The 142,799-nt window shown below is 40.8% G+C and overlaps 13 protein-coding genes and 1 long non-coding RNA gene across 16 annotated transcripts in view; 3 read left to right on the top strand and 11 right to left on the bottom strand.

Moving 5' to 3' along the window:
• The window catches only part of LOC310931078 (CUGBP Elav-like family member 2), a 25,022-nt gene extending 2,967 nt beyond the window's left edge, over positions 1–22,055 (bottom strand). Inside the window, exons 1-10 of the mRNA XM_083894164.1 lie at positions 21,922–22,055; positions 13,284–13,474; positions 9,088–9,170; positions 7,510–7,558; positions 6,403–6,537; positions 5,485–5,564; positions 4,159–4,320; positions 3,617–3,680; positions 1,740–1,874; positions 1,022–1,138 (exon numbers count right to left, since the gene is read on the bottom strand). Of these exons, the coding sequence (XP_083750290.1) occupies positions 1,022–1,138; positions 1,740–1,874; positions 3,617–3,680; positions 4,159–4,320; positions 5,485–5,564; positions 6,403–6,537; positions 7,510–7,558; positions 9,088–9,170; positions 13,284–13,474; positions 21,922–21,992 (1,087 nt within the window). The 5' untranslated portion in view covers positions 21,993–22,055. The remainder of the gene's footprint in view (positions 1–1,021; positions 1,139–1,739; positions 1,875–3,616; positions 3,681–4,158; positions 4,321–5,484; positions 5,565–6,402; positions 6,538–7,509; positions 7,559–9,087; positions 9,171–13,283; positions 13,475–21,921) is intronic.
• Positions 22,056–29,840: 7,785 nt separating this feature from the next.
• Positions 29,841–39,237, bottom strand: taf3 (TAF3 RNA polymerase II, TATA box binding protein (TBP)-associated facto). The gene is made up of 7 exons (XM_083893105.1): positions 38,910–39,237; positions 37,719–37,961; positions 35,198–37,017; positions 35,036–35,118; positions 33,175–33,445; positions 32,524–32,630; positions 29,841–31,675 (listed from the first exon to the last, which is right to left on the bottom strand). The coding sequence occupies exons 1-7, from the start codon at positions 39,073–39,075 to the stop codon at positions 31,561–31,563; spliced, it is 2,805 nt and encodes a 934-aa protein (XP_083749231.1). The 5' UTR covers positions 39,076–39,237; the 3' UTR covers positions 29,841–31,560.
• Positions 39,238–41,738: 2,501 nt separating this feature from the next.
• On the bottom strand, positions 41,739–46,788 carry LOC310931297 (uncharacterized protein). The gene is made up of 6 exons (XM_083894423.1): positions 43,999–46,788; positions 43,377–43,499; positions 43,141–43,294; positions 42,938–43,043; positions 42,132–42,313; positions 41,739–42,003 (listed from the first exon to the last, which is right to left on the bottom strand). The coding sequence occupies exons 1-6, from the start codon at positions 46,696–46,698 to the stop codon at positions 41,882–41,884; spliced, it is 3,387 nt and encodes a 1,128-aa protein (XP_083750549.1). The 5' UTR covers positions 46,699–46,788; the 3' UTR covers positions 41,739–41,881.
• A 34-nt stretch (positions 46,789–46,822) lies between these two features.
• Positions 46,823–49,448, bottom strand: LOC310930685 (uncharacterized protein; the record flags this gene model as incomplete). The annotated part of the gene is made up of 4 exons (XM_083893727.1): positions 48,890–49,448; positions 47,821–48,280; positions 46,969–47,370; positions 46,823–46,858 (listed from the first exon to the last, which is right to left on the bottom strand). The coding sequence occupies exons 1-4, from the start codon at positions 49,291–49,293 to the stop codon at positions 46,823–46,825; spliced, it is 1,302 nt and encodes a 433-aa protein (XP_083749853.1). The 5' UTR covers positions 49,294–49,448.
• Positions 49,449–49,616: 168 nt separating this feature from the next.
• LOC310930684 (uncharacterized protein) lies at positions 49,617–57,445 on the bottom strand (the record flags this gene model as incomplete). Its single annotated transcript, XM_083893726.1, has 15 exons — positions 57,314–57,445; positions 56,865–57,013; positions 56,032–56,127; positions 55,867–55,939; positions 54,382–54,473; positions 54,141–54,278; positions 53,728–53,861; positions 53,608–53,624; positions 53,263–53,362; positions 53,089–53,177; positions 52,896–53,002; positions 52,604–52,676; positions 52,416–52,487; positions 50,153–52,341; positions 49,617–49,649 (listed from the first exon to the last, which is right to left on the bottom strand). The coding sequence occupies exons 1-15, from the start codon at positions 57,345–57,347 to the stop codon at positions 49,617–49,619; spliced, it is 3,396 nt and encodes a 1,131-aa protein (XP_083749852.1). The 5' UTR covers positions 57,348–57,445.
• On the top strand, positions 55,712–63,502 carry LOC310930803 (ankyrin repeat and SOCS box protein 13-like). Its single transcript, XM_083893850.1, has 7 exons — positions 55,712–55,799; positions 59,447–59,675; positions 60,783–60,982; positions 61,089–61,239; positions 61,893–62,027; positions 62,490–62,681; positions 62,884–63,502. The coding sequence occupies exons 2-7, from the start codon at positions 59,633–59,635 to the stop codon at positions 63,051–63,053; spliced, it is 891 nt and encodes a 296-aa protein (XP_083749976.1). The 5' UTR covers positions 55,712–55,799; positions 59,447–59,632; the 3' UTR covers positions 63,054–63,502.
• Positions 63,503–65,862: 2,360 nt separating this feature from the next.
• LOC310931037 (neuroepithelial cell-transforming gene 1 protein-like) lies at positions 65,863–72,299 on the bottom strand (the record flags this gene model as incomplete). The annotated part of the gene is made up of 12 exons (XM_083894114.1): positions 65,863–66,395; positions 67,366–67,552; positions 67,667–67,837; positions 67,982–68,239; positions 68,392–68,468; positions 68,546–68,642; positions 68,729–68,791; positions 68,886–69,053; positions 69,159–69,266; positions 69,746–69,805; positions 69,970–70,036; positions 72,154–72,299. 12 exons carry the CDS (start codon positions 72,297–72,299, stop codon positions 66,061–66,063), a joined length of 1,737 nt encoding a protein of 578 aa, XP_083750240.1. The 3' UTR covers positions 65,863–66,060.
• A 2,014-nt stretch (positions 72,300–74,313) lies between these two features.
• On the bottom strand, positions 74,314–79,233 carry LOC310931070. The gene is made up of 2 exons (XR_014592906.1): positions 79,127–79,233; positions 74,314–74,820 (listed from the first exon to the last, which is right to left on the bottom strand). It is a non-coding gene; the product is annotated as an uncharacterized lncRNA (long non-coding RNA).
• A 7,056-nt stretch (positions 79,234–86,289) lies between these two features.
• chchd3b (coiled-coil-helix-coiled-coil-helix domain containing 3b) lies at positions 86,290–95,678 on the bottom strand. Its single transcript, XM_083893872.1, has 9 exons — positions 95,554–95,678; positions 93,102–94,926; positions 91,551–91,665; positions 90,378–90,558; positions 89,505–89,519; positions 88,676–88,759; positions 87,930–88,000; positions 86,666–86,801; positions 86,290–86,563 (listed from the first exon to the last, which is right to left on the bottom strand). Exons 1-9 carry the CDS (start codon positions 95,620–95,622, stop codon positions 86,540–86,542), a joined length of 2,520 nt encoding a protein of 839 aa, XP_083749998.1. The 5' UTR covers positions 95,623–95,678; the 3' UTR covers positions 86,290–86,539.
• A 4,096-nt stretch (positions 95,679–99,774) lies between these two features.
• slc35b4 (solute carrier family 35 member B4) lies at positions 99,775–105,525 on the bottom strand (the record flags this gene model as incomplete). Its single annotated transcript, XM_083893946.1, has 10 exons — positions 99,775–100,583; positions 101,560–101,635; positions 101,728–101,803; positions 101,965–102,074; positions 102,292–102,349; positions 102,467–102,548; positions 102,656–102,705; positions 102,784–102,886; positions 102,978–103,087; positions 105,445–105,525. The coding sequence occupies 10 exons, from the start codon at positions 105,523–105,525 to the stop codon at positions 100,334–100,336; spliced, it is 996 nt and encodes a 331-aa protein (XP_083750072.1). The 3' UTR covers positions 99,775–100,333.
• Positions 105,526–107,848: 2,323 nt separating this feature from the next.
• On the top strand, positions 107,849–110,325 carry golt1bb (golgi transport 1Bb; the record flags this gene model as incomplete). Its single annotated transcript, XM_083893523.1, has 5 exons — positions 107,849–107,873; positions 108,983–109,074; positions 109,162–109,340; positions 109,429–109,510; positions 110,287–110,325. The coding sequence occupies 5 exons, from the start codon at positions 107,849–107,851 to the stop codon at positions 110,323–110,325; spliced, it is 417 nt and encodes a 138-aa protein (XP_083749649.1).
• Positions 110,326–114,271: 3,946 nt separating this feature from the next.
• LOC310930683 (spexin prohormone 1-like) lies at positions 114,272–114,953 on the top strand (the record flags this gene model as incomplete). Its single annotated transcript, XM_083893725.1, has 5 exons — positions 114,272–114,334; positions 114,424–114,469; positions 114,570–114,629; positions 114,720–114,806; positions 114,895–114,953. 5 exons carry the CDS (start codon positions 114,272–114,274, stop codon positions 114,951–114,953), a joined length of 315 nt encoding a protein of 104 aa, XP_083749851.1.
• An 858-nt stretch (positions 114,954–115,811) lies between these two features.
• On the bottom strand, positions 115,812–122,248 carry ldhbb (lactate dehydrogenase Bb). 2 transcript variants are annotated; one of them, XM_083893819.1, is made up of 8 exons: positions 122,130–122,248; positions 120,503–120,639; positions 118,592–118,706; positions 118,249–118,422; positions 117,920–118,093; positions 117,605–117,722; positions 116,522–116,645; positions 115,812–116,250 (listed from the first exon to the last, which is right to left on the bottom strand). In XM_083893819.1, the coding sequence occupies exons 2-8, from the start codon at positions 120,629–120,631 to the stop codon at positions 116,083–116,085; spliced, it is 1,002 nt and encodes a 333-aa protein (XP_083749945.1). In that variant the 5' UTR covers positions 120,632–120,639; positions 122,130–122,248; the 3' UTR covers positions 115,812–116,082. The 2 variants fall into 2 exon arrangements, with proteins under 2 accessions (XP_083749945.1, XP_083749944.1); XM_083893818.1 differs by lacking the exon at positions 122,130–122,248 and adding an exon at positions 120,906–121,045.
• Positions 122,249–123,657: 1,409 nt separating this feature from the next.
• tmpob (thymopoietin b) lies at positions 123,658–128,537 on the bottom strand. 2 transcript variants are annotated; one of them, XM_083893163.1, is made up of 6 exons: positions 128,001–128,537; positions 127,016–127,133; positions 126,561–126,716; positions 126,293–126,402; positions 125,549–125,652; positions 123,658–124,582 (listed from the first exon to the last, which is right to left on the bottom strand). In XM_083893163.1, the coding sequence occupies exons 1-6, from the start codon at positions 128,232–128,234 to the stop codon at positions 124,195–124,197; spliced, it is 1,110 nt and encodes a 369-aa protein (XP_083749289.1). In that variant the 5' UTR covers positions 128,235–128,537; the 3' UTR covers positions 123,658–124,194. The 2 variants fall into 2 exon arrangements, with proteins under 2 accessions (XP_083749289.1, XP_083749290.1); XM_083893164.1 differs by having other exon boundaries at positions 125,549–125,649.
• Positions 128,538–142,799: the final 14,262 nt, after the last annotated feature.

The following is a 142,799-nucleotide window of genomic DNA, read 5'->3' as shown; positions in this document are numbered from 1 at the left end:
CGATAGGTCCTCAGGACAGGCTGAGCTAACGCTGCCCACAGCACCGAGCGTCCACAGAGGCAGAGCTGCAAAACTATAAATACGTCATATCTCAATACACAAACCACATGTTTAGACTCTGAATGGCCAATTTCTTGCCTCAAATTATCCTCAAACTGCGTTCCGTGACACAGAAAAGTGAGAAACGGCTACTGTTTCAACAACGGTCTTTCTCTCATAGACGCCATTGCTCACTGTAGCCAAAAGCACAACAACCTTGCACAGCGACCCCTACTGATCGGGCGAGAAATTGCAGCGTGTATCCGTCCATGACGCAGAAGTACGAAGGCTCGGGGGGTTTCCATGGTTACGCAGTCTGATAACACGTTACACAGTCGGGGAAGTATAATGTGGCCCATAGCCTTCGTTTAGACTAGCTGGATATTTTTTTCCCTCCGTTTTCCAAAATAACTTTGTGCACACATCATCTTTTTCAAAAAGGTTTCCATTTATATTAACCTGCATAAATAAGCTATCAAGAGCCATCATAAGTATGCCAAGCCTGTAGGCAGCAGTGTAGGAAGAAGGAGAAAGCCATACAAGCCAATCAGAATCCTCATCCACAACAACGACTGACCTCTCACCCTCGATGTAACTATTCAAGTGACAGAGTGACAGCAGTGATGATTGCGACATTCTAAGAGGCGAAATCGCCGTGTGTGTGTAAACGAAAGGCACAAACGCAGGGGAAAGTATCGTTTTTAAAAATAACCACACTAGTGTAAACGTAGCCTGAATCTTTCACGATAGTGTAACCAATACTGTGGTTGTTAATCAGTGATTTACAAAAGTAAGGGACAAGGAAATTATCTAGTCCGTCTAACCATAGCCCTCGATTGTTTTTCATTATGACACACTGGAGAAAAAGTGATCGGCCTCAAAACCCACACCTGCTTGATCGAGTGATAATTGAGACAAAAATCCTTTAAATTCAGCAGCGTAGGGCTTTTATTACGTAGTTGGTAGAAAAGGAAGTTCTCACCACTGACGCTGCTGGTGAGAGCGTTGAGGCTGTTGAGACCTACAGAAGTCCCAGTGAGACCCTGCAGGCTGCCCAGAGATGCCAAGGTGTTCATGGCACTGGAGCCTGTTGAACCAGCTTTTGAGACACGACAAAGATGGGAATTATGATTAGCACAAGTGCGAAGAGAAGCTCAGGTTCAAAAACGCCTCTATCAATGTTAAACATCCAACATCATTGCCACATATTGTTTTAGTAATAAGAGGATAAGGTGGCAGTTAAGTCTGTCTCCTGATGAGTGGTTTTACTGCAGTAGCAATCTGCTAAACTCAGACAGAAGGAGTCAATGAGTATACATTGGCTACCGATTAAAAAGGAAATGAGGGCTCTCATAAAATTTTATATGAGGGGGATTCACTACCATAAGATCAATGAGCAATGGCAGATGACTTGCGGACGAGGGAGGTTTATAAAGCACTTGGTATGTAGCCATTACAGCAGCAGGAGCGCCAATTTATGGGCATTTATATCTCCATGGGTGAGGAATTTTAATGTGGACTTGTAATGTAATGAGAAGACATTTTACCAATTGGGAACAAACAAGGTCAACAATCTCATCTATAAACAGACATCAGCAATGTAATTAACACAAACAGAACGATTGATATCATTAAACACTGGGTCCAACATGTGTGCATTCAAAAAAAAAAAAAAAATCAGCTTAAGTCTAATTAATTACCTGAACTGGCCAGAGCTCCCAGAGCAGAGTTTGCAGAGAGAGCATTGGCAGCACTCGGGCTGCCAGAACTCTGGGCTGCAGCTGCAGCCGCAGCCAATGTAGCCAAGTTTTGCAGCTGAAGTGGATTCACACCTGCTGAAATAACAGAAAAACCGAGATGATTATCAAAGACTATGCTCCCATGTTCATGCAGAAAAACCTGTACATAAAAGACTTCAACTTCTCCCATCAACCTCTTTACAGTTCTAAGATGGGATGCGTTTACATGGCTGTGCCATTTAAAAAAAAAAAAAACATTCCCCTGTTTCTAAAATATCACATAATCATACTTTGGTCTTTCCATTGACTTTCATTTATCAATTTTTCTTTTGTAATCTTAGGGTGAATTCCAATTCCTTGCTTAACCCTCAATCTTAACCCTCAATCTCAAAAATGCACACTCCCGCTAGTGCAAGTGCTGTCCCGATTCTCAGAAAAATTAAGTTGAGGGGCGAGTTTAAGATTATTATTGAGATTTTCCGAGACTGCAGAATGCATTGCGTGTTTTCACATAAGAAAGCAGGCATCGAAAGCAGCAAAGCGAGTGCGATACAAATTAAGTATTTTCTTTGTTAATAGAGATATAAAAATTATGAAAACCATTGTATTATCTTAGTTTAGTCCCATATTATGGACTACTGACGTCATTGTTGCGTAACATTTATCTTTATTTTACGATCTTCTGTCAATAGCCGGTGTGCACACGCGATCGTTTGCTATCGTTTACCCTACAATAAGCCGTGGTGTGCGGTAACTGTCAGCTGAATATGTCCGTGGTTGTGGTATTTGTACGAGTATCATCTTATAACTAACTGACAACCTAATAACTTGACTGAAATAAAATAATAAATAAATAATCGTGACGTAAATGTGTTCTTTTTTGGAGTTGACAGACTGGACGCAGCTTTCTCGTTATTCTGCCCCCCGCAGTCTGAAGACGTATCTGCATTTAAGGGGTGTCCCATTTCTAAGTGACAAAATAACCCTCAACACTTGGTTTTGAGGGCCAGTTTAGATTAAGGGTTGAGCTTGAGGGTTAGGATAGGAATTGGCCATTAAATTGCTCCTAATAAGCATATGGCACTCTAAACGCAAGATAAACCAAACTGGTTTTGAAACTCATCATTGTTTGATTCTCATATTATTATGGTAAAAGTATGACCAATTAAAAAATTCAGACATAATAAAATAATTCGCCGAGCGACCCGTCGGTCATCTCTCGCGAGCCTCGCCGATGGCTGTCACAGCTTGCGAGTCGCGTGCATCTCTGTGAGCAGTGTTGCCAAAGTGGCGACTTTGTCGCTAAATCTGCCGACTTTTTGTGGTGTTTGGAGACTCTCACATGAAAGCACGTATTCACTCTGCATTTACTGTGCTTAACAAGCAGCATGTGTTGCCAGGATCACCTCCCAAAGCACGGAAACCTCCGCTGTCCCAGCCTACAGTCAGAATAGAGACAGACAACCTGAGCACTCTGTGCCCAGGCTGCTAATGAATCGCGCATGCGCATTGCCATTGCCGTTCTGCCCTGGAGTGTGGGACTTTGAGGGAGGCGGAGGTGTTCATGTTCAAATTTCTTCCAAGTGCTGTGAGACATGCAAGAAAGCTAAGTATAGCTTTAACTAGATGCATCTATTTAGTAATCAGTCAATCAGGTGTGTAGCCTCAACAGAGAGCTCGTCTGCACAGGCCTGGAACAGCAGCACTGATTATAAGGGAGTCACTGATCCGACAAAGTTATATCATTTACTGTACTATCCACGTGGTCGTTTAGCGCCGAGTCACATGGTTTGCCGACATGAAAATGTACAGATTTGTACATCAGTAGGAATATTTACCTCCAAGTCTTTGAATACCATTGAAACTGCCTTGGTTACTGGCAGATGAAGCCTGCTGGAGCAGCTGTGGATTCAGAAGACACAAAAATAGACCAATAATCAAAACATATATAATGTCAGTTGTGTTGCGATTATGATTAACAACAATTTACAGCTGGGAAATGATAAATGATAATTTTAGTCGTGATTTAAATACACTCTTCTGACACCTTCTTACCTGATATAGCTGTGTTAGTTTCTAATTGATCTAATTTAGTACTATTCATTTGATTATGGTAGGCCAATGTTTTGGGGCCAGACTTAAATCTACCATATTACAGTTTCTGGGAACATTAAATTAAAACAATAATATACAATAATGTCTTGCTATACAACGTCTATATGATATATAGATAGATTAAATAGCAGCTCATCAGTTACTGATTCAATGTATGCATACATACGTTATATATAGTTTGAGTGGCTTTTTAAATATTGCTTATGATAATTTAGTAAATCTATTGCCCAGCTCATCAGGATTGTATGTTTGAGGAAAAACTTACTGCCAGGTACTGTGGTGTCAGGCCCCCCAGGCCAGCCAAATTCCCCCAGGTGGAGGCGCTGTTGAGCTGCTGAATCTGCTGTACAAGCTGCTGCTGCAGGCGCCGCTGCTCCTTATCCCTCTGTGTGTCGGCAAACTTCGCCACCAGAGGTGAAGAGCAGCCCTGAAGCCGTGGAGAGAGAACACGTTAGACCAGCTCAGAAACAAACAGATGAATGCAGCTCATTAACAAGTGCAAGGATGCAGTCATTGCAGGGACTAAAAAAAAGGGATGGGGGTGGGGTGGGGGGGGTTTATCATCTAGGCCTCAAGACGGTTTCGTTTTGAAGCTAACAAACAAAAGGTCAGTCACAGTCTGCCATGCATGGCTGGGCCAGGCCACATTCCAAAAAGGGGGCACAGGACAATACTGCAGACACCAAAAACATAACGCTTTAAAGCTGAATCGAGTCTACGAACAAAGTAGACAATAAATGGAGACATAACATTAAACAAAGATATTTCAGCGGACATTTACAAGGAAAAATACACAACAATCTCGCAAACAGACAGTCACATACTTTAGAGACAGACGTGTGGACACGAGGCATGCGGTGCAAAAAGTATTTTGATAGTTGAGAGCCAGACAGGGACCAGGCTGGACAGGGAAAATGGCTTCTGTACCAGGACTACCTCTTATGGCAGCTGAAAACTTGGGAGGTTATGATATGGGGGGGGGAAATAGGTGGCGGCACCACTGGGCCCTGCCTTTGATCTGATAGAAGTGTTATGTTGGGCTACTAATTAGACGGTCTGATTCTTCACTGGGGAGCCTCTGACCTGCTAGCTGTCAAATTACTGCTGCTCCACTTCCACAAAGACGACACTAGATACACAGAGATATGGACCCAGTTTCTGAAGAAATCAATTAGGGCAACAGCTCCAGTCTAAAGAACTTCTCTGGTAACCTATATTTGATGCTGTGGGCTGATTTCCCTGTGGCCCAAAATAGACAGTTTATGGTAGACTGATGGTTCGGCTCTCAAACGTGTTCAATAAATGTGATCCACTAATAATTTCACCAAAACTAGAGATGACCACAATTCGTCATGTTCTGCTGTATCTGTTAATGCTACGTGCAAGGCAGTGCAGTGGTTTAATTCAATTATTTTGCAGATGACAATGCAATTTTTTTCCATTTTAAAGTGGTTTTTGGAAATGATTTTGTATGCTCTGCAATGACTGGGATTGGACACCATCTGCTCGCACAGTTTTCTTCATCTTTCCAACACAAGGGGGCAGCAGAATGTAAAAGGGGGTGAGAAATAGGTGCTAAGGGGTACAGTACCTCCATAGTCTGAGAGTGATGCATGGTTTTGATTGCATTCTGTGCCATTGCCCTGGTAGCAAATGTGACAAACGCACAGCCTGTAGGGGGGGAACAATAGGAGAGGGGGGAGGAGGGAGGGACAAGAAGAAACAAAACAAGACAAAAGGTTTGGACAACTCGTTATGAACCCCAAAATACCACATTACAGTACAAAGAATGGCAACTCCCAAGCACACAGAACCACCCTCACTGGTTAGCACATGGAGAAAGAACACAACAAGGAAAACAGTAACAAATGTCACATGAGCACAGTGATCAACAGATTTAATAGCCACCCAGAGGCTGAACTACGTGGTGTCATGGAAGAACACAAACTACACACAGAGAGAAAAGATTCACTACATAAAAAAAATAGAATCTACCTACTGAGGATTATATGATCCATTTCAAAATGTCATTTAGAGTACATTTACCAGGAAAAAGGGCACATATTCATAGCTCACTGTGTATTTGTTTTATCAAGTACACATTGCCGACTATCGGAGGCTTTTGCCGCAGCAAAGATCTACGTAGGAGATGCAATGACGGGCTAATTCTAGCCTTTGTAGAGTGTGAGGAAGGAGGCGGTAGAGGAGGAGCAGAGCTGAGCTGCCTGCCAGCTGAGCCCACGAACACCAGCAGCCAGTGGTTGCCAAGGCAACGGGCCATTGTGCTGGACAACGAATGCAGCTGCCATTCACTGAGAGATGTGGAGGCTGAGTGTCACAGTGACGCGAGGACGGAATGGGTGCCAGTGGAGGTGAATAGCACTTCATTTGAGGGTGAAGGGGGTTAAGATGAAACAGGAGGGGCCTAGATAAATACTTGATAAGAATCTGTACTAGGCTGCGTTGAAATCGGTGGCCGTGAGTACGAGGACACTGCGCGTACACCTACCTCGGCTTTGACCGTCTGGCCCCCGGAGAATTCTGCACTCTTCGATCTGTCCAAAAGACGAGAACATCATTCTGATCTCGTTCTCGCCGTATTTCTTTGAAACCATTCCGATAAACAGTTTTCTATCTTCTACCGCTGCAGAGGGATGAAAGAACAGCTTGTCAGTAACAGACACAAAAAAAAACAATTACACAGCTATGAAAGCAGCAGTTCTGTCAAGCGCGAAATCCTTCACACCTTTTCTTCATATTCAAGATAGAGGCTCTAGAGTGCAACCAAAAATCTTTGGAGTGCGACTACATTTTTTTCAGTTCCCAATACGTTGATCGATGCATGGTAGCACAGCACATGCAACCTACAGTCTGTCAAACGATAACATGAAGAACAAGGTTCATGGTATTTTTCATCTTCCTCCATTTTGGTTTGCAAGTTTGGTAGATAGCATTAGCTTGCTAGCACCACTTTCTATTGGCTAAACCCAGACAAGGCACAATATCAACATTATCGCCCTCCCATTTATTATCCAACCAGCAAAGCAGCGTCACTCCTGTGTGTAGACTTTGGTACAACGGCAGCATTAGAGTGTGTGTATGCGAGGGCGGGGTGGTGACTGACAACATACTCACTACAGTAACACTACACCACCATATAGTATGATAGTATTCATTACATAGTAAAATAATATATTACCAATAGCTCGTAATACTTCATAAAAAAATAAAATAAAAGAGTCTGGAGCCCTGAATATTTCTCCTCATCTTGCTGCTGCATTTTTTTTTGCAACTTGCAGCTTTGTTTTCCTCGGAGCCAACTTCTCTAAAATATATGATCCACTCCTGCTCTCCTTCAGATCTTCTGATCTATTGTATGCCTGGCCCTTTTTAAAGCCTTTAATCCTCCTGACCCCTGACACTATATGAAATTGGGCATTACTGCACACACCCCGACCTAAATTCTTCTTATCTTCATTTTGGCATTAAACAGACAGCCAAGCTTCTAGCTATATTTTTTTTCCCTTAAACTTGCACCCCAATTTTCCTAGATAAATGTGTCCTTAGCAGTAAAGAGTCAGTGGTTAGAGTCACTCTGCATTTCAGGTCCACTTACCACTTGTTTTCTCGCTGTCAGCGGGTTTCATCTGTATAGGATGATGCATCTGGAAAGAAAGGGCAGGGAAACTGTTACAACACCTGATAGTGTTATAAATTATACTGGTCTCTACCATGTTATCTTTTATCACATCAAACTACCCCTGCTCCCTCCAAACATTTCTCTCCGCCTCTCACTCTAAGACCATCATCCCTCACCACTTCAAGATACAGAGGGGGTTGATGGCAGGGATCAAATTCTCCCACTATCTAATTTCACTTCTCTTGTAGTGCAGACTTGTGACTGATTAATCGATTCCTACAGTTCAACACCGCTCATCGCCTTTAAAACGGTTAGAAAGAGATGGTCGACAAGCAAGCAAGAACGTGAGGGGTTTAAATGTACAGTATTTTTCCCATATTTGATATAATCCTTTTACTGAGAGGTGAGAAAACAAAGAAAAAACAACCCAATTTGAGCCATCTCTGATCATGTTGCTACTTCTCACATAGTGTTCTTTTTGTGTGAGTGGATGCAGAAAAACGGTGTAATTTGAAAATATTCAGCAAACACTTCTTCACAGAACTTCAAGTGCATGCATTTTCTAGCACATTTAAATGCCATGAGATGCAAAAGAAGGAATAAATCTCACTGTGAGATGCCTGAGCAGGTTGTACGTATGAGAAGTGGTGGGGTTTGTTTTTGACAAGCACTAAAGAGAAGCCGACAGATGGTCTGCTCAGTATGGGTACTGGCTAACGTCACCGCCCAAGGAGAGCAAAGCACAGAAGGGAGAGGAAACAGTAACGGAGGGAAAAACTAGCTTTTCCACGATCATGCAAACCAAACCCAGTCACCTCCAGTCAATGCCAGAAACAGTATGACATGGAACTGAGCCGACCACACTTTATTTGAAATCTCTGTCCGATTGATAGTCCTCCAGTGAAGCGCCAGGCCTGTATACTCTCCCTACTACACTCATTTATCAACCTGGTTCAATATTAATCAGTTACTTCACTGACAGTGGCTCCTTTTCCAATAGACTGGACTATTGATTTAATCGACAGCCCAAGTTGTTTGGTATAGATTAAAGTGATTGAATGGAAAGTAATTTAGAGCGGTGTATAAGCAGGGCAAATTTGTTGAGGTTTAACAAGCCGCGGCACTTATTCCAGTAGACCGGTTTAATCTCTTTAGATAAATCAGGTAAGGAATTTGGAGACCACACATCTCTCACCAGGCTTCATTGTTAAAAATACCTATTTCTTGTCTGCAATGATAATAAAATGTAGATGTGTAAGAATGATTGAGGATGACGCGCATTAATCGCTAGTTCCCCTTTGTCGCAACTGGTTCATGTGCCTCAGTGAATAACCTGCTGCCCAGACAAGCACACTTTATGATGATACCAGTCTGTGTGTGCATATGTTGAGTGTGAAGGTAGTGCACATTGAGGGCTGAGATATTTCTCAGACCAGACAGGCGTTCAGCGAGTGATCGTTGGGCTTATTATCAGGCAGCCAACAGCTCATAGCCAGCATCAGGGATGGAGATGGGCTCAAGCAGCTAAAAGCAGTTCATTCTGTGCTTACTCACCCCACTTAAAGTCTTTATGTTGTGCAGTGCATTCTGGGCCTCCAGTGCAGCTTTTCTTGTATAAAAAGTTACAAAACAGCATCCTGCCGAGAGAAAAAAAATAGGGACAGACAACAGACAGAAAAAATTAGACAAAACTGCATTAAAAAGGGTATCTAGCACAGGCAGAACATGTAATACAACAGCTGAGGAGCCCTAAGATGTTAAAATATGTTCTCAACAGGTCACGTCATGCAAGAAATATGTCAGGATATTCTCAACACACAGCGCACATAGGTCATGTAGGAGCTTGCACCGAGGACATTGGAGTTATGAGATCGCTGAGGGCTTTTTTGTGACATGGTCATAGAAAAGATGACAAGGTGAGAGGGCGGTCAACACATTGATGCAGTCGACGGGTCAACGCAGCTTGGGCAAGTCAGGGCAGGGCACCATCATGACAGTGAGTGTTGCCACAACTGCATAAGAATCCAGTCGCACTATGATACATACAAGAGCATAATAGCACAAAGAAACGAGAGCAGAAGCAAGAGCAGAGAAGAGGAATCAGGAGGAAAAACGTGGTGGGGGAGGGGGATGAAATAAAAAAAGAGCGGGGGAGGGAGAAAAAAAAAAGCCTCTCATCCTTCCGTCCCAGCAGACTGCCAGTGGCGTTCCAGCCTGTCAGTTTCACTGGGCTGGGGAAGTGGAGCACTGCAGCGTCTTTGACCTACATAGTGTGTGTATTATGCTGTTACTGGAGCTCCCAGGCCATGGGGAGGGCTGTTGAACTCTAATATCATCAAGCTCCTCTTCTCTTTAAAAACCAGCTGAGTTCTCGCTCTCTCTGCTACTTAGCCCTTCCTCCTATTTACCAGAGCTAAATAAAACATCCAGAGAGGTGTGATGGTTATCATATGATTCTTTTCATGGCCTGCAGTAGAGCTGGCCTAAAAACAGCCACAAATCTGACAGCGGCTCATTGGATCTGTGGCAAAGTAAACAATCAAATGGGATTTGAGACAAATCAAAGTAGGACAGATGATGTAAACATAAGTGAGGAGTGTATTATTTGCCATGTAAAACAAAAAGCCTGATGGAACCGGGCTGAATTTAATTTCCTGTCCACATGGAAACGAATGTGGGCGTGTATCTTATTGGTGTTTCATCCACACAGAACGGATGTGAAGAAAAATAAGTGTAGAGGATTAGCAGTGAACCTAAACTGTAAAACAAGGGGAAGAGAAAACAAAACTCATTTTCACAGACACTTTACTTGAATGAAACATATTAGTGATCGGTCCACACACGGTGAGCGATGCTGCACATCCACAGCTTGTTTTTCTCGTCTGTGACTCTTGTTTGTGTGGTCAGTGTTTTTCTCTCCCTCTCTGTGTCTACAGTCAGATGGAGCTAGATGAAGCTCACTTGTGGTAAAACTGACAATTTCTTTCTATAGAAAGATCGCTACATTTGTCGCTAATCCCCTTTTTTTTGGAAAAAACGTTACCAGGGGTCTGAAAACTCACTACATATACCGACAAAGTCACCAAGTTGGCAACGCTGCTGTTGGGTCTATTTGCTTTATGATAACCTTTATTTTCTCTTTTATTTCCCTTCCTCTAGCTTGGTTCATTCTCTCCGAGTTTGTGTGATTATATACATTGCAATGTGTATAACACCATATTCGCAGCATTACAGCACCATTTACAAGCCTGGCATATGTACTCGAGCTTTTTTTAGTCATGTGGGGAGGGGGGTTTCGTGTGGGTGGAGATATCTCCTTTTCAAAACGACAAAGAAAAAGATCGTTTACGCTTAATTTATGTGTGGATAGGGCCTTATACTGGTAAAGGTATAAGGTGAAACGATGGGCGTGGGAGTACAAATGCAACAAATTCACCTCACCCCATACTGGGAGAGCCAACGTCCACTGTGATCAGACCAGATCATCTATGAGAATTAATTAACATGGCATTAACATGTCAATAGGCTATCACAGCTGACACTCCACATAGAGCAGGGGAGGGGGCTCTGCTTAAAAAAGGGAGCTTTGAACTTCTGAGCCTCCCACTGAGCTACACAGTGATTTCTTATATTCATGTACACACACAATGAATAGTAAGCACCCTGGAGAATTTTCTAGTTTACCTTTGAACACACACAGGATTATTTGGTGTTGTTAGATATGTATATTTTGTTTAAGACGCCTGATCACATGGATTCAGGTGCTGTCCTTTTGACAGAATGAATGTTTCTGCAAGGGCTTAACCTCACCTCAGGCTGTTTTTGGCCTCATAGACAAAGTGACTTGAGGAACTAAAGGGAGTCTAAATCAGGGCTGCGACTAACGCTCATCTTCAAACTTAATCTGTCAATAATTTTCTCAATCGATTAGATAATAATCGTGTTCCCAAACCTTAAAAAGTGTTGTTTTGTTCAAACCAAATTTGTTTAGTTTTATTTGTTATATGGAACAAAAAACTTAACACTTGGCACAATCAATCAATTATTCCATTAGTTGCTGCAGCCCTCGTCTTAACCATAAAGTATGCATTCCCTTTTGCACAGAACAAAACACATTTTGACTGATGCAAAGGCTGCGTTTCTGACAACTCAGATTCATGAGCTTTTAAACCGACTGCTATGCAACAGAAGGGGACCAAACGAAGGCTCGTGACTTTAAAGTGTTTGGTGCTGTTTTTGCCTGTAAAATGCAAATAACAAGAAAAAACACACAATCGGTAAATATTTGCCATTTAAATTGGTCAGCCAGTTATTAAACGATGTCGGTATTAAATATTTAGTTTTTACTTGATTTTCAAATTAAAATCCATGTTCTGCAGTGCAGAAACAAACTGCAAATTGGAGAATTGTTGTAAAATAAATTAGAATCTAAAACATGCACAGTGTATTATTTGTTAAGTGGTTATGTTAATGAAGCAGTATTCTTTTGGAAAGATTCATCTGGCCAAAAATGATGCATGATTGTCACACACACTGGTGAATCAATACAAAAATTACTGATTCACAGAGCTGAGCCAGTCAGATGACATGGGTCACAAGGTGTTATCAAACATGAACTTCCAAGATACATGAGCATTTTCAGAAACAAACTTTATGGATCATTTCAAGAATATGAAAACATGGCAAAAAAGTAGAGATACAGCCTCCTCAATCAGTATTTGTCTTTAGAAAAAAAGGTGTCGGACTAAAACTGCATTCAAAAATGCAACTTAACATTATTATACTAGAAAGCTGGCAAACTAATAAGCTGAAAGGGGGCGTATTACCACCCAGTGTAGAGGAGGTTGACTCACGAGTCAATAAATTGAATGTCCACAGTAGTCCAAGTTAACAGTGCAGTCGAGCCACAGTAGTAGCTTAAATTTACCGGGCATGGACACGTATCGAGTCTTAGTCCTGAATGAGGCAGATAAGGTCTGAGAGCCTGCTTTTCTTGACACACTTAAGGAAACTACAATGCTTGGCCGGAGACATTCAGTGACAGTCAGGGAGTTTGTAAGTCAGCTGTGAAATGACAGCTCGGCTGCAAATATGGTCCCACCAAATTCCCACTCGAGAGCGGATTAGTGACTTTAGACATTGTGATTTGAGCAAACATCTAGGGAATTCCTGGACAGTTGCACTAGGGAAACTGGAAGTTTTATTCACCTTAAGTTACAAGAGAGTAAGCACTTCCTGTCACACTTTGCGAACAGCAGGTTTCCTCTTCATTCTCCTTTAATTGCAACCTGAACTGAATTGCTCAACTCAAGCACCATTTCTAAACCGAGTACAATGGTAGATTTTTTTAATGGAAAATAGCAGTTGAATAATCCAACATTGTAAGAGGGAAACAAATCTGTTATCATGCAGGCTTTTGAGACAGGAGTTTATTTAACCCTGAAACAGACTGGTTGAATCATCTCATATTTAAGCACAAATATAGCAGCACTACATGTGCAGACAAGCAATGTGTGTTCCTGAAGGAGAATGCGTTGAAATGTGATGGCAGATGAGGTAATAACAGATTTTTGCGTGTTGCCAGGAAAATGGCTGCAAGGAGGCCAAGATCTTCTCGTCACTTTGGCACCAAGCTAATTTATTAACCAATTAATTTTGCTCAAAATAAACTACACTTGTTTAGAGAACATTCAACAACTTCTGTGACATGGTAGAACAAACACTCAAACAATTGTATGTTCTTGCTGTACCTTTGCTTTGAGGGGGATTCTGGGTGCGATCACGGAGGATGTTGATCTGATGCACTGCTCCGTAGGGCTCAAAAAGCTCTTTTAGTTCAGTTTCAGACCAGGCGCGTGGAATCTGTCCAACAAACATTTTGATGGCATCGGGATCCGGCTGGTCCAGATGCTCCAGTGACCCGTTCATCTTGCTGCCATTGCTAAGGAGAGGGGGGAAAAAACCATAGTTAGCATGTAAGCTAGGGCTGGGTAAAATAGCTAAATAAAATTTCCCGAATCATATCGATGTTTATGTGGAAGAAGGATATTGATTAATGAAATCCTGAGATCAATATTTTAACTGATGACATTTCCTGTTAGAAGCAAACAACTCCCATGAGACTATCAGAATCATGCGAGATTTGATCGGGTAGCTTTGCGTGAAGAGACTGTTAGCTAAGCTAACATTGGAGTCTGCAGATCTGTTCTAATCTCTGGTGTAGAACCTGCCGCACGCTTTGGTGTCTTCTGATAAGCAGAGAGGACATAGATGCAGGCCAAGCTGCGCTCACAGCACCCCTGCTGGACAACTTTAAAATCCCTGGTGTGATGGATATTTTGAGCTTGAACTGGTTTAGAGTTAAAATTATCATCATTGAACGCCCTCGGCATGTCATACAAGTTTTCAGTATGAACTGGTATACTGCCCAGCACTACTTACACACACACTTATATACAGTATTTGCTCATTAAATAATTAAATCAAATTGTAGAAATCCAGTTTTTTAGGGAGCCAACAGATGGGTGCGACATTAACGGTCATAATTTATGTTGTACGTGTGTATTTTTACAGCAAATAGTCACAGCATATCTGAAAAGCTTAGTTTGGCAGCATAACAAAAAGTGGCTTCCTGTATTCAAGCCAGTTCCACTTCACTTGATCAATACTTTATTATTAGCTTACAAGTTGCTGATCAAATGCAATATTTGCTTTCCAAAAATCTCACTTATTAACAATTAAATGACAAAAAAATAATTAGATGATTGCTATTACAGCCATCCTATGACATCCAAATCATTTAAATACAGTCAACATTTTGACAAAAGATCGATGCCAAGACAATATGTGGTTTACAATCCTAAATGGTGTAAAACCCACTTAATTGCAGATTAAACAATATAATTAGAAACAATTGGAGGTAACGGAGGGTAGTAGAGCAATGATGGAGATGAGCGAAATAACAGATTGTGCCAATTTCTTTTGAGGCCAGGCTTGGTGACCGAGAACCAACGCCAGTTTACCCACCACTACACGTCACACACAAAAGCAAGTGAATAAACAGTTGTCAATGGTTAAGGTGCAGGGAACCAGAAATGAGGCCAAAGCAACAGACAACTATAGGTATTGTGGCAAGTCAATCACATCAAGCATGAAGCATCACTCCCGGTACATGCTCGGGATCAAAAAGAACAGTTCATCAAAAGTGAGGAACAAAAAGTGGGGAGTGTGTTGCACACACATTTCAGTGAAGCCGACAAATAGATACACTCATGTAAAATCATTTTACACACAAACCTTTGGACGCGAGCCATCCATCTCTTACAAATTGAGCCAAGCCGTTCCGCGGAAACACCAAACTCCTTGAGGGATTTAAATGACATGCTAACAAATCACACTTCACTCCTTTTGAAATTCAAGTCAACGCCTCAGTTGTAACAGTTCCTCAAAAGACTGTCAATACATTCAATGATGACATAAAAACGGGAAAAGACGCCACTGAAACAAAAGCCTCTCGACCAAAAAGAGGGCGAGTGCCCCCCTCCTTCCACCTGCTTCGACAGCTAAACAAAACAACACTGCAAAGCTTGAAAACTCCAAGATTCGCCGATTAGCAGTCAGCAATTTTGCGTTATATCTCCTCTTCAGGCGATTTGGCGATGGTACAGAGAGTAACCTACAGCTTCTTCAGCACAGCAGGGGAACAATCACATATTGTTCCCCCCCGCTGGAGAACACTATTCACCGTTCCTCAACAGCACAATGGGCCAAGTCACAGCGATGCTGTCGAACACATAGAAGGCTACGTCTGCTGAGGCCACAGTACTGAGTGAAACCATTTATCCAGTTCTGCCCCTGACACTCTGTCGCCATTTTGCCAAGAGCCTTTGGCGAGATCTCATTTTGGAAAAAAATTACAAATCTCACTTTAGAACCTGGATTTGTGTCTGTGTTCAAAACAAAGGCTCAACAATGAACTCCCCTTTACCCTGGTTAAAGCTACCATCTGCCTGCAGCTGTGTAGTCTCCAAACAAATACAACTGCAAAAAAATATTTGGCAGAACATCACAGCCATGCAAAAATGCCCATGTCAGAAGTTTAAAGCGCTTCAATTCAAGTAATAAAAATCATCAATTCAAATCCTCTGCCCAAAAAGGGCATTTCAAGTGTTACAGTGGATGTGTTGACAGCAGTGTTGCGCTAAAGCCCGATTTATACTCCATTGCTCAATACTTTCGATAAGTGTCACTTGACAAAACTGAACAAGTTGTGTAAGATTAAGGCGTCAGTCGTTTCCAACCACACATCTCCAGCTGGCTCTTTCAGTTTACAGTACTGTCAGCTTGCTTATTTATATCCATACCTGTGCTAGAGTTTCCTTGTCTTGGCGATGGATTGAATTTTTTTGTTGATATAATTTAAAGGAAGACTTTTTAAATTTACTTTTACTGAGACAAAGGGAGCACAACAAAAGGTTCAAATCAGCAAGTCAGTGGAAATATTCAAGAAAGCAAGAAGTTTCGGACCAACGTCTAAAGATGAAAAACAATATAGCTGTGGAACAAAATAAAAGTTGGTGTCTGCAACACTGCAGGTGTGCAACATGAGGAAAGTGTTGAGCAGTATAACTTAGGCAACGTTTAAATTAATCGTTTAAAAGACTAATGCTGCAGCTGCAAATGTGGTACATTTTGAAAAATATACTTAAGGCTAAATGGGGAGTCTAACATATTGTACTAAAATAAGTTAAGCAATTCATTCAACCTACATGAGGAAATCACTGCAACGAGAAACAAGTGATGCCTAAAGAGGCCACGTAATTCACTACTACTACTACCCTTACTTATTTAACTACCAGACAGGTGACAGTAGATTATGAGTACTAAGAGCCATCAGTGAATCTACAGTACAAAGCCATTTAAGCAGCATAATGTTATATCAACAGGGCAATGGCATTCTACCACTACATGGACAGCATTGCTGTTAACAGGTTACAAAAGCGTGACTTTCGAAGAAAACGGAGGTCAGAATGACCACAACATTGTTTTAGTTGTAATTTTTTACCTCTGATTTTTTGCTGTACAAAACCTAAAATAAATGATGCCACTACTACTCCCTACACCAGCTGTTCTTACAGACAGCACTGATGAAGCATTTTTCAGAGCTTTCAGAGAACGGCTCCATATGTGGCAGCTCATCATGCCCCAAGACATCAAGCAGCAGCTGACAAGTCAGAGGCAGAGCCACGACAGTTGCATGCTTGCTGCTGCGCCACCCAGACGAACAGGTGATTTATCTGGACCATGTGTGCGTCCTGTTCATGAGCTCTGACCGTGCAAGAATGCCAGTGACACCTTTGCTGCGCCCATAATAGAAAGTCAGCCAATTTGCCTGCAAATGTCCAAAGCTCAGCATAGTATAAATAAAGTATTGATAAATTGGGCTGGTATAATTCACATGTCAGTTTCTGTTTCAGGACCCTTGAACCTTGCCTTGAACTATTCTGACAACTAGCAGCACACTGCTGTCATGGGTCACTGGAGATTTAAAAAAAAAAAAAAAATCCCTATACCCATAACAGTGATGAGATGTTTCTTTCTTTAAGGAAACCATTAGTCTTATAAGCGGATTCACCAATACAGAATGTGTTTCAAGCTTTGGTAATATCTTTGACATCCGTCAAATAAAATAAAAGACACCAACATTCTCTTTTTGACACTACTACACAGAGATGCAGAGTGTTCTTTGACAAGGTAAATAAAGGTTTGACAAGCTTGGAATAAAAATACCCTCAAGACAGTTTTGAAGTTGTAACTTCAAAAACCGAACAATGCTTGAATTGTGGGTGTCAATTTGGCACAGAAAAAAATATCTAAATTTAAAATACCAAGTGGTCAGACCTACTCAGCGCACCGTGGCCCTGTATGCAAGTTATTAAGATGTTTTCCTTTCCATTGATTGATGTTACTGTTGAATTTTCCCTGATGAAGACAGACATGTCCAATCAGCCTCTGAATGGGTTGCATATTAACACAAAGTCAGCGTCTGATAACGAGGCCCTCCCCACGAGCCCCATGATGATTATGATTGTCATTGCTTAAGTAAACCTTGTGTGAAGGAACAGTGTAGCCTTGAGAACTTTGAATAGAATGATGACTGTGCCCATAATTATTCTGCCGGTCTGCAAAAAAAAGATCTGTATTGTTTGTACTTCTTAAAACAATTCACAATCTTCTTTGAGGGTAGCAAGCATAGAAAGTCAGGACAGCTGTCTCCAAGTGGGGAGATGAGCAGTTATTAAATATAATAAATACAATTATGCAATGCTGCAATTATGCTATGTCACACTCGTCATCTCTTAAACCAACAGGGCTAATACGTTAGTTGTGAAAACACAAACCTTTGTAATTATTTTTATTGCGCCCAATGTAACCTATTAATTTTATATGGCAGTTATTGCAACAGTATTAATGGCTTTACAAATTGGCGAGTAAGTCAGTGAAGAAAATCAATACCATAATTTACAACACCTATCAACAATAAACAGACATCCTGAGTGAAAACAATTCAAATCAACTCGACTATATCAAGCAGTCACACAGTGTGAAACCGAGTGTTATCATTTACAGTACAGCAGGATAAACATCCTCAAGGAGTTTAACCCACAAATATATTTGCTGACATTACTCAGCAGAAGTTTCACATGACAGTAATGAAATGCACACGCGCTGCTATTTTCAAATACCGTGGTGTACCTAGTTAGCCCATTAACACCAGACTCTGTATGCGCAATTCAAACTCAGTAAACAGCTCAAATGTTTCTCTGTTCACTTTAGTAAATTAGATTTTGTGACAAGGTAATCGGACTGCGAACAATGAAACAAGTTCAACCAACATCTCCGTCAGCAGATACAGGCAGGGCTCACGAGAACAGCCAGCAGCATCACCAAAGAGACACACTGTCCACTTGAGGCAACAATGGAACTTTAACAGTGAGCTCACTGCATGGACTCATTCAGCCATTATCCTGGTTGATGATAAACTGCAGATCATCTTTCAGACACTTCAAAAAGAATTGTTTTACACTTTAAAGTGTGTGACCTTTGTGTCAATCATGCAGTATGAGTAGCAGGTCCACTAAACTAGTTAAAAACCTATTCCAACATTGTGTGCTCATCAATAACAAGATACTTGATTAGGTCTGCCATCATCATCAGTAAATATTTTAGAATAAAAAGGAACACCACCAAAATATCAATATATTTTGAGTTGAAAATGTTTGTAACTGCAATTCAACGTTTGCCACAACTTCATGCACGAGTAAAAAACGTGTGGGGTTTAATTTAATAGGTTTTTAATGCAACGACCTTTTAGGCCATATCATCAAGCTTGGGCGTGAATGCTCATAATAATAATGAAAATGCGACAATGTAAATTTCCCTTTGTTGTTCTGAACAACCCAAGGTGATGTATGTAAATGGCTTGTTTTACCAGTCAAACAGGCTAAAATAAACATTTACATTTGTGAAGCTGGAGCCAGAGGACGTTTGCCATACGACTTTTTAAGACTTATTTGAGCATCTTCTCTTGACAGGACAACCCAAGAAGTCTTTTCTTTTGTTTAAAAAAACACAATCAGCTGATTACACCTCATGATCAAGTGCAAACACACACCAACAGCTCACAAGCTTGTATAAACCGATATCCAATTTTAGAACTCTCAGCACAGTTTTGCTAGATTAAAAATAACTCTACATTAGACTTTGGTTAATAACTCAGTCATGCAGTAGAGTTTTGCGAGCATGGTGGCACATCTGCTCTTATGTAACCCTGTCCCGTAATATCTTTGTTCGGAAAGTTTGCTCAACCTTCGATCACACCGCCCCACACTACAAATGGGGGACATGATTAGGAGACTTTCAAGGCTATGGCCGCAATGTTGCTCCAGGACAGCCAGTCCTGTTGTTACTGCAGCTCCAAAGTAACAGCTGGAGCAGAGAAAACAGGTGACATCGGAGCCCTCATCAACATCTGGTTGCACAGGTCTCCCTCCACCGCTGCCACCCTCACAGCAAAGGAAGAGAACAGCTGCTCCGAGTAGCCACTGGATCCTGTGCCAAGATCCTACACTTTGCACAGATCAACAGCTCCCCAGCCACAACAAAGGGGATTCACTGTGACACTTAGCTTAGTTTACTGACATAGCACGATGGCTGAATTTGCTGGTAATAGATCTCACTTAAGCCTCACTAGTCACTCTCACTGTCAACAATCAGAAGAATAAATCCATCCATTACAGATGGGATAAGATCTATTCACCAGCTCACTGTCAGAGTATCTCAGTTAACACAGATATTATTCAAAAAGTAAGTCCTCAGAACACTTTTTTACTTTCCAACCATGCATATTACGCACACCTCAATGAAGAGTTATAAAAGGTTGCCTTAAAACAAAGTCATAATCAGTCTATTACTTATGAGTTAATAAGTTATTGTGTGTCAAATTAAAATGTCCATCATCCTTTTTTTGAATTAAGTTGACATACCAGTTACTATCACATTAAAACAGTTGGAGTTTTTTTATTTAAAATAAATAACATCAGTTGCCATAATTACTTTAGGCTCGTCTCTGACAAAAAAACTAAAAAAGATTCAAGATCAACCATTCTAACAAATGTCAGTCAGTTCTGTTATATACTCGTTTCATAATAAATGATGCACAAATAAACTCTTAATGGTCTGTCTTTAAAATCTGCATATTGTCTCTGCAATGCACTCTAAATGATAAAATGTATAAACTCAGTAACAGATTGCATTTTGCTTCCAACTAGAGCTGCAACTGACGATTATTTTCTTGAATATTTCTTTGGACAGAAAATGTTGAAAACCAGAAAATACTAACATAAGATGGAACAACATGGCTATAATTATTAATTATTATTAATTATAAATCAAATTATCAAAATAGTTGATTTAGTAATCGATTAATCATTGAAGCCCTGCTTCTAACTATGCTGTATCAATGTGAACTTTAGATTAAGTCAACTAAATTAAGACATTTGATGAGGTTATCAAGTGTACTAGGTCACACTATGTTTAGATACAAATTAACTATAAAGATGTAAAAGAAGAAAAAGGTTCCACTTTGAAACCGAATGTATAAAGATTAACCATGAAAATAAAAAGGCAGAGTATGTTGCCAGATAAAGAAAAAGCATAAATCTAGCACAGTCCTGTTTAAAAGAGGGCAGAGGTTTCTGGAAATGTTTTTGTAAAAACAGACTTGGCTGATGTTATGTTGAGGCCAACATGGAGCTCTGTGCTCGGTCTTTCCTCTCCTGTTTACATGTCCTGTCACAAGATTCCCATTAATGACTCAATAATGTAGGAACCACGTGTTTGGTGCCGTGCAGTAAGCACTCTACATTCAACATGGAGGAGGAACAGAGCCCGAGAAACACAAGAGACACACAGGGCTGTAGCTAACGACGAGAGCTAGCTCAGCAGCTAACAGCAGCCTACAAACATGCACATCAAACCGCCGAAAAAACAAACGTATAATAAAATACCAATAATAAAGCCATTAAACAATGAAGCACTGTGACTTATTTTACGTGTATACAATATGTAACGATAGTTTTCGGCTAGTTATTAGTTGTTACGTGGTTGCACAATTGCACGTACGATGCCGCTAACTGGCTTCAACTTGGCTAGGTCTCCCACTTGTAAAGTAGGTTTTCAATCTTAACTGCGACTTTATCGTGCAATAAATTGTTCCATTAAATTATTAACAAACGTCGGGTCAACTTTGCAGTCTCCACTCGACGCTTTTCGGTCAGTATTGCACGATTTCGTAGCGTTTTTTTGACGAGGGTGCACCAGCGTGGACATATATCCACTGTGACTAAACATTACTGTGTCCGTGTGTAGCTTTGAAAGATACTCATTTGTTTTTTTAAACAAAAAATGCGAATCTATGCTGTTTTTTTCAGATCCGAGAAACCGAAACGCGTGATCTCCGGAAGCACATGCCACAGGACGATAGTAGCACCGAGCAAACTGCGTTTTCTCACAGTCACTCCCCGGGTTAGTAACACACGTTAGCCTCGTACGTGTGTGCGTGTCCTGCCATTGCTGGGAGCGGCGCTACATCTATTACATAATGTATGCATTAAATTATTTAAGCCACTTCTGTTGCGGTTGGACTCGAGTTGAACAAACTACTTCCAACTATAGGCGAGCGTACTGTGTCTATAGCAGTATTAGCACGCCTGTGAAGCTAATGCTAGCTAACTGTGGCTCGCTCTGTTTTTCCTCCCCGCTGCTGCTTCCTGTCTCACAAACGTTCACAGGAGAAGTCTACATACGTCGATTAGTTGGATTACTTACAGTGTCTCGCCCGGAGTCATTAACCGACTTTCCGTCAGTGGGTGGTAATCTAGGTTGAACGCCGAAGTCATGCTCTGAACCGACACCGTCGTCTGTCTAACAATGAAAGGCGACGTCCGCTCGCTCTCAAGCGGCTCAACTCAACTAACTCCTGCGAGAAGACGAAGCAGAACAGGTGCAGAGGGAGAGAGGGAGGGGACGTCTTCTTCAAAACTGCATGAGAGACAGAAGAAGAAGAAGCGGAGGAGGAGGAGAAGGAGGAGGAGGGTGGCGGCAACCTGGTATCCGCCTTATTCCTTCCTTATTTCTCTCTATCGTCCCTGGTTCAGGCAATACACTTCTGTCTGTCTCTCTCTCTCTCGCGCACACACACACACACACAGTTTTTCACAGCTATTCTTCTCAGGACACTGCGTTGACTTCCATTCATTTGAACAGCCGACACATTGCGTTATCCCTAATCCTTAACCATAACCAATGATTGCATAACCATCGCCTTAACCTAACCACAATTCAGCATCATGGTTTTGGTCTCCATGAGGACTACTGGTCCTGACAAGTTCGGTGTTTGTGTGCCAGAAAAATATCTAAAGAGCAAATACAAGTACACACACACACACACAGGGAGAGAGAGAGCTGCAGCAGAGCAGAGGCGTGGTCTTTTCAACAACAGTCTGAAACCATGCTGCTGCTGCTGCTGCTGCTGCTCACCCCATGTAAAATCACTCTGATTTTCCCACTGGGACAAACACATGGTGCTGTATTCATGTTTTATTGACTCATTTGTAGATAATGGGGGTTTTATCTGCTATATGGCATCAAATAACACACACATACACACAGCTAAGCATTGGATGATATGGAATTTTCCAGTCACAATGATCCTACCAGAATATTGTAAATGCTAAAAAAAAGCCTCGTCATTTATCTACTTTCATTTTCATCGGTGTATGTAAAGCATTCGGAAAACGTGCACAAACAAAGAAGAATATCCCTGTTTGCTCTTAATGCACGTTTTTCTGAGAGGGAGGATGAACTCATGTTTAAGTCACAAGATATGACTCACATTACCCCCAAAAAATGCTATATAATGTTACAAAAACATGAACTAATGTCTCCGTTCAGAAACTAAATGCCACTGGCGTGCTCAACGATGTTACATAATGGGATGTTGCAACACATGTTACAAAATGGACAAGGATCTTCAATGAGATTATTATAAATCACGAGGTCCTGGCATTCCTGGAAAGATCCAGAAACTTGAACGATTCAATCACTAGGCCTGTGTGGTGGCAAGATCGACAGCATTTTCGAATCACTATATAAATATGAACTGCTCTCCATGTCTGATAATGGACAATCACTATGAACAGCTAACTTACTGTGGTTGCTTTATGCGCAATAACATTATATACCTGACCAATCCCTATCTTCAGAATGAACATGACGAGGAATCAGGTCGTGCGTTATGAAGGGAGGATGAGTCAGGGAGCTCATGATCGTGATGATAAAGGCATTTATGGCGTTTAAATATAGTATCCAGGCCATTACCGCTCGGATTAATAATGCGACTTCTGTTTCCACATTTTCCCGGGCATCTGAATGAGGCACTTGGCCTTTATAGAATGGTAAATACGATTATTTCAGGCTTATTTTTTTCCCTTCCAGTCAAACATGCGACGGTTAAAATTCAGTTTTTCGCACAGTCTTCACTCTTGCTTTTCCACAGGGGCATAGGTCATGTTCCCCCCGTTGTGCTGTGCTGTTGTTCCCCTGGGGGAGGGGAAGCCTGTCATCTATTGTTGTGTTGGACTTGCAGGCGAGGCCTGTACACTTGGGGGAAAGGTAAAAGGGGGGGGGGTTGTTGTCAAGTACTGTGTGCCTTGGCAGAGAGGCTGTGTGGGGGCCTAATTATCAAACCATTCATTACTGCTCCAACAGCTGCACAATCCAAAAATATTATTCATAGCGAGTGGTAAGAAACCCAGCATTGACAAAATCCGGCTAAATTCATGCATCCATAGCAAATACCGAGGCAAACAGGCATCCGCGTAGATTGTGCTCTATTAAACACTGCCGAAAAGAGTGTTTGTATGCATACTGAGATATGCGACCTATTTTGCCATACACGCAGACAAGCCCACTTTGCAACATGCATTACCATTAAGCTGGAGGGGATGCTATAAAAGGGGAGTGTAAACCTCTCCGGAGAGTCAGGTTTCATTAAGATGGAGGAAAAAATACAATAATGTCATCCCATCTGCAGCATCCACATATTTCCTTTGACTCAATTAGATCTCGGGGGATCTCGTTGAATAGATTTGTTATGGGGGAAAAAAAAGCAGATTTCGTGTAAAGAGCCGCCCTGTTTCCCCCCTTACAGTTTTCTGTGCAGTGCATCATGCCATTGCAACAGTTTATTTCTACTCCCTCCCTGTCTTTAGAGATAGCGGAGTGAATTCCAGAGGCCCGGTGCTTGCCGGAGTTGCTGGCACCTTCTAATACTAACCTCCTGTTCTTAATCTGAGATTATTACTACTGTAATCCAATCCAAATCCTGCACATGTACCATGCTTATGTTGTTTACATCAAATGTTTTTCCCCCCTCATGCAGTGGAACTGGATTCCCACGGGTCAGTCATCTCATCTTCATCCTGCATTTAAATTTGCACAGTAGTGTAAAAAAAAAAAAAAACAGGTCAGCATCACGCTGTGTTTTGGGAACACATAATCCGGGAATATGAAGCGTATGAAGCGGGGGCTTTGTCTTTCTTTAAAGCACTTGCAGAATGGCGACCAACTAAAAATGGAGAAAATGGAGAAATGGAACTTCATGTTATCACGGCTTGTGCTGTGTGGAGATAAACTCAGCAAACACACAATAACAGTTGCTTATCAGTGCACATTCCACAACTGCTTTCTTCCTGTTTCTTCTTCTCTAAGGATCATTTCATATATTCTGTTGCTATTTCACTGAAGACCTACAGTAAGGCCTGCTGTGGTTTGAGTAGAGATCTGATCTGAAAGATGTTTGTGTTTTTTATTGGCCTCTTTTCACACACACACACACACATGCATCATCTGACACACTCATCTTGTTTTCTCTCATTTATATTTGATGCAAATATAGAGAATATTTAATGTACACTGCTGAGCGTCCTGAATAATATGTATTACTTATTCGTGTCTTGTGAAGATGGATGGATTTGAGCCTCTCTCTATACATATACATATACATATTTATATGTATATATATATATATATATACATATATATAAATATATATACATATATTCACTGGGAGAGAAGACTAGCACACTCCTCTTCCCACAGTCACACTCACAGCAGGCAGATCACCTCAACTGGAAACAATACATCCTATGACAATATCCAGCCGAGACAAAGAGGCAGTCCAAATACAGACTGCTCCACAAAAGCTCGCCTAGATTTGAATGAGGGGGCCAACCCCAACCTACCTCATAGGCAGGTCCTCATTCCTGACAGAGATCCCAGCCGCAGAGGGGGGACAGCGCATGCTGTTGGCATACAAACTCTGCACCAGAGCCAGCTCAGAAGAGTGTTCCAACATCGGTGCTCTGGAAAAATCCACCCGGTGCAATGGACACTTTCTTTCTCTTTCCCTCTTTCCTCTGTGTTTCTCTCTCTTTCGCTGTCTCCCGCCCACCTCTTTCCTCCTTGGTTTTAGTGCAGCAGAGCGGCGCCCACCCCCTCCACTGACTGGCGTGGCTGAAATAATCCTCTCTGACAGCTCATCATGCGCTAATGCATTGTGCTGCCTGCGGCAGCCCAGTTTGCAGCCTGTAAAGCTGTGGTCCACAGTAGCACTCCTGCACTAATTGACATCCATATTAGGGGAAACTTGGGGAAATTGGACAGAGATGATTTATTCCCTCTGTCAGATTGGGAGGAAATTAGAGGCAGCGGCACAGTTGCCACAAGAGCTCATCCACAACTTCTGGATTTGTAGCACGGCTCTGTGAATGCTGGCTTGTTTTTATAATAAAGGGAAGTGCTTACCAGAGGCAAGGGTGAACTCTAATACACCTGGTGCCCTGCTCTCTCAGCACCTGCACATAATGAAGGTAAACATTAAAACCATTCTCTGCTCAGCGTCAAAAACAAACCTGTGTGTGACAGGTAGTGAACTCTCCTTTACCTGAGTGGACGTGGTTAACAGCATGTCAGATCAGGGATACTTGTTATAGGAACAATACTGACCTACATAAAATACTCCAGTATGAAATGTGGTGTATTGGCATTTACATCACTGTCCTCATCCTCAGCTGACGGCAGTATTCAGGTCATAGGGAAGGTAGTTTTACTGAAAGACACCGTGTTGATTTGCATCTGTCAAAGCACATTTGCCTATGAGCCACATACTGTAGGTTGGAACACGGTGAGGTGCTGCTGTACATTAGCCAACTTTGTAATGAATCACGTCATAATTGACAGCACCTATTTTTTCCCTCCATCACACCATCCGATTAAAAATTAAAGAGCAATTTGTCACAATATTCGCCGCACAAAACCCAGGAGAAATCAAATCTAGGCCTCGCTCTCCCCTGGGTGCTGTGTGTCCCTTTAGAGTAATCTTGACATTAAGCAGGAAAGTCATCTGAAACAGGGTCATGTCATTGTGTGTGTGTGTGTGTGTGTGTGTGTGCTGGTATGAGTGCAGCTGAGCACTTCCTCCTGATCGTGGCACAGATCTTCATTTCAGCCGTGCTCTATTCTGCTGACATGAATATTTTAAAGAGTGATGTTGAAATGCAGTTCTGTCAGTGCCACGGGGCGTCAAGCAGAGCACAGAAAAAAACACAGGGTCCCTCTCTCTCTCTCTCTCTCCATACTGCAGTGTGGACTGTATGAGAGTGCATGATGGTCGAAAGTTAACTCAATCACAAGACAAAATGGGTGCTGAAGTATGTGTCTACAACAGGGCCGGATGTAAACGCAAGCTGCTCTAACAGGAACACGCTGAGTGCAAGTAGGCCTGCCCGCTTGGTGCTGCGGCTGCCGCTCACATAAGTCAGATAGCAGCATGTTAACGTCTCCGCAGGTGGTTCTCGTCATGAAGCGAGAGTAAACATCAGCTTTCCCTTTTTACAACGATCGCGAGGCCCCCCCCCCCCTCCCCCGAGGGACTGACTCGCATGAGCAGATACTGTCTGTGTTTTTGTGGCTTAATAAAAAAAGTGAAACTGTCACAACTCGGTGCACATTGTGAACTGTAGCGTGTCCGGGTGAGTTTGTTATGTACGTATAACAAGAATCGCGATATGTTCTACTTGCTTGACGGACAGAAACGGCTCAAAGTAGCAGCTGCCAGTTAAAGTTCTGTTTGTCAGTGTGACCTGCAATCCGGGCTTTTGAGAAGCTTTTATAAACGCACTCATTTGTGCTGTTTTGAGAGCGCGCTGTTCATTTTTGGCCCAGCATTTTATTTTATTGTCAGTCAACAATGAGTATCGGCAAAGCTAAATTAAAACAAACCTGTTCTACATGTTCTACTTGGCCTGGTTGTATTTATTTTATTATTATTATTATTATTATTATTATTATTATTATTATTATTATTATTATTATTATTAACATAACTAGTACATGTGATGTACCACTGCTCCATTCTATTTAGATAAACGTCTGATTGACTGACATGAAATGTGGATTGTTTTGGAAATATCACACACAGGTCATTGTCTCAAGAACTATATTATCTTGTTTTTAGTGGCTCTGTCTGTACGTTTGTGCTTCCATACTTGCACTTGCCAATATGACCAACAGAGGCCGCCAGAGGTTTGTCTCGTGCGTGAATGGGAATTTGTTAGCAACATAACTTGAAAAGTCACGGACGGATTTGGATGACATTTTCAGGAAATGTCCGCAATGGGACCAGGAACAAGTTTTGGGCGTGATACGTAGACGCTATCACTGGTTACACTCGCTGTCTGACCAAGGCGCACTGTGCCTACAACTTTTTCATAGCATTTTCCCTCTAAATGATTATTTTATATGTTACCAAAATATCAATGCTAAGAGTAGATTTTAAAAGTCCAAGGGGCTGAGCTGCCTTGGCGGAGGTCTGCGCTCTCCGAGTGCTTTTCTAGTTCAATTTTGGTTTGAGGAAAAGAAAGAATTTTCAATGTCATCAAATCAAAACGACTGCCAAACTGTTTGGAATTCCTAAATTGTTGTTTGTAATCTGTCTTTTGAACTAGGTTATGGGTTAATCTGGTTAAAAAATAGTTAAATAAAATACTATAAATCAAATTTCCATCCAAGGACAAACACATTTTGAATTATAGCAGCCTCCTGTTTAACAGGTTATGTAGATGCATCTGGACATGAGGTTTCTTTACCTTTACAAGAAATAAAACTTTTACTGAGTGTCAGAGCTCTACAAGGCCGCACAGTCAAATTTATGGTCTAACAGATGCGAGGAATACGCCCGGCCTGTATGAGATCTGACACCAGCGGGTGTGATCGGAGACGGAGGGAGGACCTTTCACATCAGACACTGTTCAGTGAAGAATCTCACGCTGCTTCTAAAATAAAAGAAGAAAAACACTTTAGTTGCATTTATTTCACTCCCCCCACCACCACAACAAATCAGATTTAACATTCTGTGTTCCTGTAATCTGTAAAGGGGACGGCCTGCGTTGGCATCATGTTTTTCATATGATAAAGAGCTGCACCACATTGAAATAATGTCAGTTGATTTTGCATGGGCAGCAGCCATTTTACTTCCCCTTTCCTCTGGTCACACATCACTTTTTCCACTTCCTCTTTAATTCAGAGTGATAGACACACACTGTGCAGATCATCACCAGAAGCCAGCGGTGTGTGACGCGCACTCAAAGTGAGAGGGGTGAAGTTAAAAACTGAAAAGTGAATCATTCAGCGCCGTTTTTATAAATAGCAGTGGCATCTAATCAACGTGTCGTATTAGAGCATTTAACTGTTTAACTGCAAGTGCATTCACCAAATAAGGACATTGGGACTCATCTATTGAATTGTATACCAAACTCAACCTTTTACAATGTAAATAAAACTGGTAATTGGACGGATTTTAATGGGCTTTTCAGAGCACTTTGTCAGCAACGGCTCATTCAAAACACTCCGCTCTGCCAAACACCGATTTAAAAATACTGCAACTCGGTTTTTTAAATCACTTTCCCGACGTGCCACATTATCTCCCAGCTGCACTTCTGAGGTCAACCAGTCCCTCGACTGGACTGATTGTTCCCAAAAAAGCAGCAGAGTAACGCCGATGCACCTTTCACAGTTTTCAGTGTATTAAGTTACACATGAGTGGTAATAAAACCTTTTTTTTTTGTCTACATGTGGTACATTTAAGTACTTTTTCCTGAAATATGTGCAAAAGGTTCGGGTCAAATGTGTCAGGTCATGATCTTAAAACCCATTCTTCTCTGTATAGTCTTAGGCCAGAGGCTTCTGAGGGGCTGTATATTCTATTTGCACTCCCCCGTCATCAATAGGTTTCCTAATGAAGGATGACATGCCTAGAGCTGGTTTAATTTTCCAGGCATGCTGGTGATTTAGATTCCACATCCATCAAGACACCTGTTGCATTTTTGACATGCCCTCATACATGTGTGTGTGTGTGTGTGGGGGGGGGGGGGGGGTGTTACATGAGCCCCACCATGCTCTTCTATACATACCAGTAGGCAACAGCGTGCCACAATGACTGTGCATAAAGAATGACACCATGTGGTTGTTCAGGGGAACTGTCGCACAAACAGGCGTTAAATCACTTTCAAAAAACAAGTTTTAGACTCACAGTAACTGTCAAACCCTCCTGTGTACTCACTGGCCACTTTATTAGGTACACACCTGTTCAACTGCAAATCTTATCGTCACAAATCACAATGCGGCGAATCAATGTGCACACATTGGTCAAGACCCACAGGCGTTCAAACCAGAAATAGAGCTGAAACAGTTCCTCCATTATTAAATTAATTGTCAACTATTTTGATAATTGATTAATCGGTTTGAAGCTTTTTTTCATGATTAAAACACGATTGTTTTAGCTTCTAAAACGTGAATATTTTCTGGTTTCTTTGCCCCGGATAACAAAGAAATCATTAAAAACTGAATCATCTTGGTTTGTGGACAAAACAAGACATCATTTTCCAGGTGTGACAAACACTGATCAACATTTCTTTAACATTTTCTGGACCAAATGATTACTAGATTAATCGAGAAAAAACAAATAGTTTCAGGTCCAATCAGAAAAAAAGGTGGTTTAAGTGACTCGGGTGTTGGTTCAAAACAAGTCGAGTGTTTCAGAAACTGCTGAGATCTTAACACTCAACCGGCTCCAGGATTCACAGAGAACGGTACAGAAAGGACTAAATAGCAACAATAGTGAGCAACAGTTCTCTGAGAGAAAATGCATGTACATTGTCGATGCCAGAGGTCAAAGAAGAAGAGAAAGGCAACAATAACTCGAATAACCCTTTGCAATTCACAACATGTCGAACCTTGAAGCCAGAGGGGCCCACAGCGGCGGAAGACCTCACTACTCACGTTGTCAGATTCACAAAATACCCAGAGAAGCAGCCAGTGAGTGTAGGTGTAGTGTGGAATGACATGTTAGCAGAAAAGCACCAAAATCTACTCAATCTGCCGCTCAATCTGGAACCACAGGTGGTTCAGTTCAACGTGTTCTCAGAGCAAAGAAAATTCAACAAATCAGTTTGTAAAAATATCTCCAATCTATTTTGAAAAGCAAATGCAAGCCAACAGCGACTGGGAAAAGAGTGAACGTAGAGATGTCTGTCAAGAAAAGAATTAAATAAAGATGCAGAAAATGTAAGTAGAGTTTTGATGGCAATGAGCTTTAGGTCTTAAAGTCTGCGAGTACACAGACTGTTCATCTTTAATATTGAAGTATCAGCGAAATTAGTTACATTACAAGCATGGCTACATTATAATTCCGGGGGGGGGGGGGGACAAATCCATATGAAGAAAAAATAAAAATACAAACTTTAAATTTAAAAAATGTACAGAAAATGACTAGAGTTAAAAACCAAAATCTGAATATGGATTTAACAATTCAGAATCCTAAGGACAAAATGCACTTGGCTTGGATGATGGTATTTACACTTTTATACACACACACACACACACACACACACTCACACAGTCGCGCGCACATCCGGTGCCATCATTACTATGTACAACGATACTGCAGAGAACTGTGGGAAAGTTCGACATGGTGGTCATTCCTTTGAAGCGACGCGAAGGAAAGAAATGAAGACAACGTATGTGAGCCGTTCTCCAGTCCTGCTCCGTTTAGCCCTCAGCTCACACAAACCGAAGCGTTGTGATCTGCAACTGGACAAGCAAACAATTTACTGGTGCACGAGAGGAAACCAGAGGGTGAATCATGTGCTGGTTGAAGCCATTTCTTCTTAATAAATCACAATGCATCGCGGCTGACGTCGTTAAAAAAATCATTACAAGTTAGTATCAGCCAAAAATGTTTAACTCGTTTCTTTTTAATTTTACAGCAGTGCCACAAATGTTCAGCGATGGCTTTCAGTCTGGAAAAAAAACGTCCAAAATGTGTGCTTTTTTTGTTGTTGCATAGTCTCAGTGTGGTTTGTGTTTCTTTTTCTTGTGTTTTTTGTCCTTCTTCTTGCTGGAACACTTAACGCAGAACCACGGCTGGTCCTCAGGTGGCGCTGCGTGGATTCCAACACAGGGCCTGGGGGGGCAGACAGAAGAAGTGAGTCGAGCTGGAGGAGAAACTGCTGAGCAAACGTTTACTTTTACATTTCGATGGGGCGGGCTGTAGCAGGACAGATACTAATCTCAAACTATTACAGGACATAAAGTAAAGTGCTTCACTCCATCACAACTGGCCCAAAATTAAGATGACACAAGCAGTTTGAAAGTTTGACAAAAAAAACCCAGTCTTATCTTTAAATAAAATAATAATGTGCTGATGTACATGCGTTTAGTTTAGAGTTTATTACAACATTTAAAAGTTATTTGCTTGCCATGTTGTTCTTTTCTCTCGCAAATGACCCACATTTACAGATCTTAAGAGAGTAAACACTGAGCCTAACACAATGCAAAGACTGTAGAACTGCATGTTAAAAAAACAAAACTGTAATGTGTTATTAAAACACTTGTCTAACGCTTCTTTTGTAAACATGTACATTAAAGTGTTTTGCACTAGGTATCAAGCATTACTCACATGTAACTACTGTATTACTATCACAAACTATCATACAACACATGACAGGCTCCATTATTATCAAATCTATTCTATTTGCCTAGCCCAAATTCACATATCAGTTTGTCTGTACACAAACTTCCAAAACAATCTTTTGAACAGGGAAAACTGTCTTTGTTTTTCCCCTCTTCTTCTCAAAATATGTAGCAAACTGTCACCTCAACTGAAAACTCACCCAAAAGGCAATTCTGTGTGTGTTTACGCTACAAATTATGATAATATTAAGTAAATTCTTTGCCAAGTTAAACTATAATATTTTATTTAAACCACAAAATAGCTCATTACCCAGAAAGTAAGTAAAAAAATTGGCTTACCAATGATACCAATCATCACAGTCATCACATCCTATCATGGGACTGCCGTCATCAGGTTTGTTGCATCCAGGACAAATCCAAATCTGGTTTCCCCATTCATCTCGAATCTTAGGGTGAAACAAACACAAACCAGAGAATAAAAACAAACCAATTAGCAACAAAATAGTTCCTACATTAAAAAAAAACATTTTGCAGCGGAACCACACCGGTAATACACACATTTATAGTTGGAAATTAATAAACCTTTATATAAGTGCTGTCAAACGTTAACGCATGACACGTTTCCATGACGACTGACCAGAAAAAGACGCGCCTGCCGTTGTGTTTACGTGACTCCTGATTGTTAAAATGAGTCTCTAAAGTAGTGCTAAACTTTCAAAACAGAGGCACACATACGCAGTACACAGGTACAGCTGGTTATTTTTAGCGCTGCTCTTTTCGTTCAATAAACAGACCGCTCCAGTTCCACTCTAGGTGCGCTAAAAGGAGCTAATGCAGCTAACTGGTAAACGGTGCCTGGACTCCAAGTGTCGCAGCACGTAAACATGATGTCATTCGCGTCTTTTTCCGGTCAGTTGTCATGGAACCGTGTCATGCGTTAACCTTTTGCACAGCACTACTTTATATGTTGATACCGCAATGAGCACTCACCACATAGGCACTGACGGTCTCAGTAACTACGCTGCGGACTGGCGGTTTGAGGGAAGTGGCAGGAGAAGACATGGGGCCCAGCGAGAGCAATGACGGAGGAGCCGGAGCGACCGGAAGTGGAGACGCAGGCGGAGGCAGAATGGGTACAATTGGGGCGAGCATGGGAGGAGGCGGAGGTGTCCGAGGGCGATTCCCGGGTCCAGACTTGGCAGCAGGGGTCTTTGGGGCTGGTGCCTTTGACTCGGAATTGGGAACCACCTTGCTGATAACACTAGACATGAACAGAAAGAAAGACAAGTCAGCATCCTACAGTACAGCTACAGTGCAGTTCAGTTTAGCCACGGTACGGTTTGGGACAGGACATCCTGACCCTGATGTGCGCAGGCCTGGATATGTCAATTAGGTAGCCATGTACGCAGCTGCGTGAGCAACTTAAATAGCGTGAACAAAAGCTGTGTTTCCACCGAGTGGAATAGTTCCCTACGGTAAGCATTTTTCAGCGTAAACAGTCCAAAACTGTTCCATATTTCGGTAGCCTTCTCTTGGGGTACCAGAGTAATCGTACAGTATATGTGGAGCTAGACCCACGACAGTCAACTGATTGGGCGACAGAAAATCGTCACTTTTTGCGACCAGTTTTTCTTCAACGCCCACAGTCTATTCTCGTACAAAGCTTGACATCTTGTTGAAACAAACAGCCACAAACCGAGCAGAGCTGCTGGACGTCCTCCATTGTAGTCTGTTTTGTTGCGTCACGTTCAATGTCGTCACACACGCCGCCGACCAAGTAAAGGTACTGTTCTAAGACGAAAGCGCAACCCTCGATGAGGGTTTTATCGTTACAGTGTCGTACTATATCCAAACCCAACTGTACGATGATGGAAACCCGACTAAAGGGTAGAAACGGAGGACGTTCTGCATTTTGCGATCCTGGCATGTGGCTGTTGTTTACAAGGCAAGATTTGTTTGAGACAAAGCCGCACAGAAAAACACAGCCGTTTTTTTCACTACTAACACACGTAAATGATGATTTTCTGTCGACCAGTCAGCTGACTGTCGTGGGTCTAGCTCCACATATACTGTACGATTACTCTGGTACCCCAAGAGAGGGCTACCGAAATATGGAACAGTTTTGGAGGCATCTGGACAGTCCCGATGCAGCTAGAAGCTCCACCCCATAGTTGTTGTACTACTGTGCTTGGTAGCCTAATGTAAGCTGAGCCAAAAACAGAGGTACATTTCTCAATGTTTGACGATAGAAACACAAGAAAAAGTGTGACGTACTTAACTAAACTGTACTGTACCACTTAGTGGAAACAGGGCTATAATATGGTACAGTCTTTTTTTCACCTGAGATTGAAAATAAGATCACACTGAGGTTAAAGATAGACAGACATAGATCCCCGATTACACAACAGTACAAGTGGAACCTATGCAGCCCACACATTTGTGAGTGTACATGTTGACTATTGTGGAGTGGAACAGAATGTTGGATTAGCTCGGCATGGCACACCGGGCTGACGAGATCCCTCATTTTAGAATGACTGGAATTGTGGACATGCAGACTTGAGCAGAATGACAACACAACTCTGTGTGGACATGCAACGTTTAGAGAGGACCTTTTATGGTACACAATAGGCAACAATCAGATTTTAAGTAGGAACTGTACTACAAGAAAACAAGCAAACACAAGACAACAGCTCTGATATCACATTTGATACAAGTTATAGGTAGCTTGGCAGCACTTTGGTCAACTCGGTTGTTTTTAAATGTGCTAGAAAAATAAGTTTGGAATGGAAGCCTCGAGGAAAACCTTACATAAAGCAATGATGAGTGGAATATTACTGAGAGATTTACTTACATTTTGTCTTGGCCAGCTCCCACTCTGAGCGTCAGCCGAGGGATGACTGGAGACAGTAAAACAGCTGGAGTTTCATCTTTTATCTGGGGAAACAAAGATAAATGTAAGTGACAAGCTGAGACACACTTGAGACAGCATGTCAAACTGAAACAGGAAACTTACCTTCTCCAATCGAATTCTCTCTTTTTCCTTCTCTTTTTCCCGTTTCTCCTTTTCCCTCTCCTTTTCTTTCCGCTTCTCTTCTTTCTCCCGCTCCTTTTCTTTGGCCTTTTCCCGCTCCTTATCCTTCTCCTTGTCTTTCTTTTTCTTCTTCTCCTTCTTGTCTTTCTTCTTCTCCTTCTCTTTGCTTTTGACTTCTTTCTCCTGGAGGAGCATAGGGGGCAGAGGAGGAAGTATGGTGGGCATGCGAAGGCAAGCTGACGGGCTAAACAGGGGTGGGATTTCAGCCAGAGCAAAAGGAGCAAGCGCAGACTGTTTCTGCCTGTCGTCCTTGTTTCGGTCTTTATTCTTCTCCTTCTTATCTTTGTCCTTCTTATTTTTTTCTTTGTCCTTCTTTTTGTGCTTTTCCTTCTCTTTTTTAGGGACATCTCCATCTCTGGACTTTATCTTGATGGACCCCTCAGGAAGACTCAGGTCTCTCTGAACAAAGTGCTCATCATCCTTGATTCCAAAATCCTTCCAGGGCATCTTGATCTCTTTGGAAAACTCCTTGTTTTTATCCTTATTCTTATCTTTATTCTTCTCTTTTACCTTGCCCTTGTCCTTTTCACGATCTTTGTCTTTCTGCTTGTCTTTATCTTTCTTCTTCATTTTAGTTTTAAGCTCCTTTTTCAGCTTTTTCTTGACCTCTACAGATGACACAAGCTTATTCTTCTCCTCAAACACCTTGAGCAAAGGTTCTGGTGTAGGTGGTGAGGCCGATCCTGATGAGATATATCCTCCCTGGCTTGGTGGGGGTGCAGACGGACCCCCCTGGTTGACCTTTCGGATAACCTCATTGATTGAATCGTCCATAGTCCAGTTTCCTGGGCCTATGTGTGCCTGTAGGTGAAGAGGTGTTGATGTGTCTTTCAAAAAGTTGCTGGCCCCACTCAGGTTTTTAGGTGTGGATGGCTCCATGATGGTCAGTCTCCTGGGGCTGGAGAATCCATTGCTATCTGATTCAGAACCTGATGAGAAAGCAAAAGGATCGGGCTCCCGCTCTGCACAAGCTCTGGCTATCACAGCATCAATGGAGTCATCTATAGCTGTGTTATCAGGCTCTAGTTTCTTGAAGGCACCTTCAGCTAATGCCCTGTCCTCTATATTTTGACGCATATGGATGTTCTCTTTGCCCATCCTCTCACTGATCGCAGACAGCGGTAGCTTGTGCATACTCTCTGTCTTGCTTGGCGGTTGAGATGCTTTGACTGAACCCATCTTTGGGCTCTTGGGACTCTTAGGACTCTTAGTTCTGCCAGGTGATTTCTTCCTTTCCTTAGACGGATTTGGAGAATGGATGGGACTGCTACCCACCGGAACAGGAATGACCCCTTTAGGGGACTTAGTCCTTTGTCTGCCAGGAGATGAGACTTTAGGCTTCCTCCCTGGGGTGGTGAGGCCCTTTTGCTCAGGGTGTTTTGGTACTACCAGCTGAGGTCTGAAGGAAGGCAGGGCTCCAGTGGGAGACTCAGGCGACAGGGGGTCGAGGCTATCATGAGAGGGCAGTATGCCTGGGGGAACACGTTGCGGGTTGAGAGAAGTGAGCGGCTCGCGGGGCTCAACCCCCCATTCTGGGCTGAGGCCCGGGTACATGCGTGGTCTCTTGGAAGTAGGCATCATGCCAATAGCTGCATCTGGACTGTCCAGGTGCCTTTTCAGTGGATTGTTCTCATCGTTGACCGCCTCGTCGTCTTCAAGCTCCTCCTCATCCTCTTCCAGTTCCACCTGCATTGCTTCAGCTGAAGTGCCCATGTCAGGAAGGACCTCCTCCTCCTCTTCTTCTGGAGAGGGAAGCAACATAAAATTTCTTTAGTATAAGCACAGCATCTGTTTTAACACAACACTACCATCAAACCAAAGCTAAGATTTTACACATGCAGCTGCCAAATATTATAAGAGGGGAATCCATCATAAACTAATTTTCATAAAGTGTGATTGTATTGTTAAGAAGAGTGTAGTTTGTGTTGCTGGCTAATGAGATGCTTCTAAACAAGCATGCTAATCAAAATATTGGAAACAACAACAAAAACTGATAGCAGCCGTTATCAACGTTTGATAAACTTCATAACTTCAGCGAGATATATTTATTATATATATTATATTGGAGGACAAACAAACAATCCAAAAAACGCTGAATACACACTCACACACAAATGTGGTGGTCGGGCTCTCTATAACTTAATAACTCACAACATTATTTGTGTTAACAGCACTTTAACAACGGTTCAATATATATATAGATATATATATCGATATCACGTTTAAGCTTTGCACACACTTTAAGATATAACATATTATGACCTCCAAAGAACCACAACTGACAGGTTACTGCAACTTTCATGACGTAGCAAAACTCAATCTTTCATTATGTGGTGTTTATCATGATAATTATTGATATCTATTAACTTGAAAACTTTTTATCGGGATGATTTTTGTGATTTTAGACCTTATCACTCTGTTATCAAATGTTTTGAGATCTGACCTTCTTGTAAGGAGACCAGGGGTGGCATGTGATGTGGAATGTAGTCCTTCCTTTCCTCTGCATCTCGGGCTCCAGGCTGTGGAAACTGCAGGACATTGTTTTTGCTAACAGGAAAGAGTGGCGTTTGATGGGCAAAAGTCACGGGCTCCAGGTTGTGCACATAGTCCTCCAGTTCACTCAGACTCACACCCAGCAGCTTGAAGGCCTGGCTGACATCGTCCAGGACAGGATCTGTCCTTCCATCTGAAATCAAAACAGGCCAGTCAAGTCAGGGAAAATATCTAGATACTGATACTGATCATACTGGAACATCCTTATCCTCCAGCTCTTTGATGGGCAGAGAAGTGAAAAGAGATTGTACTAATTTTGTATTAGTTCATTATCAATTTAAATATTTTTCTAAGATGTTGAATGTTAAGTGTTAAATGTATTATTTCTCAGTGTCTACATAGGTGTCCAGAGTATAAATACATAAACACATCTTATATCATTTATTAATGTCACCAGTGCAATATTTAACAATGTTATGGCATACTGCATGTTTTTCTAATGCCATGCAGCCCTATCATGCGATTCTGTTGTTCACTGCTACTTAATGTAGATTTAAAATATAATGGAACATTACCACGAGACACAATCAAATAATGAACCAATCTTTCGATGTTCTAACCATACTGCACACTGTATATTATACATAGCAACCTTTGCTAACCGATTATTGCAAAGGCTGCAAATTGCAATTGTCATTTTAAAAGACCATTCTTCGTTCAGCCCGAGTTATACCTCAGATTAGGATCTGACGATAACCTGTGAGCAAAGGTTTGATCGCTGCTCGTGCAAAGAGGTTCCCTGACTGTTGTTGACATGCAAGCTAAAGCTAATCATGCTCAACAGGTTTCACACTAAAAGTGACTCATTTACAGATAACACAGCAAACTGCTAACTCACACACACCTACAAACACCATGTTGTCCACAGATGGACAACATTTCAGTGACAGTATGAAAACCCCAAAAAAAACAGAAAGGGAAAAAAAAAAAGCCGATTAGCTTTGTAGCCACTGTACTTTTTGACACATCAGCCTTTGCTAGGTAGGGGGCGCCAGCTACAGAGCCAGTCAACAACAACGTGATCGACTTACTTCAGGTTTACAGGTTCAAAACGAATCGAGGCGGCACATGAAGTACTTACAGAGCTCGGTGTACCGGTGGCAGACCCTGGCCATCTGCAGGATATATCGCTGCAACACATCGGACAGCAGATCGCAGGCAGTGAGCTGTACGGCATCCCAGCCCAGAGCCTGGCAGATCTGCGCCACCGACACACGCAGCAGCGAGCGGGCATAGCTCTCGCACATCTCGCTGACTAAGTTTCGGTATTAAACCCAGTCAAAATTCCTCTTCCTGAGCATGGTCCCAGTCTTCATTTTTCACAAACCCCCGAGGGGCTGGAGAAAACCGGCCTACGCGGTTAAATTTAGACATCTACTTCAGTAAATATATTGGCGCTTTTGCCAGAGTCGCCATCTTGATTCCATCGATAGACCCATCCCCGATATTGAACCTGCGCATGCGCACTAGGCCAGGCTCGTCCACTCAGGAGAAGGGTCAGACTGCAGCCCTGTAGCGCTCACGACACGCCCCCTACACCATCCCAACCCTTGATCCCAACAGTCACGAGGCGACATGTCGTAAGCGGAGGGCGTGTCGTGAGCGCTGCAGCCGGATGTGCTTGAAGCTCAGCGCTGCTGTGTTCGAGCGCTTCATCACCGTCCGACGGTGCGCAGAAAAACACTTTTATTTTATTTTTCCAGAAGAAGGCAGTTGTAAAAGTTGTGGTGTGAAACACCACCAACCAACCAAACCTTTTTTATATTCAGAAAATATTGTATTTATACATTCATTTACACTAATACAAGGGTTGTATTAAGTGTTTATATTTAGTACTGTGCAAAGGGATAGGGCATGAAATGGCAGAAATGGAAAATACAACCTATGTAGTTTTGCATCATAAATAGTTGAATTCTTGCACACTTTTTTTGTATAAAAAAAAGAAAAGAAAAAAATAGTGTGTTATTCGTTAGCTTAGATAGAGGTTTTATAAATACTTTAGGCCTTGTCAAGGCGGTCATGTTTCTATAGCAGCCCAAGCAGACGTGCTTTGCATTTTTAAGTTTAAGCATAAAAACAACAGACAGAGAGAGCGGAAAATGAAGAGTTCTGATAGAGTGTTTATTTCTTACACTTGGGAGTAATTCATGACACATTTATTTATGTATTTATTTAATTTAGGCATTTTTCATACTCCATATGGGAGAGGTAGCAGTCTGACATCTAGATTTGGACTGAGGCCTCTTTCATAAAATCAACTACAGGATTATTGGCCAAAATACATGTCTCTAAAGCATCACATTGATAACAATTCATTATGATAACCAATTCTTCCTGTTGCCATACCTGACACGTTCGATATTTGATCATATATGGTCTCATTTAGAGGTAGATTGGCAATAAAAGCTTCAACAAAGGCTATACAAACAACGATCTTCTTATAATATATTATTATTATTATTATAATGAATAAAGCAGGGTGCACTGCAAGGTGTAGCTATGGTGTGACCTAGAGTATCTGTTAACTGATATTAATAAATCTACATTCATGAAAACATTGTTTTTATGGCTTATTTTACCAGTCATTATATTACTATTATATTATTATATTATATCATTATGGATTTATGGATTTTTCAAATGATTTACAAAAACCGCAGGCAAGATTAAACTTTTCAATGTCCAGGCCACAAAATGCACAGTTGTTTTTATACATATTGAATCTAAAGCACTACATGGGTAGACGGGAATTGTTTTAAAAAGTATTTTTATTTAATTTTAACAGGAGGATTGAGGTATATAGAGGAGACAAAGCAGTTTGAAGTCTCCCAGAGACGTTCTGTTAAAAAAAATATTAATCTTTTATCAAATCAAACAGTAATCCTGGGGTCGAGGAGTTGTCTGCATCCGTCAGGCTGTCAATGCTTTATTTTTCCCTCTGTTCAAGATTCACGATCATCGTTTCCTTCAGCAATTGCTCACTGTGTCAAATGACAATCAGTCATTTCTTTTTTTACAGCAAAGTCTTCGCCTTTGCTGTAAATGCCCGCAGCCACTGTTGTGAAAGACATTTTACTTCCTCTCAGTAAGTAAAATGAGAGGACGCCCTCTTCTGGTGGAACTTAGGCACACAGTTTTCCATTGTAGTCTATCCTCATTTAAACATTACAAGCTCATAAATATTACTCTTTGGTGACACCAGTGTGTAACAGTTGGATGCAAGGACTAATGCAGCCACTCACGTCTGTGTCCATGTTTTGAAAGCCTGTTACTTAGCTTGTGGTTCCCAAACTCGATAAAGATCGTAATTCATACAAGAGCTAAAAATCGCACTTACATTTAGTCCCCATGGAACAGTTGAGGTGATAAAGATACAGCATACAATCGTTTTATGGCACCACAGAAAGATTGTGAGATGCTCATCATTTTCTTAAAAGTAAAACAGAAATCTCTTTATTCTCTGAACTCTCATTTGTGCGCTACAAAAATGTATGCTTAAAGATTTTTAACACAATCCAAAATATTCATTATTTAGTTGTGTTTGTCTTGCTTGGCCATGAGTTAAAAATCCCAGACAAAAACCTTCACAGTATATACACACTAGCGACTGTAAAAATGTAACACATCATTAAGAACTGACAAACTTCACTTTGTTGTAAGGACCGGAAACAAAGCATTGCAAAGTTTACAAAATATCACAAAGAAAACATTACTATCAAGCATTACACTATAAACGATTGTGTTGCACTTGTATAGAGTCAGATTATAAACTGCATGACAGATTAACAAAGATTTTAAACATTACAAAACAACTGAATGAATTTAATACAAAATAAATACACTATGCACAAGAAAGCTGCCAATGCATTCATGGCATCATAAACTTAATGATAACCGCGTCTATAAAGAAACAAGATGTAAAACATGTTATAACATATTATTAATTATTGCTGTCGACATCATCAGGCATAAATAAGTGAGACTGGTGTGTGTTTAATGTCTGGGCAGTTTTGTCCTCACATCCACTGAGTCTTGTAATGGCTGTGTGCTGAATCAACCATTGGATTTCTTTTCCAGTGAGAATAGAAATGCTTCACTTGAGGAATTTGTCAGGAAAGACTTAACCGTCAGAGTGAAAATCCCATTTCTCCCAAATATACCATCTGTAGTCGTATCTGTCAGAACAAGAAAAACACATTAATCCTTTCGGTAATAGAGGATAACTGAGACGCAGATTAACTCTGACAAGGAGCAAACGTTATTAACACTTCCTGTGAAAACATTAGCGTAATTTGAACCTCACCTGTGATAAAAACAGGGTAGCGGGCTGATATGTTATGGACCTGCAAGCGACCCAAACATGTGAGGTAGTCAGGCTGATGTCTTGACATGGCGTCACACTCGTGGTAAGGCAACACCTCCAGTATCCCAGCGTCTCGGCAAGAGTTTAAGAAGAACTGCTTCTCTTTTGCGTCTGCACTCAGCCTGCACGTGGAAGAAGAAAACGTAATGTCGAGTCAAAAGAGCAGATTTTAAACCGCATCAGCCAAACACTGAGAGATTTACATTGAACACAATTACACAGGTATTACGACATAACATTCACTCAAGCTCATTGGTGAGATTGGCTTTTTAAATTTAAGGAGTCCTGGATTGGTGTTTTGGGTCCAATATGTTGAGATGGACTCAAAGTTCAAGTTAAATTACTTTTCTGGTCATATAGGCAATACTTCGCAAAAACAATATATCAATCAATGAATTTGTTTTCCTACAAACACGGAGTATCCAGACCAAAACTTGACTGGACTTGCATTTCAGGCTCAGAATTGGCAACATAAGGATTGTTCCCCGTCACTGTAGGAGACAGGCCGGTCATTCTGAATGTTTACAATTTATGTTAGAAACTGCATCCTATGAATCTCAAAATACATGTCATTTATTACTTTTTAAACGCATATACACAAGGAAAACAACAATAAAACTAAAAATAAAATGTCTGTGTTGTTTGTTACTATTCCCTCGTGTTTAAACTCCCAGACTCTCAGACCAGCTGCATCCTGTCGTACTGGGAAGTGAGAGAAAGTTATTTTTTTCTCAAGTTGCCCCTACCTGGCATTTTCTTTCAGCCGCCGACTGTCTCTGTAGTGTACCATCCACTTCCACTTCCCCGTTTTGCTTAGCTCATGCAAGATTTCTGAGCATTTTTTCATGTCGCCTACAAATCCATACAAAGATGAGATCGTGAGTGGCACTTGGATGGAATATGAGCTGTTGAAATAATACAATTTTATCCAACAAAAAGGTCCACATACAAAGACTGATGTCCCCGAATGCTGCTCTGTCAAACATGATAAAACCACCCTGCGTGAAGAGCTCCTGGTGCGTGAGATTCACAACGTCATCTGGTTCATCAATTCCAGCAAACTGCACACCTGGTGTCTTCTTCAACTCGAGCAAATATGGAACCTTGGATATCAGAGAGCATAGATTGATGATTTTCTATTGCAAAAAGGCCCGTTATAATCGTCTGCAGCAGATGAGCTGTTACCTTGGAGATGTGCTCTGCAATGTCTTCATTCCTGAGGATGATGAGTAGGGATGAAGAACTATTCTGACCATGGAAAAACTCCGTGGGCTCAATGGCAGTATGGCCTTCAGACTCCATCTGTGCCTGTTGAAAGAAATAGGAAATACACATTCTCAGAAAACATGTGATGAAATTACTCAAACTGACAAATGTCAGTGATTTCATAAGTTTGCACTTTTAAAATGAATGGCAAAACAGAAAACGGATTTAAAAAATTGAAAAAAAAAATCTTGAAATATCGATACACTTTCAATCGATTTACCATTATCAAATTAAATAAGTGCAATGGAAACAAATACAACAAGTAAAGATTAATGTAGGGAATCATTGTTAATGACACAAAATTACTATGAAATTAATTATACAAATTACCAAATATATTATCTAACAGTTGATTATCTGAAGTCTAAACCTAGAAATCTGATGTCTAAACCACTTTTCTATTAAGAAGTAAGCTACGTTAAAGGCAACTTTTGTACTGGTAAAGTATGTTATAACCATTCAACAGCTTCAGGAATGCAGACAACCGACAGAATATTGCTGGAAAGTTAATAAAAACTCTAAAAAAAAAAATGTATCTTACCTTCGTTTCCTTAAAGAGGTCGTCGTCAGATGTCTCCAGCATGTAAAATCTGTACTTTGTTTTCAGGGATTTCTTCACAACTGAATTGAGATCGTTTCGAAAGCTCTCGTCCATCTTCCGTTTCATTTGATCACAGATGTCAAAATGATGACTTGGTTCCACATGTTTGTCGTTTCTGTGGTGCTTGGGTGTGGACTGGGCCTTCTTGGCAGAACAAACTTCATCCATCATTGCTTCATATGACCTCGCACATTTTGAAGTCACACCAGAAAGTTCACCATGTTCTTTCAAGTTGTCCATTTCAGGAGGTAATTCTTTTTCTTTTGTGGAGTCTGCCATGTCTGTTTTGTTGGACATGTCTACATTGATTTTTTGTCCAGCAAGTAACGGAGCATCTATGAGATCCAGCGAATCCTCCTGATCTTCTAGACTAGAAAACCGTATCGTCACTGGACTAGGATGAGACACATTCAAATGGTCATGTGTGTCCTGTTGGTCTGTGGTTCTCCTCTTCTTCCTTTTCAAAAGCTGCTTCATTTTTTCTGAGAAGATGAGATGCTCCTGTTCAATTGATGCTTGTGTGAGGTCTTCTTGCAGGCATCTCTTGGAAACCTGCTCCAGGAAAGAATGTGAACTCTTCCGGTCAGTGTTAAACACTGTACATATGAGGGAAGTTTGAGGTTCTTTAATGAGACTGTCCTCTATAGCACTGGTGTCATTGGCAGCCACAGTTGATGTTGATGCTTTGGAGCCGTCTTTGAGTTTCATCTCAACGTCGTCTTTACTTGTTTTCCCATCATTCTCAAGTCGACTACGTGTTAAGAAACGACGGTGTCCCTTTTTTGCTGATTCAAGTGATTGCCTTGATTTCCTTGTGTTCCGTTCTCTGTACTGATATGAATGATCTAAAAGTGGGTTCTTATACAAGTTGGCTTTAATGCTGTTGATATTTGACAGGTGACTGCTTCTGGAGGAAGACTTGTGCGATTCTTGCTTATCATTTGGTTCCAATGGCATGGTGATGGGTATAGTGTTGGTCACTGCAGGGTATTCGGTATGTTCATCTTTGGCGATGCGGTCTGCTAGACTTTCATCACTCATAGAGGGTTTGACAGCCACAATGGTACATCCACTGTGTGAAAAAGATTCATGATTTGATGCGGACTGTGATGTTTTATACCTGTCTGGGACATTTGCTTTCTTGGCTTGCAAACACTCGGTAGAGGATCTAGAGAAATTAGAAGTACCTTGCCCTGTAGAGGAGACCTCAACTTTTTCTTGAGGAAGAGACATTTTGTCAAACTGCAACTGTACACCAAGCACTTCCTGTTTGAGAGGTGCTGTGATAAAGTGATCTGATGAATCTCTGTGTAGTTCTTGTGAGTTGGAGCCTGACACCACAGCTGGTTTTAAATACAAAATCTTCTTGTTCTTCAAGTTCCCTGAAGTGTGGCTTGGATCTAAACCAGCGGGTATGGGTGTAAGGTTAGGGTTTTGATCAAGACCGTTTTTATTATCAGCTGTTTCTACCAGGGAGGCGTTGTTGACATGGTTTGATGCGGCGAGGAACTTGAGAACTCGTAGGGTTCTTAACTCAAGATCAGCATCTCGACTGTAACGAGGACCGGGATCACAATCCAATCTGGACTTTTGACAAAGTTTTTGCTTAGCTAGCATCTTATCTTCTGTAGGTTTTGAGCCCATGTCGAGCTGTCTTGGAGAAGTGTTTTCATTGATTTTTGCAATAATGCCATCAGACGTAGGACCAGGTATGGACTGTAGTGGCTTCTCATCCAAAGTTGGGGTTGGGGACCTTTCATCAGACTCACTTCCAAAGACTACTTGTTGGTTAGTTTCACTAACATGAAGGGGAGATATTTTATCAGCATACAATTTGTCCCCCCTGCTATAAAGGTCAGGTGTTTTTCCTATCTCAGTCAGCAGGTTAGGGTCGACAGCATCACTAATAAAAGGTATTCCTTTCTGACATTGTACATCTTCAGTTTTGTCTTGTGTGTGTGTGGTGGGTACCACATTTCTACCACTAAGTGCAAAGACAACCGTGCTTGAACTTATTCCCATTTGCTCATTTGTTTTGTCCATTTCCACACATGTTTCTTTGGTCAATGCCTCTTCACACTTCTTCATAACCTCATATTGTGGTGAAGGAGAGTGGTGGTGAGATGATTTTTCTTGAGCCGTGTTGTCATCGGTTCCCTGCATCACAACTGATTTTGTTTCCTCAACTCCATGGTCATCAGTACAGAGACCAGAATTGAATTGCACTACCATGTCTTTGCTTCCTGTTTCCAAGCAGTCCTTTTTCAGGGGAAATGACTCAGTTACACAAGACCCATCCAAAGAACTATAGCTCTCGTCAGCAACTGGTATTGCCACCTTCTCATGATGATCCTCCTCCTTCAAACAATGATCCATTTCAGGGGTTTCCACAACTGCAGCGTCCTTGTTAATGCATTCTGTTCCATAAGGTATATGAGCGGCTTTTTCTGAAATGGCATGTTTATCTGTCAATGCACTCTTTCCCAAGTTTAAATCATGGCAGGAATCTTCTGCTTGAGGTGCTTGTTCATGAATTAGTGTTTGGCGACTACAATCTTTTGAACCACCCTTCTCAACAGAATCTGGGCCGTCATGCAACATGGGTAATGGCTGATCATTCTGCTCGTTGATAATTTCCATCGCTGGAATGCAAACATCTTTTTCATCAAGCTCATCTCTTCCAAATTCATCTTCATCTATAATCAGCTTTCCTTCATGTTCTGACCAAACATCCAAATTATCTTCTGTCGGGGTAGGTGACGCTTTAGGTTCCTCCCTTGAAAACTTTTCCTTTTCCAAACTATCGTGATCAATGCAGGAAGAATCTTTGTTAGAAGCACCATCACCTGTACAAGGAGAAGGTTCTTTTTTGCCTCCCTGGCATGGGTTCTCTTTCTCTGGACAATTTACCCCATCTTTGGTTTGACTTTCATGATTCTCATCTGTATCATCAATTTCTTTGCCTCTCGTCATGGACTCTTTTTCTTTACCATGTTTGGGTGAATCCGATGCATGTTTTTCAACCAAAATCATATCTGTAGTTTGGGGAATTTCAGCATCATCTTTAATAGGCGTCTTGCCTTTGCTACATCCATGTAACACGTGGCCGATTCCTGAAGCAGCTGGGTCATTTTCTGTCCTATTGGACACACTTTTCATCTTTTCTTGTGGCAGAATGAGCAATCCTTTTAAAGATGGCATACCAATGCCCTTCGAGCAGCCAGAATTTTGTGAAGGAATACAAGTTTTGTCATCTTCACGCCGACTTCTGTGATCATTAGTTATCTCTGCAGAGTCTGCCCTCGTGGAATACTGGAAAAAGAAGCAGTAAACAGAACATAAGTATTTGACATTATGAACTTTGTATTGCACTTCACTGCTTAGTTTCTCATGGGTTCTTTTACAACATTTTGATATTTTTGCTTTCATGGTCAGAAGACAGCTTCATTTATTAGAAGATGAGGACTATTTATGTGTATATTATATGGAAAATGCAGGTGCGTCAAAGCAGAATTACAGCATCTTGCCCACACATGAGAAAATACAGGGTACAGCCACTATTCCAACCGACTACAGGCTGTGCTACATTGTACTATGGACACTAGAGGTGGACACTGGAGTCTACAGATCAGATGACCTAAATTAGATAATAAAGTCTTAATTCAAACCTAACTATGACTATTATATATCATACAGACCAAATAAAAATCCTGACAAAATCACAATTTTGCCTTTTGTATACCAGCATTTGTAGAAACAAACCTGTAGAGTGCTTGCTTCCTGTAGTCCCAGGGAGGGCTTGAGTGTGTTCAATTTGTCACTAGCTTCTTTTTGTTCACCAGACACAGAGGCCTTTTCTTGGTTGATATGTGGATCTGAAGTAACAGTCTCTGCAATGGAGTTCCTTAGTGACAAATCCAAAACCAAGGATCCTTCATCCAATACATCATCTTTTTTGCTGAGGTAGGCTGCATTTGAAACCGAGTTCTCCTGAGTGTCTGCTATGCTTGAGAAGGCATTCGGCTTAAGCTCAGTCTTTACTGGTGTTGATACCACTTGTGTGGACATTTCCGAAGACCCACTCTCTTCTGGACCCAGGTTTGTGAAGTTCGAGTCAATGTGAAATAATCTGGGTGTTGACCGGCTGTAAAACAGACCTATCCACATGTGGACAATGAGCCGTATGTCTTCAGTGGTGTCTTGAATGGTGAAGTCCCATGGCCTGATATGAAATGCAGAAGGAGTAGTTTCAATTCAATAACATTTAATATAATTTAAACTAACAACAGTCAGCTTTCATACATTCATCCACATGAGGGTTGCAGGGGCTGCTGGAGCCAATCCCAGCTGACATGGGGCAAACATAGCGTAGACCCTGGACAGGTCACCAGTCCATTGCAGGGCCAACACACAGACAAAAACAACAAACTCTCACATTCACACCTACGGTCAATTTAGAGGGCATGCTTGCATGATTTGTAGACTGTGGATACCCAGACAAAACCCACACGCAGCTTCAGTAGATGCTCCACAAATCTTTCAATCAAACAATATTAGCATTACTATTAAAGGTAGGGTAGGAGATCATTTTCCAATCATATTGAACAGCCCGAACAAATTAATTGGATCGCGATGCATCAATCAAACTACCATCTATACAGATGCTGCGCATTGCGAGTGAACCCATGTTGACATCTGAAGGAAGGGGCTTGGACTTTTGAATTCAAAATGTAGCCTGCTCAAATAGTTTCTCCAGGATCCCCAACCCTACCTTCAAGCTATGTATTTTATGTCAAGATTCATTGTGAAAATAACAATATGCTGTACATACCCATGTAAGGCTCGCATGACACCTTTACCCTTGGGATCACTTGTTAACTTGCTGTCTCCATGGAAGTCATATTTTCCTTTCCATTGCCTTGTGACTTGAACAGATTTGAACTTGTTGACAAAACTGCGAGAGTGGCTGAACTTCTTCTTGCACTCCAAGTGTTTTTTCATAGATTCTTGTGTCCAGTGGGTGCTTTCACCCCCATCTTCCTGGCAGACAGAAGGGGGTACTCTTTCAATTCGATTACCATACAAGTGTTGGTAATGGTGCAGCAGCTTGGTAGAACCACTTAAAGGGGGTACCTGGAAAGGTGTACCTGACAAACCCAACACCAGAGGGGAAGACAGGGGCAATGAGTAATTATGTTCTTTGGATATCAAGTCAACCATTTCCCCGTCTCCCATGAGATGGCTTGAAGAAGACTCAAGCGGCTGATTGGGTCTAGCAGCAGGTTGCTTTAGAAGAGCATGAAGAATTGACTCTTTTTCTGCACTGGCAACATCATTTGTAAGTTCACAAGTCTTCGTACTCGTCTCAGTAGTTAGTCTTTTGTCTTTTCTCCCAAATGTTGCTTGTGGTGGAACCAGGTCATTACTGGCACCGAGTGCCAAGTCAGCAAGTAAGTTCAAAGCATCTGTCGATGAGCAAGTACTGTTCATATTTTCCTTTACAGTCTTCATGACTGATATATCTTTAGTATGTTGTTTGCACTTGACTTTTTCAGTGTCTAAGCAAGCTGGTGTTTGAAAATGCAACCACCCTGTAAAGACAAAACAGAGGAGAAAAAAAAAACTGCATGTATTACTGCCAGGAACCAATGTGTAAACTATGCTATTGTTTCAGTAAAAAAAAATTTTTTTGTTTGTAAAGCCACCTTTGATGAAGATGAATCATACTGGCAACAATGTAACAAGTTAGAGCAAAGCAAACTAAGAGTTAGCAAATAATTAGCAAAGCAAAGACAGCATAATAGGAGCAGTTGTAGAGACAGATGAAAGAAAATGTTGGTTAGTTCCAATGGCATGCACGTCTGAACTGAAAAAATATGTCTTCAAAAATATTGAAATATGACTTACATGTCCTTTTAACACATTCTGCAGAGACGCCTTGATGTTTTTTGAGCGTTTTGATCCTACGCCGTTTCAGGAGAGCCGATGGGGAAGTTGGTATAGATTGAGGTTGTTCTGTGCTTATAATTGTTTGTTCTTGTGTCTCTGATGAGACTCCCCTTTGTTGACAATCTTGACCCTCAATTTTCTGTACCCCTGGCTTCTCTATAGGGGTCAGTCCAAGGGCATATGCAAAAAGAGGGTCAACCGACAGCATTTCTTTAACTCCCTTGACAACCACATTGTCCTGGCCATTCAAAGCCTCATCATTAATCTTCTCCGCCCCAACATCAGAGTCACCTTTTCTTTTCTTGAGACACTGCTCAGTGTTATCTGCAGTCATGTTATCTGCAGAATCTTTAGATCCCTCTGTCATACATGTTTTTCTTTTTCCCCTGAGGAGAACTGATTTCAGTTTATTCAGAAATTTGCCTTTTATTGGGAATCTTCGCAGTGAGGGGGAATCGGTGTTCTTATTTTTAAGTTCTTCTGAGGGAGGCCGGTCTATGACATCGCCCTTTGAAGAATGCTCACCATGTTCTGGATTCAAAGGCTGTGCCCCATCGTCTGATTGTGTTACCAGGATATGTTCCTTGGCCACATCAGTTCGACTCTCTTCATTCTTTGATGTGGTCTCAGTGTCCTCCACTGCCGTTTCAGCGCTAGAGTTTTGCTCCATTTCCACTTTATGTGCATCAACCTTTTTTTTTTCTGGGTCATAATTTTTACATCGAAGCTGATCCTTTAAAGATTGTATCTGAACAGTATCTCGAGAGCCGTGTGGGACCAAGATTCTTCCACATTCACTGACAACTGGCTTTAAGTCCCAGTGCTCATTTTTCTTTCTGGGCGGACACATTTCATGTTCCCTTAAAAGTGAGCCTTTCAAGCTCTGATGTCCAATGTTTGATGATTTTCTCTCTGCCACTCTCGAACCAATAGAAGCACATCTCACAATCTTATTTTTAGACGACAGTTTTCCAAATTTCCATCTTTGCCTTCTTAATTTTTTCCAATGAGTATTTGAAGGACTGCTTATTTCCCTGGCCTGGTCTTCTTTCTGTCTCATGGAGATGCTCCCTGCTTTTTTGATGGTCTGTAAAGTGAGAGTCTCGGAACAAGCTTTAGGTGCCCTTTTCAGAACTATGGAATGTCCCCTTCGTATTTTCCTTGGTTTTGCATTAATGAAGTGAGAGGCGACAGCGGAATCTTTAGTTTTGATGTCCACATTCCCATCATGCAGACGGATCAATTCTGCAGTTTGCAATTTGGCTTCAGAAATACCTGAAATCTGAAAGTCATCATGCTTCATTGTTGACATGGTATCGATCAAACTTAAACTCTCATCAGTAACACTTCGCTCAGCTGAAGTGATGCTGACGATTAACTCTGCTGGGAGATCATCTGATGTTGCAGGAATCAAGGGATCTTTTGCCGCCACACCATCAGTTTTGATCAGCACAGTCCAGTTTCCAGAGTCATTGGTTGAATCTCGAAGTTGCAAATCATCCGATTTATCGTTTTGCGGCCCAGCTGTCAAGTCAACATGTGTTTCAATACTTGTCGTACAATTGTCCACAGATGTCTCAACATTTACAGTTCTATGGCCTGTCACCTGATCTTCTGACCCGTATGAGTGGTCTGTAGATGTCTCAACATCTGCAGAAGATCTTTGTTCCATCACCTGGTCTGTAGATGTCTCAACAATTGCAGAAGATCTTTGCTCTGTCACCTGGTCTGTAGATGTCTCAACATCTGCAGAAGATCTTTGTTCCATCACCTGGTCTGTAGATGTCTCAACATCTGCAGAAGATCTTTGTTCCATCACCTGGTCTGTAGATGTCTCAACATTTGCAGAAGATCTATGTTCAGTCACCTGGTCTTCTGACCTTATACAAACTGATGTGGATTGTGCCTCTTCAGGAGATGATAGACAAATGTAAACATCATCATCAAGGTCATAACTTTGCTTGTCTTGTTCAACTGCCAGGATTTGTGAAGTCTTTGACAATGGCAGTTGAAATGTGGCCGGTTTGCTTATGTATGACCGCAAGCTATGCCATGCCTTGTTAGTCCGCTCAGGTGATGAGTAGAGGTGTTTGTGAGCAGGCAGAATGTCATATTTATCTGGAAAGATGCCAACTTCCCTTGAGGGACTTGATTCCAACCCAGGATTGATCAGTGCAGCGTAACTTTGCATATGCTTTGCCAAAACCTCAGACCGTTCTTCAGTTGAATCACAGCCTAGCGTTTTCTCAACTTCACCCTCTGCATAATTTAGCGCTGGCAGAACTTGAAGGATTTCAGATGACACTGCTCCCTTTCTCTGTCCAGATTTTGTGCCTGTGAGGAACACAAAATAATTTGTCAAATGTCCGCCTTGGTTGAATAAATTAAGCAATTCATACTGTACTTACCTCGGTGTATACATCGTGAGTCTGGAAAAACAAACATAGCTTGAATGACCTCCGTTGCCTTTGACCCAGACCCTAAAAGACAAAAAAAATGCATGAAGCCGATGTGGCTTTAGAGTTGTTTGATAAGACAGAATTAAGAGGTTTTATCTTTACAATATAATTTTAAGACAATCATTTTCATATCTTACCATCATACATGAGGAAATGGGAGGAGTGCAACAACATAAGAAAACCACCATCGTTCAGTGGAACAGGGAGAGCCTGGAGGACAGAGATAGCTTGTCAGTATGTCTTTTAATTTATTAGTCAATGTAAATTTTTTTCAATGATTGACTAGTCAGTTTATTTCTTGTTTTCATGTTAATGTCAATGTAGTTCTTTACATATTTGCGGGATGGCCGACCCAAATAAAGTATATTCTTTTTTACGAAATGAATTCACCTTTCAATCGGAAAAAGGCCCGTAATAAACAAAACTCACAAGATTTTTCTCCTTGATTTCCTGCAAAAGCAGAAAGAACGATTTGCTTTCTTCTGTCTCAGAAGGAACCAGCGCACATAGACTCAGGTAAAAGCCACCCAGAAAGACTGAAACAGCAAAAAAAATAAATTACAATACAGTGCGAGAATTCCTTTCAAATGTAAATGAAGTGATTTTTCTTTACTACCTTCACCAGACAAGCAGCTTTCAAAGGCAGCACTCGGCAACAGCTGTGACAGCTCTAACATGGATATGGCTCTGTCAATTTTGACAACTGGTGGCCTTGAAGAATAACAAACACATGAAGGAAATATAGCTTATATAATGTAAATGATGATGGAGTAAAAAAATGGCATATTTTACTTACAGTTTTATAGGAATTGAGGCAACTGCTGCAGACCTGAGTCCAACATCAATGAACTGGGTACCGATTTGAAGTTGACCCCTCCAGGCCACGTAATGAAAATCTGAAATAAAACAATAAAACACAAGAAAAGTTATTATTAGTAAATTAAATACACTCACAGACACTTTATTAGCTGTAGTGGTAAAATTACATGGATATAATTTTATGCAACAGAACTGCTGAAATAACATCATAACTAACATTTCTACAAAAGAAATGCTTGGCAGATATGAAACATTCCCTTGGCTAAATTACCAAATCCAGTGCTATTGTACTTGTTATGACTTGAGGAAAAACATTCCATACCCAGTTTTTTCTCCTCACTGAAAAGAAAAATGGGAGAACAAAAGATCAGTTGTATTAAATACTATGATGTCAGGGATATACTATAATCAGAGATCATGTCATGCAATCATGTTACAGTACCTTATCTCGAGTGGTGCATGAAGTGTTGCTTTGGTGTCAGTGTATGAAAACGACACAATGGCAAAAGGACAGGCAGCACTGGGAGATTTAGCCGTTTCACAGCTACCGCCATCCAAATGCTCATACACGTAATACTGCAGGAAGAAAACATTATGTATTTAAGCGGTCTCGCGTCTCGTCCTTTTACTCTCTCCTTTTCAACGTGCTGTCAAACATCTACGTGCTCAACAACATAGGGTAGAGTAGCATGAATATGGACAGAGAGAAACTTAAATACTTCTATTTAGCTTAGGTGAGGGAAAAAACAATAATCAGTGAATGACCTTTAACGTTTCTCAAATAACAAAGTAGACACATTTACATAGATAAATGTGCGTTGACATCACAGCAATGGGCCACCTGTCTCCTCTTACCTGAGTTCTCTCAAAAGCAAGAAAGGAGCTGGTTTTGGCAGATACTGAGGGCAACTCTTCGGACATGTGACAGTCGAATCCCACAGTGGGTGGTGTGAGATTCTGTGTGTAGTTTTCAAAAACCCTTTTTACTCTCCCCTAGCAACAAAGAAACAAAGAGTTTGAAGTTCATAAATTATGTTTTGTTTCCCAAAATGATAACACGACTACCACCTCTCCACACAAATATTTTACTCAATACCTTTGTCAGCCTGATGATGACAATGTATCCAGATTTCCCATTATACCAGCGATTCAGATCCAGACAGTCAGAGTACAATGAAATGTAAACACCTGAGTAAACACAGAAAACTTGAACTTAATGCATCTTCAGGTAGACATAAAAAGATAACGATTGAATTAAGGTTTTAAAAAGAAAACAGAATCCAACAAATAACTTAGCAGCAGCTTTCTTATCAAGGCAATCAGAGATGACCGACTTCACCCAATTCACGCAAACAAGCCTCTGGCGGCCTCTGTTGGTCATATTGGCAAGTGCAAGTGTGGAAGCACAAACAAACAGATTGTCACTTCACCCCACTACAATCATACTGCAGCACAGCCACACCTTTACAGATGAATGTGTCACTGACAAAGACACACAAACCACACGTTTAACAACTATGATGTCATCCACTGCAGCTTAATAAGTCCTCATGTTACATATTATTGATAATTGAGGCACAGTGGATTTTTAAGATGATTTTTGAGATGAACTCAAATACATTTGAGGCATCAGGCTAAAATTCAGTAGAAGTACATGAAGCTTTTTAAAAAACAACAGAAACATCTCACTATGGGACCAAAACAGAGTCAGGGACTTGTTCGACAGGTTTGGTGTAACTTTAGTACTACTCCAGTCAGAGTGACTAAGGAAAGGATATTCTTTCCAAATGTCCATGAATGTCTTTGGCAAGTAGAAGGAAATTGGGCTTTGTAGCAGGACAGGTCAAGGGCTGGGGAGAGTCTGAGGCAAGGTCCCCAATCACCATTGCTATCCAGGCACAGATAAGTGTCAATTTAGCGATAAGAAAGTTTGTAGTTATAACATTTAAAATGTGTATGTGTTTGTTTTGAAACATGAAAAGGTTTAAGGAAATCTGTTACAGCACATTTTAAGATCTAAACTAAAAAAGAAAAGTGAGTTATGTTAAAACAAAAAAAACAACAACAAAAAAATGATTATGCTTCCTGCAAGCCTGCTGCATTTATCACATGTGATACAGTGGGCTTCTTGTCTTGGACTTTGACCTGTGTTTACACCCCACACTTAACACAGCCTAGAATGGGCGCAGGTTATGTTAAAAAAGATGCAGGTGTAGATAAGAATAGGTAATGGCATACTAAGGTCCAGCCAGGTCAGAACAGGGAAACATGTACAGGTCTAACACTGGAAATGTTTAGAGGTGACGATACATTGTTGGGAAACACTGAGTTAAAAATAATATAAATAATTAATTCAACACACATTCTTTCACTTTCACTTGTATACATTCATACAGCCCCTTCACTTGCTTTCACTTTGAAAGGAAGGGGAGCACCAGACACTGAACATAACAGCTGCTCAGCTTGAGCTGCACTGAAACGGTCATGGACTATATGCTGGACACGACCATAAAGGTAATAACTTGATTATCTCTATCTATCTGACTGGGTGTCAAAATATAGGAAAACATATGATTTTTACCCTTCAATGGATCTCCCAGAGTTGTGCAAGTGCTGTTTCCTGTGAGGACACCATTTCCTCCAAGTGCATGAGCCTTTTACAAAAAATTAACAATATTGAGTAAGGTCAATAGATTTGTAAGAACATGCACAATCTCTTATACTATACTGTATGTCGAGTGTGTACCTTATTGATGTCATCGAACAGCAAATATCCATAGGTCTCCTTCAAATCCTCTTCTGAATATCCTTGTTGTCGCCTCTTTGCTCGGAAGGCATTATACTTACGAGGAAGGGAAATGAAAATCAGATCATGCCGAGTTTCATTTCACCACATTTAAGATTAGTTCCTAATAACCATCATAAATGTATCCGCATATGCATAACACACTACTTCACAACTGTATATTTAAGGTGCCATATGTAAGAATGGGGCCAAAAATGGTTACTACATTTAAATTTAAAAAAGAGGTCTTTTAGGTTTCGTTTTCTGACGTATCTGGCAACCCGTGGTTGCTCGGCAGCTTAGACTCTACTGACTGCAATGATTGGTAGACGGCGGTAGGTGGTGCCACAAAGACAAAGCATGATTTCAAAACATAAACATGATTTGCAGTCTGCAAAAAAAATTGAATGCAAATATTTTGGCTGTACTGTTGTTGGTGAGTTCAGTTTGTTATATGAACATTATTCCTGAGTCTCTGTGACATATTAGGAGGATTTTACAGCCAATTGCTTTAGATTTATTACATAATGCACCTTTAAATACTAATATATTTATCATTTGAATGATATGTATAGCTCAGGAGATAAAATGTAGATTGAATGACAGGCTGAGGGATAGTGTTCCCTGACATTTCAATTAGGGATGAGCCAATATGATACTCCGTATCGGTCCGATACCAGCAAAAAAAAAATCACGTGAGTAAAAGGCAAATGTAAAAAAAACCAAAAAAACATCACGAGAAATACTTAAAGCACACATCAAATGTGTTAACAGTTTATAAGTTCAAGACCAACCTTTTCTTCAAGTAGAGCGTTCTCAATCAAGACAGCGGACTTGTATCTGAAAGAGTGTCGGGACTCTTCGTACAAGTACGCACTTTGAAGAGGAGCCAAAATAGTGCTCTCAAAGACATCAGAAGTGTCCCGCACAGGTACTAAAACACCTAGAAATCACAACAAAGCATAAAGAACATGAACCAACATGAACGCTGAACACACGCGACCCAGCGAAACGACGGGGACGACGTGTTTTCACTTTCACTAGCGAAAAGTTTCACAAGTCAGGGACAGTTTGTCCCGTGAAGGAAGCACGACACAGTGCGCAGTCCTCACCCGTAGACTCAGACAACAACAACAACAACATCATCATCAACAGCAGCAGGTATACACGTCAGACATGGTGGAAAAGAACTCAACGAGTCACGTTCCGTGTCAAAGTTAAACATACGGGACAAAATTGTCACCTTTGAGCGAGGCAGCGACATTTCCACTTTCCATCGCTGAACTCTTACGAAATCTGCTACTATCCCATTGTCCTTGGCGAAAAACACTTGGCTCTGGTTTTAAACATTAACATGACATCATGAAGTTTAGCGCGTCTCGTATCCAACGAACCTTCCAAAGTCATTTCAGCGTTCGGCGCAGATTCGACAGACATATTATATGTGGAAAAAAACCAGGAAGTCACAAAGTAGACAGTCAAAACCAAAACACGTGGGGACAAATACGTCCGCTCAAATCGCCCAAATTACTTCATCACACGCAGTAAAGCCATTTCAACGTTTAAACGCTATGGTTTCCAACGTCTCTCCGCGTATGGACAATCGGCCATGGACCGTCCTTTTCGAAAAAGAAACAGAAACCTATCGGGGGAAGGCATCCATCTTGAAAGTCTACACCAAACTGCGGCAAAGTGGTGAGGCGGCGTAAAAGCTGTGCTTCGGTTAGTTAGTGCCTGCGCCGCTGTCGTACTTCACTCCATTTCCTGTTTGCCTCGTGCAAAATGAATGATTGATAAACGTAAACAACCCCGTCAGACCTGTCTTTTCTGCCTACAAAACGTGTTATGTGTCGATGCGTTTTTAGAAGGTAAAGAAAGTTGGTTCTGTAGCTATACAGTATAATACAGCAGCCACTTTATTAGGTACACCTCTTCAACTGATTTTTAACACTGATAGTCAGGGGTCTCAAACTCATATGACCTGGGGGCCAATGTGCATCTATTGTGGTCAAGAGGGAGGCGGCCTAGAGGACAGAAAGTGGGAGAAAAAAAACAACTGTTCACAATATTGCATCATGATATTACATGTATACTTAATAATACTATATATGATGCAACATTAATGTAGTAATATCAAAAACAGACATTCATTTTAAATTACATAAATAATAGTGTGGAATACAAATTCATACCAGGAGCCGTTTTGGCCACTGCCATTCTTGGGCCCTAACAAGTGTATTCATATATGTAATTGAATGTTGTATATGATACATTTAATAATGGGATAATTATGACCAAACGTCTTATTATTACTCTTATAATAAACATTGCTAGCAAACACATATTATATTCTATCGCCTCGCTGGCAGCTGTGCCTCAGCTACACACTGTGTTTAAAAGACGACGAGGTTGTGGGCCATGTTTTCATTATAACATGATATGAAGTGGGGGGCCGCATGTAATCGATTGGGGGGGGGGGGGGGGGGGGGGGCGCATGTGGCCGCCAGTTTGAGACCCCTGCTGTAGGTAATCCACCAATTTCATGGCAACAACAGTGTGCATTTAAGCATGTCAAAATGACAACCTTGTACGAGTATTTCATGGATCTAGTGGGTTTCTCAAGCACAACCATCTCTGAATTACTTTACCAAGAATGGTCCAGTTTGCACCAGTTATCAGGGCAAATTGTATGCCCTGTGCATACCAGTGCTATGATACAATATACAAACAGTGCATATACATTTTACACATATTGCACACACACAATACTCATAATGAATACTACAATAATGATAATAAAACACCACAAGTCTATTGCACAATCTGTACGGCCTCAAGTAGTGTGATTTAAAAGTCTGACTGAATTTGGCACAAATTCTTTTTTTTTCTTTCTTTTTTTTAAATGGGTGTGTTTCCAGCAGCAGATTCTGTCAGACCTTTTTTTTGGACTACCACCAAAACATTGTGTCATTCTATCTGTTCAAGGGTCCTACACAGAAACACGAATAAACTGAAATGTCATCACCTTAAATTATTTTTTATTACACACTTATTATTTTGTTATTTTTATTCAGTATAATTCCTTTAAGGACATTGAGTGGACATTACCTTTCACTTTCCCCAATGGTTAGGGTGTATAATTGCCTTTGTCGCTAACAAACTATGGACATTGTTTAAGAAATAGAAATTACTCTCCCTTGCAAATGCTTCAAAACCTCTTAAAAAATGTCTTCACAAAATGAAAGTGTCATTTTACTTTCTATTGACGTTTTAAAATGGGAAACGCCTACATGGTGTTTTCTTTATTTGTCCTTTTTGTCCTCTGCAAGCACCTGTACCGTAATACCTCGAGTAAATTAGCACGTTTTTTTTCTAGCTTAGACTAGCTTGACGGATGAAGGTGGCCCACTTTACCGCTGTCAGCGACCGAGCACCCGGCTTGCTTTCATTCTAATGCTGCAGTCTCGTCGGTGAGTATTTCTTTGCTCCAGAATGAACCACACGCGTGGCTAAATCTCCGTGATTCAGGAGGAGGAGGAGGAGAACTTTATGCTAACATGAAATGGAGATCACTCGGACCAGACCGTCCTTGTATGGAGAAATCGGTAAGTAGCTTATAAAACGTCAAACCTGAGCAAAGGCTCTGGAGGCTTTGTTTGTAGCTGCGACAACACTTTTAGACAAGACGTAACGAGCTGTCATGTCATTGGCGACTCGCTTTCGGTCTCTGTCGGCGGTAAATGCTGGTGGTTGATGATCACGAGTAAGATTTACATCGGCAGCAAACCGTAAATCCGTCAGTAAACACTTGACACACTGAGATAACGTATGTAATAGTATAGCATTCGTCGTTAAGCTTATTATTACAGTGTCATGTAATATCCATTATAGTGTAATAAGAACACATTACGCCTGTAATGGTTGTTGTTATAACCACTTCATAAGTGTTTGGCACAGTTTACCTAATTTAATGTATTTTTTTATTTTGAACACACCCCAATCTATACACAAACACTAATATTATTATTACACTATTATTGTTGTAACAGTGAAGGAACCCACTAGTAATTTTAAAGCACATAAGTTGTAAGATGGTTGTTAAATGGGAGAATTTCCATGGTAAGTCAAATACTTTGGGGTTTTCTGACTCTAACTTGGATTAGATGTGGCATTTAAAGATGTCACTGTGAACAAAAAAAACAACTAATAGTTAAGAAAATAATAAAAAAAAAATAATGATGAAAATATCAGAAGTGTAAAAACTACAGCCAAGGAAACTCAGACACAGTGTCACACAGTCAGGTGATCTGTAATCTAGGTCACCATCAGAATCTAGTACTGTCTTCTTTAAGCCAGTAATCACGTATATTTGAAGCCTTAGGTCATACGTGCATATGGTACGCATGTGATGTTATAGTGTCCTTTTGTCATGTAAAGCTTCCAAATCTGATTATGAGTGATAAACAGATTTCCCCTGAAATAGTCTTCAATTGTATTTACTTTGGTTCAAGTAAATGTTGTCTCATGTTCTGCACTTTAGAGTCAAGGCCAAACTAAACACACCAATTCCCCAGCTTTACTGGAATGACTGAATACACTTGAACTTGAAGAGAGAAGCTTATAAACCATATGTCAACCCCCTCACACCCAGTAACCTTGAAACGTCATAAATAGACAGACTCAGCCTTTGTTTGGTGTCTCACGTTTTGCAGCTCATGGTCTTGGATTCTGGACAGACCGGTCAGCGGTGCACGAGGCTGCTGCACAGGGCAGAGTCCTCCAGCTTCGGCAGCTGATCGAGGGAGGCGCTGCGGTTAACATCGTGGCTGTTGACTCCATCACTCCGCTACATGAAGCGTGTATACAGGGACAGACCCAGTGTGTTCAACTGTTGCTGGGCGCTGGCGCACAGGTGATTTTTAGAGAGCTGTTTCGAGAGCGACAAATGGCTTCTTAGGTTGTCGACGTGGTTGACTGACTGTTGTCTATGTGCTTTGTTTTGCCTCCGTGTCAGACAGGTGGATGCTCGTAACATCGATGGCAGTACTCCGCTGTGTGATGCCTGTGCGGCTGGTAGCCTTGAATGTGTCAAGCTGTTGTTGGAGTATGGAGCGACAGTTAATCCTCCATTGTTTACCTTCTCACCTCTTCATGAGGCATGCATGGGAGGTGTGTCTTGTTTATTTACTAGCACTGTCAAACAATCTTCTTTTTTTTTTCTTAATTGCAATAAATCACAGACGTTCATAAAGCCTGCCCCACACGAGAGGACAACTGGCCAGATTTCGGTCCCGATCTGGCCCTTCTGACAGTCGTGGGTACCTCCTGATTTTAGGCTGATAATCTGGCCAAATGATCCTATAGTGTGAGGGGTTAACTGACGCTATTTAACATAATCGGACGCATATTTAGGATATTTGCGACTGAACAGCAATTGGGGCGTGAGCAGAACCCCACAATAACCAAAGAGAGCGAGTTGTCCCCTGAAATCGTTTGATTAGACACCAAATGTGTGATCCTGTGTCTTGACTGGATCCCCTAGTCTGTTCTTTCTCAGAATTAAAACATTGAAAATCAGTGTTTAAAATTACTTTGAAGGTGAAAATTGTTCAAAATTTCATATTAACAATGCAAAGCAACTCCTCACCAATGTTCTCTACATGATCCTCTCGTTTGGGACTCAAATGAACGCAAAGAAAGTTAACAAACGTGTCCTTTAGATTTATTTACTTATTTCAAATCTAAACAGAATGTGCAATAAGCTGGAGATACCACAATGTCTGCAGTCCATGTAGGAATATTTTTGCCGTGTCTCACAACAGGTAATTCAGATTGTGTTCAGCTCATGATTGATCAAGGAGCTTTCATGGAGGCCCATGACTGCCACTATGGGACACCACTTCATGTAGCCTGTGCCAGGCGACATTACGACTGCGCCAAAGTTCTCCTCAATGCAGGTGAGTCCATGTTTGTTTTCTGCAAACCAAAAATTAGAAATTAAATTCAAGAAGAACACGTTGAGGTCAAACACTGATGGTCATTTTTTACAGAAACAGTTTTGAAGATCTTACACTGAAATAAATATCTGAGGGACATCATGATAATCCAGAAATCAGATAATCACACAGCACGGTCTCTATGGTACAGTAATAATATAACTGTAATGACTGCAAGGTGTCTGTGTTTCGTAGGCCACAGTCTCACAGAGAGCCTTTTGTATCCACCATGCCGTTTTATTCAGTTGGTTAACTTTGCTAAGATGCGACACCAGTGCCTGTCATGAACTCATCCCACATGAAGGAGATTTTAGATCTATAAAGTATAAAGTAAAGTTCTATAAAGTAATTGAGGTATTGGTATTGGTATGTATTGTATATACATATGTCTCACCGATGCATTCCTGTCTTTCTTCCACGAAGGGGCAAACGTTAACGCTGCCAAGCTACACGAGACTGCCCTGCATCATGCAGCCAAAACAAATAACGTGGACTTGGTTGAGCTACTTGTGGAATTCGGGGGGAACGTGTACGCCAGAGATACCATGAACAAAAAACCCATCCAGTACACCAGTGTTGGATCTCCCTGTTACCTCTGCCTTGAGTTCTACGAGAGTACGTTTTGTTTAATCAAAGTGTGATCAGTCACAAGTGGACATGGATAAATGAGGTCAGAATGATCGGATCATGAACGCGTTTTGGTTGCGTTGTACTTACGGCTGTCCACTTGTGATTGGATCACTCAGGGTTTACGTTTGGCAGCAGTACCATGTGTGATCGTTCCTAAAAGCAACCTCTGTTGTTTTCTCTTCCTTAGATACCCCGCTCAATCTACAGCAGATCAGCAGACTGGCCTTGAGGAAGGCTCTCGGCAAAAGAGCATGTGAAGTTGTTTTCAAGCTTGAGTTGCCCAATCGCATCCTACGTTTCCTTTCCCACATGCCACCTCCAGTTATTGAACTCTCATCATCACCGACAGACACTTAGGATATATTGAAATTTTCGAATAAATACGCAGGCGTTTTTACATCAGCAAAGTGAACTAGTCATTTAAATATTCATTAATGTTGTAGCTGATGTTTTGATTACTGGGGAGAGAAAGTCATCCCACATATACTATCAGGTTATTGGGGATTTGAAGGGTTAAAATTTAACCGTACAATGTCTGTGAAGACTAAAAAACCCATAGCAACCAGCTAATAAAGGCCCACACACACACACACTTAAACACAGCAAACCTACATAGGCATATTAACATTTCTGGCTGATCAGGTTTCCTGTCAGGACTGAGTGACTGTACATAAAACACACTCCTGTTTGCATTTTCCATCTGTTTTAAGAGGACAAACATTTATCACGTGGTAGAATCAGTCAGAGTAGCTGAACACACAAGTGTGATTTCATGCTAGATGCTGTTAATACTTTGCTTTACTTGAAGGAACATGACAGGGTCAATAGGATTGTACCATTGTATTTATTTGTATATATATTATATTTTAATGTAAATTTGTAAATAATTGTAGATGGTTCTACCTTTTATTGATGTTGTGTAAATACATAGACCAAAATGTTTTTTTTCCAGCCATGTGAATGTTTCATTAAAATATTTAGAATTCAATGCAATTATTGTGCTGCTAACTAAATGGTAATCTGCACGTTAAAGATTTTAGATCAGGAGCTTTGAGACGTGAGGAGCAAAGTTTGACTATCAGACATGGCTTTTACAGTACTGATATTGTCACATGCCCAGAAACACTGAAAACAAAGACTCGGCTCAGTTACCTGACTAAATACATTAATACAACACACCTGTTGTCATCGTCGTCGTCTTCTGCTTATCCAGGTCTGGGTTGTGGGAGCAACAGAGACAGCCACTTCTGGGATCCCAAGGCATTCTCAGGCCAACCGAGAGATATATTCCCTCCAGTGTCTCCTGGGTAGAAGAAGAACATGCCCAAAACACCTCAGGGAGGCATCAAGGAGGCATCCTAACCAGATTCCTGAACCACCTCAGCTGGCTCTTCTCGGAGCAGCGGTTCTACTTCGAGCCCCTCCTGGATATCGAAGCTTCTCACCCTATCTCTAAGGCTTAGCCCAGCTATCATGCAGAAACTCATTTTAGCTTCCTGCGAACCAAAGCTCATGACCATTGGTCAGGGTTGGAACATAGATAGGCCAGTAACTCGAGAACTTTGCCTTCCGGCTTAGCTCCCTGTCCACCACAACAGACAGAAGGTCCACATCACTGCAGATGCTGCACCAATATGCCTGTCTATCTCCCGTTCCAGCCGTCACTCACTCCTGAACAAGACTACGAGAAACTCCTCCACTTGAGGCAGGACCTCTCACCCGGTCTGGAGTGGGCAATACACCCTTTTCCAGCTGAGAACCATTGCCTCAGACTTGGAGGTGCTAATCTCGATCTCAAGCACTTCACACTTGGCTGAGAATCTCGCCAACAGCAGAAATTGCAGCAAGATGTCAGGAAAAATGTGATCCTACTTGAAAGCCGAGAGGTCAACACCACTCGTTCCTTTGAAACAAAGCAGATTTAGTTAAATGTGTAGAAGTGGAGCATTGGAATAATATTTGGATTTCCTCAAGGGAATCATGAGCTGCTCCATCAAGACATAAAATGGTGAAGACAAAAACCAGATTTGCCGGTTGCATAAAAATTGGGTGCCATTCAAACCGATGGCGCAATGTTTGGCTTCTGTAGACTGCACATTCAACAGTGTCTCGTTTCAGTTAAGAACTGAAACTGTCTTTTGAAAGGCTGTTGGTGTTTGCAGTATAGCTATAAATACCACAGGTCCACAGGCCCAACAGCTGACTTCCTACTTCCTCCATGAAGGGTATGTTTTTGGACGTATTTGTGCGTCTGTCCTTTTGCAGGTTATGGCTCAAGAAAGACATGATTAGATTTCGGTGGCAACAGGTGGAGAGTTTGAAACTGAAGTCTTGGCGGGGGTTTCCACTCTGGAGGATTTCTCTAGTTTCAGGTTAGATTTTAAGCACATTAATTCTGTATCCTTTCAACATTAGCAAGTGGATAATCATTAGATTAAGTTATTAGCTTTGATTCCATATTTAGAATTCCAACACAGCAGTCATCAGGATTTGATAACAATGGGAAGGAAGAAAATGAAGTTCTGACATTAAAATAAATTACGTGATAAAAGTTACTTTTTCTGTAGTTTTTGTAATTTTCAAATGGAAAACAGTCCAATTTTTGTACTCCATTTTGAACCGAGATCCAATTCGTTTCAACACCAAGAATGAGGTCAGTTTAGCTTTACTTTAGTTTGCAACACACTGTCAACAGGGAAAGGAAGTGACTAAGAGGTCAAAGTACGGCAGAGAGGATGTGTTGGAACAAACAATCTCTCACTCAGGATTCTTTAAAGTACAAAAAGTGGTTTATTTTTTTTCTCCCAGCGATGAATAATTTGCCACTGAATATATCTATACTGATTGGCTTACCGAGAAATGTTTTACTGCTCATAATTATATCTTATCTCAAACAATTACTGGCCACTGCCGCTCTACTGTTTTCCGCACAGAAAGCCGTGGCATCACAGTTTGTCTGTGCTTCTTGGTCTATTGTCCTGGAACAGATAACATTCATAATACACAAGCTGCTCTTCCTAGAGATGATTTGACAACATGATTACAGCAAACACTGGAATGGGCAAGTGAGTATTTGTTTTTCTTTTTTTGCTGGGGTAAACACACAAACTCTAATTTCCCCCAACATTTTGCTGGTGTAAACATACATTTCAGCTACACTGGCATGTATCATTTTTTTTTGTTAACTAATTACACTATTTAAAGACGTTTAGAAGTTTATATACATTTGGACGGACGTGATTGGAAAGGAAAGTAGACAGATGAAGTAAAAGAATGAAACTGCCACGTGACAAACAGGACACGTGGAGTAAATGTGCCTGTCTGAGAGGAAACCATCAGAGAACCACCAGGTCAGATTAAATGTCTACACTACAGTTTCCATCCTCTTCTTTACCAAGCCTTGTGATTTCTGGTCCAGTCTGGTTTTGGAGACAGTCTGAGGTCTGAGCTTGGGGCCCAAGGCAGGTGGACAATTCTCGTCTGTCTCTTTGTCACAGATGATATCTGAGGAAGTGGAAGAGCGCCGTTTGGCTCTTATGGCGTCTTCCTGTTGAGTTTTGGGTGGAGTCTCCTGTTGCTGGGCCATTGCAGTGCGTAGGCAGTTGAGCCACTGCTGTTTGTGGTAGATGTCATTGGCCTGCAGGGTGTGAGACTGGCCATGGGACGGATCCAGAGAACTCACACGAAAAATGTTCCTAACTGGAGAAACAAAGCAAAGAACTGGTCAAGAAAGATCTGTTATAGTTGTGAGTCTACCTAATCCAGGAGAATGATATTCAAAAAAAGCCACATGAAATGATGTGATAAAAGACGAAGGCACAATTAAATAACCGAGAGTGACGATGAGGATGCAAGTTGCCAATTCTTCTGTGGTTAATTTGGCCTGAACCTGCCTGTTGCAAAGAGAAGATTCAAGTTAAGATAAGATTAGTTCCTAGTCCCAAGCCAACCTCTCCCTCACAGTTCAGGGCATGTTTACCGAGTAACAAGGTAACAGTCATGATTTTGAAAAACCTGGAAGAGCGACAGAAAGGGTGGGGTGGAATGATAATTATACCCTGCTTCAACAGAAGAACTACAATGGTCGATTGTTTGTTGAGATTTATCTGCCTGACATTTTTCAATGTAATCCTTTAGTCTATGAAAAGTCAGAACCAACTCAAAGAGAATAAATATACAATGAACCAATATACAGAAATCGCCCCACTGTTGACATAAAATGATCATTAGATTCACATTATGGCACATCCAACTCCAAATGTGCCATTTACACGGTGCATAATCTTGGCACAAGGCACAAAAGGGGTTGTATTTAGTGAGTTATTTAAAGGTGTGTTTTGAGCACAACATCAATCAAGCCAATCAGAGTTTCACTAAGCCAGGTGTGGCACATTCAAATGGAGAAGTGAAGGATTCTCTGCTGAGGAGATGAATAAATGCTAAATAAAAACAATCAAAAGTGAAAATCAGGGTTAAAAAAGAAAGGTTGAAGGCAGTGTTTCATAAACGGTCAATAACTCAGTGGCTTTCTGCTGCCTCAAGATAGCGATGTGCAAACATAGTGCCTGACCACACCTTGTTTTAAGACCAACATACCCTCCGCCACACTGATTAGCACAAGTGCTTTTGCTGCTTTTTTTTCACAACGTGAAAATGGACACAAGCTCACCTTTCTCTGAATTGGTGAAAGCCCCTCTAAACGACCCCCCCATGCGCATCTCTCCATCCTGCAGGTCTTCTAGAGTCAAGTCTCGGACTGGGATGGGTTGTCGATACACTTGGAAGCAGCTCCTGTCATTACGCGTCACCGGTCGGGTCAAAACTAGCAGCTCAGAGAAGAGAAATACATGCAGCCTCTGTGGACAAAAACATTAACAGAGGCTAAAATTTACTGTGAAACGAGGCAAACATGCAAATAGTCATTGTAAAGTATTTTGAATAAAGAAGATTTTGGAAATTTGGATTCTCACCGAGCCGTTCTTGTTCCGCAGCTCACCGTGACAGAGCAGGATTTTACAGTCGTCTATGAGAGGGTCCCGCTGCTTCTCATCCAGATACTCCAGTTTATCTATGTAATACTGGCACTCAGACTCACCCTTCCTCACATTGATATCGGACAGAATCTCCTGGATTATAATAATCTGAATTGTTAAAGAAAAACATATCAGATGAAGGCTCAAAAAAGCAGTATTATAACTTAAGTATAAGTATAATCTACAGCCATGTGATAAATATAAGCCATAGATTTATATTTGTGATTGCAAAGACAAAGTAGAATATCATACAGCTCTCTCCAGACGGACGACATCTGGATGATCAGGAGGAGTGTGTCTGAGGATCTCTCGCAGCAGTAGGGGGTATTTCACCAGGCGCGAACGTGGGATGTCCAGGAAACTCCAGAGGTCGAGTTTTCTGCTGAAGGGCGACTCCAGACAGCGCTGCAGGAAGTCCTGCACCCGTCTGTCCTGCTTCTTCTGGTCTAACAGGGCTTTAGCTGCAAGCTGGTTGCTGCAGTAGTTTTTGTAAGCATTCAAACCTGGCAGCTGAGAAAATACAAAACTAGTGTCAAACACAGATCCAGAAAATAATAATGAAGTAATAATTTATTATGTATACATAAACAGAGTGAATTCAGTTATGCATTCGTTTGTTTTTTTTGGGTTTTCGTGACATAGTCTTTAAATTGTGAACATACCCAGTTTATTACTATCTGTCCAATCTGAGCAACTGTTCCATCAGGACCAGTTCCCTCAGTCAGTTTCATCAGCAAATCTGCAGATAAAGCAGCGAGCACATGGTCAGAACCCATGAATAGAATCTAAGTCCATTTACGTTTGATGATAACTTACCGTCATGTAAGGGGATGTATGCATCCAGGTCCCCAAATATGTGAGACAGCTCCTCCTCGGTCATGATAGAGAGCTTTAGCATTGGATCATGGTACGCCTGAAGGTAAACAAGCAACAAACTGTTGACAACAGGGGAATAGATGATTAGATTTTGTTTCTTAATGTGTACATTTAAGTTCTAACCTTTCGTGCGAGTTGGAGATCTTCTATGAGATCCTGCTCTCCCCTGTAAAGCTCATGAATTGCCTGGAAAGAGAAACATTAAAACATAAAGAGAGATGTTACTTTCCCCGCTCTCTGGTTTTACATATGAACTGTACTTTCATCTGTTTTTCACAACCTCTTGTCTCTTGATCTCTTTGGTGGAGAATGTGCTCTTCTGGTGGACGTCCAGCGTCTCCGACCACAGTGTGCTGTTTCTCCGTTTAGTGGGAGTGGGTCCTGCCACCTTGCTGCCAGCTTTAAGGGACATCCCTGGTGATTTGCTGTCTCCACGTAATGACATTGTCTAGAAAAAGGAAAAAACAAGCGTCAAAATAAACGTAATAATTCTAAATAATAATAATAATAATTCTTCCCAGAGCGTCATTTTAAATGTTATGTATATATTTACCTGAAAGGTCTGACCAAAGCGTCGTACTGCTCCATTTTTGGAAGGAGATATCAAGTTGACGAGAGATGAGACTTTGGCCAATGGTCGACCACGCTTGTTACAGGGTTCCTGGGAATCGAGGAAATGAACGATCTTCTGTTAGAATTTCACTGAGAATTTTCAAATTCTGATGCATCTACTTGTCGTTTAATTGTGCAGTATTGATATTACAATAACAGATTTCCTCTAGTGTGATTTTACTTGTGTCAGGAAATATTATATATCACAGTGATTTCAACCTAAGTTGGATGTTTTTAGTACTAAAATGTAAGAATTGATAGTGCATAAGTGTATTAAACGTTGAAATGTTGAATGTTTAAGCATTACAGTGGTTAACAACTGATAATGGCTAAGATTTTTTTCACCATCTTACTTGTTCAGACAAACACTGGTTGAGCCAGTTTGAAGGATGAAGGTGGGATTATGCTGAGCTTATAACGCTGTCTGTGTAGCTGAATACCTGAGTCATGCAGAAGGATTAAAGTTTGCTGCAGCATTCATTGGTGCTGGATGAGCACACTTAGGACCATCTGTTGTGTGACTCTTACCTTAAGGTCGAAGCTTGACAGACTGACCGTGTCATCATCCTTCTCTTTGCGCTTTCTTTTCTGTGGAAAAATAACAAGGACACAGTTTTTAACTGGTGCATTGAAAACGGCACACAAACTGCATAAAACATTACAAATTCAATACATGAAGAATGATGATGATACATAAACATATAAAAGTGCAATGATGTTACCAGAGGAGAAAAAACATGTCATTAACTCACTAGACTGAAGTCCCATGGAGTCCCTGGTGTCAGAAAGGTGAAGGAGCTGCCTCTCTGCAGTGGAGGTCTACAAGAAAAGAGACAGAATACACTTATATCCACTTCAATCAGGATGTAGTTTTTTGGAGTCAGAGAGATGAGTTAAGTTGAACAAGGCTTATTGGAAGCAGCTCAGACCTGAGGAAAACTGAGACAATGCCGAACATACTGCTCCTGTGTTCAGTTTGAGAGTGTGTAAAAAGTATAGGTTAAATAGAGGGATGGGAATCAGTATCAGTCAGTATCGGTCCAATACTGGTCAAAATCACTGGATTGGATATCCTATACATAAAAATTTTAAATTCTATGCAATCCAAAAATCCTATATATATATATTACATATTTGTTACACAATTGGAGAATTACGTATTTGAAACAGCTTTCAGGGTTTATAAATGGTCTAAAATTACTGTATCGGATTAATAACGGTATCTGTAGATTTGAGTTTTTGATATCGGTATCTGACACAATAAAGTAATATTGGGACATCCCTAGTTAAATACACAATCAAGAATTTGTGTGTGGGGTGATGCCTTTAGGCTGTGGTGGAAATTGCAGAGGGAGTGGTGAGTTGAAAAAGGTAATGGAAGGTAAGGAAATGAGTAATAAAAATTGATTTATAGCTAAGTGAGATGGTCAGTGATTTGTGGGACACACAAACATGACAACATGTATCATGTGACAAGTGATTTAGAGGTCACCCAAATACATATTTTTCCTGTGGTCGATACTGACCGGTTTTGTTTGTCCGATGTGATTGACAGTTTTTATTATGTTAACAAATACTTATCATGACATACATTGCAATAATTATCAGACAATTAAGGAAGGTTTTTATTTGCTCCTGGGTGAAATTTTAATAAACCAGTTCATTGTATTTTTAAAGTTAATGGGCAGAAAGTAAATGCTGCTAAACAGTTATTCCTTTAACAAATCTGAGATAAAACTTTCTAAGCAATTATATGTTATGTGTGTACATATACTGTACATGTATAGTTGTGTATACATCTTAGTTTATATCAACATGTATCGATACATATACAGCACATATATTATAGTGTTTGATATGAGCCGACACTGTCCGTTACGCAGTACTATTACTTGTGTGAGTTAAGGTAATCTGAGGGGATGCACGATATTGGACTTTTTTCTGATATCCAATAGGCTGATATATCAGAAGTGCTTTGGCCGATAACCAATACGGATATAAATGTTTTTCCCTGCACCCAACTGCAGAGGTAATTTAGTCTCTCTCTGTCACAAAATTAACATGTCACAATAGATGTATACATTTTCTTCATTGAGCAAAATAAATAAATAAAATAATAGTTGTAGACGGCAACAGCATCAGAGTAAAGGAGGCAGCAGCCTTTTTAGCCCCCTGTTGTAGTCATTGGACATATTGGCAGATGTTGGTGTTTGCCGATATCCGATAATGCATTTTAAATCGGGTATCTGCCGATACCGACATTGTGCCATTAATATCGTGCATCCCTAGTAATCTGTCCAATTCATTTTTATGGACCAGAGTAATCATTTCCCTGGGTGCACTACGTGATGTTCATGTTCAGAGTCTAGTGTTTATGTTTATTGTAAAAAATAAATGAATAAAATATATATGCCACATGTGTGTCCTGGAGGACAGCAAACATTTGAATACATATATGTTGTGAACATCTATTTATTTAACATATTCTGGTGTATTTTATTTGACCAAATATTTTCATAATTTAGCGTCTAATGATTTAGTAATACAAACATACACGCCTCATATTTTTTTTACACATCATACATTTTTCTCACATTTCTGTAGAAGAAATTGTGACATTTGCTGTTATTGAATTATTGCTCAGCCTGAATTACTACTTTGTAAATCATATTTTTTGCCCATTGTTCCAATGAAGCATATACGCAGCTGACAATCCTGTACAGTGAATCTCTGCAATAACATGGGAAATAATGCAGTAAAAAAAACAGTATCGGTTTAATTTCCGAGCTGCACTTGAAGGCATCGCATACCAGTTATATTAGCAGTGGTCGTCACTCTTGGCTAACCAAGTGACGTTAGCGCTAATACTTGTGTCCTATAATCGCACGACTGCCGAATAAAGAGTAATTATACATTTACGGACATGACGCACGTACTTTTTGGAGTTATTTCTCTTCAGTGTTTGAGGAGAAGGCTCCGCTGCGCTGACGGTACTGCAAATGGACGTCCTCGATGACACTCGACGAATCTTCTGTTTCTTCTTTCCCACCGCTCTCCCGCACACTTCTTCATTTTCCTCCATTTTGCGACAGCTTTCGCTCTCAAATCACTTATATCGAGGTGTAGTTGCAACCAAGCGAGTAAAAACCACGACGTCCCGCCGCGTAAAAACCTCGCCTCGGTTTGTACAAAGAAGAAAGAAGAGAAAGCAGAAGATCGATGACAACAGAACACACACACACACACACACACACCACGGCGGAAGTTTGAATATGGCGGATTGTTGGAAACGGACCAATCAGGAGAGGGCTCAGTGCTGCGTTGCTGCGATACCGCGAAATGGGAGGGGCCAGATCAGATTAAAAAAAAGACCTTGAATGTAGGAGAGAATGAAAGAAACCTGGGTGGTTTTTCATATAGTTTGTCATTAAAACATTCAGGGTTATTTCTTTATTCAGGATCTGCACGAATATACTGATACATAACAGCCTACCTGGATATACTGTATAACACATACAATATCTATAAATGAGGATAGATAGATAGATAGATAGATAGATAGATAGATAGATAGATAGATAGATAGATAGATAGATAGATAGATAGATAGATAGATAGATAGATAGATAGATAGATAGATAGATAGATAGATAGATAGATAGATAGATTAGTGGGATAGATCAGATATAACATCAAAATAAAAACAAGCAGGTAAAATTTAAAGATTAAGATTAAAAAATAAAATAGATACAAATAAAATAAAAAGATAAAAAATAAAATCAAGAGTATATATAAGGAATAGAGGTTACAGTGCAGTATTGGAAATTACTGAAATGCAGCGGCAAACAGAAAAGTCTTTACTCTTGATTTAAAAGAGGTGAGAGTTTCAGCAGACCTACAGTTTTCAAGGAGTTTGATCCAGATATATGGTGCATAGAAACTGAACGCTGCTTCTCCATGTTTAGTTCTGACTCTGGGGACACAGAGCAGACCTGTCCCAGATGATCTGAGAGATATGGATGGTTCATAGCTAAGCAGAAGAATCAGAGATGTATTTTGGCCCTAAACCATTCAGCGCTTTGTAGACCAACAATAGTATTTTGAAGTAAATTCTTTGATACACAGGAAGCCAGTGTAAAGACTTCAGAACTGGACTGATATGATCTACTTTTTTGGTCTTAGTGAGGACTCTAGCAGCAGCATTCTGAATTAGCTGCAGCTGTCTGATGGACTTTTTGGGGAGACCTGTAAGGACACTGTTACAGTAGTCCAGCCTGCTGAAGATAAATGCATGGACAAGTTTTTCCAAATCCTGCTGAGACATAAGTCCTTTAATCCTTGATATATTCTTCAGGTAGACTTTGATAGATAGATAGATAGATAGATAGATAGATAGATAGATAACATGACAACGTAAGCAGGCCACTGTAGGTTTTTAGTCATTTATTCATTACAACCAACAGCTGATGAAACATTTAGTCATTTATTATATTAATATTATAACATCAACAGTTTATCAATGAATTTGTTTCAATTAGACACTTAACTATCATTTAAACCTTTTTACTAAAAGTTTATTGGGACCAAATAATAATAATAATAAAAAATAAAAAAAAAGATTACATTTATGCAACAGTCAACACTCTGGAATGTTTTTTTATTTTTCAGTTTTTAAAAATATACAGATTGCTGCCACTCACACACCAAATGATAGATATACTATATAATAATTGTGTGCAATCTATGGAAATGACACATATGAATATAAATTAAAAGATTAATTCTTAAATAATACAACTTGGAGAAAAAGACATAATCAAATCTGCTAAAGATTGTGTGGTAACCTTGTAGATCTGGTCTGGCTGTCAAATCTTCAAAAATGTGTTTCTATCTAATATTTTTGAATGGACATCTAAATAAACTTTATACTTCACAGACTGGATTTATAGAACCCGTTCAAAAAAATAAAGAGTGTTTTTTTTCCCCCCATTGGACACTTTGTCTCCATTCAGGACAGTACAGCAAATAACTCCATAAAGCTTATATAATGCATCCATACTGTAACTCAAACTAAGCCAATGGATACAACGAGTAGGTGGATTCACAATGATTTCTTTATTGTACATGTCGAGTTGTGCAACAAGTGAGAGAGCGAGAGAAAAAAAGGAAAAGACACACTAAAGAGAAACACAACAGCAGCTGTGACCAGTTAGTGACTGAAGCAGGAGAGAGCAGATATTTACACAAATGTGACCTACTTTCAGGCATCACAGGAACATGGTGTGTTTCAGCTCATTCATGCACAGTTAGCACATGCTGATAGTCCACCTCCCAAAACACTGATTTCATATGGTGCTAGAGACTAGTTACAAACATCTAAGCCACCAAATGAAATCAGTTTCTGAGAGCAGTCAACAAGTGTCCTGATTGTTAGAGACAGAATGTTAAATAGGCAACACAAGACACGGCATGTTGGATACAGACTGTGATGTGTAATAAAGGAACGGAGAGGCCGAGTTTGCCAGCTGGATGCAGATGATTTAAAGGTTGTCCGAAGTCCTGTGTCTGCTTCCGTCTGTGGTCGCATGATGGTCTGCTCCGTTCTACAAATGAACAGCAGAGGGGGTGGTTACATCGTAAACCAAGGACTCACTCACTCACACACACATAAGAAAGCACATGTCAGGACATTACCACCCAGCTCATTTACCTGGATAAGAGCAAATCAAACTTGCACAACTTTTAGAGAGAGAAAGCTTTTCTGTGTTGACGCGTTAATGCAGGAGCTTGACATTTTGTAAAAATGCTGAATATTGATTTTACCTTAATGCAGAGAGTGTAACACTTGCCAAAACCAGGACTCGGATGCAGAACACAAGACATGAAGAGGGTTACGGCAAAAGTAAATTAATCGAAACACAAAAAAAAATAGACGCAGCAGTAACAAAATCACTGAGGTAGAGTTTAAAACAACAAAAACATGATGGGCAGAGACTGGTAAGTGGTTCCTTTATACTGTGAGCTGATGACATAATTAGAAACAGGTGTAACTATCAGGGCGTGGTCTGTCATCTCTGTGGTAAGAGTGAAAGTGAAGCTGTCTTTAAGGTCCACTGTGTCACAGTCTGGAGGGTTTATTGGCCGAATTTGAACATGCTATACATAAGTGTGTTTGCGTGAGTGTATAATCACTTAAAATAAAAACCATTATGAGTATATTTTAAAGCTTAAGAGAAAACATTTTAACGTTCACGCGACAAGCCTTTGGCACCCTCTGTTGGTCATAGTGGCATGTGCAAGTGTGGAAACACAAACAAACAAAAGTGACGTATTAAAACATCTGTACGAGAGCCTCGTCAGCTGATGGGACAACTCAACACGCTTGTTGATGACTACATCCTTTCTGGTATGTGAGGGCCACCGTAGTTAACCTGTTTGAGACTGGCACAGGAGGACATAGAGGGCAGCCTGGGGCCAAGAGGAAAGGAATTGGGCTTATAACCAGAAGGTCACTGGTTCAAATCTGCCTGTATAAGTGTGAATGTGAAGTGTCATGAGAAATTAATGTATGGATTAATATTAAATTGAAAATGCAGTCCAGAAATCGGATAATTGGATAAATAAATCATGAGTTAATTGTCTTCTGCTTAACACATGAGCCCAGCCGCCTTCACTCGTTTAGTTAAAGTAATCTAACCAGCTGTAATGTCAGCTCTGCAGTGCAGGAGAGTCTCACCTGTAAGATATGCTTGTCAAAATGTCAAGCTATTTTCATCCAAAGACAAATCCTTAAACCGCATATAAATCAATGCAGAGGCAGGTTAAACACAAGGATACTGCGCCTGTATTGTCATGGCAGCCATGCTCGTCATCTTACAGGGACTAATCCCCCGTTCAAGTCTAAAAATGACATTTTTGAGTTGAATAATCTGACGTTTGACAGCAGACTGGCCGCAGGCAGCCTGAGAAGTTAATTAAAACATGCGCCACGGCTGAATAAGCAGCTCAGAGCTACAGACAAAACTGAGATTGTTTACATGAAATGTAAAGATATCAGGTTTATTAATAATCTACCTTAGGAGCGATGACTCACATTAGTTCCCAGATGGCATGCAGTCATTGGAACAGAAGCTGAAGGGAGAAGGTTTATCATATAACACACTGTTCATCACACCTCCGTCCCCCTTCCTTCCTGCCACCTTCGTGGGCCAAATATCATCTGAGTAAATACAGATCCAACATGGTGAGACGACAAAGATACTGAAGTTAAGTTGAAGCAAGTTCCAAGGAAAAGATCAGTCACAGACTGTTCGGATTTGCTCCTATCACACACACACACACACACACACAAAAACAACACCAGATGAGTTTAGAGAAAGGAAATTAAATTCTGCCCTCCTCAGGCTTTGCTGGTAAACGCTATGCATCATCAAGCTGCGATGATGACTGAGCAACAGCTACATCAGATTGACGACCCCCACGAGGCCAGGGGCCGCCCAGAAACCGTAGTCATCAATTTGGCTGTCATCTCACCAATATTTCCGCCTGGTGTCATCAAGCGTCCGAGAACCCATCGTGAGTCAGTGAGTGGTCGTCTTTCATCTGCGAGGAGCACACGAGCCTCAGCAATGAGGAAGACGCGATGGTTTGTGCTAAATCATTTCCTGTGAGCTCATCGTGAAAGCTGGCCCTCTCTGTCATGTTCCGTACCGGAGTCTGTGCACCGTGGCGTTCTTAACCGAGTTCACGCACAGGACAAGCAGAGCACTTATCCTTAACGGCCGAACGTATGACCCCCATGAATATGTGCAATCATGTGTTCGCCTGAGCAGAGGTATGAGGAGGAGAGAGTGCTGGGGAAAAAAAGGTTTCCTGTTCATCACGACGCGAACGAACTCAACCAAAAGAACATCTGACATTTAGGCCCGTGAAGTATTGACCGCTCTATCTGACCGGTTTGAAGTTCAGCAGGTGAGAGGGAACATGAGTCAGCAGCCGCACCACAGGGAAGACAACAATTTGAGGAATTTACGTTTCAAAGAGGCAGATTTACAAATAGCTGCATAATTTAGAAGCTACACCAACAAACGGGGTCACTTTAGCAGGTACACCTGCTCAACTCCAGCCGAACTGCTGACGTTCAAGCTGAGCATCAGGATGGGGAAGAAAGGTGATTTATGTGACTTTTAAATGTGGCATGGCATTTGGTTTGGTATTTCACTATTTCACAAAGTGGGATTTTTATGCACAGTCATCTCTCCGGTTTCCAGAGAATGATCTTAATCAGAGAAAATACCCAGTGAAATGCCTGACTGCATTTATTAGTAAAAAACACACAGATATCTGTGACGTGTGCGATCTTCTCTTCATGACAACAGGGATCATAAAGAGATAAAGAGAGTATTTCCTCCTCCCATCAAATGTTGAACTGCTGCTTTAAGGCAACAAGAGATGGTAACAGGAATCCACAGGATCTTGTTGGGATCTGAAACCCAGTAAGGCTTCAGGCATTTGGCAAGATGGAGGTAAGCTCCACCTATCACAGCTCTTTTTGTCCATACAGCCTATGAACGGATGTGAGTCATGTGCAAATACCTAAAGCAATAGTGAGAAATTAGTCAAAACATTTCCTGGACTTCATTTTAGTCATTAATTCATTTCTCTCTACCTCTTCTCCAGTTCCCTCCCCTCCCCCTCTCCACCCTCTCCTCTCCTGCTTTCTCTGTTCACACCAACCAGACGAGGCACTGGCTTTACATCTCTGAGTTCTGCCAGAGGTTTCTTCCATTTAAAAATTACTTTTAGTTTCTCTTCACTGATGCCAAGTTTAAAGTATTGGCCTTATACTTTGTACAGTGTATTGAGATGATTCCATGCTGTGATTCTGCACAATACAAATAGAATCTAATTCAAATTAGAAGAGACAGTGAACATATTAATGTGAACATATCTGCAGCAGCATTAAGGTGGTTACAGTATAAATTAAGGATGGGACGATACCACCATTTTTTGTGTTCAATACCGATATCTCGAAATTTGTGTATCTACCGATACCAATATTAGTCCAAAACAGTCATTTTTAGACTATTTCTGAACTATGACGCTGTTAACAACAGCACATTTGTGCTGAGTCATTCCAAAGACACAATTCTCCAACTGTGTAACAACAACTATTGTTCTCCCAAAGAGAAGAAACAAACAGCCCAAACATGACTCAGCTAAAATGCGCTTTGCTGATTTTTCTGTCTTGCATAGTGAAGCATATATTTTTTACGTAAGATTTTTGGATTCTATCGTATTTTACATTTTATCTGTATCGATGCTGATTCACACCCCTACTGTAAATAAGGATGGATGATTACGGGTTAAAGAGACAGGTTAAAGTTGTCAGGATATGACAACATGAAATGCGTCTGTACAGAATGCATTAAACATTCTGTATATTTGATGTTAGAGCGTGCGGAACAAGCGGAAGTTAAAATGAGTCTGGACCCTCATCCTCATCTTGCCTGAGAGACTTCATCACTCACAGGAATGGATGAACATTACAGAATAGTGTATATATGTATATATACATACAGTGAGGAGTGAAAAGTGTTTTTTTCTGCCTACATCTACTCTTTGTTTCTTAAAAACAGAAACAGAAGCTAATTAAATGTATTCCCCCATCAATACAAACTTGTGTATAATAGATCGGTGACTGAACTGCAGTTAAAAAAAAAAGCTGTGAAAGTGAAACTGCCTCGTCACTTTCTGTGAAAAACCCCCACAACGTGACGCAGTTTAACACAGTAGTAGTGACACAGTACTGTGAGCGAGTACACACAACAATCTCTCTCTCTCTGTGCGTGTGACACAACACGAACAAACACACGCAAACACAAGACGACAAGTGACAAACACACTCACCTGTTGTGAATGATCCAACATTGTTTCCTCCATGCAGACGTTTTTTTTGTCCACACTTGCTGCTCCACACGAGAACAGGTCCTGACTCCATCCTGCACTGAACTACTACACTGTAATACTGTACTGTACAAGCTGTGTGTGTGTGTGTGTGTGTGTGTGTGTGTGTGTGTGTGAAAGTGAGTGAGTATGAGTGTGCACTGAGTTATAAGATGGAGATGCCACTGAGAGCACAGCCCCTTTGCCTCTCTCTCTTTCTTTCCCTCTCTCTCTCTCACACACACACACACACACACACACACACACACACACACACACACACACACACGCACACACACACACGCACACACACGCACGCACACACACGCACACGCACGCACGCACACACACGCACACACACACTCTCCTCCTCACAGATAGCGAGCTCCCTGTCCTCTGCTGCTTTGCCAGAGTATTTATTGTAACTGTGAGTCAATATGAGCTCTCTCTCTCTCTCGCTCTCTCTCGCACACACAGACGCACTCACACACATTCTTGTACTTGCTGCATACTGAGGACCAGGTATAAGTGCTGACAAAGTGAGGACCAGCATTTCCACTTTATAAATCAATACAATTACAAATATCTACTTCATGAATGACATCGATAAAGAACTACTGTGTGCAGTACCATGAGATGTCTGCAGGTGGAGCCCCAGAGCTGTACCAAATTGAAGATTACTCTGTTAAAAACAGAGTATTGCACGTTTACAACCTAAGGAAGTGATTTCAATGAAAACAAAGTGAGGACCGGCCAAAATGTCCTCACTTTGTAAAAATGACCTCACTTTGTTGGTTAAAAACCATCACTGGTCCTCAGTATGCCGCAAGTACAAGAACACACACATAAACACACACATTCTTGTACAGCCCTCACAGTGAGGACGCTCATCATAGACCCATAACCCTTTACCCTAACCATAACCATCATAATTAAACCCTAAAACATCGTCTTAACACCTTCACTGTGAGTCTTAACTGAGGACCAGCTAAAATGACCTCACAGCTCACTATAGACTTGTACACACACATGCACACACACACACACATACACCTTACACTAAATGCCGAACCCTAACACGACACTACACTACTACACTGTAACTCCATCCCTCGCCTCAAAACTAAAATGTTCTCACAGCGTCAACACGACCTCAAAGCGGTGGTTTTGAACCACAGTTTGTTCTCACTCGCACGAACGCTCGCACACACACACACACACACACACTCAGCATGACAAAGCATACTCGCGAACACAAACAAACAGCTACTCAATTTTCACACTTCACCCACAAAACACCCTGGATGTGTTTCAGTTCCACACATGTGGATCTGGATCAGACTCCTGACCTCCTTCAAATGGACACAATAACTGTGTGTGTTTATGTGTGTGTGGGTGTTGCAGCAGTCGTGTGTAACTAACCATGACTCGGGAGTAAACATTCAGTCATGACCGGAGCGGCGAGGCTACACACTTTATAGAGACTTCCTTCACGAGTAAAACCGCACAAAGTGGGGAATTTCCCAGCGAAAGCGGGAAAGGGAAGGGTGAAATTGTATCCGCATGGTGACGGTAGGTGAGAGGGCACGAGTCACAGAGCAGGAATCTCACCATGGATTCCTCTGCTGTGACGGGAAAGGGAATAATTGTGCTCCTGTCAAAGACCAAAGGCTTTGTACACACACACACACACACACACACACAGACACAGACACAGACACACACACGCTTCCTTTCCTTGTATCCGTTCCTATATGGTGAGTCAGCTCACCATATCATGAGTCACTCCTCCTTGTCTCAACTCTCCAACCTGACGATGCCAGAGGAAGTGGCTGTGATGGCTGAGTCACGTCAACCTTTCACCCTGATTTCACCATAAGCCTCTCTTCTTCCTCCTCCTCCTCCTCCTCCTCACTAGAACAACATCATCCAGCCCTCTGATGCAGGTGTCAGTCACCCTGCTACAGTGGTGTACGCACCTGCTGCTGCTGCTGCTGTTTCCTCGTACTCGTACCCTCGTTGATTTCTCTTTCTCGTACTGTTCCAGCTGTGTGTTTATCCCATAGTCGTAGTTAGAAAGGCGTCTCTGGAAGTCCACAAACCCACAGCCGACCTCCACCCACGGCTCCAGTCCTCACCAGAGTTGTCATATGTGAAGGCAGCTGTCAGAGAGACTGAAAACTGATCCTTTCTTCACACTGCTTTCCTCCTCCTCCTCCTCCTCCTTGTTGTCTTTTGCTCTTTGTGTAATAGTGACAGGCAGCACCCTGACCTGAGCTTCAGTAGATCAAGTCTGACCAGTCTACTGAGCCAGACTGGGTCACTGCTGAAGGATGCAATCTTAAAGGCGTTAAAAGCATGTAAGAATTTGGACTCAGCCGCTCTCCCTTCCCTCCCTTGAGGTACAAAGGCTGTTCTTCTTCATTTGCATCGCGAGCTTCCGTTTCAAAACGAAAATGGAAACACACACTCGGCTTATTTGTCTGCTGAGGCTGTTTAAACTGCGTGAGAAATAAGATGTTTTGACAATAAACCCGTCCACACCCTGATGTGACCCGAGTGTGGTGAGCAGCACCGATAGAAACATGGAAACTCTGAGAAGTCACGTTCAGGGGAAGTTACACAAAATCTTATTGTCACAATGATTTATGGTTTGTCACTATAACAACAGCTTTTAGACTAAGTGCACGAGCCATCTGCCAAGTTTTAGTTCTAGGTAAGCCATTACTGTTTACTTAGGATCTTATTAGGGCCTGGTCACCCACACAGTGGTGCAAGGACCTATTGGAATTTATGGAATTACCTTTTTTTTTCTTTTGAAGCAAACGTAGGTGAAAACGGACAGAAATTGGCACGTAAATCAGAACTGGCGAAAAATGTTTTGTAAAATAAGGGGAATATGTAAAAGTGGTGCAAAATGGCTCAGTAGTGCCTCCAATGGTGAAACCTGGTAGGTCACAGCCAAAACTCAGTTGCACCAAATTTCACGAAACTCGGTGGAAACATGTCACAGCCCAAGACGAGCAGAAAAGTCCATTGGGTCCACGGTCTCAACTCAACAGGAAGTCAGCCATTTTGAATTTGGTGTCCATGTTGGCAATTTGCATGTCAAGTAAACAAACAACTTTGTCTGGGCACGATAATCGTACCACCATAAAAAAACACGTCCATTTGTACAAGACACATGATGAAAAGTTCCCAAAATGTCTTGCAGATACAAAAGGGCGTGGCCACGGCAACCATCGGAATTTTGGCGAATTTGGACCATTCACCGCCGAAACAGGAGGTGCCCTGTAACCTCCGCATACACTGACCGATCGACCGATCGAAAACTTTATATGCGACACAAAAGGCACGGCCAGAAATGCACATGAAACCTAAGTTAAAGGCATAGCGCCACCTGCTGGCAGCACGGTGGAGTAAAAATGATGTATATTGATCAGATTGTCACCTCTGGTTGCAATTCAACATGGCATTCAGGTGTTATAACCGACTGAACCTGTTTGTCTACACTCACAAAAGTTTATAAGCCAATTATGGTTCAAACTATGTATTTGCAAAGTCTGGTGAAGCTTAGATTAAAGATATTGAATAGGAGATTCAAAATGATACTGAAAAGGAGCATGATCTCGCACCCTCATCTGAAGTCTCAGCCCAAACAGTTTGCATTGTTTACTTTAATCATCACCACATGATGACACTAAACACTTTTGAGCATGTATGTGGACGCTACTCAGGTTTCACTCTTTAGCATCTGAGAGGCCACTGCATACAAAACAGCTGACGAACACAGCTAACGAGATGCACGCTCCATTGGTGAGCTGTGGTGAAGACCAAAATAAAGCTAAAAGCACTGTCTCTCTGGATAGAGAGACAGTGCATGATGTTAGTTACCGAACAAACAAGGTTAAGAAGATGAAGTATTATTTTCACATCTGCAATGCAAAATCATAAAGTTATACAGCCAAAACACGGATACATGATCACTGTGTGAGTCTGTGCATTACATACATGACCTGTGCCGTGTGCCACTGTTAGAGTAATATCCCATCAGACATCACATTATCCCCTGGGAGCAGCAAACAACACGATGGCATGAGAAAATGAGATGGAAAACACACACACACACACACACACACACACACACACACACACACACACACACACACACACACACACACACACACACACACACACACACACACACACACACACACACACACACACACACACACACACACACACACACACACACACACACACACACACACACACAGTCAGAGAGAGAGAGAGTTATGTAACAGTTCTACTCAAGTAGTCTGCAGGTTTCAGACACGTCCTTGGTAACTATCGCTATAGCACCGCCACAGAAAGGACAGGATTGCATAATCACTAACTCCAAAGTCAATGAGAGCAGCAGCAGCAGCAGCAGCAGATCTGAGCCCACATGTTCAGTACAGGTGATACTGGGAAGTGTCTAATGCTCGGATATCAGTGTGATTCTACACACTGAGCCAAAGTCCTCACAAGTGAAATGGACACGCAGCTCTGTGGCTTCACAGTTTTAGTTTTGTCTTTTCATCAAAGCCTCCACAACTCCCACGTTCCACAGCTAAGGGAAATAATTAGTTTCCCTTCAAAGATTTTTTTTTTTATAACAAATACTGTCACTGATAAGTTGTAATGTGATGCTGATGAAGGCAACATGCCACTGCGCAGGCCTTATATAAGTGTTGTTGTTGTTTTTCTGAGTGGGCGATAAGGTCACTGTGACAGGCTTTTGTCTATAGAATGACACACTGGACAAACACAACCCCCGTCCACCTCCACCTCCTGTTTCTGTTTTTGTTTTTTTGTTCTTCATAATAATGTGGTCAACTTGCATTTATTCACCCACCCTCCTAATTTCAAAAGGATGACTACATGTATGTATGTGCCTGGGAGAAATGCGGGTTTGTAAGTCTTCCAGCATTTCAAACACAGAAATGTGACGACTGGACTCTCGTGACATCTGCCCCACACACACACACACACACAAACACACGCTTAATCACACAAAGCTGATTTCAAATTTTCACTTTGTTTACTTAGTAATAGGGTGAGTACGAATGCAAGAGAACAGACAAAAACAAACACATGCAGCAACAGAATCAAAGTGCTTATACTGCACATGTTTGCCTTATATTATCCTACACCTATGGACATAAAGGGACATTACATATTACTACTATGTAGGTGTGTATACAAATGTACACACCTATGTATACTGTATGCATGTACACATTCAAATGTTTTAAATCAACTTGTATGCCTTAAAAATAGCACTACAAAGCCTTTACTTTAGGTACACAATCCTAAATTCACATTTGTACTGTAACTCCAACAATTTAAAGTCATTTTAGGCTTGATGTACAATCTATGCAATCGTATCTACTTTCCTGTCTTTAAAAGTACTTAAGTAAACTGTCTTAAAGTGACCTACAATGAGCTTACCTTACCTTAACTCCAGCGTGTGCCCAGAATCACCAGTGTCACAGTTTACAGAGACACATTTCCCCACCAGAGGAGATGGACGCACAGGTGCAACATCCAGGACCATTGCACCATCTGTGAGTGCGTCTCACCTCGTCTGCCCACTCCCCTGATCAAAGAGCAAATGTAAAGTCTGACTATAACCGGGGCCATAAGAGTGAAAGCAAAACAGAGCTTCTTCGCTCTCTCTCTCTCTCTGTGTCTGAGCCCAGAGGAGGGATTAACGCTGTGAGCAGTTCAGTTAATGTTAAACCTGGAATAATTGTTATTCACCACTTCCAGGCAGGAAAAACAACATGCAAATAACACCCACATATTGTCACTAGATTAAAGTTGACAAGGTGAATGTATGACATCACAGTCGTCAGTGTATATTAACCATTATATGTATACACTGTGTAGGCCTGTGTATTGACTCAACACCAGTAGTCTCTCAGACAAATCGAAATATATATATTGTTTAACACGCACTTTAGAGCACAAAGAGCCACTCGAAGTACAGTAAACACTGGTGAGTCACTTCTTCTGAAGACGTGAAGCAGAGAGGTTTAATATAGAATTTGTACGGCTCATTTGAAGCTCGGGCCAACTGCTGTTACGTAATAACGTGAGGTCACGGCAAAATAAAGACACATCGACGGTCAAGTAAATAAAGGTCAGAAAAACACAGTGACGTCACAGAGCCTTGTTTTTAACTGGACAGCAACACAAAAGTCTGACTCAACAACACTGGCTGAAACTCAGCAACACACATGTAAAATGCCACATTTCATACCACCACATACATACTGTAGATACTGTGAGATTGTCATTCTAGTTTTTTTGGGGGGGTGGATCCTTAATAAAAGGTAACAGTTGTTTCTAGGTCAAGTGTGTACGATTTAGGGACATCTAATGGCGAGACTGAAGATTGTAACAAAAAAGATTGTGACCCGCAAGGATGCAATCTGACAGACTAGGAGCATCTTGTGTTGTATCGTGTAATGGTCTGATGAACTCAGGGAGGAGACATAACTAACAGATACAAAACAGGACAGAGGTGAATCCAGTCCAACTTTGTTTGTTAAGTACTTTAAAACAACCACAGTGGATCCAAGTGCTATAAGGAATAATAAATAAAAGACACGATAAATACAAGTCATAGAAGCTCACATGAGGCAATAATATCGTCTTATTATTCTGTGCAGTTTTGTCCTTGGACCGAACCAAATTTCTCCCAAGTGAGGCTAATAAAGTGACTTTGAGTACTCCACTCACCCGTCCGTTTTCTTCTTTTTTTGGTGTGTAGACGGCTTCCGTATCAAATGACAAAAGCATGGTGATGCCTCCAAGATGGTGGCCTCCATAAAGCAAGGGTCTTGCATATAAAAGTCTTATTCTCTGGCTAATTTAAAGTTATTATACAGTTATTATACACAAACATACCTATGGGTAGCACATTCAATTTTCATAAAAAAAAAAAAGAAAAAAAAAAGACATACTGTGATAGAACAAACCAGTTTATTGACACCCATTCATTTTCTGTGCACTCACCAGACTTAGACTAAGTTGAAGGTGAAAATTCCCTGAACTAAAATACTAACATAATCGTTGATGAGTAAGTAGTTGTCGTGTCAAAATCTGCTCCTTCAACAGCTTTCAACACTTTAAGGCAGAGATACTGCACCGACAATGCGGTAACGTATCCTTTCACAAAGACTCACACGGGCGTCAAAACATCTGCGACAAGCTCCACATCGCTGTCATTCACGATATCTTCAAATGATCCAGAGAACAAAGGCTGAGGACGTGACTTAAAACTAAACTGTATGTGTTTGTCGACTCAAGAAGATCAAGGGGTTCATATTAACCTCCAGTGCTCACTTTATTCTGTAGATGGGGAAACAAAGAGGGGAAAAAGTAAGTCAAGTTAAAATATAAATGAGTAGAAAAAAAAGTAAAGTAGAGTCTATTTAGTAGGTTCAGTTGTACCTTTTTGGCATTGTCCACACACTGCATGTAGGCCGAGGCAATGCTGGAGCAGGACAGAGTCTTTCCTGCATTGTCCTTGTAGCATTTTAAAATCTGACTCTCCAGGTCTCCACACACTGGCTGGATATTGAAGCGGCTGAGAGAGAACAGGAGAGAATGTTAATATCACACATCACACTGGTTCGGTTCTTGAATCCTCTAAACCTGTGAAACTCTCAGCGTTTTGTATATTATTATTATTAGGACTGAGAATGTTTTAAGGGCCATAGTTCATTTACACTACTGATATAGATTTTATCATTATAAAAATGCCATATCATGAAATAAACAATATAGCCGAGCTTCAACTTAAAAGGTATTGTGTGGAAAAAAAACTTTTCTTGGTGGAAGTTGCATGTTGCAGCTGAATATCCCTGACCGATGGAAAACCTATGAAGCGGAAAAACGGTGGCTGAAAAGTTGATGTACGTACGAAACACAGAAAGTGCTTACGCACATAAAACAATGCACACACATGTTCAGTTGACCACATCTTTTGCGAGCTTCAGGTAACGCCCATACTCGACCATAAATAGTCCGAAAAATGTCCCAGATTAACATTCACTGATAGAGAGCGTCTTCAAAGTCATGGCAAATGCAGAGAGAAGAAGAGGAAGTTCAAACAGTCAGAAATGGAGGCACAAACAAGGTTTCATACAGTGTCGCATCAAGTGGTAAATGCTGTAAACGCAGAAGGCCAATATTGCTGCTCCACAACATGTGTATGTAGGAAAGTGTCAAGCAGGTATTTGTGCACATTTATACTAATATTGATATTAATACTAGTTGGTTTTACTGTTATTGTAACTCTCTGCCTCTCTATTAGCTTCTGTTTCCTCTCTTCTGATCTTAGCCTTTGAGGTAAATATATTGGGCTATATCAATAAAATTGACTTCCTTCTTCCATCCTTCAGCCACTGGAGTCACTGTTTCCCCTCTCTCCCATTTACTTGCATTTATGTGCATGTGCATTTCCCACCAATTTTGTTTCGTTATAAATCCCAAACTTTTGTGTGTACACAAGCTTTATAATCAATCTGACAATCAAATATCCAATTTATATATGCCAACATGTCACAGTCTAACAGTGCCACCTATGCACTACGCTTGTGTACTGCATATGATTGATGGACAATGGCAAATGGCTCCTATAGTGATTGTCGTTTTCACGACAACAGAAGCATGGCTGAAAAACAAAACAAAAGTATTGACATAAATGACTTACGCAAAGCGGTTGTGTGTCTCCTCTTTGCCCTTCTGGAAACTCTCAGCAGTAACTTTATAAAACTCGGCACACTGTCAGAGGAGGAAAAACCACAATATAAAATAATCAAAACTATCATTCAAGGCAATGGATAATTATCTGTGACGTGTTACACTCCAGTCATTTTCAGATGATGGGTAACCCTGGGTAATGTCCAGAGATTTGGGTCCCTGGGTTACAAACTGTATGATGAATGCAGCAGGACATCGTCTGGGTGAGACGCATTCATAACAGCAGGAGAATCTCCAGAGGATCCAGGTGAAGGAGGTGGTGTTTGGAGGAGAGACGCTCACACTAATTCACTCCCTGTGGATCCACTGGAGTTTCCCCTGCTGTGTTCTTCTCACATAATCTCACTCCGATATTTATGGTAGATTTCACTAAGGAGCACGAGGGAGAGTCTGTTCATAGCATGTCTGAAACCAGCTATGGAATATATATACGGTGTTAAAGGGAGAAACATAATGTATAGATTCAATTTAGAGGAAAGTAGCTGATAATTGCTGAACAGATAGTAGAAAAAAAATGCTTATATCAGCATTGACTTACAGCTCATTTTCTTTGAGACCAATGATACAATTCAATTGAATGGAGTACTGTATGAATGTGATTTGTTTTTGGTCTTAGTGCCCCTTAGTGGTGAAAAGCAATTCATACAGTTTGAAAAAAAAGAAGAAAGAAAATTATATTAAAAAAAGAAATAATACCTTTGATTCAAGTTTTGCAACATGTTCCTTGTAGAGAGCGTTTCGTTTCTTTAACTCACTCTCCCTCTCCTCCAGCTGCTGGGCCTGAGAGTCCACAGTTATTGAAACATTAGCCACACTCATGTATCACTATATATCACATGGATGACTGCAGAATAAAAGTAAATAAGAGATAATTGTTTGTGAACTCTACGGTGAAGATTCCTGTATTTACCATTTGTTTCAGCTTTATTTAAGCCTCAATAAATAATAATAAAGATTATTTTGTGTATATTCTGGTATTCGATGTGCATACTGCATATTCTATTTTATTTAATCTTTTTACTTATATTGTATACACATTACCTTTTATCTTGACTGTCTTTGCTGCTTGAACACTTTGTGGTAAATTTCCCCATTGTGGGACTAATAAAGGATTATCTTATTTTATCTTACAGACCCACAATGCAGTTTGTCAACACTTGCTTCATGTAAAGTAAATGAGAAGTGTTTTGGTTGAAAAGCAGGTGATAAACATGACAAAACCAGCTTTTATATTTACAAACAGTATGAGAAATCAGAAAATATTAAGAATCCTAACATATTTTGCATGTTTTGTACAGTATACAGTTGTATTTCAGTTCAGTGAATGGAAAAGGCTTTGCTGTGCAAAAGAAAACCACTTAAGAAGAACAAACCTTCAATCAAAATTTATGAATAAGTGATTATGTAAGCTGCTGAGGTCACTGTGGCTCAGCACATAGTGTACAAGTACATAGTGTTGTGCTGTAGAGTTGAGAGTGAAGGTGAAAGATTAAAACATGCAAGAAATAATTGTCTCCCATCTTACCTTTAGCTCCATCCACTGGAACAAGACGACAGGGCAAGACAGAGAAACAAGCACAGTGAGAGGAGTCACATTTACAAGAGATGTTGACACACACACACACAGTGCTGTGCATAAGGTTTATGAACTACAGATGTTAAATAGGGGGGTATCTTATTGGTCCAGAATCAATTATCCTGCATGCAAATTCATTCAAATCTATCTTGTGTGACCAAAAGAGAAGGAACGCCTGAACACCAAAGAACCCTGAAGACACTGACTCACATAACGTTCCGCATAAATTTAAAGAGATCAAATCAGATTTGTGTCTCCAAACATAACAAACCTTTGGTAACAACGTGGGTGCACCAAAGTTTGTGCTGCGACTTTAACACACGGATGCAGGAAAACTGGACGGGGATCATCTCGCCCCCCCCTAACACGTGCTCTGTCAAAATGCGGTATATAAATTGTCTATTGCGGAAAAACTCAGTATTGGACAAGACCATTATACATATATTCTAGTATTCTTTTAATGTAATGGCTGACTTCAATGAGCAGTGAGGGGTGCGATACTCCCGTCATCTGTTTTGATGTTGTCGTGTGTAACGTGATCCAAAAGTCAATTTGAAATCTGATTTAAATATCCAGAGTTTTCAGACTATTTGATTGCAATCATATTCCAAACATACTTTTTGAACCAATACAAATAAAATCTGGATAAGAAAAATCAGATGTTTACTCACACTATGAACAAGTCCTCAGACACACAATTTGTCAGTGCATCTAAGAACTGTTAAAAAAACCAAACACATGCATCCTCACATCATTTTTTTGTGAATAAACCTCTTGCACAGCACTTTACAAACACAAACATCATGTGTTTTGTCTTCTTACGTAAAGCTGCGCAATGAGCTGCTTGTCCTCCGTCTTCATTCGTTCCTTCACGAGGGCGTCCACCAGGTTCTCCATGTTCGCCGCCTTCTCGGCCTCCAGCGTCTTCTTCACCTGCTCCTCCACCTGAGCCTGAGCCGCAGCCATGGCTTCTACCCGAGCCTGAGCCCTCATCTCCTCCAGCCTTCACATGCGGACACACAGATCATGGATTAGAACGTTTTCAGCCTGTTACAACACAGTTCATATGATGAGCAAAAGCAGTGAGTCAATTAATGAACTAGTTCATGTGCAGGGAGTTCATCTGTGATCGATTTAAGCATGTCACAAAAGTTTCAACCAAAAAAGCCAAAACGGCCTAGATTAGAGTTGAGTTTTCATTTTTTCTTTTATCTGCTCATTGACACAATTTGATCTGAGCTTCAGGACAGTTAGTTTAATCCTAAAGTAGAAAAGCACTCGGAGAGCGCAGACCTCCGCCAAGGCAGCTCAGCCGCCGCTGAACACACAGCATCAGCTCTGGAACCAAGCCTCTCAAGAGGGGTTGGACTCTCTTTTTAGAAGAAGTTGTTCCAAGTGAAGGCTGTCCTTGCTGACACACCTTTGCAACGTTGCATGGACATCAGGACCAGTACCTCTAGGGTGGCAAACTGGGGTGGTAGTCCCCATCTTTAAGATCACACTGCACTATCACACTACTCAGCCTCCCTGGGTAGGTCTATGAACTTCAGATTCAAGAGGAGTAATGTGGTTTTCGTCCGGGCCATAGAACACTGGACCAGCTCTATACACTTGCAAGGATACTGGAAGAGACATAGGACCAGTCTACAAGGCTGATGATCATGTCTCTCGAGGAGAAAAATCAATGATAAGAATTAGTCCCTGACTAATTCATTTGTCGAAAATTGTCATTAGATTGCTTTTTTTACCCTGTGGATCTGAACAAGATGGTTTTCAAACAGAGTGACACATCTCGCGTTCCACCTATCTCACACATGCAGTGAACAGCGGGAGGTGGCAGGTAAACATCAGAGCAACATGCTGCAGAGTCAGTATTAGTGGCAGCAGTGTCACGAGCAGCAGGTGGAGCAGTTTAAGTATATCACCAGTAGTAGATCACCAACAAAATCAGCAATACAGCTACTAAATCGGCCTGATGGTAAAACGGCTTCTCACTGTTGCTGCAGCTCCTGCCTCCTCTTGTCGACCTCCTCTTCCAGACTCCTTTGCATCTCCTCTTTGAGCTTCTGCCTGAGCTCTTCCTCGACCACTTCAGGAGAAACCGATGCGGCTGTTGGTGAGCACAGGAAAGATGTTTAGAAAGTTTTCTGGGTTCAGTGAAACTTAATTCTTCACATCCAAACATTACCAAGCTGATGACACTCAGTACGTACACATGCACAGTTCAATCGAGCTAAGGCCGTAGTCCGACTAAGACAGGCAATCAGACAACTTGCAAGTCCGAATGTACATGTGGAAGAGATATGATGTACATCCATGTGCAGAACAGCAGTCCGACTCTAGTCCGACTAAGCGTATACATGCAGGAGTAATCGGACTGAATCCCATTATCCAGGTATGTTAGTCCAACTAAGACTAGCTCAATTTGAGTTGGAATTATGCATTTATATGACTTTAAGAAGCCTGAATCATTGTCTTAGTCCGACTAAAATGAGACTTTTAATATGCATGTAAACACACTGAGTGGTAACAGGAAATAACTGATGCTGTCACATTCAATTTTTTCACATTAAGTTGACCTGCTTGCTTTGTTAAAAGGATAGTTCAGGTTTTTGAAGCATGGTTGAGAGGTAACACACTTTCCACACTGACTTTACCAAGCCTGCTGCTGTTTCTATGAACCAGTGTGGAACACACACACTTGCTCTCAATCTTAACATGGCTGCTAGGAGTGGCTGATTTCAGCCACTTCAAAATGGCTCACCTAAACATAGTCATTGTAAGACAACCTTTTCCATTGTAATTTGAAGTTTGTTTAACACTTTCTCCCTGCACCAAAGTCCATAGAGGATTCAATGATTTTACATCACGACACACAGGAGTTGTTGATCTATTGCTGCCTCCATAAGAGGAGGCAGAATTTGGTACTTTTTTTGTTTTGAGTGACATAAACCAGGCACGAAACAATCAGCTAGCTCCTGTGTCCCAGCAAGCCATAAATACTGATTGTTTCTAGGGCTGTGGTCTCAAACTCGCGGTCCGGGGGCCACATTGCAGCCCTTCCATCGATTTCATGGGGCCCGTCACTTAAATGTTTGTTTTTGATATTTACATATAATTTACTTGCATATTTTGCATCATCAATGTTGTATTTATTGTGAATAATATGTATTTGCATATCAAAACAAACACCTTTTACTTTGAAATGATGTAAAATATTGTCACAAATGTTGTTGTTATATCACAATGGAATAATGTGATATAATTTTAAGCTAACATCGCCCACCCAACTCAACAGTTGTGATTCCTCACACAGTTGGGCTTTTCTTCACTTGACACCAGACTTGAACCTCATGTGGCCACTAGTTCATTTGAGTTTGAGACCCCTGCTCTTGGGACTTTGATGTGGTTCAAAGAGCAGTTTACAAACTTCCGTTTCCATCCAGAAAAGGTTGTCAAATGGAGAGATAAACATGCATACATACATGTCTGGGTCCCAGACTACTTCTGAAAAATGGTGGACGTAAACACTCGGCTCTAACTGACCTTGTGCAGGTGGAGGCACTGAGGAAACAACAGGTACTTCATCCTCTACAATCTGAGGTGGAGACGGGATGGGGGTGGACTCCTCAAGAACGGTAACTGTATCTGACTGAGGTGTCGCTGGAGACTCAACGAGATGTTCACTGACAGGTGGATCTGCAGCTACGATGGCCAACTCCACGCAGTGACACGGTGGGAGGGGCTCTTCAAAGGTAAGCTCTGGAGCAGGAGCTGCTACTGGCTCTGGAGGAGGAGGAGGAGGAGGAGGAACAAGTTCACATGGTGGTGCTGAATAAACAGCTGGAGCCACTTCTTCAACCGGAGTCACTATTTCAGCAGGAGGCGCTATATCAGCTGAAGTCGCTATTTCAGGAGGAGTCGCTATTTCAGCTGGAGTCACTATTTCAGCAGGAGTCGCTATTTCAGCTGGAGTCACTATTTCAGCAGGAGTCGCTATTTCAACTGGAGTCGCTATTTCAGCAGGAGTCACGACTTCAGCTGGAGTCACTATTTCAGCAGGAGTCGCTATTTCAACTGGAGTCGCTATTTCAACTGGAGTCGCTATTTCAACTGGAGTCACTATTTCAGCAGGAGTCACGACTTCAGCTGGAGTCGCTATTTCAGCTGGAGCAGATGGAACTAAAGCTGGAATGGAATCAACCAGACAGGGTGGGGATGCTGGTTCAGGAGGTGTGATCTCAAGACTAAGTGGGGCTTGAACTACTTCCACTGGTGGGCTCGATGGAACAATGGTCTCAAGTAGTTCAACAACTGGAGCTGGAACAGGAGGTTCAGTAGGAGGAGGAGGAGCTGGCGTTACAGGTTCAGAGAGAAGAGGTGAAGCTGAAGGTTCATATGGAGATGGAGCTGCTGTGAGTGACTCAACAGGTGGAGGAAGTGCAAGTGGCTCTGTGATTTCAAGACTAAGTTGGGCTTGAACCACTTCCACTGGTGGGCTCGATGGAATAATGGTCTCAAGTAGTTCAACAACTGGAGCTGGAACAGGAGGTTCAGTCGGTGGAGGAGCTGGCGTTACAGGTTCAGAGAGAGGAGGTGAAGCTGCTGTGGATAACTCAACAGGTGAAGGAAGCGCGAGTGACTCAGTGATTTCAAGACTAAGTGGGGCTTGAACCACTTCAACTGGTGGGCTCGATGGAACAGTGGATTCAAGTAGTTCAAGGACTGGAGCCGGAACCGGAGGTTCAGTCGGTGGAGGAGCTGGCTTAACAGGGTCAGAGAGAGGAGGTGAAGCTGAAGGTTCACACGGAGCTGCAATTGCTGTGGGTGATTCTACAGCTGGAGGAAGCACAAGTGACTCGATGGCTTTTTCCGGAACAGGTGGGCTTCCTTGTTCTATGAGAGGAGGTATGAAGGCTTCAGGAGGAGGTAGAACTACTGGCTCCAATGAAGGAGGAGGTGGTGGAGGAGAGACAGTCTCCACATTTGCTTTAACTTCTGGGGCAACAGGTGGTGCGGGAGGAGGTGGGGCTGGGACAACAGGGTCAGCTAGAGGAGGAGTTGTTGTCTCTGCAGGTGGAGGAGGAGGTGGCGGCGTTGCTATGGGTTCAACAGAAGTTGGAGGTAGAGAGTGAAACTTCACAGGAGGAGGAGGCACTAGCTTCATAGGTTCTGCTGATGGAGGTAAAGATGGGGCTTCCAGAGGAGGAGCAGGAGGATGTGTCACATTAACAGCAGACGGTGTGGACAGCGAAGTGGGTGTTTGTGTTTCAGGTGAGCGTGGAGGAGGAGGAGGACCTTGCTGCTGCGAGGACCGAGGACGACCGACAGGTGGAGTTTCTTTCATGCGGTGGATGACTCTGTCTGACAGCTGCATGAGACAAGAGGATAAACATAAACAAGAGATATTCACTGATCTGAAGTCAGGTCAAACCTTTACTTATGTAACTTATTAAATGTAGGACTTGTAATCTTTAACTTGTAAAGTAAAGTGGAACTACAGGTATGTAGAATATGAGCGATAGCATAACAGACAAAATATTAGATAGTTATTTAGGTCAAACATTAAATGACAAAACTCATATAGTAAAGTCACAATTAATGACTTTTTATGGCCATTTTCTTGTCATAAGAATGACTTCATAGAACACAAAATCCTGACACTGGTAAATAAAAGTCACTTTTACAGTCACCTTTGTTGACAGTGTTTTTTTTTAGTGAGTTTAAGAACTCTCATAAGTCTCATTTTAATATGGACTTGAGTGTTTGAGAAAAACTTGACATTATGTGGATAAAACGTTGTGAATGTCAACCAACTAATTCAACACATTCACCAGTTAAATCGTGAAAAAGAAACTTATTTCGACCAGACTGTGAATATTTTGTAAATATTTCGTTATTCGGGTTTTGCCCCTTCGTTGATGAATTAACGAATGAATGAATTTCCGAACACACTTAGCAGCTAACTTTCACCCAGTCACCCTGAGAATTCACTCACCCGAATGCCCTTCACAAAAGTTACTCCACCCTCCTCATGGGTGAGGTGACTCGGACTGTTTCCACCCATCCTCACCCACGGAGGCTGCAAACTCACTGTCGGCGCTGATTTATCGCAGCTATTGTTTGATTCCAACGTGGAATCCGAGATCATAGAAAGCGAGTGCAAATAAAACAGCTGCGTCAACGCCCCCTGCCGACCAACAACAGCAGCTGCTATTGGACAGAGCTGAGTAACGGCTCACCGGATTGGTCCACTGGGGTCTCAGCACCAGGAGAACACTATGTCCTGAGATAAGAACAACAAAAGTAACACTAAGAAGAACACCAGTACTTTTAAACATAACCATTAACCTCAGTAACGTGATTCATCTCATTATAACAAGTAAACACCACGAACACGAAGCAACATTTTGTCTCAATCCATGGTTCTCAAAGTGTGGTACGTGTACCACCAGTGGTACGCAAGCTTCCTTTGGTGGTACTTGGAGGAAAAAGAGTGTCTAGCAAATGAAACAAATAACACATTTTTAACTGTCCCACATCTCAATCTAATTTCAGTATTACCAGTTTGTGAAGTATACGGAGGAAGAGGAGGTTGATGGGAGAGTAAATTATGTTATTGGCAATAAATCTGCCTCCTGTAAGAAGTCCGTAGCAGACTTTGCTCGACGTATTTACACGACTGCATTCGAGCATTGGTGATAATGGTGTTACTATGGAAGTGTACTGCATTCACCTAAAATATTTTTTAAAAGGCTCTGTTTTTATGACATTTTTGTGAATGATAGTGGAGAAGCTTCCCTTCTTGATCGCTGAATTGAAAGCAAACATGTCCCAGTTGTTAAGTTTAATATCCAGTCTTTATTTTTCAATTCCTCGTCCATCCATCCATCCGTCCAATATCCTCCACTGGAGGGTCATGCTGTGCCTATCTCCATTGGGTGATAGGCGGGGTACACCCTGGACAGTTCCCCAGTCCATCGCAGGGCTACATATAGACACAAACAACCATTCACTCACACTATCACACCTACGGTCAATATAGAATGAACAATTCACTTAATCCCATCTCATAAAAACAGAGCCTTTTAAAAAAATGATTCAATATGCAATACGCTTCCATGTGTTACTTTAAGATACTTGGTATTAAAAGCTTGAGAACCACTGCTCTAAATAATCACCAGTGTTGGGAAGATTACTTTGGAAATGTAGTTGGTTACAATTACAAGTTACCCTGTTGAAAATGTAATAGTAGTGTAACTATTTCAATTACTTTCTCAAAGTAATGTAACTAATTACATTTGATTACATTTTGATTACTTTTCTTTATTTTGAATGAAATCGCTCAACTGTTAGCCATTTTCACATTTTAGGACCTATAGTGTCATAAACCTTTCAGCAGTACTTAAGACTATATAAAAACAACATAATAAAAGACTCTTTTTTTAACCATATATTATGAGTCTGACTTTAGGCCTGTACTGTGAAGGAGGCTCACTTCCTCACTAAATGGAGCGACAATGGGCTGATTTCAGCCAAGAGGAGCAGGTTGTTTTAATGAAGAGAGTATGAGCGATACAAAAAAAAGCCTGATCACAGCCTGAAGCAACAGTGTTGCTGCAAAAATGACGAGAGACTGATTTTAATTTCTGACAGCTCTACATTGAGCTGCTTTTAAATATGAACCTTTAGAGCAACAACAACTGCGTTTTATATTGTTTTCATATATTTCACTGATCACAATTATAAAATGCCAGTGTGTGTTTTATTGAAAGCGAGGCTGGGTGTGCGTATGAAAATGGGTTACGGTGGGTTTTTTAGGTGCTGTAGCTACAAGCAAATCTCATGTTGTCTCTGTACAAAGAGCTTTTTAAATGTGAGTAGACCTACTCAAGATTTGTGTTTGGGCAACACATAACAGGCGAAACAATTAATTTATTCATGGCCACATTAAGTTAAATTATCTGTCCTGCTGCGAGCGCACAACTTCTTTCAGTGGTGACTGTGTATAAAGGTAAATAGGCTATAGGGTAATAAATGACATCCTGACGCTGAGCAGCGTATCCCCTAAGCCATGGGTGTCAAACTCTGGCCCGCGGGCCAAATTTGGCCCGCCGTGTAATTTCATTTGGCCCTTGAGGCAATATCAAATTAACATTAGAGCTGGCCCGCCGGTATTATTATACACTTATCTATGTGAGCAACTTTTCTCCTCAATGAAGATGACGAAAACGTCTCACAGGATACGTCTGACTGATGAACACCTTCGTTCGATAATGAAGGTTGCCTCAGCTCAAAGCCTGAACCCCGACATTAATGAACTAGCTTCCAAGAAAAGATGCCAGGTATCTGTCTTGGGCACATCAGATTAGATCAGTGTGTCGCAAACTGAGCAGTAAAAAGGCCTGAATGGTTGATTTATTCATTGTTATTTTATTTTCAAATTTATTAGCTTGTGGAAAAAGTTAATGTTGATATTTACCTCAGAAGGCTGCAAATAGAAAAGAGGCATTCAATTTTTTATTTAAATTTTATTTAATATGCCATTGATTTTTTTTGTTTGTTTTTTGAAAGTTGATTTTGCACTTTTAAGTTATATAAGCGTTGCTTGTTCCATATTCAGTGTTAAAGCAAATCAGTGTAACAAACTGAGCAATAATGAACGTTTTATTCATGCACTTTCTCTTGCTACTTCAAGGCTTGAATGTTTGATTCATTCATTATTGTTATTTTATTTTCAAATTTATTATTAGCCTGTGGAAAAAGTTTATTTTGATATTTACCTCAGAAGGCTGCAAATAGAAAAGAGGCATTAAATTTTTATCCATCCATTATCTACCGCTTATCCTGTATTTAAGGTGCATTCAATTTTTATTTAAATTTTATTTGATATGCCATTGATATTTTTTAATTATTATTATTTGAAACTCGATTTTGCATGTCACTATAAAGTTATATAAGCCTTGCTTGTTCAATATTCAATGCAAAACTTGTTTGGGACCCTATTAAAAGGTTAATTTGTTCAACCTTGGCCCGCGGCTTTGTTCAGTTTTAAATTTTGGCTCACTCTGTATTTGAGTTTGACACCCCTGCCCTAAGCTGAACATCTGTAGGCGGACACGCTCACAGAGAAAGTAAACGGCAGCGGATCAGCGCGATCTTGGAGCAGTAAACATAAAATAGTTTAATGACAGAATTGAATTTCTGCATGTGGACGTTGTTTAACTTCCAGAAAAGATATGAAAAAGCTGCTGGACTTTAGCTATGAAAGTCTGACTTGTTTCTAGCTATAGTGATAGTAACTGATGAGTCACTGTCTGTGTACTTTCAAACTTGGTCAAACATGGAACAATAGAAAAAGACGAAATCAACTTTTCAGTCACATTGTTTCAGAAGTCTTTGAAAAAGCTACGGACAAACCTCAGTTCCAACTTTGGGGTGGATCTCTATATTTTGATATCTTATTTATGGATTTATTTATTCTGGATAATTGGTTTTATTTGTTTTTGACTGACATATAATTTATGCCATATAGTTGGTATTATACATCAAATAATGTGACCAAAAAAAAGACAAAAAATACAAAAAAAAAGCAGATATGTTGTTATTTTAATTTGAGGGATTAGTAAGTCCTGAGCATGTTTCTACATGTTGGCAAACACTGGTCCAGTTCATCTGAGACACATGGAAAACAAGATGCAGCAGCTACGTGACCTCTACAGATGACCTGTAGCTCAATAATCCTGACTCTAGCTCCATCATTGTGTTCAGTGTAAACCCACTGATGCACATAATGTATGAGGTAAATAATAAACATCCATACGATGCAGACAAAAAAAAAAAGGGTTCATGGTGGTTTTGTATTTATACAGGCTAATAAGGTACCAACGTGAAATCTGTGTGGAGAAAATGATCACCACACACAACAGATGACATGAAAAGACCAGACATCGATTGATATGATTAACAACCTTCTCTGTGACATTGAGCGATACACAAAAAAAACATCATCACTGTAACTTCAAACATACATTGTGCTGTGGCTCACTTGTATATGCAAGTTCACAATCTTCCTTCAATCTACTAAATCCAGCATCCAGATGATTGGAAATGCATAATAACCGTTTCAAAATTAAATGGCACATTTGCTATGTATTTAAACCTAACTGGTTTAACAAAAGCTCAGATAACAAAGCTCATCACAATTATCAGTGCGCACATATTGATGACAACAAAAGACTTGTTTTGCTTGTGAACCTTTAAAAATCCTAAAAATACTCAAGTCTTCAAAAAGTTAACAATAAACTGCTAATTTTAAATAGTTGCTTATTTAAAAAGGTAGTAAATGTAACATTCAGAAATCCATATTTATTGACGGCACCAGTGGCTGGTGATGAAATGCATCATACCGCTGCTCATCCATAACAAACATCTGCTTAATGAGTGGAGTAGAAGGATGGGTAACGTCAGACTAAATTCTTTGTCTAGTACTAGGAGCCAGTAGAAAAATGTCTAAATTAAAGTGACCTACTATTGCACACTGTTGTCATGGTAGAGGAGCATAAGAGACGCACCGGGCTGCAGTGCTCTGGAGTGTAAAATAAACATTTCATTCTCTTCAGCTGTTTTTAAGACTAACCATGCCTTCAGCAGGTACCAGACAACGTGTCCGACAGGTTTGAGAGGTGGAGTGATAAAATGTCGGTAACCAAAACTGTAATATTAATACAAACCGATAATATGTGATCAAAAGTGGCCGTTTCTCTATTCCATCGTCTTCACTCTGCCTTTTTGTCCTTGATGGCGGGTCCACGCAGAGCTGTCCATATGCTGCTCAGTACCTCGGTGTACAGCAGTGTACCCAGAAAGACCACGGCCGTGCCCACCCAATGCCAGGCCGTGAAGGGGTTTTGGAAGTAAATGATGGAGAAGATGAGGCTGAGGAATTTTCTCAACGTCACCACCAGGGTGACGGTCAGTGAGGTGCACTCTGTGGTCAGAACGAAAACGCCACGGATGCAGACGTATCTGGAGGAGCCTGTTAAAGACTTTAACGACTGTTGTCATAATTAGCAGTGACAGATTTACATGTATTTCTTTGTGTTCTTTCTGCGTCTTAGAGACTCTGTAACCTCCTCTGCTTGTGTCTCTTGTGGGGTCCCTCAGGGCTCAGTTTTCGGGCCCTCTTATTTTCTCTTAACCCTAATCTCTTTTCATTGGCCTTTGACACTATTTAAATTGTTGTTGATGTTATTTTAATTTATTTTGTTTTATTTTATTGAATGGCTGTTAGTTCCACCCATATTTTAAATCTTTTCATTTATTTTAGGTCATCTAAAACATCAAACAAACATCTTTTTTAGATGTATTTCATTGCTTCGTGTGAGCTTTCGCGTCTTATTTATTCTGCATTTCATTTATTATTCTGTACAGCATTTTGGTACACTGTGGTTGTTTTAAAGTGCTTTGAAAATAAAGTAGGATAAGGTGTTTTTTAATGATGATTTTTTTTGAGGAAGACATCTGGATAGCAACTATTGTAAGATCTTTAGCTTGTGACGAATGTGTCTTCGTCAGTCTTTCATAAAGACTCAAACTTGTGCTATAAATAATCAAATTTCATGGCTGACCTAATTGTAACTCCTAAAACTGAAGCAATGCGTCTGGTGTCCAGAAGCACAGGGAGGTAAATCTATGAATATTTTCATATTCTGATAATTTTGTTCTTTTAAAACCCTTTTCTTAAAGCTGCAGGGCATAACTTATATATGAAAGAATGTTTGTTTACATTCAAACCATTGCCAGAGGAGTTCACACAATGCAGATTAATAAGGCTGGGTTCTCTTGAAGATCCTATATCAACTATGTTTTGACTGTGATAAGTTTAGAGACCCGAGCAATGTTTTGGAGGACAGAAAACGTCACAGTAGAGCTTTAAATATCTGGTGACTGAATGTTTTGTGATATATCATTCTTTTTGACAAATAGGTTTTTAGAAGGATACTGTGTGATGATGTTGATCAGCAGGTAGAACCACATTATTGGCATGGTCAGTCCAACGACAGGGATGACAACAGGAGCTGCAAAAACAAGAAAACAAGAAACAATTCAGTTGAAATCGGTGAGAAAAGACAAAAATCACCAAAAAACGAACTTTTCACCCGTCACTCACCGCTCTGAGTGAAGAGGCCGCAGTGGTGATAGATGTCTGTGGCGAAAAGCAGGAAGCCTGGCAGTGGCAAGCAGTGCTGAGAAGAAATAGAGATAATAAGAGTTATTTGTGTGTCATTTAGTTAGAGGATTATAAAGCATTTGATTGAACAGTGACAAATTGCTTATTTGACTCAGGAAGCGTGAATTGCGTGGGAAATTTAATGTTTGCGAGTGTCAGAGCGAGAAGAAAACTCACATTATAGAAGAGAGCCTCTTTGGAATGTTTGCCATACTGCTTGTAAAGCGTCTCCTGGAAAATGCCCATTCTCGCAGACATCAGGAGAGCAAAAGTCAACATGGCGATACCTAAAAGAAGACAAATCCACCCATCAATATGTCAATATTCATAATTCTCATCACTCCACAGATGAATTAACACATGTGGCTTGTCTGTGCAATTATTTGTATGTGTGTATTTGAACACAGGGCAGGTGAAGCCAGATCCAAATATCGTGTGGTCACAGGAAATGCATCCAGGGAACATTAGTAATGCCAGGTGTGCATTTTGGGACCCAAGACTCACCAATAAGCCATCGCATGAAGGTATAAAATCCGTCTTCTGATCCCTCACTGGCCAAATTCTGCAGATCAGAAACAACAAGTCACAAAAAGTCAAAACTGATTTATCTACAGAGCGAGCACAGAATACAACCAGCAACAAAGTGTGGATAGAGTGAGCTGTTTCGCAGAGGACTCACCACTTGTTTGGCAGACATGATGGTGCAGATGAAGATACCAGCTGAAACTAAAACTATGGACAGATATTTACTGGTTGAATACCTGCAGACGGACAGAGAGAGAGAGAGAGAGAGGGGGGTTGTGATGCAAATAACTGCAATAAATCTGCATGTTGCAAGAAACAGAGCCGTCAGTGGAGGCAGTGATACCTTTTCTTCAGGATGATTATTCCTAGGATCATGTTAGCGATCAGCGATCCCTGCAAAGACACAAGCAGCAGATCAACCATGGGTATCAGACTTACAGACGGAGGTCAAGTGATAACGGGAATTCATACCGATCTGAAGATCATGTGCAGCGGCATTGCAATGTTGAAGTTGAGAGCATAATTGTTGATCACACTGACTGTGAAGAACATCGTCACCATGATCACATAGTTCCTGGAAAAAGAGACATGTTTGTGTAAGTGTCAGGTTTCATTTCAGTGACAGAAAAAGGGAATTTTCATGTATAGGTGCGTTTTTTTTTTACCTGATAGGAATTATTGGTTTCTTCTTCCCAAAGTTTGCTTCAAAGATGAAACCTTCTAATGCGATCAATAAAAACTGAGCAAAGGTGACAATGTTGCCGCATCCTGGAAACTCTCTAGAAGCAAAAGGGAAGAAAACAACAAAAGAGTTGAGTGCATGTAATGTGTAAAACTTTATTCATCATCTCATATCTCATTGTAATGGAATTTCTACCCTCACGAATCACTACCATCAATGTTATATTGTTTATTAGACTATAGACTGTATATTAGGGCTGTCAATATTATGAGATTAGAATGGTTCTTTCAATAATTTAAACTTTAAATGTGAATATTTTCTGGTTTCTTTGATTCATAGAACAAAGAAGTAATTCCAAATGAATCATTTTGGTTTGTGGGCAATACAAGACATTTGCGGACATCATATTTTCAAGTTCTGGGAGAGACTGATCCCCATTTTTCAGTTATAAAAAGTACACAGTAAACAGTTATAGTATGTATAAGTGGTTTGTATTGTATATAAAAAAATCTATGGATATATTAATACAACAAAAAAATCTAATAATACATATTCACAAACTTCTTTACAGGAAGTTGATAAAAACAAAAAACATGATAAAAATGCTTGGTCTGTAAAATGTCAGAAAATACTGAAAAATGCTGATCGGTATTCCAAACCTGGAAACGATGATGTTCTCAAATGTCTTATTTTGTCCACAAACCAAAATTAATCAGTGTTAATGATTTCTTAGTCATATGAAGTAAAGAAACTCCAAATCTGAAAGCTTGATGACCGGTAAAAAGGCAAAAAAACAAACAAACAGCTACTGCTACTTTTTATCTTTTGTCTTCTTATCTTTTATCTGATTCTATCTTATTTTATTTTGCACTATTTTATTGTTTTTATTGTTTTTAATTACTTTTATGTGTTTCCTCTTTATTTATTTATTTCTTGTAAAGCACTTTGGATCACCGAAAGGATTGTTGTAAAGGGCTGTATAAATAAAGTACATTTACATTTACATTTACTGCAAACACACAAGATAAACAGGCACTAAAACACCTCAGGTGATAGAAAGGCCTGTTCAAACAGGCAAGTCAGTATTTGCATTTAAAAAAAGTTATGTTGGCTTGAAGATAGCTGGAATGTAGCATTAAGGTGGAGCACCAACTACAAAAAACTGTTGTGGAGAAAATAAGGATGATGAAGGCATAATGTGTAAAGTATTACAGCCTTGAGTTTTATGTGAGGTTACGAGTTTCAAAGAAACAGACATGGAGCATAGATACAGTTCAGATTAGCCACTCTTCTCCAAACATTTTAGCACATCTGAAGTGAAGAAACCAGAAAATACACATTTACAGGGCTGAAAAATCAGGCAGCCTCCTTCGATTATTGAAAAAACACTTATACAAATAAGTTGACAATTGATCTAGTCATCGAATAATCGGTGCAGCAGCACTAAAGCACTAAATCACCTTTTTTTCAGATGGACAATCCCAGGTCAGCAGATCTTTAAGACCTCTGGTCTGGAGATATATGGATTGAATGGTGCCTTATTATTACACAACCACTACCAGAGTCATATAATGAGGGGCGACGTTGAGGATCCCTTTCTCGCCTATGTTTAATTGTAATAAAATAAAATCAGGCAGTCGTTAATCTGTGGATGTTGTATGTTTAAGAGATGTGGAGCTCAATATCATTAGCATCAACAGTAGTGCTGCTGGTGGTATGGTCAAGCATTTATATCACGGTATTAAAATAAATAAATAAATAACAATTTCACTGTAAACAGAGAGAGGTGGAGTTGTGTGTGTGAACAATGTTAGAATTTTTAGCCACGTTTAGAGTAAATTGATCGTAATAAACTACCACAGACACTTTTTCAGCTAAAGCCCTTGGCATATGTGGTGCATCAGTGAAATGGGTCCGCCCTCGCATAGTGTTTCGCTGCGCCTCGTTCCAGTTTTCATATACCGGTCTTGTGCTACGTGGAAAAAGCCATACCTAGTTTACCCGGGGTTAGGGTTAACCCGTATACCGCCCAGCACTAAAACAGGTATACGAGATTCCTATGGATTTGCTCATGACGTGTGACCTAAAGGCAAAAACGTAGCAGCACTGAGGCACAACACAACAAGAAAGAGTGGCCGTTTCTGATTGACACAGATAAATTACCTATCATAAAAGGAAGAGCTAAACTAAACCTAAACCTTCCTATCATTAATATTTGAGATTCGTTAATATAGTTTCCATTAACTGTTGTAAAGTCGTTTTCAACATCTAACTCCTTTGTACAACAAATCTTACATCTGACACATTTAAAATCTGGTTCTCATGTTTGATTGTAATTTTTGAGCTGGGTCGGTCGTGACAGTACTATATTAGACAATAACTTATATTACTGTAGAACCAGGGCAGTCAGAAAACACGAGAACACTAATAATAGGCAAGAAGTTTGTTACTGACCTGGCAAGCAGCTCCAGAGACACCACATTACTACAGCATCCGATGAATACCAGCGCCACGGCTACTCCTGTCGCCATGGTGACTCGCTGCTGAGGCAACACGCTGCAAATGGAATGGAAACGGTGTCACTTCATAAAGCAGTTTCCTGACCGGTACATGTTTGTTTACCGACGGCGGTTTGTGTGTTCAGGGAGGTCTTTCCTCCTCCGACTGAACCAACCATAGGACCCAACGATACAAATCTGAACCTGAGATGGCGCTCTACTTTCTTTTTCAGTGCTCATGGGAATTGTAGTTCAACCCCATGTACATCACTGCAGTCACTGCAGTCACTCCAGCCGTCTTTCGTTTTCCCGTGGTCAAGCCAGCCGCTCCAACATTTCAAGTGCGCCCTTACTGCCGACTTTATGTCAAATACGTTTGCGAGCTGACTGCAGCGTGTGGAAACTTCCGGTTTTCAAAATAAAAGTGAGTATTAAATGTGCCAAAACTTTATTTTAAAAATATGAGTGTTAAGATTTGTTTTGTATTTCTAAATAATAAACAAATACATTAAGAGGTGTGTCTCATTAAACAAGTGTGATTATTCACTGATTTTGAGCCAGCAGGTGAAATAACCTGGAAGCTACAATGCTAATATTTTACTGTATGAAATGTATTTTTAAAAAATGTATTAAAAATATGAAAAGTGTTGAAATGTTATTAAAAAAAAGGTGTGTCTCATAGTGTGTAGTCATAGTGTAGCTAAACTGTCCTACACTGATTTTGACCCCCTAGGTCACATGACCTGGAAGCTATTGAGCTAAAATGCTAATATTTACATTAAAAAAATTATTAGAAGTATTAAAATGGAATAAAAAAGGTGTGTCCTGACAAGGCAGTCTAGTAATATGTGTCTGCACTCATTTGGAGTTTTTAAGTCACATGACCTGGAAGCTATTGCGCTAAAATGCTAATATTTACATTAAAAAAATTATATAAATTATAAAAAGGACTAAAATGGAATAAAAAAAGGTGTGTCCTGACTAGGCAGTCTAGTACTGCGTGTCCCTGTCGTTGCTTATTAAACACACACACACATACGCGCGACTAAATACTCGAGACTAAAACGAAAGAGTAGGAATGAATTAACATAGTTTAGTCACTGTGCAGTTGTGCGTGACGTGCTTGCGTCATCAGTTGAGTCGAGGTGGGAGCTTTTCAACAAGGAAGAGCTCTCACTGTGTGTTAATGTCTGAACACCTTAAACTACGCATGGACCAGGAGTGAGTGGGCAATGCAGGGGCGGTGCTAGACTAAGAGCTTTCCTGGGGCACAGGCCCCCACAACTCACAATGTACTATACAAGCAATTATTATGCAACAAGTTCTGGAAGGTAAACATATAACACTATGATAATATTTACATTTTATATACTGTATATGAATGCAAAGAATACCTTTGAAAACTTACTTATATTAGCATTCTTCAATATTCCATAATTTGAGAAGCAGTGAAATATGACAAATGTCTTATAACTGCAGGATTTGTGTATTTATTCAGCGTAATCTTGTAATCAATCACTTTCACAGATTTGTACACTATATTTTGCATATATGTATACTGTTTTGCATATTTGTATATTCTTTAATATTTGATCTTGAATCTTGGAATTAATGGATTATATGTGTTGCATAAATTTGTTATGTGATAAGCCCGGCGAGTGAAATGGAAGGGACTTTAGAGCACCATCATTAATTAATTAATTAATTAAAATGTAGATATTTACCCTGGTGTGTCGATTAGCATATTGCACAAGGAAGGACAACGATATATCACCAAATCGATAATTTGGCCCAACTCTATATCTCAGTAACATCACAAAACAGATGTTTTATCTCTCACTAAAAGCTTTCAGATTTTTTTTTTTTTTTAAATATTCAAATTCAAGTTTTATAATGATAACAATAATATTGGGAATTGCAATAACTTTGGTCACAATAGTTATAGTACATTAAATGTACACACTGCCTCCATTCAGTATGTCATAGCAGTTGTTCAGCCAGGTCCTTTGAAGCCTATAAAGACTTAACCTGCAAAGTAATGTGTGACACTCATTAATGAAGAACTTGCAAAGAAGTAGAAAAGATCGGGCAATAAAAGAATGTGAAAGTGAATTTGTGTTACGAGTGGAGCAACACCCCAATGTCGGTGGTGTCCTCTTTCCTACATAGACGATCTTTGGCAGAATACGTCATTACGTGACTACCGAGGACGTGGCGAAACAAACCGCTAGCTTCGTCGTACCGCTGCTGCTGCTGCCGCCGCCGCCGTAGAGACACCAGTATCGCCGCCAAGTCCAGCGCTACCGTGAAACGCCGTGGTTGGTTGATCTTCTAGCGAATCGCTGCCGCCGCCGCCATGATCTCCCTCACGGACTCGCAGAGTAAGTGTGACTCCTGGTTGCTCTTTGTCTCTTTAACATCGCTTCTCTCTGGCAGAATCCGGTTCAGCAGAACGTGTGAGGATAAAAGCTCAAACATGATTGGTTCGAGAGCCTCCTGACGTCACAGCCCAGCCCGTCACGGCAGCGTCTGAATGAAATAAAGTAGTAATGACCTTATTTTGGATTATATCATCTGGGGCTTTCATAAAATACTTTAATTTATATCAGATAAAAATATGTTGTTTTCTTATTTCCCCCCTGTAACCGCTGGCTTGCTTTTATCTGTTTATTATTTTGTATTTATACATATATATGTATATATTATATTCATTTATTCTCTTTCGTTCATTTCACACTGTATTATTTTTGTCAATCTTTAATAAAAAAAACGTTGTAATTACCTCAAACATTTCTTATGTTAGACACATTTTACATGTTTTATAAAGTATGTAACATCTACGTAAAACAGCACTATTTATGCACAGTCACAACCAGTGTGTGAAGATTATTAGCCTTATTTCATTTTATTTAATATTTAAAATGTTTATGTTATTTAAAAATGAATGTCATTCATTTCTGTCTGTGGATTGGTCGCAAGGTGAAAGTCAACCTTACAATCAAAAATCTTAACCTTTATAGTTTGTCATTGTGAGCTTCCATTTGTGCATAAAGTATAGGGAACAAAAAGTATTCTAATTTTAAATTGCAGTTTGGAACTTTACAAACATACTGTAGCTACTTATCGAAATGCAAATGACTGCGTAACGTATTAAACTAAACCAAACTCTACCTCTTGGTGTATAAACAAGGCTTTAGAGACCCCTGGCTATCATTTATGAAATAATAAGTGTGTTTAATTGGGGGATTTGACCATCTATTTACATCATTTTAATGTAAACTGAGTGTGAGTGACCAGTATTAGGCTCCAGTGTGTTTATCTGTGGTAAATCAGAAGCAAAACTTGCGAATCCAGCTCCAAAATAAAACACACTGAATACCTTAACTTCACTTTCTGTCACAACCTATTCGTATCAGTAGTTTTATGATAGGTTTCATTATTATCAAGTTACATAATAACTTACAGCTTCTTTGTCTCGTGCAATCGACAGAGATTGGAATGGGGCTGACAGGGTTCGGGGTGTTTTTCCTCTTCTTTGGGATGATGCTGTTTTTTGACAAAGCCCTCCTCGCCATTGGAAATGTGAGTTGATCCCTGATCTCAACAAATGGTCAGATCGCTGCCCTGACTTGATCTCCGTGACACTTTGCGTGCGTCTTGTTTGTGCAGATTCTCTTCGTCTCCGGTCTTTCCTTTGTCATTGGGCTGGAGCGCACGTTCAGATTCTTCTTCCAGAGACACAAAGCAAAAGCCACTGGTTTCTTCCTGGGAGGTGTGTTCGTGGTCCTGATTGGCTGGCCAATCATCGGCGTTGTCTTGGAGATCTACGGTTTCTTCCTCTTATTCAGGTCGGCTCAAAGAGAAAACAGAAACAAACCATTCAATTCCAGGATTAAACGTGAATCATTGATGGTCTGATCTCGTTCTCTTTAACAGGGGTTTTTTCCCGGTAGCGGTCGGCTTCATCAGACGAGTACCTGTGCTCGGCTCTTTGCTCAGTTTACCAGGAATCAGTTCTGTGAGTACCATGTTGAACATTAAAACATGTTAACTGGACGTACATTTAGACCGTTACATTCTTTTGCAAATGGCAAAGAGTAGTTGTGATGCACTCACACACACACACACACACATTTTAAAACAAAAGACAACACACTGTGGCTAACTATTGCCGCTATTCCACTACATGGTCAAATCAAAGGATAATTAATTTTCCTAATTCTGTTTAATTAGTTAATAATCTCTGGAAAAAGACATAGATCTACATCTACCTGTCATGTTTGCTGGATTTGTTGTGATATTAATGTTTTAAAGGTGCATTATGTAATAAATCTAAAGCAACTGGCCATAAAATCCTCCTAATATGTCACAAAGACTCAAGAATAATGTTCATATAACAAACTGAACTCACCAACAACAACAGTACAGACAAAATATTTACATAAAAAAATATTTTGCAGACTGCAAATCATGTTTATGTTTTGAAATCATGGTTTGGCATGTAGCGCCACCTACCGCCGTCTACCAATCATTGCAGTCAGTAGTCTCTGCTGCCGAGCAACCACGGGTTGCCAGTTACGTCAGAAAAAGGAAACCTAAAAGTAATACCTTGGTATTTTGAATTTGAATGTAGTAACCGTTTTTGGCCACATTCTTACATATGGCACCTTTAACTTTGCACTTTTATTCTATGCTTGTTCAGTAAAGTACTTTTGATGTAACTAGAGTTATGTTATACACTAAATATTAAGTAAATAATTAAAGTAAATAACCTGTCTTTTTTTTCACTTTCAGCTGGTGGACAAAATTGGGGAGAGCAACACGATGGTATAACAGCAGGCTAAAGAGTGTCAGTATTTATCATGGCTTCTAATAGTGACTGTATATTTTGTTGTTTTCATTACTGTGAACCAACATTTCTGTTCTGCACAGAAGACACACTTTTATCTGAGGACATTTGACTAGCATGAAGTTTCTCCTTGTGTCGGAGGGGAAACAGTTTTGTATCTGACTGCCACATGGACAAAGTTACCAAGATTTTTTTTTCTTACAATAAGGTCAGAAGAAGGTCTCCCCCACTTTCTTTTTTGTTTTATTATTTATCATTCCAGTTTAATATTGATGAACTGATCATGTGGGACCACTGGATCGATTTGTAGCATCCACTCCTTCAGACTATGTGCCTGCAAAGTCACTGAGAGCATTGTTTATTTTCTCCATGACGTGTTACTGCAATTTTGTACGTTGAGATGAGCAAGTGAAAATGTCACTGACGTACAGAAGAAACCTGAGCCGTTGTAGAAAAAAAAAAGATGATGTTGTGGAGAAGTTTTACTGTAACTTTTGTAAGTGTGTATTTGAAATAAATTGTCTTTCATAATTTGTATCCTGTGTTTATGTGTGTTACTTCAAACTGCCAGTGAGGTGACTGAATACAGGCAGACTATAATACTATATTTATATATTTGTGAGCTGTATATTTTTATAATAGTAATGATAAGACATTACATTTAAAGGCGCCATATGTAAGAATGTGGCCAAAAACGGTTACTACACTCAAATTCAAAATACCGAGGTCTTTTAGGTTTTGTTTTCTCCATCATTGAAGCTCAGACGTAACTGGCAACCCGTGGTTGCTCGTCAGCTGAGACTCTACTGACTGCAATGATTGGTAGACGGGGGTAGGTGGTGCCACATGCCAAAACATGATTTCAAAACATAAACATGATTTGCGGTCCGCAAAATATTTTTTTAAATGACATTATTTTGGCTGTACTGTTGTTGTTGGTGAGTTCAGTTTGTTATATGAACATTATTCCTGGGTCTTTGTGACATATTAGGAAGGATTTTATAACCATTTATTTAATGACCTTTAATACATAAGCTTGTTTATTTTTTAAATGAAAATAAATTATTCTGAAGTATTCACCATTGCGTATCAAAAACAAACATTTATTTAGAAATTCTGTGAAATATCATGATGTAATATTTTGCTATAATTTTAACCCATATTGCCCACCTGCTACTGAACAGTTTTTCACACTTTTTTCCTCCCCCCTTAACCAGACTAGATACTATATTGGCCCCCCCAGGTTATTTTAGTTTGACACCCCTGCCTTATTTGAACATCAACACCACTGCTAACTGTCAATAAAGTGTAGCCACTGGGGTCACTACCTCCCCTTGCTTTTAGTTGAAATTTACTTTTAAACGTTCATTTTATTTACCTTAAGTTTGTAGTTCAGTGTCTGGTTTCCTGTTTGCTTTGCTACCTTGTTTTATTTTGAAGTTTTTCTTTCCTGTGTACCCTGTGTGTGCCGTTTTGCTTCCTGTCCCGTCTTCCCCGATCGTCACCCCCGCCCCCTAATGAGTTTCACCTGTGTTTGATTGTCTCCCTGCTCCTCTGTGTCTGCGGTGGGTCGTTCTGTCACAGGGTGTTTAAAAAACACACGGATGTAGATTTCAGTCTTTAATAAAGGTAAAAATGTAAAGAGTGAAACATAAGCTGAAAAACAACATGAAACAGAAACCTGGGGAGTTCACCAGGAACAGAGAAGACTGAACTGTAACCAAAGACACAAACGCCTAAACGCAGACACTGGAGAGCACAGAGACTAAATACACCAGGGACAATCAAAGACAGGTGTGACAAACAAGTCACAGGTGAAACTCATCAGGGGCGGGGGCAGACAATCAGGGCAGACAGGACAGGAAGTGAAACTACACAACAAGGTACACAGCAAAGAAAAACTTCAAAATAAAACAGGAAACCAGAAACCAGAACTAAAAACTCAACGTAAGGAAAACAAAAGTCCAAACTGTGTACATGTTCAACTCAAAGCGACCTGGAAAATCCAGAGTTCATGACAACTGTGGCATGAATTCAGTCAAGTCAATTGTAACCATAGTGTAACAATAATAATGACTATACTCATAACATCGGCTCCTCTGAGTTGTGGCAAAATCGAGGCTGAAGCTTAAAACACATTCATTTTCGTTGGCTTTTTAGCCCAGAGTGAGTTGTTTTTTAGCTTATTTTTCATCATTGTTTTTAAAAGCTTTTTTTAAAATCGGCTTTTAGCTCTCTTTTTGTTGATTTGTATCGTAATGTACTGCCCTTTGGTTCACCCTGTTGATTAAAAATGTGGAATACTACATCCGGATCAGGATCCTGCAGCCCTGGAGTCACAGGTAACTGCAGAGTGAGAACAGAGAGGTTATTATACTACTGCTACTACTAATAATCATGATAATCAGGTCTGTAGCCACAGGTACCTGCAATATGAGGACAGAGAGGAAAAGCACAAACTATGAGACAAAAAGAACAATGTATGAAAGCTAATAAACTTTAAACTTGCAGCTTTTTATAGAAAGCATTGACAGGTTTGTCAGTGTTTGCAGGTTGTAGACAAGCGTTAGCCACAGGCGTCCTGCAGGTGTCTATACACCCACATACAAGCTGTCATCACATCAGCCTCATTCATAAAACCCCAGCACATGTAGTGAGCCGGTGAACAGACTCTGCTGTTTAAAACTTTAAACTTTAAACGTCTGCCGTGTGTGTGTGTGTTTAATGAGCAGTGACAGTTTTAACAGCACCTGTCATTCTCGTCAACGTGTGACGTAGTCAAAGTGAACACTGGCCTGATCAGTGACGCTGACCTGACCGAGGTTCTTTAACATCACACGACGACGACGACGACAAACCACAAACGTTTCAGAGCACAAACTACAGCCAGAGGGAGAGAAGAAAGACAACATTCACAGTAAGTTATGATTTTTGTTATTGTTGTTATTATTACGGTTAAAGTGATGTAAGTGAAAGTAGTTGTATTATTATTATTATTATTAGTTATTAGGTTTCTATTATCTTATTATTTAAGTTGTCACCATTGTGCGTCCATTGACTTGTAAGATGTTAGAAAACTGGATTTAACATTTGAATTACAACTACTGCATTGTATTAAATTATAGTTTTTTTTTCTGTCAGAGTTAAGATTATCATCATCATCATATTATTATTATTTAGCATTTATAATTTTTTTAATGTTCTTTTTTTGAACAACTAAATCTGACAATGCAAAACCATTCACAGAAATATTATCTTTGAATTGGTGTTGCTTTCAATGTGTGTGTTGTGTTATGTTCAGGGTACGATAACTTTCTGTGTTTATTTCTATGACCATTTTGTATTTTTAGCACGTTTTTAAATAAATGGTTTATAACACACTATATATCTATATATATATCTATATATCTATATGGAAAGACAGTGTCAACTATTTGAGAAAATGTCCAATAATTTGGTTTTATTTTGCAATTAATAAATTGTTTTTTTAGTTAGTATATTTTTATCATCTGTATTTTACAAATATATTTGTTGACACATTAAACAAGCCTTATAGATTCAATAGCAGCATTCCGCACATAAAGAAATACACCAAAAAGGTGAGGCTGTCGCTCAACTTTGTTTTGCCCACCATAAGTAATACTTTTGTTATGTCAGTGCTTTTAATTTATAAAACAAAACATTTATAATCAAAATTCAAGTTTCCAATGTTTTTGTTATGTTTGAAAAGTAAATAAGTTAATAGTAATTCCTCTGTGCAGCTGTTTTTCCTTGACATTTCTAAATGCTAATATTATGTGTGATTTCCAATTTCATATGTGACGTCGTTAAGCATTATTCCTCCGTGTTATTTAACTTGGCATTTAGTTTGACCTATATTCAGAGATCTTTTATTAGTTATTTAATCAAATGTCATTTCAGAGTTCAACAATGTCTCTTATGGTGACACTGATTGTGGTGGCGTTTTTCACCCAGAGCTGGACTGCACCACAGGTGAGTGGCAGCTCGTTTGTCCTCATGTTTATCAGAATCAGAATTTATGTTTATACTGAATTAAATTATGATCCCATTTGTCATTTCAGTGGAGAAACTGGACTCCTCAGGCTGTTCTGTATCTCAAAGGAGCTCGTAAGAACACGTCCACAACAGAATCAACGCTGATATTTGTCTGATAAATTAAACGTCTCCGGTGACACCTGTGCTCACCTATTGTCACGATGTCTTTCAGAGAGACATCGCTCGGTGCTGGAGCGTACCAACAGAGACAGAGATGACACTCTGCGTTTGGGTGAGTCTAGTGAGTAAAACAGCTGTTGAATAGCTTTCTCGTGAAAAATCAAACTAACTGTTTTTTTTTATGTCTTTTATGTCTCTGTAGTGACTCACAGCCAGAACGGTGACAGACTGAGTCCGTCTTGGGCTTCATTGATCCTCCTCGAGCTTCTGCAGCGACGTGTGGATGAAGGTAAAAACACTGAAGTTCATCACTAACTCACTGCCTGAAAATCATGTATAATTATATTATGATTTCATTAACTTTTTCTCTTCCTCAGGTGGACACAAATTAGACGATTACCCGGATGAACAAGCGCTGAATTTGAAGTATTTGTGAAGTTAGATCCAGGTATTTTGTTGTAATGTGTGTGTTGCTGTTTGAGTTGTAATTAAATATGCCAGATCAATAAAACAGTCTAAACTGTGAGCTATTGTTATTATTATATATTTTTTTTTACATCTTACATCTCAGCATGGAGAGGATTTTCCTTTCACAGTGATGCAACTCCGAGCCCGAGGCAACAATTAAGTGATTCTCACCCACAGTCGTTAACACCAGGACAAACACCACTCATTATTGAGGTGTCATCACATCATCGGTCACTAGAAGAGGAGCGAGTTTAATTGGGAACTTGACCTGGTCGTGAATGGGTCAAAGAGAGGTCAACAGTTAGAACATGGAACATGAAGAAGAGTTCAGTGACACCTTCTGGAATGTAGTATAACTGGAAACTGGGAGCGTGAATATGCAGCAATTACACAAACAGTTGTTGTTGTTCAACTTTTCTGCAAAGTCTAAAAAAAAAAAGTGTTGCCTTACATTCTCTACAGGAATTAAATTGTTTCAGTAGTGACGTTGTGCGATTTTTATACCTAAACCTACCTAAAGATTATTTGCTGTACCTGTGTGGTTCACAACCCGGATAATGAATGGGAAAATTATTTTTAACAACGAATTAGACCTGATACAAGCAATTGAGACCATTAAGTCCTTGGGAAAATGTAAACTGACAATATAAGTAGACTCAATTTCCACACATACTTCCATTCAAATGGAGTTCTTTTTGGTTGACCCCCTGTAATATGAAACCTAGGCTGTTTTTGCTTGAGGGCAAATGGCAATAAAGTAAGTGCAAATATATAATTTTGACTTAAATGCTGAAAAACAAGCACAACAAATGCACCTGTTGCGTTAATGAATGTGTTTTATTACATATTAAAGCCACATGAGTGACACATGGTCCCCAACTGCAACACGGTCACAGACTCATTTAATGAGTCAGAGCAACATTTCACTTGGCTGTCGTCACATTTTGGTTTTCACTGAACAAAAGAGAACAAACTCTGACAATCTACGGCTAAAGATCTCCATATTTACGTCCGTGGATCCAAGCTGTGGAAGGTGGAGGTGTCTGCAGGGTGTTGGCAGTCAAGTCGGCGTGGCTGCAGTGCCCCCTGTTGGTCAGCTAGATGTCCTTCAGGTCCTTCTGGATGTCCCACAGCGTGCTGCCGCTGGCTCGCAGTTGTGCAACCTCATCGTCCTTCAGGGTCATGTTGATCACACTGGCCACGCCCCCACTGTTCAGCACGCAAGGCAGACTGAGGTACACCTCGTCGGTGATTCCATACATGCCCTGGGATTAAAAAAAAAAAACGGATTATGCCTTTGTGTACAGTGAATGAAAATAGATTATACAGATATACAAATTGAAGCAGAGAGAAATTACTTTAAATGAAATTAATACAATGAAATAAGTCTTAAATGAGACAGTATGGCAAATAATAACACATTGATAAAGTTCGTGCCTCAAGGTGAGCATGACATTTTTAAATGTTGGTAAATTAAGAGCAATCTTTAATGGTACTCGTCTGTTTTTTTAATGAATGTGTATTATCATCGTTCACCTTGACCATGGTGGAAACCGGATGAATCCTGCTCATGTTCCTCATGAGGCTCTCTGTCAGGTCAGCCACGCTCAGACCGATGGCCCAGTTGGTGTATCCCTTTAGTTTGATCACATCGTAAGCACTGAGAGAAACACAGAGCAAAACACAAACTTAAAACAACAAAACTAAACCTTTGGACGGTTCATTCAGTGTGTTGCCTTAAGACTCAAGGTAGAGGAAGAAATAACACATGGTGTTAAAAAAACGAAGAAGCTGATTTTTATATTGAATTCTCTGATACCAGAAGGTCTTTAGTGATAGTTCAAACACAGAGGAGGAAAATGTAGATGACGATGATGAAATATTCAGTTTACCCTCTGTTATGATGTAACGCTAGTATTTTACTAGAGCATTTTCTTTTAATGGCAGCCATTTTGACAGGTCACAGCAGGAAAAGCACAGGTGTACATCATCCAATTAACGATGGCTGCGTTCCATTTAGCTCCAGCAGCATCAGGGTATTAACTAGGGATGGGACGATGTCCAATATTGATATCACAAACTCAAGTATCCACGGATATTAGTCCGATACAGTCATTTTAGACCATTTATGAACTATGAAACACATTTGTGCCGAGTCATTTCAAAGACATAATTCTCTAACTGTGTAACAAATGTTCTCCCAAAAAGAGGAAACAGCTTTTTGCTGATTCTGAATTTACATTTTAACAGTCTGTGAATAGTGAAACATTCAATAGATATAGGATTTTTGGATTGTATGAATGAGTTTTGAATTTCCGATATCTGATCCAGTGATTTTGACCAGTATTGGACCGATACACGTTTATTTTCTTGCCAAATATGTTAAAATGTGAGCTCTGAAAAATTATTTGTGACACCTACAATGCATCATGACTGAGCAGAGGAGGCAGAAGCACACAGCGCGAGTAAAGTGATACGACCTCATACAGTCACTAAAAAACACCACTTCCACTGTTCAAAATTAACTTCAGTAGAATTTCACAGCTACGGGGTTTGTCACAATCACAATTTTGGCTTCTCACAAAGCTGTCGACTAACTACAGTATATGTGACGTGTACCTCTGCACCACCATCTTGTGGGTTTCCTTCCAGTTCTCTTCGTCACTGTCGGTGCCAATGTTTGGGTTCAGCGTCTGCAGGTTCACACCGGCCACGTTTGTTCCGCTCCAGACGGGCACTGAAACACACGTTCACAGCATCATTCTTCTTTAATATGTTACATGGTAGTATATATAACAAATGGTTATAATAGCAATAATCAGTTGTGCTTCAAAGATATTGTATATTAACAGTATATCGTACAGCAATATGACACATTTTTAAGAAAGATTCTTGTGTTTATTTCAGATGCGTGACAGAAACACACGTCCTTACCACTGGTGTCTCCATGTTCTCCCAGGATCCACCCGTGAAAGCTGCTGGTGTGGATTCCCAGTTTCTCGGCCACCAGGAAGCGGAAGCGGGCCGAATCTAAATTGGTGCCACTGCCGATGACGCGGTGCTTGGGAAGGCCGCTCAGTTTCCACGTCACATACGTCAGCACGTCCACTGGGCCGCATAGAGACAAACAACAATTCACTCTCACTCCAATTTACCTAATCCCCTAATCTGCATGTTTGTAGAATGTGGGAAGTACCCAGAGAAAACCCACACACACAGAAGAATATACAAAATTATTTAAATAAAGATGTGTTGTACAGCACCTGGGTTGGAAACCACAATGATGATGCAGTCAGGGCTGTATTTGACAATCTGTGGCACGATGTGCTTAAAGATGTTGACGTTCCTTTGGACGAGGTTCAACCTGCTCTCCCCTTCCTGCTGACGGACTCCGGCCGACACCACCACGATGCGGGAATTTGCCGTCACAGAATAATCTGACAGAGAAGATAAGATAAATTTGTTGTGCTGTTGAAAGAAAGCAGAACCTTATCATGATTGGATCTCAATCCTTCAGTCAAGTCCACTGTCAGGTATAAAGCGGAGGTTGGATTGATTTCCAGTCAGCTGCACTCAACAAACGCCTCAGTTAGGATGTAAACTCACCTTTGTCTGCGACGACTTTAGTTTTGAGGAAGAGGCTGCCGTGCTGCAGATCCATCGCCTCTCCTTTCAGCCTGTCCTCCACCACATCCACCAAGGCCAACTCATCGGCCAGCTCCTGTGTGGGGGTCAGGGAAGGTCAGAGGTCACATGGCAGGGCACTGTTTGACCTCACAATGAACTCATCCAGTAACACAACAGCTTCTTATAGAGTAGATGAAGATTCACAAATCACACGGACAAATGATTACATATTGGTGTTCAGACAGGAAGCTGCAGCACAATTTCAACTGAAGAAGAAAAGCTGGACTTCAGTGATGACTAAACGTTTTCCCCTTTTAATTAGGGATGGGATTCGGTTACAAAGTCCAATACAAATTCAAAAATGCTATGCTCACTATGCATAGACTGTAAAAATGTAAATAAAAACCAGCTGAGTCAGGTTCAGGCTGTTTATTTCCTTTTTCGGGAGAACAATGTTTGACATAGTTGGAGAATTGTCTTTGAAATGACTCATAATTCATAAATGGTCTAAAATGACTAAAATTGGTATCGATTGTAATGGTAAACTAGGTTTCTCTGTCTCAGAGCTACATTTGCCCATCACCCATACCGAGTACATAATACCAGGTCCTTTGAGTCAGCTCCCAGATACCTACAGTAGAAAAGAGGTGTGAAAGCACCATCTGAAGGTAGAGTCTTTGTCTATTGGAGGAATGCGAAGGGGAGCTGCTCTGGCATAAATGTGGAGTGTTCACTTTGCTCTGGGTCTTTCTCCAGCAACGATCACTCCTGTGATGATTGACCTTATCCGTGCAACGAAAATAAAACCTTGTCGGCCGGCAGAAGTTCTCGAATTCATTCTTCACCAGCAGCAGAGAAGTTTCCACAACACGATAGATACACAAGTTTGTGATATCGGACACAAAAAGTGGTATGGTCCCCATCCCTACTTCTAAAACAAGTTGTTTTACTATCACCACACTTTTATGAGGACAGTGCAGGGATAAACAACCAGATCAGACACCAAGAGATCAGTAATCCACCGTCAGTCTCAGAGGATCTTAGGCATTACCTTAGCCTTTAACATGTCGTATTGCTCTACAGCAGGGGTCACCAACGTGGTGCCCGCGGGCACCTGGTAGCCCGCAGGCAGCCAATACGGTGCCCGCGGGCTCACTTCACTTCACCTCACTTGCATGTATCCGTATGATCGCTCAGTAAAATATCTTTGATATTGTTTATAAAAACTGGTAATCGTTAGGAGTAAGCACTGGAATTAATGTGTATGCAGTTGAATGCATAATATTAATCATTTAAATGGTAAACAAACAAAAAAATATTATATGGTAGCCCTCCATATTATTTTTTACCCTTAAGGTAGCTCTCTGTCTCAAAAAGGTTGGTGACCCCTGCTCTACAGTAACAATATGGTAATAGTAGGGTAATAATTCTGTATAAGGGAAGTAGTATTATGGTAGTACTATCTAATTTCTAAAGTAACCACAAAGTAATGGCTTAGAAATATTACAGTATTACCGTAATATAGCATCTTTTACAGGCAGAACCAGTGAGGGGGCTCTTACTCACTAGAACCCCTGAACCAGTGAGCCCCCTCACTGGTTCTGCCTGTAAAAGAGGCTATATTACGGGCAGCTGTGGCCTAGTGGTTAGGGCTTCGAGCTTGCGACAGCAAGGTAGCCGGTTACCCTGACAGGTCCGCGGCTGAAGTGCCCCTGAGCAAGGCACCTAACCCCCTCACTGCTCCCCGAGCGCCGCTGAATGCAGGCAGCTCACTGCTCCGGGTTAGTTTGTACTTCACCTCACTGTGTGCTGTGTGTGTGTTCACTAATTCACGGTTGCAGTTATTGGAATTTCCCCATTGCGGGACTAATAAGGGAATCTTAATCTTACCCTGAGCAGGATGCTGACAGCACAGGCCATGCCGACTTGGCCCACACCCACCACGGTCACTTTATTTGCGGGCGGCTCAGGAGGACCAGTGAAGAGGGGAGAGATCAGCTTCTGCACGAGTGAGGCCATTTTAAATGCTGAGGAGAGTAAATGAAAAGGCGCAAGGGAAGAAAACAAGAGTATTAAGGTCAGGAACACAGCCTTGTGGTGGTTGTTGATAACGGACACATCCAGGGAAACTCAGAAAGAAAGCAGACAGAGAGCGGACAGATCCCACATTTTTCTCAGCAGCACCGACAGATACACGTCTTCTCTAATATCTAAATCTAGTACAAGAGACAGATTATCCTCCTGCAGAGTTCACCCTCAAATGACACAGAGCAAAAACATCAGCAATACTTGCATTGCAGCACGATGCTCCGAGCTGAGAAGTATAAATACCACCATGTAACCAGCATGGCAGACTGAGAGGACACCTATGGTGCGTTTCCCCCTGGATCTCTGTGTCAGTGTGCATCCACAACACCTCCCACAGTCACTGGCAGGTGTGTGTGTGTGTGAGTGTGTGACAGTCTGCTGCTGCAGCTCATGTGACTCAGACTCAGAGCTGCTCCTCTGTCTGCACCACCCTCCCCTCCAAAAATTGGAGGAGGGAGCGTTTAATCCAGTGCCAAATTTGACTGACTGACCGCACAGTTTAAAAGAGTTGCTGTAATCCCTTAACACTGCTTCCACCTGCTGCACCGACAATTAGATGTCGTTAAAAAATATTATAGGAGAATAAGTCAACCTTTATTTTAGATTATTATAGATTTACCCTGGTGCTCTTTCTGAGATAGGGATTCTAATAAATATAATAAAGACTAATAAATATCATATTTACGATACATTTAGGTTTAAATATGGATGCTGCACATCGCAAATGCTGAGAAACCAGAGGCACTGAGACCTGTGCGGGATTAACACATTACTAAGGGACATTATAAGAGACAATGTACATAAATCTCAATCCATTCATTAGTCCTGCAAAACTGGATTACCAGGAGAAAGCGGCGCAGACTTCAAGCATGTAAGAGGTTAATGAGTTGGCTTAACCTCCAAAGTCAGATCGATGACACAGATATAACTTTTGATGAAAACATTAGAACAAAATCATATCTACAATCTACATTTAGTTAAAGTTTAATCCCAAAGAGTGTTATACTAATATGGATCATAATAGATTGATAACAGTATTTGAAAGATCTGTTCAAATAGTTTTTCAAATGTAATGTTTTCATTATTTTTTAACACAGTCCAAGACAGAACTAGAAACACAGGACTTACACACACATTTACTTAAATTTAGTTCAACATGGTCAACCTTCTTTATAGTAAGTAAAAGTGAAGGAGATGATTGTTCTGTCAGTGTCTCTGGACCCACTCACTATTCATTGTCTATGAGTACATCCACTACTGAAGAGCATCTGAACTACAACATTTAGCTGCTGGATGTAAAAAAAAAACCTAAAAGGACAAGTCGGGCATAAAACTAAGCAATAATAAGCAATATAAAATCTGTAAAGAAAAACAGATCTCAGATCTGCCCCTTTTCAAGTCTACGTGATATTAAAACATGCCTGTTCACCTGTTGTCGAGGATCTGGCTAAAGTCTTGTCCTTGTCTCCAGTGCTACAGTAAGACTCCGCTGCAGTGTGTGTGTGCTCCTCTCCTTACTGTGCTGTCTGGCTGCAGGCAGTTGGATTAATATAGATAAGTCTCTACATCCCTTACAAAGTCTCAGTTTGGCACTTTGGTCAGCTGGTACTACACTCACCGTGTGTAGGAGCAGACGACCTCTTTCACACTACACTGTAGTTACTGTAAGTAACTTATAATTACTGGCTGGTGTGGCTGTGTCACTGCATTATATCAGTTCAGTGAAGACACACTGCAGTCAGTGACTAAGCTTGAAATTGATACTGAAGTCAGAACTTTATTGATGATGATGATCGAATTACAGGTACTTAGGTTAAACTAATGTACATGTGAACGTACATCCAATTGAAGAGAGGAATGTGAATTTCAAGCCTCGAGACACGCCGAGACCCACGCCGAGCGTTTCTATTTTTAAATCCAAATATAACTGGAGGTTTGTGAAATTGATATAGTTTCCCTGACGCGCTGCACGACCACTCATCTGAGCATTAGCACACTTGTAGATGCAGAATAAAAAAGCAAAGCCAAAGTGACAGAACCAGACCCCAAACTGATTTTAAAATCCTATTTCTGAGACCAGTGTGACTCGGTGCAGAATGCATCATGTTCCTGAACTCATGCGCACTTAAAAGTGAGAGCATTTGAGCACAATTAAATCATGAGGTTAATAATCACACAGGCTGAAGTCAGAGAAACATGTAATCTGGATGTGTTCCAATAAAGTGAATGGGAAATTACTATACTTCATGTGTGTTATAGCACAGTATTGTACATTGTGATTTGAGGGAGGACTGTCACTCACACACTGGACTTCACACGAAGCAGCTCTTCATCGCTCAGTCACTGGAAGCGCTCTGAACAGAGAGAAAAACGAGTTGACAAACGCAAATGCAGCAACACAGACATGTGAGAATTCACTGAAAATAAAGGTGTGGTTTGTCCAGCAATTAAATCAGGATATTAAAAAGAATAAGAACATTTTATTCTAGCATAAAGACATTGTTTTACTACTGCAGTCTGAACTTACCTGTAGTTATAGCTGTTAAACACAACTTCAAATGTGTCACAAGACAGTAAATCAAACCTGTACCAGATGAGGTATAGAAAATAATAAAAACAAATATGGTAACAACCAAGTTTATTTTATGATACACTGCCTACATTATCACAAATAAATCAGATTAAAAATCCTTACCCACACACACCCTTGTCATTTATGTCCATTGTGAGGAGAGCTGCCTGGTGATCGATCAGATTAGGATTACACTATTATCACTTGCATGGATTACATGCTCATCTCAAACTCTAACATGTGCTATATAGAAAGTTAAACACACCTCTTTAGAAAAATATCAAAATAGAAACAATGACGCCCCACAAATGTTCTCATCCCCGTGACATCACCTCCAGTGCATATCCCCCCCCCCCACCCCAGCCCCCCCCATTATTACAGAGCAAATTTTGAAATTCATATAGAAACACATGTAGACATTCTGGCATTAGTAGTCACTGATTTGTGCGTGGAAAATGGGAGGGCGCTAAGTGCTAAGAGTATCCAGGCACTTCACCTTCAGGAAAACACCTGGCACGGAGCATTAAAAACTACAGTATGACATTTAAAAACTAGAACCATGCATGGATAAACTAGCCTCTCCATTTTGCACTTGTTTCTACAGACGAGGGTTAAATACACACAAAGACACAACAAAACATCTCACAGATTAAAACATCAAAATGAGTCTCTTGTGACTGCCACAAAACAGTGTTATCCAGAAGCTACTGTTTGAGTTACATCTCCCTAATGTGGCGGGAGTAGAGAGCTGGAATCCAGAGAAGAGACGGTTCATCGTTCCAATTACATCTGTCCTTTTTCCATATAGGAAAAGAGTTGATAAGAGGTGAGCAACGTTGTCTGCTTGAGTTGTGGTGTGCTGAGTGGCAGGCGGGAGGGGGTGGGAGGGGGCGTGGGCATAGCAAGGGTCTGCTGAGGGTCTTTACTCGTCAGCGCTCTTAGCAGCACTGACAGTGGTAATGTTGCCCAGGTAGGTGACCGCGTTCTCCACAGCATCCTGGATTGGGACGACGACACTGTCCCGGAGGCCTTTGAGGGTGTTGATCTGATCTTCATCCAGGTTCTGGTAGACATAGTACAGAGAACCAACCACCGCAGCAAGGAGTAGGAGCTTGAGCAACAAGGACACCACGCGCCGACAGAGCGTGGCTTTGCTCGAAGAGCCGGAGCTGCCTGGTCGGGCGAGAGACTCTGTGTACGAGCGGCTCTCGGTTTGGACGCTGTGCTGCACGCGGGGTTGATTCAACCAGTACTCACTTTGTTTTAAAGGTCGACCAGCAGCCCCTCTGATTGGACGCCTGCAAGTGGCACTACTCAGACAAACAAACAACAACAAAAAACAATGTTTCAGGATAACGTTGCACTCGACACAGGCTCCATCTGACAAGCTATTTTTCAAGCTTTCACACCGATTACAAGTGGATTTCCATCAGACTCGTCAGCATCGTACGGGTGGGACGACAACGAACAACGACAACATCGAACGCAACAAGACATAACAATGGAGGACATCCAGGGGCTCTTTTTTTCCTGCTCGGTATGTGGCCATTTGTCTCAAGACGTTTAGCTTCGTATAGTAGACTATATGGGTGGAGCCAATCTAACCATACCGTACAATTTTTACACTGGTAGCCCAAGGGAAGGGTGCCGAACAATGGAATGGTTGGGGTTGGTCATATTGGTACTATTCCTAAATGAAATGCCAAAAAATATGCACCGTATTTTACCGAGTCAAGCTGTTGGCCACTCAGTGGAAACACAGCGATAGACTACTGCTCATCTCAGTAAACCATTTCCCAATATTAGCTTTATAGCACATTATTACATCATCTGGAGTTTAGATAGCTGTCACATCAGCCCCAAAGTGTACAAGGTGAAGTTTTCCCCCTCATCCGTTTGTGTTGTTCTTTGCTGTAGATGGGACTAAACTTGAGCCAGCTGAACAAGATCATGAAATGTGCCTGAAAGCTCTAGAAAAGCTTGTGAGTGAACTTTGAGTTCAACTTCAAGGAAAAGATTTGGCCATTTACTTAGTTTTCCCTGCAGGATTAGAAGTAGTTTGTGTTTCAGTTGCAAGCCAGAGGCTATTTATACAAATGGACATTCCATGGATGCCACTAGCAACCTTTGAGTCAGGTGCCATGATTTATATTCTATTTCCACATGTTGGGCCATTATTTACAAAATTTACATCATGTTCTAACTAGGAATTGCTACTCCTGTCCTACTTCTTGGGCTTTACTTTTCAAATCAGCAGACGTAGAAGAAAATGTCACCTGATGCCTGTTGGTGTGCTTATTTCATTGGCAAGGATGTCTTCAACAGCGCTTTTGCTGGCCTTCTTTGGAGTCTCTTCGACCGTTACTTCCTCCACCACCTGCTAATGAAAGGAAAAACATCCAAACAAATGACTGACTCTTAGGTTGGTTTCACACCCAATAGTCCACTAGACTCTGTACGATTGGGGGTTGCAAAATTCAGCTGGTCAGAGTTTGCTTTCATGCTGCACTGTAGTGAAACGAACCAAATATTCTGAATAATGTATTCCCCTTCGCGAGGCGGCACTGCATCAAGAATTACTGAAGAAAACAATGAACAAGAACACTCGCTCATCTGTTGGTTAATGCAGGACAACTTCTGTATCCTCCACATAAGAGCAAATGGAGCTGCATCAAATCCTACCGTTTTATGTGGACATACGGCACATGTACGCTGAAACGATAGGCTCAGCCATTGCTCCCGTTCTACATGTGCATATGTTTTGGTTGCGTTTACCCACAATGCCCTGTGTTGTAGTCCGCTTCAAGCATTTGATTCACTTGAAGCGAACCGAGACCTACATTTTTAGGGGGACCAGAGTTAGCTTCTTTGGTGCGGATCAGAGTTCGGTTGCACATTCACATCTCCCAAAACAAATCAGACCTTCCGAGCAAATGAACTAGCTAGGGTTCGATAAAGAAGGAGCTGGTGTGAATGCACCCTTATCGTCTTGTCCATGGTAAAATCAAACGGTCCCTCACCTTGGTTTGTCGTCTGCTGCTGGTCCTAGCAGTGAGTGGAGCTTTCCCTCTGCTTCTCACAGCCTTCTCTACCACAGGAACTGGTTCTGGTTCAGGGGCAGCAATCTCTTCTGATAAAAAAACAACAACACAGGTTATATAAAAACAGTTGTGAAACATTGCAGTGGAGTAAGCAGGGTTTTCCCCAACATTTAACATGCAAGAAGCAGGTTATTTATATAAATAGAAACAACGAAGATCACATGCAGCGGGTGTTCACGAAGCTCACCATCTTCCTTGTCGCTATACTGGTCAGAATTAGTATTGCCATTCTGGTTACTATCTGCCTTGGGGAGAGCTGTGACGTGTGCGGGAGCTTCAGGTTCAGGTGGAGGCTGGTTCATCAGCTTCTGAAGCTTCTGCTCGTACAGTCTACGTGTAGAGGCTGAAGGGCAGAAAGAGACGCAAGTACAATATAGTAATACAATTCAATAACAATTCAGCTGAAGCAGGATCCATACATCTTTGTTATGACACAGACATAACCAGACAATGCTTGATTTCAATTGAAATGCACCACAAACTTTAAGCTAAGTTTTTAAAATGTGTAAAATAAGATGCACACATATTGTGTGTTGTTCCAATAAAGTTATTGAGATATAATTACACTGTATGTTCATTATAGCATTGCTGAAAAACATTGCTAAAAGTTGAATTGAAACAAGTGTAAATACAGTTCCTCACCAACAATGGGTCCTGACTCAAAGCCATGCTTTGCCAGCTGTTGTCTTAAATCTTCATCTGTGAGCTCTGTCACCTCCACTTCCACAGAGCGTGGCTTGTCTGTCTTTTTGGTAGCTTTCTGTAGAAAATATAAAGATAAAACATATCATTAAGCTTGTGTCATCTGAGCAATATGGACAATATGAAGGTTTCCCATGGCGATTGTCCTCTACAAAATGAATGCTATCTAAATCAATATTTTGCTAGGGTAAATGGGCAAAGCCTCATGTCCATAATGTACCTTCATTTGGGCTCTATATACGAGACTGGAAGGCAAACTTATTCTTATCGATTCCTCTGTGAAAAACTTATCTCAAAGACTCTTGAGACTCCTAATCATAGACAATTTGATGACATAACTTAAATCAAAAGGCATTTCAACATGACATGAAAGGACAAGGGTTAGAAGGGTTTCTATACCTGCAGGAAATGTTAAGCAGGATACTATTCCTATTTATCCAGGCTTGGTACTGTGCACCCCAGTTTATAACAGGCATTTTGGGTTTAAGTGTCTTGCCCAGTGACACATAAGCAGCAGGATTTGACCCCTGGCCTTCAGGTTGAAAGGCAAACTGACCTGATACTTCAGACCCATGGCCTCCCCTAAATTAACCAAATTATATATTATTATTATTATAATAATCACAATAACAATACTAAGGAATAAAAATACACATTCCAAACCAAACAAATACAAAAAAAGATTCTTAAATGGTGGAATGACTGGACAGATACAGGCTCCCCCTTGTGGCACAACGTTCTAAATAAATCACTAGAACTGTAAGGTGGTCATCTTATAACGCCATCGACATAAGAAAGCCACAGTTTCTCCATTAACGACTAACTCGATTGTAGAAAGTCACAACAAACGTCTCATTTTGTCTTTTCTTATGGCGATAACATCGCACATCGTCGCATCGCCAGTGCCCAACAGACTGTAACTTACCCTTCCAGAGCGACTTTTGTTGGACACCACGGGCGCAGGCAGCTCTTCGTCGCTGGAGAAGTTGTCTGTGGGCGGGCTCTTCTTGTCGTTCAGTACCGTTAAGTTTTTCAGGTACAGCTGCACATACACTTCTTTTTTATGCTCTCCGTTGGGAAGTGGCACGTTGTTGGCGGCGAGCTCATTCTTCAGCTTATCTTTAGTGAGAACCGACGGGTCTTCGAGGAATTCTGCCATGCTTGACTTTTCTTCTCCACTCGGCGTGTGGGGTTTCTGCCGTGGCCGCTTCAGTCGAGCGCTGCAAACACCAACAAACACCGGGAACGTGACTGAACACAACAGCACTGTTGTCAAACACGACTGGCGCCTACCCGCCGCTAGCGGGAGATAATCGACTTATTACAAAATAAACAATCACTTAAGCCTTTTAGCCGTATATCTGGGACGTTTACGAGTAGCTGCGATTTTTCGGAAGCACATACACGCATGTGCTGCCAATGGAAGTGATGCAAAATTTTAAAATTGAGTGGCGGTAATGAAAATGCGTTAGCTTAGCTTCGCGCCGGTCCACTTGCGTCTGTCTGTCCGCGGTCGCAACAAGGCCAAACAACAAGGCTGCGCCGCCATTGGCTGATCCTCGCAGTAAGCTGCGTTCTGATTGGCTGACTATGAATGGAACATTTTCAGACCGCCGCCACAAAGGAAGAGCATCCTGTGTGTTCGAGAAAAAGACTTTACCCGAAACCCATCGATTACATTTGATCAATATATTACTTTTATAGACGTGACGGCAGTGATGTGTGTTACTGAGCTGACACATGTGGGTTTAAACGATTCATTCGAGTGAGATAACAGACCAACGTTAATGGCGGTTATGACTGTGAGCAGCGTTTACACAGCTGCACTTTCGTTTTGTCACTCAATTCAAACCAGACTCTGTGTAACGGTCTGAAAACAAAGGAAATGCAACACAATGCACACAAGAGTGCAAAAGCACACATATATTCACAATAATAGTATTATTATGTATCTATTTGTGTTATTTTTTTTATTTATTAAAGACGATACTGTATTAAAATATATTTTTTAATGCAAATATTTTGACTGTACTGTTGTTGTTGGTGAATTCAGTTTGTTATATGAACATTATTCCTGAGTTTCTGTGACATATTAGGAGGATTTTATGGTCAGTTGCTTTAGATTTATAACATAATGCACCTTTAAAAGTAGTTTCTTCCAAATGAGGCTTCTAGAGAAGGTTACACCGAGAGCAGAGACAATTACTCGATGAATCAATTATTAATCGATTACTAAATTAATCGTCAACTATTTTGATAATCAATTCAGCGGTTTGAAGCTTTTTTCATAATTAAAACAAGATTTCTGATTGCTTTAGCTTCTTTAATGTGATCAACGTTTTTAATGTTTTTTTTTTTTTTTTTTACATTTTACTTTGATTTCATTGAAGCATGTAAAGCACTTTGGGGCAACAGGGGTCGTTTTTAAATGTGCTATACAAAAATAAATTTGACCTCGACCGTAACTCATGCTGACAAACAGTTCACTGGCACTGCAGTAAGATTCTCTGTCATTACAAGTCACCTGAAGTATCTGGTAGCTTAGTGCGGTTAAATAGGGTGAATCAACTGTATTCTCTAGAGTACTCACGATGTTGCCTTGGATTTTCCGTCTCCATACATTTTCTACGGGAGAAATGATGCATAAAAAGTTAGACATTTCAACAAGTATAAATAGCAGACATATGCATTTTTGAACTTGGGAAACAAATATAGGACACAAGTCCCTATACAATGCACATAGGAATTATGAGTACTTTTGTTTTGTGTGTGTGTGTCTTTCTGTCTGCGTATATGTCTCTTTGTCGTTATCTAAATTTTAATTGTTGACTCAGCATTCTCAAGTAATTATTTGGCTTTCATATGAGTCCACTATCTTAAAACCTAATCAAGGTCATAGGTCAAGTCAACAACTCTGAGTCTGATATGTGTTTCATTTACATCGGAAGTCGGAACTGGTGTGTGACATCACAAGTTCTTTCAGAAGTTAGAAAAAACTATGGATGCGAGCGCCGTTGTTAGCAAAACCAATCACCAATCACAAAAATTCCATTCTGCTCTGTAGCACTTTGAGATTACTGAATGTAAAGTGCCATACAAATAAAATGTATTATTATTATTATTATTGTTTATTTTTTTAATAAAGCTCTATTTGAAGTCCAAACGCTTCAATTAAATCATTAATGTCTGTTCATACTACAGTGATTGTAATATCAAACTTGAAGACTTCATGACAATTGACACCTTACTTTACAAGGGGGCGGGGCCTTGTGGGGCTTCGACTTTTAAACTGTTAATTCCTCACACAGGTCATTTGTGATAACCACAACATTTTTCAACTGTTAAAAAAGCACCAACTGCTTTGATCTTCAATCTCAGCAGGCTTTGATCTTTGATATCAGCAGGTTCTAACAACTTTACAAACAGCATTATTGAGTTGGAGTTGAAAACTCCTACACTAGCCATTCCATCATTTTCTTTCTTTTTTCTCATCTCCTGTCTTTTTTGTCCTCTTCTCCTCTTAACGTCACCTATGTTTTAAAGGCACCAACAATCAAGTCCAGGCTCTTAATTCCCTCCCTGCAGGGTCCACTCTCCTCCGCTCCCTCTCTGGTTTTCATGTTACATAATGTGGTGGTGGTGGTGGTGAGCTAATGTTAAGGCCACTTAGATGAAAATCACTCCTGGAACAGAAGAGGGCAGCATGGGTCACATTATCGTGATTCCTGCACGTCGTTTCCTCACAAAAAGGCTTACAGGGTTAAAAAAAAAAAATGAACTCACTTCACAAGCTCTTCAAACATGTCAGTTATAATGTTGATTTTTAATTGCAAAGGTGTCAACTACGTCTGGACCTTCATCCTGTGCTCTCAGTCTTGGCACTGTGTAAAAAATCTACTCTTTTAACATCTTGTGAGAACTGTTTAAACTACTGTTTTCATAATGAACAAATCAAGTGTCATTATTTTTTAACTAATTTAACTAAATGAGTTTGTTTCTTGTATGAATATTAGTCTTAAGCACACCGATTATGCATTGATCATAGAAATTAGGGCCCGCTAAATTGTTATTACTTGAGAGAATGATTTCAGATGAATAATTTGCTGTAAGAAAATTAAATTTGATTAATCCCATAATCCTTTCATATTTACAGTACTATTAGGGGCCTAACAACAAATGTAAGTTAGTTAGTTTTATTAAAAACTTAATTTCTTTACACAGGGACAGTTGCCAGAAAAAAAAACAGAGACCCAAACTGATGGACATTTCTCAGTAGCCTGATAATCTAAGTGAGCTAAGCTTCCATTAAGGAATTGCTCAGTGCAGACGTCTGGAAGCAGGCTAATCAATAGTGAAAACAACCTTTAGAAACAGCCCTTTGCACTCACGCACTCACAAATCTGTCTTTCTTGGGTCTCTGAGCATGCCGCTCTCTCTCCATCTATGTGTTGCCTCCCTCCCTCCCTCCCTCCATCCTTCCTGCTGTGGAGACAGTGGTTTGAGGTGGCACTGTGTGGCTCCCCACCTGTCCTTCAGACCTGCCTCTCTGGGACTTTCTGTGGATGCTGCTGCAGAAACCAAGCAATAGATCCCCACTTCAGCTCCAAACCACACAAAAACACAGCACTTCACAGATCAGTTCAGCTTTTCCAATGGAGTCAAAGCGTAGAAAAAAAAGTTCAGTCCTTGAGAAACACCTCTTAAGCTTTCTTTGTATGTAATTTATACAGAAAATAAGGTTCAGGCCAAGAATCACAGAGTGTGCCTCTTTAAGCATAACAGTCATGGCCTCTGAAAAATGATCAAAGGCTGCTATTTAATCATCAACATTCACATTTTCATGATGGATTATTGTAAAACCAGAGAACTAATGAAACAACGGGCAAATAAAAAAGTTAATAATAACATTCAGTGAAGGCCTGTATGGAGATGCAACAAGACAACACTTTAAATGTTATATGATGTTTAGACATGAAGGCATATCAGAACATGACATCTGAGTGCTCAAAGTGGATTTCTGATCACGGACAAAAATGTTTAACACAAACTCGGTTGAGTTTGTCTTGGATTTTAAGTATTTCTAAATCCCAGTTGAGTCAACCACAGAAGTAGCTCAGGAAAAGTCAACCTTTACCACCCAGAGCATGTCTTATCCAATTCCACTGACACAACAGAACACATACTGTGAATTTAATCAACGATATGACATTTACACTGTTTGATCAGAGCCCTGTCATCTCCTCAGTGTACGCATGTTGCTTGTTTCACCTTTACATAATAACCAAAAACTGAAGTTGTAGTTTTGCACATGAAATGTTTATTTTTTTAAGAATTTCTTTCCACTGTTTCCCTGCACTAATCTAACATAACAATCTCTAATCCCCACAGGATGTTATTACTCACTGCCAAACTAATTATGATCAAGTCCGAGGCAGTTTCCTGTACAAAAGGGAGGGTAGGATGCGGGCAGCGGGGGCACTGTATTTCACAGGACCTAGGATTTGTGTGTCCTGGCTTAAGAACAGCCATGTAGTCGTGCTCACACTGTATATTTTCATCTGTTGACTATCCAAACTCTATTTAAAAGGACACACACTTAGTTGTAGACATTTCTGTCAGAAGGAAAAATGAGACTGCCTCACTGGCCCTCGCTGATGCCCATTTGGCCCCCTGCCTGTTTGTATCATAAGCGCTACTCCATATATTTGCATTACTATTATAATTTGGGCATGTACCGTTTTATTTGGCCATTGAGCGCAGCGTGTCCTCGCTGAACTTCAGGCAAACAAGTGAGTGTGAACTGGTAGCAAATTAAGAATTTCTATTAGGTCCACATCGAGGCACCCGTGGGATGCCACGTTGGATCAATTAGGGGGGAAACCTGATGTGTGAGGGCCATCTGTCTGCGAGAAATGTATTGCAATGTCCTAAAAGGATCAACACAAATTTGATCTGTCAGAGCCTCTGAGAGTGCCTCGACTGCAGCAACGTGTGATTACTCTGTATGCACTAAAGGAGCTTCCCCTTCTGTAGATAGAATATTTATTACACAATTCAAGAGATCGCAGACAATATATGTGTAGCTTAAGCTGCAACAATAACGTCTGTACTGGTGTCAATCATGTAAATATATACTGTGTAGGCCACATAACTGACAATGAACTAAAACAAAATTAAATAAAGGGACACACTACACAAGTCTGACAGGTCCGATCTTTCTGCCAATGCAAACTGCAAAAGATAAGCAAACCTTTACCATAACCATAACATTTTCTTAGTTCAATGACAGTGTGAATAATTCAGACTCATATTTTCACTATGTTCACATGTGCAAAGGTCTGCTCGGGGGAATTTCTGCGTCGTGAACCCAACACAAACTAGCTTCAGTTTGATTCTGCGTGCATCGTACGTGCGGATCGCGCATGCTCCCTGTAACACTTTCCAGTGCAGTCGATGGCACGCTCTTGTTTTGTCGTTAACAAAAAAGACAATGAAGTAGACGGCAACCATGGAAACTTGCTTGAGTTCATATGAGATCATATGTCTGCCAGCGCCGACATTGTGCAGCTCACTGCTAAAAGAATACATGGAAATACGAGTGAGGGTGATTTCCTGGCGACAAATCACAGCTAGTGAAATGGAATCTGCAACGCGGAACCTTGCGTAAGATGCAGAACACGGTGGGTATGACCCAGCGAGCCCTTATGGTTCATCACCAGGTAGGCCTTCGACTTCACGATCGTCACGGCTACACTGAATCACTGGTGGCGTGCACCTCTAAAGTGCGAGGGCAAACTCTCACAGGTGACTGCCAGACTCTTGAGTTAACAGGAAAGAAATATTTCCGTGCTTAACTTGGCCCAAAGATCTCAACAAACCTGCCTCTACTTAGTTTTTCGGTCCACATGGCTGAACACTGGTACCGGGCCCAGTATAGGAAAAGCCAAAGTGTTTTCAAAAGCCTCCTGTGATGTGTCGACGGTGACGCTGCCATGCCCCTAACCGGTTTTCTTTCTTTCCCGGATGCTTGGGGTCTGAGCTCACTCCCCCATTAGGGAGTGTCAGCATTAACCTAATGAATGTGGAGAAAATTCAGCAGAGACTCAGCAGCACTCATAATTAGCTACAAGCCTTAGATCAGGAAAGAGGCCAACGTCTTACAGTATTCAGCCTTTTTTTTTTTGCATTCATTGGCAGGACTCAAACTTAATTTCCAATTAAGTATTAAAATCTGACAAGAAGAGACCCCTTTAGAGACCTTTAAATGAAGTACTTTCAGGAGACCACTGGCATGACTGTGTTTGTAATTTTCTTAATAGTCAATTATAGGACTTTCTGGTTTCAAGTTTTTTTTAAGTAACACCATTCAGCTGTCGTATCTCCTGCATTCAGGACACCCTCCCCAATAACATGATACTTCAGCTGATATGATCTTATTTATTTAAATTTGAAAAATGGAAACCTTTAGACCCCCCATTGTGTTGCTTCCTGAATGGACTGTTCTTCAGAAGTATTTGGTCAGAGGACCAGGAGGGGTTTACCTGGTGGAGAAAAAAACACTTGATGTCATGTTTACTGTCGTTTCAGGAGCCATGTCTTGACAGGTCGGCTCTTGTGGCAGCTCATAGTGTTGGGAAGTAAAACACCGGGAGCCTATCGATAGTCTGCAGTCTGACAGCGTTGGCTCATCTGTGCCAGCGGTAAAGGACAAATATGCCAAAGTCTGCTGGGTTTGGCACTTTTCTCACCCCCCTGGCTTCTAATACTGATGTATCCAGCTGAGGTACAAAAATTTGACACCTCTTAAGCAGCTGGACCCTTTAGCATGACAACCACCGCTTTGTTTTATATTCCTGCGTATTTTGAACGCGCTAAAAATTACAGTCAGCAACATCTAAACTGTTTGGACTTTTGCCCCTCCCCAACCCATTCAATCTCCTTTATCCCTCCCTTTCCTATGTGGGATTTAACATACACTTTGTGGTAACCTTGCTAAGATATCAATTTTTTCTACATTCTCTCACACTGAATAAAGGCTTGTTTCTCTTCGCCTGCTTGTTAAGACATCAAGGACAGCTCCCTCCATCTGGCATTAAGTATTCCTGGTGCCAGTGTCGGGTTAACTGACACTCCTGCACTTAAACTAATGGCAGCGAACAGTCATCTCCCATGAGGTGCTCACCTTGGAAAAAAATCACCCAAGTTCCCTCATCCCCAATCACAGTCGTGCTCTCACCACCCACTGAATGAGACCATGGGCATGAAAAGGGGGATTGTTTCACCGTCGAGGCATATATAAGGGCAAATGAAAACATGTAATACGCATGTCCTGTCTTGAATTTGCCTTCCTCCCGAGTTCAAATGAAACGCTGAGAAGTGGGAAGAGTAGAACAGCATGTAAACAGAAAACGACACACTCAGCAAATCACAATCTGACAACTGAAACATATATATATATTCAGATGCTTAAAGAAATTCCTTTGAAATTGTCTGGACCAAAATCTAGTTTTCCATGGCCTTGAACATGTGTTTATGGGTTCTTTTTATGCCACTTGCCAACAATTAACAGGACCTCGGTGCTTCTACAAACAAAGACAACTTACATCTTAGATAGTTGTAACAAATACACACAGGTGAGCCTCGGGGGTAAAGAGAGGCACCTCTCAGACCACATGAGTGCAGCATCACCACCCGTTCTCTGAACCCTCTCAATGGAAAACTAAACAGCTTTTTAAGAATGAAGAGGTTTTTACAGTTTGTTACTAAATATAGTCCAGCCCGGTGGGAGGTGGCAGGTTCCAGAGCCATTTTCAACATAGATGAGCCCCATGTCCTGCCCAGCGCCCGGCGGGTGGTGACTGCCGGTGGTCCGCCTTTCTCTTATGCACCGGCTCTTAAGTAAACACTGCAATCCTGCGGTCAGCTACAGCATGGCAATGAGCGAAAGGACTCACTGTGCAGTAGCACACAGCTATGGTGTGTTGCCTACTCTGGCCCACTCAATCCTGGCCCCACCTCGTCACAGAGGCCTGGGTAGAGGTTTGGGGGCCAGCGACATACCTTGATGTGTGATCATAGAAGCTTGCTGGGAACTCCTGGTGGGAGCAGTGTTGGACTTCACCTCCCAGACCCGACTGACTGACTGTTTTCCATCTGGAAAAAAAAAAGAGAGTCTAAATTAAGAACATCATTACGTTTATTGACATTATGCTAATTAGTTGTTGAGTGAACTCTCTCAGGATGGCCCCGTCTCTAACATTAACAAACCCTAATGCAGCTGAGGCTTTAAATAATATCAACTGACCACCAGTGAACAAGAAAAAAGTATAATTTCAACTCATCAAATTATAAATAAAAATGAAAAAAAAACAACAACAACTGTAGAAATAGATTATATTCTTCCTTTTTTGCATAAACAGAGGTAATGTAAATGGTGAGTGAAGCATATGGGATTATGTAATTATTAAATTTAACAGTGCACAGCGTGTTAAAGAACAACCCCCTGAAATACCAGGTTCAATCAGGAAATCACTGAAATCTAAATGTTTTATCAGAGAACCAGAATAATATACCATTAATCATCACGATCACATCCAATAAAGTGCCAGATTAATCAGGGAAAACTGACAGCACTAGTCCTTATCCACTGAGGAAAATAAGGGGCAACAGGTAGGCCCTTTATCCATTGAGCTCTGTTCTTGCATTGCTCCCCCATACGTGTAGATCATAATTTGGGGAGTCTCAGTGGCTACCTGTAAGGACCACAGGGGTGGCAAATAGCAGGGTTGTGGCTTTCTGAGCTTCTTACTGGTGTGAGCAGAAGGATTTACGGTAACTCTCAGACAAGCGTTCACAGCTTGGACTCTTGGCATGGATTCGATATTGTCCCTGGCTGAGCATCAAACCCACTGAACCTGAGGTCCAAAAGTACCTACACAAAACCCTAGGATGTTTGAATGATAAATCGCCGACATTTAGTGGCAGAACAAAAAAAATATTGCCCTTGCTGGGGATATCAGCTTTAATTTTAATTCACAGTGAGTGCACCTACTGGGTGGCTTGATTAACCAGAGATCAGCTTAGTTTAATTGACGTACTCTTCTCTTTTCGGCGAGCATTCCTGCAAATTCAATACAGACGCAACTGGAGAAAGCAACAGTGGTTTAAGAGTTGCAACAATTGCCAATAAGAGGTTTTACTAAATATAAACACTGACCAAGTTATCTTTAAATTCACATCTGGTCCTTGTGGAAGACACACTTTATTTCTCTTTGTAACTGGACCTTCTCTCAGTCTCTGCATTGACCCACCACTGCCAACCCCTCTGGTTTTGATAAACGAGAGTCGAGCTCCATATGATTCACCGAGCAGGAGTTAGATGATAAAACCATATGGCAAAAAAAAAAAAAAAAGTTTTATACATATCTGACATGCAGAAAAGCATTATGTATCAATTCAATAATCCGCTCTGGTAAGAAGGATTAGTACCGAGAACCGAGGAGTGTTTTTGAAATCACTGGTGTCATTATCTTCTGTGTTACACTTGGTCAAAAGCATCATATACAAGGTTAAGGCAGTATTTTACTAATGTGCTGACTGCTGATGATGCCAAGAGGTGCTTTACAAAGCCGCAGGACTGAATTTAAGGTCAGGGAGGATGCACGGAGCCAAACACACCAACCACCACCCGGGAGGAGAAAGAAAAAAAAAGAGTCATGGTGCTAATATTAGAGAGAAGACTGATTACAGTACTTCTATTAGGTTTTGGCGTCGATTATGGTCCAAAGAAGTAACGCCCTCGGCACTTCACTTTGGTGTTCATGCCCCTGGTCTTCAATGGCACACTACATGATACTATTAAGAGCCAGACCAAACATGCCAAAGCCGACCACAGTGTTACTCACAGCCCCTGCACATTCTTTTGAGGCTGAAATGTGACCCGTTCCTATTTTTCAGCAGCTTGTCAGACTCAGTGTGGTGCAGGGTGGTAAACTAGGAGGGAAAACTGTTGTCACCCTTCTATAGCTCTTACTTTCCCTGACTGACTAAATGTCAACCTCAGGTGTCAAAATGAGACCAGAGGAGTCGGATGAATGAGTGCTGGCAGTTCTGGTGCACATGGAAAACAAAGATTTACTTACAACATCAGCAGCGCAGTGTAAATGGAAATGAGTTTATTGTTGAAGCTTTGCAAGTTGATGGACACACTGTTAAAGTAGTAAGTGCAGTAACCGCATGCATTAAGACGTATAATGCCATATGTGAGGCTGAAATCGAAGTGACAACATAATGAGCGAAGGGTGAGTTTAGTGAAAATATCCTCAGCACCTTGAGGAAGCCACACAAGTCCAGTTGTGCATATATGTTCAAAACATGGCTTTCATGGATGATGTTTGCTCCGTTTCTCAACGCAACAGAAAATAACAACATTTTGTGTCGTCCTATCATGGACAGTGTCATCAGAGAGCTGGACTGGAAATAGTGTCGGGCAATCAATACAGTATGCCTGTGAGCTTGTCATCGTTTGAAGCTTATTTTGAAAAATGGTTGCTATGGCGGCTGAAAAATCGTGCCCACCCAGTCTTTCCCATTCCCAGTGAGAGGAAACAGAGCGGAGAGATGTGGACGATGCTTATGAGTGCAATGTGAGACCTACTGGTGACAATATGCAATAATATTATCTGACAATTAAATGACAGAAATATCCTGTTTTTTTTTTGTTTTTTTTTAAACAATACTCATTCCTCAGCATTTATCTTACATGATGACAAGGAAACAACAGAAAGCAGCAGTCAGACACATAACAGACACCTGTGCTTAAGAACAACTTCAGATATTTGACATTTACCAGGCATCCATGTTTGCTCAGTTGTCAGTCACCCTAACCCAGGGGTGTCCAAACTTGTTCTAACGAGGGCCAAATTTGATAATGTAAAGATTTCCGGGGGCCAATGGTCCCTTTTAGACTTTTTTAACAGTAAAATGTACACACAAAAGCACTGTTTTATTATAATTATATTGTCCCTGTCACAATTATCATCTTAGATTTGGAGATGTAACCAAATCTTAGCCATGCAGGAGTGAACCAATGAAACAATTCTGCATTTCTTTCACATCTGGAGTCAGAAATCATACTAATATAATAAGATAACATGTGATTGAGGCCGATTTTCTGCCCCAGTCCCTCCCAGGCCATAAATAATACAGGATAGAGCTAAAGCTGCGGGGCATACAAAATCTGACCAAGGGCCGTGATTGGCCCCCGGGCCGGACTTTGGACATGCCTGCCCTAACCCAACGCCATGGATGTTGAATAGGGCTTGTAACCAGACGGTTGCCTGTTCAAATCCTGGGACAGGTTGACCAAGGTACCCAACCTCCACTGCTCCCCCGGTGCAAATTAGTGCTGCCCAATGCTCCTGCATCTGGTTTGTGTTGGATTGGTTTGGTGTGTGTGTGCGTGTGTGCAAATAAAACTAATTCTAGTTCAATATCTGCAAAAAGTTACACTGAGTTTTTGTTAAGATGACTTTGGTAAAACTGAATTGTAACTTGATTCAGTAATGTCCCACATTTCCCACAATATTCCCAGAATTGTTGACATTTTATTTATGTCACTACCAAATCAAATTAAGTGTCAGTGTTATGCTCTACTGGAAATTATCTTGGCTGCATATCCACAAGAATAACTTTCCCAATATTTTCATGTTAAACATGAAAGACTGCTGATCAGTCTATACCTTGGTTTCCAGCATACCATTACTACCAGTTCCTGTAGCTGCAGGTTTCCACTGGCCACAAACCTACACACACCTCCTCCCAGCGAGCACGACCACAGAAGCATATCACCTCCTCGCTGACCAAAAATCACTGTGAAACTTAAAAAAAGGGCCATAACTCTCCAAGAAACACAGCCAACTTTACCACTGAAATAGATTTCAATAAATTTTAATTTCCGCAGCCACTTTTGCCGCTCCTGTGAACGTAATGAATTAGCAAACAAAAGCCTCCAAAAAACTCCCTCACATATCTCTTTCCCCAATGAATTACTGTCGACCACAAAAGAAAAACAAAAGATGGTACATTTATTTTTCTGTGGTGGGGCGGTTTCAACAAAGCAATTATTCACATTGACATTGCCTTCAAAGGGTCTTTAATCAAAGTGTTCAGGCACCACTGATAGGGCTTAGTGACAGATACATGAACATTACAGATATTATGAAGGACATTATCACTTCATCATAAATGAACAACTGGAAAAGCATGTTTTAAAAGGTTTAAAGTCTCTTTGGCATGGTTTGTATCTGTAGCTATACTTTCTGGTGACTTTTACTGTTGTACACAAAGGAGCATGTTGTTCACCGTGTGATCAAATGTGACATTTATAAAATACACGATACATGGTCCACGATACCAACAATTCTGCGATAATCAATGTATGCATCACAATATCGGTCTGTGAAAAGTGAAACAAAAGTGCGGGATTTCATCATTTATTGACAACATAGAGAACAAAGTGCATTGCACATGGATGGGGCATCTCTTAGCGTAGTTTTCTCCACCATTATCCCGCTGTAAAGTCGTCACTTGAGCAGTGCCACCATGAGGAGACATCAGGTTGTGACGCTGGGCGAGTGAAACTGGTAGGGACTGTTTAATATAAAGAGCCTTAATTGGTTAATTAAAATATCAATATTTGCTCTGGTGCATCGATTATCATATTGCACGAAGGACAATGATATATCATAAAATCAATATTTTACCTCTGCCAGGAGGTATATGTTTTCACCGGTGTTTGTTTATCTGTCTATCTGTTAGCAACATAACTCGAAAAGTCACGGACGGATTTGGCTGAAATTTTCAGGAAATTACATTTTGGACATGCTCCATAGACGCTATCACTGGTTACAACACTCGCTGTCTGACCATAACGTTATCACTCTCCGAGTGCTTCTCTAGTTTAGATCATGTAGTGAGCTTGCAGTAAAACACAATGACGAAGCAAACACCACAAACAAAGTCACAGTATATAATTAGAATCACTGCTCAGAGGTTGTATGCCACCAGTGACCAAATGCAATTCCTGTCTTCACAATTTATTTCCAGACTCATAAAACATGACCTATTTGACCTGAAGGCAATTTGTGAAATTTCTAAGGCCACGTGACCTGGATTTTTGACCAACCATTTCTCATCAGTTCAATTGTGAAGTCAACAATGCAAAACATTTACCCAAATCAAAATCAAATCGGGTCATTCTTCAGGCTAAGTGAATGTTTTTGCCATGTGTCACGATTCCTACTTCCTGTAGTAAAATTCAAGCAAGCAGCTCAAGCAAATCCAGTTGCCTCCAGCTAACTCCTGAAGATGACTATGACGTGGACGACTAAGAACCTTCAGAGACATGTAGTGAAATGTCCTCCTCCTGCTCAAATGTCTCTCTACTTGCCAATGTCAAGGCAAAACAGTTCAGAATGACACACCATCTGCTTCACGGTTTGAAGTGTTGTGCCTTCAAAGATGATCTTCTGCATAATTTGGTTGTTATAAGAGTTGTTATTTGAGTTACTGGTGCCTCTATCATTCCAAACCAGTCTGGCAATTATCTTCTGACCATTGGCATCAATGCCCAGAGAACTCACTGGAGATTGTCTCTTTTTCTGATCATTCTCTGTATAATGCAGAGATGGCTGTGCAGGAAAATCCCAGTAGATCAGCAGTTTCTGGAATACTCTTTGTTCTGGTGCTTGTTTTGAATTTCAGCAGGTCATCTTGTCGTGTCTATCAACCTAAATGCATTGAGTTCCTGCCATGTTATCGGCTTATTATCCATTTGCATTGACACAGTTCAACAAGTGTACCTAATACAGCAGCCAGTGAGTGTATAATGTAACATTATTGTCTGTCAATGCTCACTATAATAACATAACTCATTGTGAAGGTTTTGTGCATCATGTGCCAAAGACACGCTACAAGCTACTACACTGGCTCCTCAACAACCGGCTTCATTTCAAACACAGACTTCTCTGCAAATAAGTGGAATGTTTATTTCCAGATTCACAATAAGAAGGTACTTGTACAAAAATGGGATTTAAAGTCCGGTTGCCAGCAAAAAAGCAATTACTTTGCCAGTGGCACAAAACAGACTGCGTACAATTGCCAAAAAGCACCTAGACAAGTCTCCAAAATTCTGGGGGGAAAAAGTGATTTGGAGTGATGAAACCTAAAAGCCTAAATTGAAATTTATGCTCACAACCATAAACACAACATTTGGAGAGAAGTCAACAAAGTCTATGACGAACACCACTCCCACTGTGAGGGGATGAAAGGTGAATCTCTGAGGTGTGTGAGGGTATTCAGTCCACTCTGACTAAGGCCAAGTCGACCCGTCAGGGGCTACAGCAGGGGGGGAAATAGAAGGCTCTGGAGGAGCCATCACAGTCTGCTGAACTCAATACCATCGAGACACTTTGTAGAGATCTTTAATGTGAAGTTCTTGCAAGACAAACCAAAGGGTTTATGGGGACTTGGAGGCTTTTTGCCAAAATGAATGGGCAGCTCTGAGAAAATGCAGGGCCTTATCCACAGCTATCACACAAGACTCAAAACTCTCACCAGCAACTATGCAAACAATATTTCCTGTTATTGCTATGGTTTGGTTAAGGATTTAGCTCTTCTGTGATGCCTTACACTTCAATTTGTAAAAAGTAATCCCATTAAAATA

The sequence above is a fragment of the Microchirus variegatus genome (assembly GCF_963457635.1).
Source record: "Microchirus variegatus genome assembly, chromosome: 8".
Lineage (NCBI taxonomy): Eukaryota > Metazoa > Chordata > Actinopteri > Pleuronectiformes > Soleidae > Microchirus > Microchirus variegatus.
The sequence above is the reverse complement of the archived record's forward strand: the minus strand, read 5'-3'. Positions and strand labels throughout refer to the sequence as shown.

What these genes read in the sequence shown, in the direction of transcription:
- chchd3b (XM_083893872.1), bottom strand. Translation starts at nt 95,622, where the DNA reads ATGGGTGGAAACAGTCCGAGTCACCTCACCCATGAGGAGGGTGGAGTA. An exon ending in AGTGCCTCCACCTGCACAAG is followed by an intron (nt 91,666 to 93,101) that starts GTCAGTTAGAGC and finishes GCTCACCAACAG; the next exon opens with CCGCATCGGTTTCTCCTGAA. An exon ending in TTGCAAAACTTGAATCAAAG is followed by an intron (nt 88,001 to 88,675) that starts GTATTATTTCTT and finishes CTCCTCTGACAG; the next exon opens with TGTGCCGAGTTTTATAAAGT.
- LOC310930803 (XM_083893850.1), top strand. Translation starts at nt 59,633, where the DNA reads ATGGAGATCACTCGGACCAGACCGTCCTTGTATGGAGAAATCG. An exon ending in TCATGAGGCATGCATGGGAG is followed by an intron (nt 61,240 to 61,892) that starts GTGTGTCTTGTT and finishes GTCTCACAACAG; the next exon opens with GTAATTCAGATTGTGTTCAG. An exon ending in CTGCCTTGAGTTCTACGAGA is followed by an intron (nt 62,682 to 62,883) that starts GTACGTTTTGTT and finishes TCTCTTCCTTAG; the next exon opens with ATACCCCGCTCAATCTACAG.
- taf3 (XM_083893105.1), bottom strand. Translation starts at nt 39,075, where the DNA reads ATGTGCGAGAGCTATGCCCGCTCGCTGCTGCGTGTGTCGGTGGCGCAG. An exon ending in CCTGGTCTCCTTACAAGAAG is followed by an intron (nt 37,018 to 37,718) that starts GTCAGATCTCAA and finishes TTCCCTCTCCAG; the next exon opens with AAGAAGAGGAGGAGGAGGTC. An exon ending in GGAGCTGGCCAAGACAAAAT is followed by an intron (nt 33,446 to 35,035) that starts GTAAGTAAATCT and finishes GTTCATGTCTAG; the next exon opens with TGTTATCAGCAAGGTGGTTC.
- ldhbb (XM_083893818.1), bottom strand. Translation starts at nt 120,960, where the DNA reads ATGCTGGTTACATGGTGGTATTTATACTTCTCAGCTCGGAGCATCGTG. An exon ending in CTGTCAGCATCCTGCTCAGG is followed by an intron (nt 118,707 to 120,502) that starts GTAAGATTAAGA and finishes ACCCCCACACAG; the next exon opens with GAGCTGGCCGATGAGTTGGC. An exon ending in TAAAGTCGTCGCAGACAAAG is followed by an intron (nt 118,423 to 118,591) that starts GTGAGTTTACAT and finishes CTTCTCTGTCAG; the next exon opens with ATTATTCTGTGACGGCAAAT.
- tmpob (XM_083893163.1), bottom strand. Translation starts at nt 128,234, where the DNA reads ATGGCAGAATTCCTCGAAGACCCGTCGGTTCTCACTAAAGATAAGCTG. An exon ending in GTATAGCGACAAGGAAGATG is followed by an intron (nt 126,403 to 126,560) that starts GTGAGCTTCGTG and finishes TTTTTTTATCAG; the next exon opens with AAGAGATTGCTGCCCCTGAA. An exon ending in GCAGCAGACGACAAACCAAG is followed by an intron (nt 125,653 to 126,292) that starts GTGAGGGACCGT and finishes TCCTTTCATTAG; the next exon opens with CAGGTGGTGGAGGAAGTAAC.
- LOC310931297 (XM_083894423.1), bottom strand. Translation starts at nt 46,698, where the DNA reads ATGGAAATTATCAACGAGCAGAATGATCAGCCATTACCCATGTTGCAT. An exon ending in ACCTCTTTAAGGAAACGAAG is followed by an intron (nt 43,500 to 43,998) that starts GTAAGATACATT and finishes TTCTTTCAACAG; the next exon opens with GCACAGATGGAGTCTGAAGG. An exon ending in CGGCTGAAAGAAAATGCCAG is followed by an intron (nt 42,314 to 42,937) that starts GTAGGGGCAACT and finishes TTCCACGTGCAG; the next exon opens with GCTGAGTGCAGACGCAAAAG.